Genomic DNA, 144179 nt, shown 5'->3' with positions numbered 1-144179 from the left:
ATGTCAATTTGGAATTACATATCAAGTTACAAAGAAATGCTGAGAAAAATATATATTAAAAAAATGCAACAAAAAACTATAATAATGATAATAACAATAATAATAAATATAGCATATATGTCAAATATCTAAGAATATAACCAGGACATTACTTGCTGTTAAAATGAGCTCATCAAACTACAATTTAAATTAAAACTTTTCAAACTAAGAGTTTTACCTTGCCCTTTTCCCTTAGTTTGCATTCACTTCAATTATGATTGAAGGACTTTTTAAGTAGTTCATTTTCCTACGTTTTTTCTTTAAAAAAAAAAATTAGGTTGTACATATATATTGTGAATTTATATCCATGTGCTTGTTTTGTAATGGATTAATGTATTGAATGCCAATATATTGTTTGTTTTTGTATTTTTTTAAAGTATCCTGATATGTTAACTAACTGGAGACAAATCATGGGATAAAAACGTGTCACTTAGCTGATGTTGAGTAAGAATTTATATTCCAGAGACCACACTTCAATTTAGCTCTCTATCCATGTTTTCATCTTTACATGTGGATTTAGGGGTTGCATTGCCTTTAATAATTAGGAGATGTGACCTTTTCTTAAAAAACAACAAACAGATTATATTCCAGTATTTTATTTTACATTTATTTTGATCATTTAATGTATTTAAGGGTAGCAGGTAGGCTAGTGGATAGAGCATTGGGCCAGTAACCGAAAGGTTGAAAAACCTGTCGATGTGCCCTTGTGCAAGGCACTTAACCCTAATTTGCTCCAGGGGCATCAAACTACTATGGTTGACTGACCCTGTTAAACAGCTCATTTCACTGCACTTATCGGGTGTATGTGACAATAAAAACATCTTCCCTTTTTTTTGGGGGGGGGGGGGGGGGGGTGGACTACACACCCAAAATACAACCACGATTATCCAGACAGTTGCTAAATTACAACAGAAGATCCATTGTGATAATCCCTTCACATCATTGTTGTGGCTTCGTTGGGATCGGATTATTGTCATTGTTTTGGATAGAAATGCTTTTCTTTGTTGTGTCGTGAAATGTAATGATCAATAGGCAGGCCACTGAATAGGAAAGCAAAATCAAAAGAACTCTAAATACCTATTCTCACTCAGACGTTTGTTCCTTACTTTTCATTTTGTTGTTGTAGAATAAAGTGTTGACCTGCAGTTGTGACCACATGGATAGAGAGGTAGAGACAGAGGAGGGTGGGTCTGGGGTCAGTGCAGTCAACTACTAGATGAAAACTCTCAATTCAATCAATCACAGATAACTGGGAAAACCGTACTATGGGTTTATTCTAAGTGTTTGGGTTGTTTTTCTAAGAACAGGTGTGGTTTCGTCTCAATATCCAATGGCAATAAGGTCTGCGAGAGGAACAACTTACTGGGTTAATCCGTTTCAATTGTTTTTTACAGGTTAGCGGTTTTACACTTTCGAGCATGTTAACAATGTGCGCGACCCCACATTGTGGTTTTTCTTTATCTGCAATAGATTGAATCCAGGGTCTGAGTTGGATTTGAAGTGGCTGGTGAACTATAGATTACAAAGGTTTTAGGATTATTTCAATATTTTACAACTTAAGGTGAGATGGTTCCTTACCATGAAACCAACCCGAAACATGGATGACAATTTCTGTTTCCAAAGAATAATATGGAAGGAACCATCTGCCATTAGCTACTGAAATAAAGAACTTCTAAGGTGTTGAATGTTCAGAACTTGCATATGATGCTGTACAATAGGCTAGGCAGGTTGTGTTGGGTATGTTTGTGTGGAGTTCTGTGTTGTCAGAAAGAAGTTAGTGAAGTTGAGGATGTTGAATGTCTGAAAGATTTGTTAAGGAGAAACAGCAATGACAAACATGTTTGATTTTGCAATTACCACTGTTTGTCTTTGAACCATGAGAGAAAGAGAGACTGGGTTAGGAAAAGAGTAAGAGAGCAAAAATGATTTTAAATTGTGCAAATGCTTTTTTAAACCATCCCTATTCAACCATCTAGGACTAAATAGCAACATGTAAAATGTGAAAATTGACCAATAAATGTTTACATTAAGCAAGCTTTCACACCAGAGAAAAAAGTGCCAACTTTAGTTTAGTTGCTTATACGTGCTGTTGACATGAATGAATCCAAAAATAGTATGTGTACTGAACAACCTCTCAGAGGCTACACTCCAAAAATCCACACTAGCATACTATCTAGATTGCTTTCCAAATAGGCCACATACATTGCTCCAATTTTCTGTTTGAATATTGTTGCTAAACTTCCACAGTAATCCCTTCAAAAGATTTTATGGCTTCACTGTAACACTGGAATGTTCATTTGAATCATTCATCTGAAATTGTTACTAGATAGAATAATATGTTCGCGGCATATTAAATCCTTGTTGAACTCCCCTCGTGTCGTTGTCAGAGACGTATATTTAGAAATGTTGACAAATCACCAGCCATGTTAGCTCCCCATTATTATGTGGGCAATGTTGACGAATAGCAGGTCAATGAATTGTCTACATTTCACCAATGCTATAACTGAACATCTAGGATTACAATTACAATCCAAACATTTGTCATGAATGGATAATTAGAATGCTCGGATGTGCTATCCATTCTAAAAGTTGGCCAAACTCTCTAAATGTATGGCACTGATCAAGACTCTGATCAAGAAGTGAATAAAATAAATTTGAAAAAACTACCAATTTGAGAAGGAAAAACATTGTGTATAATAACCATAAATCGGTAATCAATATGATTTGTGGTGAGGGACTTCAGATGTGCCAAACCAATGAGAGGCTAGCTAGATAGCTGGGCTAGAAACATCTGGCTAGAAAAATGAATATTCAGTCAATGCAAGCTAGCTAGCTAACTAGGGGTCTTTCTGAAAGAGTTAGCTTCAGACAGTACAGTTGTTAACAGTGTCCACTCCTATTAAATCAATTGCAGCAAGTTACCTAATAATGTTGCCAAAATCCATAGTAAAATCCTGCACTGTAGCAAGCTGATCTACTAACATCACTAGCTAGCAAAATAACCATCAATGTCAACTGAGCTAGTCTTGGACTAGCTCGCTAGCGATGATAACCCCCTTTGCACTGTACATTTTTGTTGTTGTTCAATTTATCATTCATACCCTGTTACCTGGCCCGTCTCCAACAGGATATCCTTAAAATAAATTATTATTTTCATTTTTTTTATTGTTATCAAAATGAAAACAATGAGGCTCCTAACATGTATTGTAATCTGGGCTGCCTATCAGAGGAACCACTTGACTGATGACGTCAGATGGCGGCAGTTTACTAAACGTTTTAACATAAATATGAGTTGTTCAGCCGTTTTAAGGGTAGGAACATGCATATTGATCACATTTAGTTTTACAAATCACCTTTACTTACTAAAATGTTTCCGTTCATCTTTTAAAATGTAATAATTGGAACTGCAGTGGTGTGGTGTTGTCCGTCAACGTGAGTAGAGGTCATCGTAAGGTCATGAGTCACAACATTCCTGTGCTTGGGTTGGATAGACTAGGGTCTGCGTCCCAATAATATCTCCTTCCTCCTGAAGTGTACACTTGTTCACTTCTTCCCACATATCTAAAAACACTGTATTGGTGGAGGAATGGGGCAGTCATTTTCTTTAAATCAGCAAAGGGAGGTGAACAAGTCCACACAGGAGGAGGGATAGATAATTGGGACGTAGCCTAGATAGAGGCATCTAACTGTTTGATTTTACCATGTAGGAACTTTAGATTTCTGGGGGAACTCAGGCAGTGTTGTATAAAGCAGGCAGGAGGTATCTGAAGTGAATACAAGTAAGATAAGGTTTTCCTTATGGATCACTGCATTTTATCTGGCTGTTTTAAATGTGGTTGGAAAGTGTTCTGTTTATGATCCTGTTTCAATATCATATCACAGACTGAGAATGACTTTATTGAGCCACAATATAATAGGTGTCCAAAGTCCAAAAGCATCAGTCATCATGCTGTATCTTGCATCATATTGAATCATATCTCAACCACAACATATCTGTGGTAACAAACCATTTGGTAAATGCAGGTCAAAGGTCAGGTTTTCTCTGATTAGCCAATGGTCTCATTCTTACCCACATGACAGGATGTTGCATCAATTTGAATGAGAGATATGGCTTGGGTGAGGCTATACGGTAAGCTAGCTGGGAAGGGCTCATCACGACGACTGACTAAATGAACTGACTTAACCAAATCTGTTCATCTCCACTTGACTCTCAATTTGCAACATACGTAATCAATTTGGGCGTCAGGAGTGTCCGTATAGCATCTCCTGTGTTGCTCGTCTTGAAACTCTGTTCGAACCATGTGATAAAAGATTGGTCATGTTCCAGGCTGAACACATTGCAGACGTTGCACAGCATTTACCAATGGTTGTGTGCCACGTCATGGACTGTGAAGTTGGGCATCAAATTGCTACATCATTTGATGGGGTTAGCTTAAATGTTAAACATCTATCCATGCATGGTGCGAACTGGCATGCGTCTGCAATGTAGTCAGCCTGGAAGACCATCACAACCACTACAACACGTTTTATTGTTATCATATCGCCCACTGGATGCCGTAGGCTTTATGCTGTTAGATTGGATTAGGATGCTTCTTTTACAGGACCAAAAGAAAATTTGAATTATTTATTTTCCAACGACAGCAACAAATAAATAAATAAAAGACAAGGTATTATCATATGTATTTAAATGAGTACATACCTATAGATGTGGCTTTTGTCCTGATTTAAATTACACCAAACTGAAGTGATGCCATTTTGCCATTGTGCTCAAATGAATATAAATATTATATTATATATTAAAATATATTTGCTAACCTACTGAGAGCTGTATCATGTGATCATTTAACCCGAATTCCCTGGGCTCTGGTCAAATTAGTGTACTATATAGTGAATAGGGAGCCATTCTATTTTTAAGGTTTGGATATACCTACTCAATCCAAACTTACGGTACTGTATATATCAAAGGTGGTCAGGATATATGAGATTGAGTAACTCCCACAAACACCCATGATAAAATACAGCCCTTCTGGGAGAAGACTGAACTAAATTGCCACTGCTTACCTTGGCTAACTTTCCAGTTTGCTAGTCTACTCTCGACAATATGTCTTTTGATGGTCTAGATTATTTACTTGATTATCTGGTTTGTAAATAATATTAGCCCTACATTCTGCATATGGGGAGACACCATGGAGGAAAGTATGATGAATACACTGAGTACTGTAACCTAATATTCTGTGAAAACATTGCCTCTGTCCCCTGCAGTGAGTAAGCTAACATCAATCATGTTAAATGTATTTAAATGTGTCAGTAGTAGTTTTTTTTCTGTTTTGTTTACACACGAAGCCTACATCATTCATTTTAAACTGTGTAAGTTTTCTAGGCTGGTTACTGTTATGTTCATGTTAAATAGGTGTTTGTCCCTTTAAGAGTACACAAGAGTTATTGGCTAAGGGCGACAGAAACAGGATATAAAATGTAAAATTAGCCTACGAGACAGAATGCAAATAAACAAGCCCAGGGTTCAAATATTCCTCACAATGGATTCCCCTCTTATCACTAACAGGATGGCAGGTACCCTAGTGATTAGAGTGTTGGACTAGTAACTGAAATGTTGCAAGATTGAATCCCTGAGCTGACAAGATAAAAATATGTGGTTCTGCCCCTGAACAAGGCAGTTCCTAGGCCGTCATTGAAAATAAGAAAATACATTCTTAAAACAGCTACACAACATGTATGTTTGTGCTAACATTCCACTCTGCTGCTCCTTGCCATAACACGTTTGGCATATGACACAAACTACAAGGAGTAGAATACCAGCACAAAACAGGTCTGGATTTCATGCAAACTCAGATATTGTCAGTCAAGGATGTATTCCCAAGTTAGTTTTGACTTAAATCTGCTTGAAAATCTATAGCAAGACTTGCTCATTTTTGTCTAGCCATTATCCCCAACATCTTGACAGAGTCATAATTATGACAACAATAGCGGGCTAATATTGCACAATCCAGGTGTGTAAAGCTCGTAGAGACTTTCCCATGAAGCCTTAATCCCTCCCAAAGGAGTTTCTAACATGTAATAAAATGTGAAGAAATCCACTGGGTATGAGTGCTTTTACAAGGCACTGTCATTAGCATCAGAGGCACCATAGATACTAGTGCAAGAACTATTGATCAAGCGTACTGTTAGATTAAAAGTAAGCAGGCAAACAGTGTGAAATATTGTGATTAGTATAGCTGTACAATCACATATTGTTGCCCATAATGAAAAGTGGATCTTGTATTCGGTCAAATGAGAAACCGGAAGTCCTACCACTTGCTCTGTCAGAGTATTAAAGCTGTGAGATTGTATTGAAGTATTTTGAACGCTAATGTGGAGTGTACTGAAATTTAAATCAACAGGGTCACTGATTGGACATAAAGGAATATAGTTCCTGCATGGTAGATAACTTCCTTTGTTATCAAACTGATCTTTTGTCCTTTCTGTCATCCTATGAACCCTGTTCATTGCTGCTCGCAGCTATATTTGGTATATTTTAAATTTTAAAACTATTCACAAACCTGAACTTTTTCCACATTTTGATTAAATGTAGATTTTTGTCACTGGCCTACACAAAATACCCCATGATGTCAGAGTGGAATTATGTTTTTAGAAACCTTAACAAATTAATTACATTTGAAAAGCAAATGTATTAAATTTGAAAAGCTGAAAAGTCTTGAGTCAATAAGTGTTCAACCCCTTTGTTATGGCAAGCCTAAATACGCTCAAGAGTAAAACTTTGCTTAACATCCTAATGATTGATTCTGTACTTAGTTTGAAATGTTTCTTTGACCGGTAATATCACTTTTTGAAGTTTTTGTCCGATATAACGCTGACCAGAATTAGCGTTTGGATATGTATACCAAACGCTCTAACAAAAGAAGGTATTTGGACATAAATAACGGATATTTTCGAACAAAACAAACATTTATTGTGGACCTGGGATTCCTGGAGTGCTTTCTGATGTAGATCATCAAAGGTTAGGGAATATTTATCATGTAATTTCTTGTTTATGTTGACGCCATCTTTGCGGCTGTGGTGTTTTTACATTGAGCACCGTCTCAGATTATTGCATGTATTTCTTTTTCCTTAAGTTTTGTAAAACAATCAGACACAGCGGTTGCATTAAGGAGAGGTATATCTATAATTACATGTGTATAACTATATTATCATCTACATTTATGATGAGTATTTCTGTTGAATGATGTGGCTATGCAAAATCACTTGATGTTTTTGGAGCTAGTGAATCTAACGTGCCAATGTAAACTGATTAAAAATATATATAAATATGAACTTTATCAAACAAAACATGCATGTATTGTGTAACATGAAGTCCTATGAGTGTCATCTGATGAAGATAATTCGAGGTTAGTGATTAATTTGATCTTTATTTCTTTTTTCTTATGAAGGCTATATTTTGCTGGAAAATGGCTGTGCTGATTGTGGTTTGGTGGAGACCTAACATAATCGTTTGGAGTGCTTTCGCTGAAAAGCCTATTTGAAGTTGGACACTTTGTTGGGATTAACTTCTTGTGAATAGCAATCCCGGATCCCTTAATCATAGCCTCAAACGAATTAGCATAACGCAGCGGACATAAATACCCCTAGAAAATGTTCCTATTCATGAAAATCACAAATTAAATATATTGAGACACAGCTTAGCCTTTTGTTAATCACACTGTCATCTCAGATTTTCAAAATATGCCTTACAGCCAACGCTAGACAAGCATTTGTGTAATTTTATCATGGCATAATGCTATGCTAGGCTCTTCTGGCAGCAGGCAACATTTTCACGAAAATAAGAAAAGCAATCAAATGAAATAATTTACCTTTGAAGAACTTCGGATGTTTTCACTCAGGAGACTCCCAGTTAGATAGCAAATGTTCCTTTTTTCCAAAAATATTATTTTTGTAGGCGAAATAGCTCCCGTTTGTTCATCATGCTTGGCTGAGAAATTGACCAGAAAATGCTATCACTACAACGGCAAACTTTTTTCCAAATTAGCTCCATAATATCGACAGAAACATGGCAAACATTGTTTAGAATCAATTCTCAAGGTGTTTTTAATAATATATATTCGATAATATATCCGTCGAGGCAATTGGTTTCTCATAAGAAGCGATTGGAAAAATGGCTACCTCAGTATTTTACGCAAGATTTTCTGCGGGAGACATCATGTGACCACTTGCTAAATGTGGTCCTTTACGGCTATTCTTCAACAGAAATGCGTAAAAAGACGTCACAATGCTGTAGACACCTTGAAGAAAACGTAAGCTCATTCGTAGCTCATTTACAGCCATATAAGGACTCATTGGCATGAGGCGGTTTTAAAAAATGCGACACTTCCTGATTGGATTTTTATCTGGGTTTCGCCTGTAACATCAGTTATGTTGCACTCACAGACAATATCTTTGCAGTTTTGGAAACGTCAGAGTGTTTTCTATCCAAAGCTGTCAATTATATGCATAGTCAAGCATCTTTTCGTGACAAAATATCTTGTTTAAAACGGGAACGTTTTTTATCCAAAAATTCAAATATCACCCCCTCGTCATAAAAGGTTAACAACGAAAATAGATTTAAAATGATATAAGAAACATGTATGTTTTAGGATTTGTTATTATGAGATTTCTGTGGTTTGAATTTTGGCGCCCTCTATTTTCACTGGTAGTTGTCATATCGATCCTGGTATCGGGATTGCAGCCATAACAGGTTATTAACATATAGCTTCAATAAAGTTCCAACCGGAGTACTCCTTGTCTTCATGAGCAATGGAACGCAAGTGACTACAATGAGGAAATTGTGGGATCACAAAATAGCTGCTTGATGGACAGCTGACATATTCTGCTCTCCTTCACTCCCACAACAACATAGAAGCCTCATAATTTCTATTGATGGTTGACATCTAGTGGAACCCCTAGGCAGTGCAACATCATTCATATCTCAAGGGGATTTCATTGGGGACTCAGATTTCTGACTTCCTGTTTTGATTTCAACTCAGGATTTTGCCTGCCAATATGAGTTCTGTTATACTCACAGACATCATTCAAACAGTTTTAGAAACTTCAGAGTGTTTTCTATCCAATACTAATAATACTATGCAAATACTAGCAACTATGACTGAGGAGCAGGCCGTTTGATATGGGCACCTTTTCATCCAAGCTACTCAATACTGCCCCTGCAGCCATAAAAAGTTAAGAAAACTATCAACAAATCAAATCAAACTTTATTTGTCACATGCGCCGAATACAACAAGTAATAATAATATTAATAAGAAGAAGAAATAATATGCAAGGCAGGTCCTACAGGCCCTAGTTTTGTCGCTCCTTGACTACTGTTCAGTCATGTGGTAAGGTGCCGCAAAAAAATAATGTACACAGAGAGCCACAAAAGAGCCCTTGGATGTACACAGAGAGCTAATATTAATAACATGCATGTCAATCTCTCTTGGCTAAAAGTGGAGGAGAGATTGACTTCATCACTACTTGTATTTATGAGAGGTATTGACATGTTCAATTCACCAAGCTGTCTGTCTAAACTACTGGCACACAGCTCAGACACCCATGCATACCCCACTAGAAATGCCACAAGAGGTCTCTTCACAGTCCCCAAGTCCAGAACATACTATGAGAGGCACACAGTACTACATAGAGCCATGACAACATAGAACTTTACTCCACATCAAGTAACTGACGCAAGCAGTAAAGTTAGATTTAACCTGAGGGCTCACAGAGTGTTGTGAAATCTGTAAATGTATTGTAATGTTTTAAAAATTGTATAAACTGCCTTAATTTTGCTGGACTCCAGGAAGAGGGGGAATCCATAACAAATACAAATGGGAGAGCATAACATACAAGGGCATTCTCAAAGCTACTAATGAGAACCTTGACGACCGTGTATCTAACCGGTGGGGATTCCGGAGGTGTGCCCCCACCCAGGCAGTGGCAGTGCTGGCAACACTAGCAGCAGTTACCCATGGGGAGGGGTCACACTCGGACATTCAGAGAGGGGGAATATTATTGTGGCCCTGGTAGCACAAAATAGTCAAAGGTCTGACTGCACAGAGATGCTTGGGAAAATGGTCGCAACGGGGACCAGCGTGGTTGTGTTTCAGGGGAAGGGGGTGAGTATGATCTCCATCACCTAGGAGATCAGATGCCTGTTTTTGCTAAGTGTTGCATGCCTTCTCAAACAGCTGCAACTGTATATGCATTCAAAAATCAAGTCCTTTCTTGAGTTGGGCTCTGGGATGGAATAACTGTTGAGCATCTGAGTTTATGGTTGTTTGTGGGGGAAAGCAACAGGGAGCCAGAGAGACATGCGGTTAACCAGATCCACTAGTTTAATCTTGAAATAATAAGTGTGACTTTATTTTCAAAATGTTGACTTTATTCTCAAAATAAAATGTCTAGTTTAATCTCGAAATATTTCCACTTTTTAAAGTAGCATCATGCAATAAAAATCTAAAATATAAGTACCACCACTGTTTGCCATTTATTTTTTTCTCTTAAAATGGGCAGCAGGGTAGCCTAGTGGTTAGAGTGTTGGACTAGTAACCGAAAGGTTGCAAGTTCAAATCACCAAGCTGACAAGGTTCAAATCTGTTGTTCTGCCACTGAACATGCAGTTAACCCACTGTTCCTAGGCCGTCATTGAAAATAAGAATTTGTTCTTAACTGACTTGCCTAGTAAAAAAAAAAAAAAAGACCCCAATAATCTTCCGTAGCATACTAGCTTCAGCACAATTTATCATGGTTTTTAGTGAATTTCATTGTCTTTAAATGTAATTGTCCTGCAACCATTCTTTGCCTCAGACCTGCACTTTGTGGACCTCCACCGGACAGACATTATCCAGAGAGTGTGCCAGGTGAAGCCCATATTGGATCAAATCCTGGCCAAGAGAGTTATCACTGACGAGGGCTACAGTACAGTAATGGCCAAACGCACCACACAGGACCAGATGAGGGAGCTCTACATGGGACCTTTGAGGGCAAGTGGCATCAAAGTGAAAAATATTTTCTATGAGATCCTGAAGGAGTTGGAGCAACTGCTAATCAAAGACCTGAAGGGTGAATGAGGAGCTGGAATGGTGAATTGGAGGCATTTGAAGTCTGTTTTAGGGGAAAGGTGCATAAATTATGGCAGTTATGCTTTGTTTTATTACTTTGTGTTTACAAGAAAACACAACATAAGAGGAGTATAGCATCATTATTTAATCAGTGTTATTTTTCAACATATTAGTAGCCAGCAGAACAGCAAACCCAGTGTTTTAGTCTAGAGGCTTTGTCAAAGACGTAACATTTGATAACATTTGTTTTGGAACTGAATTTCCTCTGAAAATATAACATTTGCTCAACCGACTCACCTAGATGCTCTGGGTTATTTACAGACAAGAAAATATATAAAGGAAATATATTATGAACATAGAGAAATATATAATATAACGCAGATGCAAACAATAATGGAATTATTTCATTTTGGCTGTTTCATTTTGGCTGTTTAGTGAAGGTAAGGAATACCAGTGATGCAAATAAATATATGAAGATATAACTTTGTAAAGCTTAATGTACCAGCCTAATGAAACGTTTAACAGTAATGAATGATTTGTGAGGTAATTTTCACAACACGGGTGTAGAATATGTATTGAAATAAATACCTACCAACAGATGTGTATTTTGTACTGATTTAAATGATTTTGTCATTGTGCTAAAATAAATCAAAAATCAATTCTAGCCCATGTGGCTCAGTTGGTAGAGTGTGGTGCTTGCAACAGCAAACTTGTGGGTTCAATTCCTACAGGGGAACAGTACAAAACATTTGTGCACTCACTGTAAGTCACTCTGGATAAGAGGTTCTGCTGAATGATTCAAATGTAAGTATATATATTTGCTAAAGTGTTGGTTGTTTTGAGTGACCGGCTACAATTTCAAGCATCCAATACAGATAAGAACCTCAGTTACTTCTCAATAAGATAAACACTACATGTATGTGGACACCTGCTCGTCGAACATCTCATACCAAAATCATGGGCTTTAACATAAAGTTGGTCCCCCCTTTGCTGCTATAACAGCCTCCACTCTTCTGGGAAGGCTTTCTACTAGATGTTGGAATGTTACTGCTGGGACTTGCTTGCATTCAGCCGCAAGAGCATTAGTGAGGTCGGCTATGATGTTGGGCGATTAGGCCTGGCTTGTCGTCAGTATTCCAAATGATCCCAAAGGTGTTCAATGGGCTTGAGGTCAGGGCTATGTGCAGTTCGTCCAGTTCGTCCACACCAATCTCGACAAACCATTTCTGTTGAGAACTCGTTTTGCGCACAGGGGCATTGTCATACTGAACCAGGAAAGGACCTTCCCCAAACTGTTGCCACAGAGTTGGAAGCACATAATCATCAAGAATGTCATTGTATACAGTAGCATCAAGATTTCCCTTCACTATAACTAAGGGAACTAGCCCGAACCATGAAATAAAGCCATGGACCATTATTCATCCTCCACCAAACTGTACAGTTGGCATTACGCATTGGGGCAGGTAGCATTTTCCTGGCATCCGCCAAACCCAGATTAATTTGACGCACTGCCAGATGGTTAGATGGAGAAGCGTTCACTCCAGAGAATACGCTTCCACTGCTCCAGAGTCCAATGGCGGCAAGCTTTAAACCACTCCAGCCAACGCTTGGCATTGCACATAGTGATCTTTCGCTTGTGTGCTGCTGCTCGGTCATGGAAACCCATTTCATGAAGCTCCCGAAGAACAGTTCTTGTCCTGACTTTCCATTCTGTGAGCTTTTGTGGCCTACCACTAAGGCGGCTGATCCGTTGTTTCTCCTATGTTTCCACTTTACAATAACAGCACTTACAGTTGTCCGGGGCAGCGCTAGCACAACAGAAATCTTACAAACTGACGGTACCAAGTTGAAAGTCACTGAGCGCTTCAATAAGACCATTCTACTGCCCATGTTTGTCTATGGAGATTGCACGGCAGTGTGCTCGATTTTATACAACTGTCAGCTATGGGTGTGGCTGAAATAACCAAACCCACTCATTTGAAGGGGTGTCCACATACTTTTATACATACAGCGCATTCGGAAGATATTTAGACGTCGACTTGTTCTAAATTTTATTACGTTACAGCCTTATTCTAAAATTGATTATATGTTTTTCACCCCATAATGACAAAGCAAAAACTGTTTTTTATAAATTTTTACGAAGGTATTGAAAAGAAAAAACAGAGATATCACATTTACATAACTATTCAGACGCTTTACTCAGTACTTTTTGAAGCACAGTTGGCAGCGATTACAGCCTTGAGTCTTCTTGGATATGATGATATGATGTGATGAGTTTCTCACATTCTTCTCTGCAGATCCTCTCAAGCTCTGTCAGGTTGGATGTGGATCATTGCTACACTGGTATTTTCTAGTCTCTCCAAAGATGTTAAATTGGGTTCAAGTCTGGGCTCTGGCTGGGCCACTCAAGGACATTCAGTGACTTGTCCCAAAGCCGACCCGAAGCCACTCCTGCGTTGTCTTGGCTGTGTGCTTAGAGTCGTTGTCCTGTTGGAAGGTGACCCTTTGCCCCAGTCTGAGGTCCTGAGCACTCTGGAGCATGTTTTCATCAAGGATCTCTCTGTTCTTTGCGCATTTAGCATTGATGCTGACTAGTCTCCCAGTCCCTGCCACTGAAAAACATCACACAGCACGATGCTGTCACCACCATTCTTCCCTGTAGGGATTGTGCCAGGTTTCCTCCAGACATGACGCTTGTCATTCAGGCCAAAGAGTTCAATCTTGGTCTCATCAAACCAGAGAATCTTGTTTCTCATGGTCTGAGAGTCTTTAGGTGGCTTTTGGCAAACTCCAAGCTGGCTGTCATGTGCCTTTTACTGAGTAATGGCTTCCATCTGGCCACTCTACCATAAAGGCCCTATTGCTGGAGCACTGCAGAGATGGTTGTCCTTCTGGAAGGTTCTCTCATATCCACGGAGGAACTCTAGAGTTCTGTCAGAGTGACCATCAGGTTCTTGGTCACCTCCCTGACCAAGACCCTTCTCCCCTGATTGCTCAGTTTGGCCGGTGGCCATTTCTAGTAGGAGTCTTGGTGGTTCCAAACTTCTTCCATTTAAGAATGATGGAGGCCACTGTGTTCTTGGGGACCTTCAATATTGCAGAAATGTTTTGGTATCAGTCCCCAGATCTGTGCCTCGACACAATCCTGTCTCGGAGCTCTACGGACAATTCCTTCGACCTCATGGCTTGGTTTTTGCTCTGATATGCACTGTAGGACCTTATATAGACAGGTGTGTGCCTTTCCAAATCATGTCCATTCAATTGAATTTACTACATGTGGACTCCAATCAAATTGTACAAACATCTCAATAATGATCAATGGTAACAGGATGCACCTGAGCTCAATTTCGAGTCTCATAGCAAAGGGTCTTAATACTTTTGTAAATATGATATTTCAGTTTTTATTTTTAATAAATGTGCAAAGATTTCTAAAAACCTGTTTTCGCCTTGTCGTTATGGGGTATTGTGTGTAGATTGCTGTCACGCTGTAACGTAACAAAATGTCGAAAAGTGAAGGGGTCTGAATACTTTCCGTAGGCACTGCATACTAAACATGAGCATTGGACTGCGATGTAATGCAGCTACACAAGGAAGTTGCATATCTTATCTGTCTGTTTTAAATATCCTGTTGAAATATTACATCACAGACTGAGAAAGACTTTATTGAGCCATAATATAATAGGTGTCCAAAGCACAACATTTTGCCAACATGTGGTACCTTATGTAAACCACAACACATTTCCATGGTAACAAACCATTCGACAAATACAGGTCAAAGGTCGGGTTTCCTTCTTACCAACACGACTTGTTTCAAAATATACAGGTTAAGACAAGAAAATTCTCATATCCCATAACTCTTTAAGCAAACTATTTAACAAGCCTCTGATTCCGACCCGAGTGAAACGTGCGTAAATGGAACGTTATTCCCTTTTTAGGCACTTTTCTCTCTATGAGTATTCTGACCTTGAACTTAAGCATGACAATAGTATTCTATTCACCTGCTATTCGTTAGGAGTGAAGATCTAAGGAACGAAGGTGTAGAGGAGGTGTGTCTACAGAAATATCGTATTCTGACCTTAATTTAATTCCACCACCTTTACGTGGGAGGAAATATGAATAAGGTCGGGCGAACCTGCCGGTTCCAAGTGGGGAAAGCATTTTATTTCTAAAAGAAATAACACCATCCTACATGAACTGTAATTTATAAATGGATAAGAGCTATTGATAATAACTAGGTAAATGAGAAATCCGTTTGGAGAAGGGATTGTAAATACACATAGAAATTGTTTTAGTTCATGTGAAACCAGCATTGCCGATCCGTCATTGAAGGCAGGTGGAGCAGAACCTGTGTATAAAAACAAAACAAGCAAAAAACTATGTTTTTGTTTGTTTTGCCTGTTTTGCATGTTATTTTGGCATTAATACTTGTCACATATCAGTTTGCAAACAATGTAAAAATATATACGTATGTGTTGACTGAATATAAGCAAGTGGTATCTGCTAAATATTCAAGTTGATGGCGGTCATATAGCCTCCACACCTCCATAAAGCTGAGTGACTCAGTCATATAGCCTCGTCACCTCCATAAAGCTGAGTGACTCAGTCATATAGCCTCGACATCTCCATAAAGCTGAGTGACTCAGTCATATAGCCTCGACACCTCCATAAAGCTGAGTGACTCAGTCATATAGCCTCGACACCTCCATAAAGCTGAGTGACTCAGTCATATAGCCTCGACACCTCCATAAAGCTGAGTGACTCAGTCATATAGCCTCGACACCTCCATAAAGCTGAGTGACTCAGTCATATAGCCTCGACACCTCCATAAAGCTGAGTGACTCAGTCATATAGCCTCGACACCTCCATAAAGCTGAGTGACTCAGTCATATATCCTCGACTCAGTCATATAGCCTCGACACCTCCATAAAGCTGAGTGACTCAGTCATATAGCCTCCACACCTCCATAAAGCTGAGTGACTCAGTCATATAGCTTCGACACCTCCATAAAGCTGAGTGACTCAGTCATATAGCCTCCACACCTCCATAAAGCTGAGTGACTCAGTCATATAGCCTCGACACCTCCATAAAGCTGAGTGACTCAGTCATATAGCCTCGACACCTCCATAAAGCTGAGTGACTCAGTCAAATAGCCTCGACACCTCCATAAAGCTGAGTGACTCAGTCATATAGCCTCCACACCTCCATAAAGCTGAGTGACTCTGTCATATAGCCTCGACACCTCCATAAAGCTGAGTGACTCAGTCATATAGCCTTGACACCTCCATAAAGCTGAGTGACTCAGTCATATATCCTCGACACCTCCATAAAGCTGAGTGACTCAGTCATATAGCCTCGACACCTCCATAAAGCTGAGTGACTCAGTCATATAGCCTCGACACCTCCATAAAGCTGAGTGACTCAGTCATATAGCCTCGACATCTCCATAAAGCTGTGACTCAGTCATATAGCCTTGACACCTCCATAAAGCTGAGTGACTCAGTCATATATCCTCGACTCCTCCATAAAGCTGAGTGACTCAGTCATATATCCTCGACTCCTCCATAAAGCTGAGTGACTCACTCATATATCCTCGTCTCCTCCATAAAGCTGAGTGACTCACTCATTTATGGCTTTGAATCAAAATAAATTAGTATTAACATTCTTTCTGATAGTCTTTAATAACGATCTGATCTGGACACCATGTATTATATAGTCCATTATGGGCTATTTGCAGGACAGCAGACTCTTGCCAACACCTCTCTGTATTTTGATACGTTGTGTAAGGCAAATGATCATGAGCATTAAAAAAAAATCTTTCTGGATGGGGCCTCCCAAGTGGCGCAGCAGTGCAAACTGCGCTGTATCCGTGCCAATGAATAAATTATTCTAAATAACAAGCTGGCTATATTTACATCTGAGTAATAATGTCTGACCCCATGTTCAAGAATGGCCTTTTTCTCACTCACTTTAAGTTATTTGAAAACAAAATCATCTCCAAAAGGGGGGGTGGGCATTACGGCAGGGACCCCACCCCGCCCCACTGGGTAGAACACAGCAACACTTTAAGAGACATTGCTGTTCTTAGTGCCTGTCTGCATGTTCAAACTAAAACAATGTAACTCATAATGGGGCAGAAAATGCATCTTAGATATGAAGTCGGAGGGCAGAAATGATTAAATATTAAAGCATTAGACCTCTCACTAAAGGCGTCAGTCAAAAGTTCAACTTAAATCCGAACGGGATAAAACAAAAAATGACGTGAAAAGCACACATTTGTAAATCCCAAACTCTTAAAGTAATTGGAAGGTAGATACAAATTATTTGTGACATTGTGGTTACAATAAAGAATGTAAACAAGATGTAAACAAGATGCTGTGTTTTGAGTCTATATTGCACTCTTAGAGGAAAAAGAGGACTCACAGGTGTAAGTCGATCCAAACATTGTGAGCAAATAAAATGCAAGTATCTTCACTGTGCTGTATTCCTCTGATCATGCCACCCAAAACGCACACAAGGACTCTGCATTTTGGGGAAGGCCCTTTCCTGTTTCAGCATTACAATGCCCCCGTGCACAAAGCGAGGCCCATACAAAAATGGTTTGTCAAGATCGGTGTGGAAGAACTTGACTGGCCTGCACAGAGCCCTGACCTCAATCCCACGGAACACCTTTGGAATAAATTGGAACGCCAGCGATTAGGCCAGGCCTCATCGCCCAACATCAGTCCCCAACCGTATTAATGATTTTGTGGCTGAATGGAAAAACAAGTCCCCTCAGCAATGTTACAACATCTAGTAGAACGCCTTCCCAGAAGAGTGGAGGCAGTTATGACAGCTAAGGGGGGACCAACTCCATATTAATGCTCATGATTTTGGAATGACATGTTCGACGAGTCATGTGGTATAAATTGTTCCTGATGATCGCCAGTATTAGTGTATCATATTAGTGTATCATATTAGACTAACGTTGAGCAATAATTTGGGACATGTAACCTATTCGAATCATTGTGAAACTCAGACCACACATAGCAGGCTAAACCTGGAGCCATACAAGCTAGAACCGCCACTGTGCCTGGCGCACGGTTCACAACGACTGGACCGTACAGTTCCATGATTAGTGAGGGTAGATTTAAAGGATTTCTGTTCAACCCCTATTATACACTTCTTTCCACCTTCCAATAGTTCATGGATTGAACATGAATATGACAACTTTCAGGTTGAATTAAACCGCTATATTTTTTATTCATTAATATATTTTGTCCGTAAAGGCTCTCCAAACCACTGTTTTTTTAAGGATTCATACATACTTTCCTAACCCAAAAATGTGCCTAAATAATCAACAAGATCAGAGTATTTCTTTGTTTACCATTTGGTGCTGAAACGGATACTAAGACACATAGATCCCTTTCATTGATCCCTATTTTCGGAACCCGTTCTCTCAATGCATTGTAGTCTGTCGACAAAGTTCTAATTACAAGTACACCGTTCTTAAAGGGATGGATTAAGATAAATGTACTGAAACCCTATTAAATGAAAACTGGTGATTGGTGATTTATTTGTCCTCCAATATATTAGAGCAACGATGTTGTTGTTTTTTACATTGTTGGACATAAAAGACTGCACAACACTAGTAAATCAGCTACAAGTGATTTTAATTTTGAAAATCTGTTCCAAAAAATTCCCACACATAATAGATATACAGTGCCTGCAGAAAGTATTCATACCCCTTGACTTATTGCCCATTTTGTTGTGTTACAGCCTGAATTCAAAATGATTTCAATCATTTTTTTCTGTCACCCATCTACACACAATACCCCATAAAGATAAAGTGAAAAGATTTATTGAATATGAAATACCAAAATATCTCATTTAGATAAATATTCACACCCCTGAGTCAGTAGATTTTAGATTCTTCTTTGGCAACGATTACAGTTGTGAGTCAAGAGTTTTACACACCTGGATTGTACAATATTTGCACATTATTCTTTTAAAAATGTTCAAGTTTTCTCAAAGTTGGTTGTTGATCGTTGCTAGACAGCCTTAGATTTTCAAGCCAATTTAAGTCAAAACTGGAACTAGGCCACTTCTGAAGTCTTGGTAAGCAACTCCAGTGTATATTTGGCCTTGTGTTTTAGTTTATTGTTCTGCTGAAAGGTGAATTAGTGTCCCAGTGTCTGTTAGAAAGCAGACTGATGCAGGTGTAGAAGCACAGTGGCTAGGAAAAACTCCCTAGAAAGGCCAGAACCTAGGAAGAAACCTAGAGAGGAACCAGGCTATGAGGGGTGGCCAGTCCTCTTCTGGCTGTGCCGGGTGGACATTATAACAGAACATGGCCAAGATGTTCAAATGTTCATAGATGACCAGCAAGGTTAAATAATAATATGCAGAGTAGTTGTAGAGGGTGCAACAGAAAAAGAGAGCTCATACTTAAATTCACACAGGACACCGGATAAAACAGGAAATACTCCAGATATAACAGACTGACCCTAGCCCCCCAACACATAAACTATTGCAGCACAAATACTGGAGGCTGAGATAGGAAGGGTCGGGAGACACTGTGTTCCAGTCCGACAATACCCCCGGGACAGGGCCAAACAGGCAGGATATATCCTCACCCACTTTGACAAAGGATAGCCCACACCACTAGAAGGATATCTTCAACCACCAACGTACTATCCTGAGACAAGGCCGAGGATAGCCCACGATGATCTCCCCCACAGCACAACCCACGGGGGGGCACCAACCCAGACAGGAAGTTCACGTCAGTGACTCAACCCACTCAAGTGACGCACCCCTCCTAGAGACGGCATGGAAGAGCACCAGTAAGCCAGTGACTCAGCCCCTGTAATAGGGTTTGATGCAGAGAATCCCAGTGGAGAGAGAGGAACCGGCCAGGCAGAGACAGCAAGTGTGGTTCGTTGCTCCAGTGCCTTTCCATTCACCTCACACTCCTGGGCCAGACAACACTCAATCATAGGACCTACTGAAGAGATGAGTCTTCAATTAAGACTTATATGTCAAGACTGAGTCTGCGTCTCTCACATGGATAGGCAGACCATTCCATAAAAATGGAGCTCTACAGGAGAAAGCCCTGCCTCCAGCTGTTTGCTTTGGAATTCTAGGTGTAGTAAGGAGGCCTGCGTCTTGTGACTGTAGCGTACAGTTAGGTATGTACGGCAGGACCAAATTGGAAAGATGGGTAGCAGCAAGCCCATGTAATACTTTGTAGGTTAGCAGTAAAACCTTGAAATCAGCCCTAGCTGAAGCCAGTGTAGAGAGGCTATCACTGGAGTAATATGATATTTTCATTTGGTTGTAGTCAAGATTCTAGCAGCCGTGTTTAGCACTAGGTTTATTTAGTGCTTTATCCGGGTAGCCGGAAAGTAGAGCATTGCAGTAGTTAACCTAGAAGTGACAAACACATGGATTCATTTTTTCATTTTTGGACAGAAAGTTTCAGATTTTTGCAATGTTATGTAGATGGAAAAAGCTGTTTTTGAAACAGTCTTGAATCTTGATATGTTAGTCAAAAGAGAGATCAGGGTCCAGAGTAATGCCGAGGTCCTTCACAGTTTTATTTGTGACGACTGTGCAACCATCAAGATTAAGTGTCAAATTCAAAATAAGATCTCTTTGTTTCTTGGGACCTAGAACAAGCATCTCTTTTTTGGTCCGAGTTTAAAAGTAGAACATTTTCCGCCATCCACTTCCTTATGTATGAAACTGTCACGTTCGTTATACGAATGAGACCAAGGCGCATCGTGGTATGCGTCCATTCTTCTTTATTATAAGAATGAACACTGAACAAATGAACAAAATAACAAAACAAACCGTGAAGCTAATATGAGTAGTGCAGATAGGCAACTAAACATAGAACAAGAACCCACAAACACAAAAAGGGAAATGGCTACCTAAATATGATCCCCAATCAGGGACAACGATAAACAGCTGCCTCTGATTGGGAACCATACCAGGCCTCCATAGGCACACAAATACATAGACCTACTAAACCCCTAGACATACAAAAACCCTAGACAATACAAAACTAGCATACCTACCCTCGTCACACACTGACCTAGCCAAAATATAAAGAAAACAGAGATATTAAAGGTCAGAGCGTGACGGAAACACAGGCTTCCAGGGAGGGCAATTTTGGGACTTCACCATGTTTCATCGAAATGTACAGCTGTGTCGTCTGCATAGCAGTGACAGTTAACATTAACGAATGACATCACCAAGAGGTAAAATATATAGTGAAGACATTAGTGGTCCTAAAACGGAGCCTTGAAGAACATCAACATTCACAGTTGATTTGTCAGAGGACAAACCATCTACAGAAACAAACTGATATCTTTCGGACAGATAAGATCAAAAGCAGACCAGAACTTGTCTGTGTAGACCAATTTGGGTTTCCAATCTCTCCAAAAGAATGTGGTAATCGATGGTATCAAAAGCATCACTAAGGTCTCGGAGCACGATTACAGAATAAAATGTAATTTACCACCTTCACAAGTGCAGTCTCAGTGCTATGATGGGGTCTAAAACCAGACTGAAGCGTTTCGTTTACATTGTTTATCTTCAGGAAGGCAGTGAGCTACTGCAGCTTTTTCAAAAAAATCCAAAATTCAACATTTTTTGAGAGGAATGGGAGATTCGATTTAGGCCAATAGTTAAAAAAAAAATCTAGGTCAAGGTTTGGCGTTTTCAAGAGAGGCTTTATTACTGCCACTTTTAGTGAGTTTGGTACTCATCCGGTGGATAGAGAGTTGTTTATTATGTTTAACATTGGAGGGCCAAGCATAGGAAGCAGCTCGTTTAGTAGTTTTAGTTGGAATAGGTCCAGTATGCAGCTTGAAGGTTTAGAGGCCATGATTATTTTCATCAATGTGTCAAGAGATATAGTACTAGAACACTTGAGTGTCTCCCTTGATCCTAGGTCCTGGGAGTGTTGTGCAGACTCAAGACAAATGAGCTTTGGAAGAACATGCATATTTCAAGAGAAGTCCGTAATTTTCTACAGACTACTTTGTGTCAAAGTTTAACAAGGACTCTCCTCCTCACCAGTGTCATGATCAAAGATATGATAAGAGCCTCACATACAGCATATCGTTTGGTCATTGTGCTGCCACAAAATTAATGGTGAGGAAGGCCTCAATAATGCTTTATATTCCAGAGCTGCAAGAAAAGTTCTATTATTGAAACAATGTTGCGATTGTTTGTGAGAATGCCAACAGGTGTGGTTCCCGTGGGGGGAAGATTCTATTGGGGAAAGGTTCCTGTGGGGGTTGCCATGGAAGCCAAGAAGGGGAGTGAGGTGTGTGTGTGTGTGTGTGTGTGTGTGTGTGTGTGTGTGTGTGTGTGTGTGTGTGTGTGTGTGTGTGTGTGTGTGTGTGTGTGTGTGTGTGTGTGTGTGTGTGTGTGTGTGTGTGTGTGTGTGTGTGTGTGTGTGTGTGTGTGTGTGTGTGTGTGTGTGCGTGCGTGTGTGTGTGTTCAAACACTGGGAGAGAAGGTGTGTCCATCTGATGAATGTGCATGAACTAAATTTTATATACTAATTGTAGTCTCACCCATTTATTTCTAATGACCGGTCATTTTTGACCGGGAACACCACAGGTGTACAGAAGTTAAATAAAATACCCAAAATTGTATCAAAATTATTAAAATGTATTTTGTGCTTGCAGATGCCCTGTGTGGACAAATTCATGGAACTTTATGACAATCAGATTAAATTAACTACATTTTTCAGAGAGAAAACTTGTAAATCAGTCCAATTCGACCGGAACAAGGCAGGAGTGTTAAAGGGGTTTTGTCTGCTTTTTAATTTTTACCCATCTACCAACAGGTGCCCTTCTTTGCAAGGCATTGCTTTGCCTAGCTGGCACCTTTGATATCCAGCCCAGGACTAGCAAGAGAAGAGAAAGAAAAATAGAAGACTCCTTCAGAGGTTTTAATTAAATAACGGGCAACTTTTAGTTTCACTTCCAGTGTTAGCAGTGGTCTAGTTCTTCACGGACTGTAGAATACAGGGGAGAATAACTACTTGGCCTGATCAGTTCTGTTCCAAGAGGTGTATTTTAGTAACAGAAGATGGAAACTTGGACTTTTCAACTTAAAATAATTTTGTGGAACATTGATAGCACCTCTTCATATTTGCTTTGGGATTGTTGCATCCATGTTGTTGTGACATTTAAAAATCTAATTTCCAATTGTTGCTGCCTAGGAAAGCAGTTTAATGCTCATGTTATGAAATGGCTATATATCTGGTTGAAAGTAACTGAGGTATTTATCTCTATTAGATCCTGGAAATTCAATTGACTCGAAGAGAACAGAAGGCAGCCAACCCAGTATAAGGATCATCAACTAGATTCAGCCACGGGCTGATGGTCAGGTTGGACAGAACATAATCACAAATCATTTGTAGATTTCAACTTGACCGCCAGAATCTCAGATATACGTAATATTTGACTAAAACAATCATTTCAAACCTTGCTTACATTTGTGTGTCACATACCTTCAGAAAGTATTCACACCACTCGACTTATTGCACATTTTGTTGTGTTACAGTCTGAATTTAAAATGGATTACATTGAGATTTTGCGTCACTGGCCTACACTTAATGTCAAAGTGGAATTATGTTTGTAGAAATGTTTACAATTTAATAAAACATGAAAAGCTGAAATGTCTTGAGTCAATAAGTATTCAACTCAATAATTTTTGGAGTACACATTTGCTTAGCAAGTCACATAATAATTTGCATGTACTTACTCAGTGTGCAATAATAGTGTTTAACATGATTATTGAATGACTACCTCATATATGTACCCTACACACACAATTATCTATAAGGTCCCTCAGTAGAGCAGTGAATTTAAAACACAGATTCAACCACAAAGACTAAGGACATGCTGATCTCTGGTGGCCAAACCAGAGTCATACACCCAACATCTCTGTGACCAAAGGATCTCGACGATCAAGGACAGCTCAATCATAAATGTAATATTTTTTCCGAATGAGTGGTTATTAGAGTGCTTAGGATTTGATTCCAATGAGCGTAGTGTATAAAAGTCCAATAGAGAAATGCCTTTGTCTCTCTTCCTCCCCCCTTCCTCTCTCTGAATTCGCCATTGTGTTATAACCAAACTGTCATGTTTTGTTAGTCTTCTAGAGACTGTATTTACTGTATAATGTTAGTATACTTTGTGTATTCTCTAATTGTTTAATTAGTTAGTAAATAAATAATTGAGCCAATTTGTGTATCGCTGATTCATAAATAAAGTAGGGTTCATGCAGACTACAAGAAATTACTATGTTCAAGGCGAGACTGACCGAGGTAATTATCCATTAATAAGCGACTGTTATCTGTGATATGACAATATCTTAGAAGATTTCAATTCGAGAGATAGTAACTCTTTAAACAGAATTTTCCTGTGATGGTCCCAACTTCCTAGTTAATAAATGTTTACATGATTAGTTTAATCACGTTATAATTAACCATAGAGTTACATTAGAAGTGCCCTTCCAAGAAGGCTCAAGGTAATTTGCCACAGATAAAATGATGTCAAATCACATTATATGTACAGTAGCTTTGATTGGACTGATAATGTCAGCATCTTACTTTCAAAACGTCACGGATCCTTCCGGAACTGTGTCATTACACAAACCTGGTCCCCATTCCCACTGATTGTAATTGTATAAATGTGCCCTTTGGTTCACCATTGGGCTGTTGATTATTGTTCCCATGTCCATTGGTCGTGTGAGTACCTATGCGTTGTCTCAGCCTGTGCTGCATGTTCTGTTCTTTGTGTATTACGGGTCTCATCCATGTCGTTCTACAAGGTTTATCTGCGCTTTTTGGGTTGGGTACATCCCAGTGTTTTGTATACGTGTTTGTTTTGGGTCTATTAAAATCCCAGATGATGTATTCCTCCACCTGTCTCCAAATCGAGAGAGAGAGAATTATTTATTTCAGGTTTAATTTCATTCATCACATTCCCAGTGGGTCAGAAGTTTACATACACTCAATTAGTATTTGGTAGCATTGCCTTTAAATTGCTTAACTTAGGTCAAATGTTTCGGGTAGGCTTCCACAAGATTCCCACAATAAGTTGGGTGAATTTTGGCCCATTCCTCCTGACAGAGCGGAGGCTTTGTGATGGCTTCTCCAATACCTTGACTTTGTTGTCCTTAAACCATTTTGCCACAACTTTGGAAGTATGCTTGGGGTCATTGTCCATTTGGAAGACCCATTTATGACCAAGCTTTCACTTCCTGACGGATGTCTTGAGATTTTGCTTCAATATATCCACGTAATTTTCCATCTATTTTGTGAAGTGCACCAGTTCCTCCTGCAGCAAAGCACCCCCACAACATGATGCTGCCACGCCCATGCTTCATGATTGGGATGGTGTTCTTCGCCTTGCAAGCGTCCCCATTTTTCCTCCAAACATAACGATGGTATTATGGCCAAACAGTTCTATTTTTGTTTCCTCAAACCAGCGGCCATTTCTTCAAAAAGTACGATCTTTGTCACCATGTGCAGTTGCAAACCGTAGTCTGGGTTTTTTATGGCGGTTTTGAGCAGTGGCTTCTTCCTTGCTGAGCGGCCTTTCAGGTTATTTCGGACTCGTTTTACTGTGGACATAGATACTTTTGTATCCGTTTCCTCCAGCATCTTCACAAGGTCCTTCGCTGTTATTCTGGGATTGATTTGCACTTTTCGCATCAAAGTACGTTCATCTGTAGGAGACAGAACGCGTCTCCTTTCTGAGCAGTATGACGGCTGCGTGGTCCCATGGTGTTTATACTTGTGTATTATTGTTTGTAAAGATGAACATGGTACCTTCAGAGGCATTTTGAAATTGCTCCCAAGGATGATCCAGACTTGTGGAGGTCTACAATTTATTTTCATAGGTCTTGGCTGATTTCTTTTGATTTTCCCATGATGTCAAGCAAAGAGGCACTGAGTTTGAAGGTAGGCCTTGAAGTACATCCACAGGTATACCTCCAATTGATTCAAATGATGTCAATTAGCCTATCAGAAGCTTCTAAAGACATAACATAATTTTCTGGAATTTTCCAAACTGTTTAAAGGCACAGTCAACTTAGTGTATGTAAACTTTGTGATACAGTGAATTATAAGTGAAATAATCTGTCTGTAAACAATTGTTGAAAAAAATACTTGTGTCATGCACAAAGTAGATGTCCCAACCAACTTTGCAAAACTATAGTTTGTTAACAAGAAATTTGTGGAGTGGTTAAAAAACGAGTTTAAGTGACTCCAACCTAAGTGTATGTAAACTTCCGACTTCAACTGTAGATGGCTGAGTGCCATTTCGAATCAAGACTTCAGCTGAAGAACACCAGTGCAGACAAGCCCTACAGGGACAAAAAGGAGTGTGTGTGAACGCAGATGACATTCTACATTATGGATGTGGTGACACACGCGAAGAGGCGATGGCAGATCATGACAGATACCTTACAGCTCTCTTGCAGAGAGCAAGAGATGTCAACATGAAGCTGAACAAAAGTCAACTCTGTTTAAAGCTACCTAGTGTGACATACATGGGTCATATTCTCACCACAGAGGGCCTTCGTACTGAACCAGCGAAAATAACAGCCATTTAGAACACGGGTACACCGACCGTGTCAAGTCACTACAGCAGCTTTTGGGGTTTGTGAACTACGTTGACAAATTCATGCCCCGCCTATCTGATGGGTGTGAGCCACTCAGAAGACTGACTGACAAGGACATTGAATGGACATGGCTACCACAGCATGATAGAGCAGTTGAGAATATCAAACAGTTAGTCACACAACACCCAGTGCTCAAATACTACAAACTGAATGAGGAAGTCACACGGCAGTGTGTTGCCAGTGAGACAGGTTTGGGCACAGCCCTTCTACAGAAAGATCAAGCTGTTGCATTGCCTCCCAAACATTTACTCAGACAGAACAAAGACATGCACAGATTGAGAAAGAATGTCTCTCCATTGTTTTTGCATGGGACAAGTTTGATCAGTATCTGGCAGAGAGTTCAACACAATACACAGCGAAAACAAACCGCTTGAGATGATTTCCAAGAAATCCCTACTCACAGCAACCAAGCGACTGCAGAGAATGTTGCTAAGGCTACAAAGATACCAACTCTGTGTGCAATACAAACAATGCAAATGACTACATGTAGCTGACTTCCTGTCCAGAACAGCTCAATCAACCACGAGCACAGACAAATACAAACACCAGCCACGGTCTACTCTAGGGGTCTAGCCACAACTGACCTGGAACAGGTGGATCACACCAGTGATGTCAACATCTCACCTAAGACAATGGAGTCAATTATTACTTGATTAATACTCGGACTACTGAGAGCTCGACGAGCTGACTGACAGCACATCATTGAATGCTGTAAAAAGTAGTTATGCAGACATGGCATTGCCCACACTGTTATTTCTGATAGTGGCCCCAGCTTCTCTGGAATGACATTCAAAAATGTTCTGATAAGTTGGACTTTAAACATGTGACATCATCACTGTATCACAGCCAACGCAATTGCAAAGCTGATTTAGCGGTGAAGATTGCCAAAACACAGACCCATGGCTGTGATGGATGGTGAGGAGCATGACTATGATGGATGGTGAAGGCACATGGCTGTGATGCATGGTGAAGACCCATTGCTGTGATGGATGGTTAAGGCACATGGCTGTGATGGAAAGTGAAGACCCATTGCTGTGATGGATGGTGAAGGCACATGGCTGTGATGCATGGTGAAGACCCATTGCTGTGATGGATGGTTAAGGCACATGGCTGTGATGGAAAGTGAAGACCCATTGCTGTGATGGATGGTGAAGGCACATGGCTGTGATGCATGGTGAAGACCCATTGCTGTGATGGATGGTGAGGAGCATGACTATGATGGATGGTTAATGCACATGGCTGTGATGGAAAGTGAAGATCCATCTCCCTTTCCTCCGCTGACACTGACCAAAAAGGGACACCATCTTGCAGCTGATGGCGAAACTCGAGTCGTACTGTGTTATTTCTGCCTCATGCACAAATTCATGTTGTTACACCTATGAACAGAGAAAGTGAAATATTCCTCGATATTAAAAAAAGACCCAAGCCGCTAATAATAACAACAATGCCAGCCCATAGATACACTTTCCTACTCAATCATTACTGATGCAGTGCTTGTTGTCGCGCTGAGTGAAAATAGGAAGAACACACATTTTATGGCTTGTAAAAGTGTTGAATTCAAATTGTTGACATTGCTGAGTAAGAACTTAAACATGAACTCAGTCAAACACAGCATCTCTTTGCTGTATTTATTGACAGTCTCTCTCTAGTTGTGGTTTTCAACGTTTTGAAATCTCACAGTATCAACTTCGCTGTAGATTTATTTTATGCCTGCTATGTTACTGCAGACAAGGTAATCTGAGCCATCGGATTGGCCAGTGGTTGACCTTAGAGTGCACTTGATTTGCTCTCTGGGCCCGCCGGGAAAGCAGAGTTAGTACCTTCAGGCACATGCAATGGTTGAAAATAGCAACAGCACCTACCCGGTGCGCAGGGCAGCTGAATCGGGTGCACCTGCCACCAACAGCCCATGACAAATAAATCAAAATAGGTGCACAAGGCTTTATCGTTGGGTTTTTACATAAATGTTTAGTGATCGACTAGTAATGCCTTGGAGATCGACCAGTCGGTCGCGATCGTCCGTTAGGTGACCACTGCTCCAAAACGTTGAGTGAAGTGTACGCGGGCAGTTTAGATGGAACTTTGATGGAGATGTGTATATCTGAGGTGTATTCATTAAGAAATCAAAAGGAACAAAATGTCCAAAATGGGGAGTGACTAACTTAAACTAACCTGCCAAACGGTTTCAGTTACAAAACATATTACTACAGTGTGCACTAATGAATAAAGCTGTTTATTAAATCTGTCTCTGCCACTCAAATAAACAACTTGGCATTGAGAGGAGTGGCCTCTCAATCTTCCCTTTGGGATTCGTGGTGTAGTCCAAGCAAAGTCATCGATGGAAACCGCTACACTGCAACACTGCATTTAACACCAACCCATGGTGGAGATTGGACCTGCTGGATGTGTACAGAGTGACAGCTGTCACCATCACCAACAGAGGACAATGCTGTCCTTATGGTGCTGAGATCCGCATCGGTAACTCACTGGAGAAAAACGGCATCAACAACTCCAGGGGAGAAATAGACATCAGTACATTTTTATGTCCAGTCTTGAAGGAGATTGGATACATTGATCTTGATCCATGCTTCTGTAGCTATTCAGTGGTTATATATTTAACACAATGACTGTATTCTCTATGGTACATTGTAGAGTGTCCTCATTCCCTCTCTCGCTCTCTCTCAATTCAATTTAATTTCAATTTAAGGGCATTATTGGCATGGGAAACATATGTTTACATTGCCAAAGGCAAGTGAAATAGACAATACAAAATTAACATAAAACATTACACTCACAAAAGATCGAAAAGAATCAAGACATTTATAATGGCATATTATGCCTTTACACAGTGTTGTAACGATGTGCAAATAGTTCAAATAAAAAAGGGGAGATATGTAAACATAAATATGGGTTGCATTTACAATGATATCTCTCTCACACCCTTCTCTCTGTCCCCCCACTCCCCTTCTCTGTGTCCCCCACCCCCACTCCCCATGCCACGCCCTGGTCGAAATATATTGTGTTTGTCTTCATTTCTTTGGTCAGACCAGGGTGTGACATGTGTTTATTGTGGTGTGTTTTGTCTTTGGGTTTTGTTAGGTATTGGGTGTGTGGTTTAGTGGGGGTAATCTGGCATAGTCTATGGCTGTCTGGAGTGGTTCTCAATCAGAGGCAGGTGTTTATCGTTGTCTCTGATTGGCAACCATATTTAGGCAGCCATATTCTTTGAGTATTTCGTGGGTGATTGTTCCTGTCTCTGTGTTTGTGTTCACCAGATAGGCTGTATAGGTTTTCACGTTCGTTCTTTGTGTTTTTCGTTATTTCATGTCTAGTTCATTTCATTAAAGAACATGAATAACCACCACGCTGCATTTTGGTCCGCTTCTCCTTCGACAGACGAGAACCGTTACAGAATCATCCACCACAACAGGACCAAGCGGCGTGGTAACAGGCAACAGCAACAGCGGCAGCAGGAGCAACAAAATGAGGAATGGACATGGGAGGATGTTTTGGATGGCAAGGGTTGATACACATGGGAGGAAATACTCTCTGGAAGAGATCGCCTCCCATGGGAACAGGTGGAGGCACTTAGGAGAGCAGAGGCAGCCGGAGAGAGGAGCCGGCATTATGAAGGAACACGGTTGGCAAGGAAGCCCGGGAGTCAGCCACAAAAATTTCTTGGGGGGGCTCACAGGGAGTATGGCGACGCTAGGTAGCAGACCTACGCCAACTTCCTGTGGTTACCGGGGGGCAAGAGAGACCGGGCAGGCACCGTGTTATGCTGTGGTGCGCACGGTGTCTCCAGTGCGGGTGCATAGCCCGGTGCGGTATATTCCAGCCAGCTCCGCGTATCGGCCGGGATAGATTGAGCGTTGAGCCAAATGCCACGAAGCCGGCTCTACGCATCTGGTCCCCAGTGCGTCTCCTTGGGCCGGCTTACATGGCACCAGCCTTGCGCTCGGTGTCCCCGGTTCGCCTGCATAGCCCAGTGCGGGCTATTCCACCTCGCCGCACTGGCAGAGCGACCGGGAGTATTCAACCAGGTAAGGTTGGGCAGGCTCGGTGCTCAAGAGCTCCAGTGCGCCTGCACGGTCCGGTCTACCCTGTACCACCTCCACACACCAGCCCTCCGGTGGCAGCTCCCCGCACCAGGCTTCCTGTGCGTGTCCTCGGCCCAGTACCACCAGTGCCAGCACCACGCATCAGGCCTACAGTGCGCCTCGCCTCTCCAGCGCTACCAGAGCCTTCCTCCTCTCCTGCGCTGCCGGAGTCTCCCGCCTGTACAGCGCTGCCAGAGCCTTTCTCCTCTCCTGCGCTGCCGGAGTCTCCCGCCTGTTGAGCGCTGCCGGAGCCTTTCTCCTCTCCTGCGCTGCCGGAGTCTCCCGCCTGTTCAGCGCTGCCAGAGCCTTCCGCCTCTACAGCGCTGCCGGAGTCTCCCGCCTGTTCAGCGCAGCCAGAGCTGCCAGCCTGCATGGAGCAGCCAGAGCTGTCAGTCTGCATGGAGCAGACAGAGCTGCCAGTCTGCATGGAGCAGACAGAGATGTCAGTCTGCATGGAGCAGCCAGAGCTGCCAGTCTGCATGGAGCAGCCAGAGCTGTCAGTCTGCATGGAGCAGCCAGAGCTGGCAGTCTGCAAGGAGCTGGCAGTCTGCAAGGAGCTGCCAGTCTGCAAGGAGTTGCCAGTCTGCAAGGAGCTACCAGTCTGCAAGGAGCTGCCAGAGCTGCCAGTCTGCATGGAGCAGCCAGCGCCGTCAGTCTGCCAGGATCCGCCAGTCAGCCAGACTCTTCCAGATCCGCCAGTCAGCCAGACTCTTCCAGATCTGCCAGTCAGCCAGACTCTTCCAGATCTGCCAGTCAGCCAGACTCTTTCAGATCCGCCAGTCAGCCAGACTCTTCCAGATCCGCCAGTCAGTCAGACTCTTCCAGATCCGCCAGTCAGCCAGACTCTTCCAGATCCGCCAGTCAGCCAGACTCTTCCAGATCCGCCAGTCAGCCAGACTCTTTCAGATCCGCCAGTCAGCCAGACTCTTCCAGATCCGCCAGTCAGTCAGACTCTTCCAGATCCGCCAGTCAGCCAGGATCTGCCAGAACCGCCAGCCAGCCAGGATCTGCCGGATCCAACTACCTGCCTGAGCTTCCTCTCAGTGCTGGGCTTCCTCTCAGTGCTGGGCTTCCCATCAGTACTGAGCTTCCCCTCAGTCCCGAGCTTCCCCTCAGTCCCGAGCTTCCCCTCAGTCCCGAGCTACCCCTCAGTCCCGAGCTACCCCTGAGTCCCGAGCTGCCTCAGTCCCGAGCTGCCCCTCAGTCCAGAGCTGCCCCTCAGTCCAGTGGGGTTCTGGGTGAGGACTACTAGGCCATGGTCGGCAGCGAGGGTGGACTATCCGAGGACGCGAGGAGGAGGGACTAAGACATTGATAGAGTAGGGTCCACGTCCTGCGCCGGAGCCGCCACCATGGACAGACGCCCACCCGGACCCTCCCCTATTGTTTTGATGTGCGTCCGGGAGTCCGCACCTTAGGGGGGGGGGTTCTGTCACGCCCTGGTCAAAATATATTGTGTTTGTCTTCATTTATTTGGTCAGGCCAGGGTGTGACATGGGTTTATTGTGGTGTGTTTTGTCTTGGGGTTTTGTTAGGTATTGGGTGTGTGGTTTAGTGGGGGTAATCTAGCATAGTCTATGGCTGTCTGGAGTGGTTCTCAATCAGAGGCAGGTGTTTATCGTTGTCTCTGATTGGGAACCATATTTAGGCAGCCGTATTCTTTGAGTATTTCGTGGGTGATTGTTCCTGTCTCTGTGTTTGTGTTCACCAGATAGGCTGTATAGGTTTTCACGTTTGTTCTTTGTTTTGTTCGTTATTTCATGTCTAGTTCATTTCATTAAAGAACATGAATAACCACCACACTGCATTTTGGTCCGCTTCTCCTTCGACAGACGAGAACCGTTACACCCCACCCACACTTTCTCTCCCTACCCCTCTCTCTCTGTCCCCCCACCCCACCTCTCTCTGTCCCCCTCACCCTATATCTCTCTGTACAATAATCACGTCCATTGCTCTCTCCCCCATCCAATCCCATTCTCTCTCTCTCTCCCCCTCTCTCTCTCCCACCCCCTTTCGCTCTCTTTTACACCCCACCCTTCTCTCTCTCTACCCACTTTTCTCTCTCCCTACCATCCCCCTTCACTCTCTCCCCCCCACCCACCTCTCTCTCTGTCCCCCCACCATCCTCTCTCACCCCGCTTTCGACAGAAGGGTCTTCTTTCCCGGAACATTTATTTATTGTCAGTGAAGGTATGCCAAATAATAACTTTAATGACCATCATTTTTATCCTGTCGGACATTTTCACAATGCAAACAAGTACAAATCTGTGTAAAAGAAATACCGTAATACTCATAAAAATCTGTCAGTATGATTTAATAAGACATGTTTCTTCTTCAACTATGTGCATTATAAAAATACAACTATTTATGAATTGCTCAGCTTACTAAACTCTAGTAAAACAAACACCTTTTTGTACAGAGCATTGTTAAAGACATATGTCAGATTAAAGCGTACTGTCAGGTGTGTGCATACTGGGAGCGGAGTCAGTTGCAGGAGAGCAGAGAGGTGTGAACAGGCGCACACTTTATTAAGGCAGAAGAAACCAACAGATGGACGCCACTGCGTCAAAACCTCCAGCCAAATAGGCAAAAGTGCAAAACGCGCAAAATAGTCACAATAATTTATATTTAACAATAAACATCTTCGTGAACAACACGGTATAAGCAAACCAGTCTAGTGCGTCAACAATTAACACGTAACACAAACAATTCCACACAAAGACATGAGGGAGAACAGAGGAATAAATACATGCAGTGTGATTGGGGGATTAAAACCAGGTGTGTAGGGAACAAGACAAAACAAATGGATCAATGAAAAATGGAGCGCCGATGGCTAGAAAGCCGGAGACGTCGACCACTGAACGCCGCCCGAACAAGGAGCCGACTTCAGCGGAAGTCGTGACACATACTATCAAGTCCTAATTATTTTAGGGGGTATTTATACCCTCCAAGTCAAAGAGAACGATGGTGAGGATGAAGATCCAATCAGATGCCAGCTCCTACAGACGGTGAGAGAGAGAGAGAGAGAGGGAAGGGAGATAGAAAGAGAGAAATAGAATGTGTCTTTGTTTATGAACATTTGTGCAAAAGAGAGAGTGAGAAAATAAAATTGAAATGCTAGTGCTTTCATCGAGCTGCATGTAGAGTTTCTGAAGCAGGGTGTGTCTTATGTTCAACTGCGCTGGAGGCCTCAACCAGATGGACCGCTAGCTAACTGGCAAGCACGAAACCAGTCATCAACATCGGGAGTACAGACCCACGGAAATCGTAATAATTTACTAAAATGCACAGTCAAAGTTGCCACGCAGAAATGTAGTTAACATAATAATAAAATCCCCATCAAAATCAGAGATATCTGTTTGTTTTTTCATGGGCTACGTCTCAATCCACTATATCCGCCAATATCGCCCTTTCTCATCTCACAAAACATCTGTAGCATACTAACGGTTTGGGCTACACACTAATATGACCCCTCTGTGGAAAGCTGAGACCATGGTGTTTGCTCTAGGATGAGCACAAGCCTCACAAAACTCGTCTGAAGGTCCCCAGTATCAGTAAAAAAAATAATGGAAGTATAACTTAAATTGTTTCCTGATCTTTCTTATATCGCTCAGATATAGCATAGAAACTTCAGAACAAACTCCCTTTATATTTTCCTCAATCTGTTATTCAATGTGTTTCTAATGGGTAACAGCATTAATGCCAAATTCAATGTGTCATCAAATATATATATATATTTTGATAACTTAAAGCATCTTAAAATTCAAAATCAAATAGCTAAATGATCCTTGCTATGACCGTCTTAAAAACAATTCCATATGTTAGCTTAGTAGACCCCCCCCCCCATTTAATATGAATAAATGAAATAACCTTAGAAATATCACAGTATATCGTCTGCTCTTGGAATGGACCTGCTGTTATACAATGAATATTCACTCATTCATTACTGTATTTCAACTGATATTCACTCATTCATTACTGTATTTCAACTGATATTCATATTCATTCATAAGTGCCAGGGTAGACCACAACTACTCTATTTCAACTGATATTTAGTCATTCATTATGTCACAACTTCCGCCGAAGTTGGCTCTCCTGCCTGTTCTGGCGGTGCTCGGTGGTCGTCGTCACCGTCCTACTAGCCACTACCGATCCCTTTTTCGTTTGTCTGTTTGTTTTGTCTTATTAGTTTCACCTGTGTGTATTTTAGTTTATTAGCGTCCTTATATGTAGTAGGTTGTCCCGGCCTTGTTTTGTGCGGGATTGTTTTGTATTCATGTCATTTGGTGGAGTACTTGTGGTTTATTCTCCGGTCTATTTTGATCCTGTGTTGGATTATTCACCCTGTGTGTTGGGTTGACCGTCGTTTTTGTGCGCCGGAGAATAAACTGTCAAATCACTGAAACCTGCTCTCTGCGCCTGATTCCACTCACCTTGGTAAAACGTGACACATTAAGATTTTTTTTAATATATATACATGTTTTATTGAACCTTTATTTTGTCATCAAGTCGTACTGAGACCAAGGTCTCTTTTAGAGATGAGCCCTGAATTACATCAAGTATAGAAACTACACACATCGAAATGTAAATACAAAATGTAAGCAGAAAGAAAAACAGGGTCATAAAAAACAAACACATTCGTCAGTAATAAGGTCCTCAATCAGCTTTCTGAATATCCCAGAGGCACCAAAACATCAAATGGAAGAACATTTCAAAGATTGTTCCACAAATATGATTCATGAAAACGAATAGCTGATTTACCTAGCTAACTCATTAGAGACCAAAGGAATTTCCAGAGTTAATCATCCCTGTGGTAACTCCTATGTCTAAAGTTTAGCAAAGAGGTTAGTAGCCTACAGTGGGACTTTTTGTAAAAAAAAAAGGCTTTATAAATGAAAACATAGCAATGTATCAACCTATATGATATCAAAGGCCAACAAACTTTCTGGTAGAGAATACAATGATGAGTAATACAATTCTTGCCCATAATGTTAAAATGTGCTCTTAACATTCCTATTACATCATAATGACTTTGATTTATAAGTTTCCACTATTGCGGAAGTGATGTGAAGATTAAGAGAGGTGGGTTGGGAATGCGAACTTGGCACATACTGCAGTGTTCTTTCTGTCACAGCATTTCCTGGAAAAGTAACATGTACATCTGCCACAAGATAATATGTAAAAATATGTAGTCAAATTAGATGGCTAACCCACTGATCCTGCTTTGTTGTAAACCCCTCAGGTCTAAAATGTCTATGTATGTGTATTTTATCCAACAGAATAATTTGTTTGTTGATTTGAATATGTCACAGTGGGGGATAATCTTCCAAGTCCCCGGAAAAACATACAAAATACAGTATTATAACAAATTGATCAGGGAACCATATTTTGTACCCTTGATATGGCTGTGGCTCCAGTAAGCTATACAGTCAGGAACTTTCATATTTTCGTTGGAAATACATGTATACCTTCATGCATCTCCTGTGATACTGCTGTACAGAAACAAAGCGCCATTTACAACCATCCAACTCGGTTTCATTTACAATGAAATGTAACTTAAGTTAACAATGACATCTTCATCACTGGCATCTAATTTGTCCAGGTCATACAGTTTACCTTGGAAACTTGGCACAGACTGATGCATAGAGACTAACTACACAGGGGGAAAACATCAACCTGAACCGGTTTGAATGTGGGTGGCTCAACTCAAATTTGACTATAAAAGGACACATCATCCAGGGTCAGTCATTGCATTTCAAGAGCCAAGACAGGTAATAACTTAGCAACCTATGATTAGAAACCATGTATACAATACAAAGGTCGTACCTTTAGATTATCCTTATTTCAGAAAAAAAGTAATTGATTCTCTGAAGTTTTACAGATAATGTAACTGTGATATCATGCGTTCCTTTGCAGATTCGGCTGTGATTCCGACAAAAGGATAGAACCGTCTTCAAACAAACAAAGGTAACGACAATGCCAATATTTTCCATTTTGTATTGGTATACATTTGTATTGCTGAAGTTCAGTGCTATAGCGCACTTGAAATATAAAGGTAATTTGTGGTTGAGCCGACTCAAGCAGCCTTTACAGTGAATGTAGTCTCCACGAACACTGGAACATTGGCATTAGGCATTTGGCATTAGTCCATAGAAACACATTGAATAACATGTTCATAGATGGCAAACTATACTAAACAAAAATAGAAACGCAATATGCCATAATTTCAACAATTTTACTGAGTTACAGTTCGTATAACTAAGTCAGTCAATTAAAATATATTCATTAGGCCCTAATCTATGGATTTCACATGACTGGGCAGGGGCGCATCCATGGGTGGGCCTGGGAGGGCAGTGGCCCAACCTCTTGGGAGCAAGGCCCACCCACTGGGGAGCCAGGCCCAGACATTCAGAATGAGTTTTTCCCCACTAAAGGGGTTTATTACAGACAGAAATACTGTCAGGGTGGCTGGTCTCAGACAGTCCTGCAGGTAAAGAAGGTGGATATGGAGGCTGGTTGTGAGGCCGGTTGGACGTACTGCCAATTTCTCTAAAATGATGTTGGATTCTCTGGCAACAGCTCTGGTGTACATTCCTTCAGTCAGCATGCCAATTGCATGCTACCTCAAAACAGACATCTGTGGCATTGTGTTGTGACAAAACTGCACATTTAGAGTGGTATTTTAGTGTCCCCAGCACAAGGTGCACCTGTGTAATGATCATGCTGTTTAATCAGCTTCTTGATATGCCACACCTGTCAGGTGGATGGAATATCTTGGCAAAGAAGAAATGCTCACAAACAAGGATGTAAATGAATTTGTTCACAATATTTGAGAGCAATACATTATTTCTGAGTATGGAAAATGTTCTGTGATTTTTTATTTAATCTCATGAAACATGGGACAAACACTTTACATGTTGTGTTTATATATTTGTTCAGTGTATTTAGGCCTAATTACCACTAAAATTCCATGAAAACGATAGAATGACAAACAAAATATATATGTGGGCTATAGCAGCCTAAAGGTAGGAAGTCTAAATCGTGGTGTCTTCCCTATATTCTTTGTCTATGGCGTTGGTCTGAATGATTTACTGTAGGCGGGTGTGCAGAGGCCCATCCATTGGAGACGTGACCAGATTGTTTTTTGACTAACAGGACATTTGTTTTGAAGTGTCTGAGAGAAATAAGAAAGATCAGGAATTAATAGAAAACATTTTGTGACCCATATTTAACCCCTTTTTTGACACTAAACTACTTCCATATATACAGTGCGTTTGGAAAGTATTCAGACCCCTTTCAACATTTTGTTATATTACAGCCTTATTCTAAAATGGATTAAATTGTTTTTCCCCCTCATCAATCTACACACAATACCCCATAATAGCAAAGCAAAAACAGGTTTTTAGAAATTATTGCAAATGTATGAAAAATTAAAAACTGAAATATTACATTTACATCAGCAGATCCTCTCAAGCACTGTCAGGTTGGATGGGGAGCATCGTTGAACAGCTATTTTCAAGTCTCTCCAGAGATCGATCGGGTTCAAGTCCTTGCTCTGGCTGGGCCACTCATGCGTTGTCTTGCCTGTGTGCTTAGGTTCGTTTTCCTGTTGGAAGGTGAACTTCCGCCCCATTCTGAGGTCCTGAGCGCTCATCAAGGACGTGATGCTTGGCATTCAGGCCAAAGAGTTACATCTTTCATAAGACCAGACAATCATGTTTCTCATGGTCCGAGAATCCTGTAGGTGCCTTTTGGCAAATTCCAAGCGAGCTGCCATGTGCCTTTTACTGAGGAGTCCAATCAAGTTGTACAAACATCTCAAGGATGATCAATGGAAACATGATGTACCTGAGCTGATTTTCGAGTCTCATAGCAAAGGGTTTTAATACCTACAGTGGGGAGAACAAGCATTTGAAACACTGCCGATTTTGCAGGTTTTCCTACTTACAAAGCATGTAGAGGTCTATAATTTTTATTATAGGTACACTTCAACTGTGAGAGACGGAATCTAAAACGAAAATCCAGAAAATCACATTGTATGATTTTTAAGTCATTCATTTGCATTTTATTGCATGACATAAGTATTTGATACATCAGAAAAGCAGAACTTAATATTTGGTACAGAAACCTTTGTTTGCAATTGATCACACGTTTCCTGTAGTTCTTGACCAGGTTTGCAACACTGTAGCAGGGATTTTGGCCCACTCCTCCATACAGACCTTCTCCAGATCCTTCAGGTTTCGGGTAGTCGCTGGGCAATACGGACTTTCAGCTCCCTCCAAGGATTTTATATTGGGTTCAGGTCTGGAGACTGGCTAGGCCACTCCAGGACCTTGAGATGCTTCTTACGGAGCCACTCCTTAGTTGCCCTGGCTGTGTGTTTCGGGTCGTTGTCATGCAGGAAGACACAGCCACGACCCATGTTCAATGCTCTTACTGAGGGAAGGAGGTTGTTGGCCAAGATCTCATGATACATGGCCCCATCCATCCTACCCTCAATACGGTGCAGTCGTCCTGTCCCCTTTACAGAAAAGCATCCCCAAAGAATGATGTTTCCACCTCCATGCTTCACGGTTGGGATGGTGTTCTTGGGGTTGTACTCATCCTTCTTCTTCCTCCAAACACGGCGAGTGGAGTTTAGACCAAAAAGCTCTATTTTTGTCTCATCAAGACCACATGACCTTCTCTCATTCCTCCTCTGGATCATCCAGATGGTCAGTGGCAAACTTCAGACGGGCCTGGACATTCGCTGGCTTGAGCAGGGGGACCTTGCGTGCGCTGCAGGATTTTAATCCATGACGGCGTAGTGTGTTACTAATGGTTTTCTTTGAGACTGTGGTCCCAGCTCTCTTCAGGTCATTGACCAGGTCCTGCCGTGTAGTTCTGGGCTGATCCCTCACCTTCCTCATGATCATTGATGCCCCACGAGGTGAGATCTTGCATGGAGCCCCAGACCGAGGGTGATTGACCGACATCTTGATCTTCTTCCATTTTCTAATTATTGCGCCAACAGTTGTTGCCTTCTCAACAAGCTAGCCTTGTGCAGGTCTACAATTGTATCCCTGATGTCCTTACACCCTCTCTGGTCTTGGCCATTGTGGAGAGGTTGGAGTCTGTTTCATTGAGTGTGTGGACAGGTGTCTTTTATACAGGTAACGAGTTCAAACAGGTGCAGTTAATACAGGTAATGAGTGGAGAACAAGAGGGCTTCTTAAAGAAAAACTAACAGGTCTGTGAGAGCCGGAATTCTTACTGGTTGGTAGGTGATCAAATACATATGTCATGCAATAAAATGCTAATTAATTACTTAAAAATTACAAACCTCTACATGCTTTGTAAGTAGGAAAACCTGCTAAATCGGCAGTGTATCAAATACTTGTTCTCCCCACACAATGTAAATAAGGTATTTTGGTTTTATTTTTAATCAATTTGCAAACATTTCTTAAAACTGTTTTCTCTTTGTCATTATGGGGTATTGTGTGTCGATTGATGAGGAAGTTTATTTATTCAATCCATTTTAGAATAAGGCTGTAATGTCACAAAATGTGGAAAAAGTCAAGGGGTCTGAATACTTTCCAGTTGCAATGCAATTCATTATTTTAACTGGTACCGGGCTACTTTCAGACGAGTCTTATGAGGCTTTATGGCATCCTAGATCAAAACAACCGACGTACGTGTTCATGAGAGTCTCACCTTTCGATGGTGGGGTCATATTATTATCATACTATTCGGACGCTACAAATGTTCTCTATTACCGATTTTCGGATGTCTCCTGGTCTGACAAACACTGCTGTAGCTCTGTCACCTTCCACTGCAGAAGCAGATGGCCGACATTGGCAGATGCGGTGGATTGAGACGCAGCCCATGCAGATGGCCGACATCAGCAAATGCGGTGGATTGAGACGCAGCCCATGCAGATGGCCGACATCGGCAGATGCGGTGGATTGAGACGCAGCCCATGCATTTCTTGCTTTAAGGGACAATCAGCAGTAGAAACAATAACAAAGAGTACTCCCCACCCCTGAACCGAGGGTTGGGGCTGGATAAATTAAACCACTCTCAAATTCATGAACAGAGTTATGGATGCAAGGACTGACCATGCAAGATATCAAAATGATACACTACATGGCCAAAAGTATGTTGACACCTGCTTGTCGAATATCTCATTCCAAAATCATGGCAATAATATGGAGTTGGCCCCCCCTTTGCTGCTATAAAAGCCTCCACTCTTCTGGGAAGGCTTTCCACTAGATTTTGGAACATTGCTGCAGGGACTTGCACAAGCCACAAGAGCAATAGTGAGGTTGAGCACTGATGTTGGGTAATTAGGCATGGCCTGTAGTTGGCATTCCAATTCATCCCAAAGGTGTTCATTTGGGTTAAGGTCAAGGCTCTGTGCAGGCCAGTCAAGTTCTTCCACACTGATCGCGACAAATCATTTCTGTATGGACCTCGCTTTGAGCACGGGGGCATTGTCATGCTGAAACAGGAAAGGGCCTTCCCCAAGCTGTTGTGACAAAATCTTGAAGCACAGAATTGTCTAGAATGTCATTGTATGCTGTGGTGTTATGATTTCCCTTCACTAGAACTAAGGGGCCTAGCCCGAACCAGAACAGCCCAAGACCCTTCCCCAAACTTTACAGTTGGCACAATGCATTCGGGCAGGTAGCGTTCTCCTGGCAACCGCCAAACCCAGACTCGTTCGTCGGACTGCCCGATGGTGAAACGTGATTCATCACTCCAGATAAGGCATTTCCACTGCTCCAGAGTCCAATGGCGGTGAGCTTTACACCACTCCAGCCGATGCTTGGCATTGCTCATGGTGATCTTAGGCTTGCCCATTGAATCCCATTTCATAAAGCTCCCGACAAACAGTTTGTTGTGCAGTAGTGTTGCAACTGAGGACAGAGTAGATTTTTACGTGTTTCGGAACTCGGGAGTCCCGTTCGGTGAGCTTGTATGGTCTACCACTTCGCAACTGAGCCGTTGTTGCTCCTATACATTTCCACTTCACAATAACAGCACTTACAGTTGACCGGGGCAGGGCAGAAATGTTATGAACTGACTTGTTGGAATGGTTGCATCCTATGACGGTGCCATTCTACTGCCAATGTTTGTCTATGGAGATTTCATGACTCTGTGCTCGATTTTATACACCTGTCAGCAATGGGTGTGGCTGTAATCGCCGAATCCACTCATTTGAAGGGGTGTCCACATAGAGTACCAGTCAAAGGTTTGGACACCTACTCATTCAAGGGTTTTTCTTTATTTTAACTATTTTCTATATTGTAGAATAATAGTGAAGACATCAAAACTGTGAAATAACAAATATGGAATCAGATAGTAACCAAAAAGGTGTTAGACAAATCAAAATATATTTTATATTTGAGATTCTTCAAAATAGCCACCATTTGCCCTGATGAAAACTTTGTACACTCTTGGCATTCTCTCAACCAGCTTCACCTGGAATGCTTTTCTAACCGTCTTGAAGGAGTTCCCACATATGCTGAGGACTTGTTGGCAGCATTTCCTTCCCTCTGCGGTTCAACTTATCCCAAACCATCTTAATTGGGTTGAGGTTGGGTGATTGGTGAGCCCAGGTCATCTGATTCAGCACTGCATCATTCTCCTTCTTGGTCAAATAGCTCTTACACAGCCTGGAGGTGTGTTTGGTCATTTTCCTGTTAAAAAAATAATTATTGTCCCACTAAGCGCAAACCAGATGGGATGACATTTTGCTGCAGAATGCTGTGGTAGCCATGTTGGTTAGGTGTGCCTTGAATTCTAAATAAATCACAGTCAGCGTCACCAGCAAAGCATCCCCACACCATCACACCTCTTCCATGCTTCACGGTGGGAACCACACATGCAGAATTAATCCGTTCACCTACACTGTGTCTCTCAAAGACACCGTGGTTGGAACCAGATATCTCGAATTTGGACTCATCAGACCAAAGGACAGATTTTTCAAAGGTCTAATGTCCATTGCTCGTGTTTCTAGTTCCAAGCAAGTCTCTTCTTAGAAATTGGAGTCCTTTAGTAGTGGTTTCTTTGTAGCAATTCGACCATGAAGGCCTGATTCACGCAATCTCCTCTGAACAGGTGATGTTGAGATGTGTCTGTTACTTAAACTCTATGTAGCATTTATTTGGGCTGCACTTTCTGAGGCTGGTAACTCTAATGAACGTATCCTCTGCAGCAGCAGTAACTCTGGGTCTTCTTTCCTGTGGTGGTCCTACATGAGAGCAAGTTTCATCATAGAGTTTTTGCTACTGCACTTGAAGAAACTTTCAAAGTTCTTGAAATGTTCCAAATTGACTGACCTTCATGTCTTACGTAATGATGGACTGTTGCTTCTCTTTGATTTTTTAGCTGTTCTTGCCATAACAGGGACTTGGTCTTTTACCTAATAGTGCTATCTTCTGTATACCACTCCTACCTTGTCACACAACTGATCGGCTCAAATGCCTTAAGAAGGAAAGAAAATCAACAAATTTACTTTTAACAAGGCACAACTGTTAATTGAAATGCATTCCTCATACTCAGACTACCTCATACATATCCAAGATGGCTTTTCACTCGGACGTCAATTTGTCTTGTCTCGTCCCGTCCCATGTATATATCATCTTTGTGTATATTTCATATAGACTTTTTATATTTTTAATTTTAATTTCCATCTACGGACTGAACATATTCTCCTGCATCCCGCCTCACCCAATGTGGCATGGATCTGCTATTTTTTTTACACTTTAGAACCGGAACCCCTATCAGGAGCTAGCCAGCTAACTAGCTACTAGCTAGTAGTCAGTTAGCCACTGCGAGCGGTCATCACGTTAACTCGGACATCAGCTAGCCTCAGCCCGGTCAATTCCTGACAGTTGCACAGCTCAATATCAACCCAGAGTATATTGGACTGCTTTTTCTCTACCACATCTCCGGATTCCTACCGCAAGCAATGAACCTTTACATCGGATTGTCGCAGCTGGCTAGCTGCTATCCAAGTGGCTACTCCTGGCTAATGTCTCTGTCCAAAGCAAGCACTAGTTAGCCTGGAGCTAGCCTAGAGCTAGGCCCATCTCCAGCCAATTATTGGACTACAAAACCTATTTTGCCAATTGGCCTGGACCCTTTTACTGCCAACACGGATCCCCGCCGACCAATCACGACTGGTCTACCGACGTAACAGTTCGAGTGGGTCTCAACAGGCTATTCTGTTACGATGTCACCGAAGAACCACCTACTATCCCCGGCCCGCTAGCTTTTCTGAACGCTGTGTCCCCTGCTCGCCTAGCTTAGTAGTGACTGCCAAACAGCACCCTGACTCACCTATTGCTACTCTTTTATACCCTATGATCACTCGGCTACACAGCTGATGCCCCCTGTTTCAATAACACAGCACCTCATTTTGTTTACCTGTCGGCCCCAGCCTTGAACTCAGGTCAAGTGCGTACCTAACTAACCTGCTCTGCCCATTCATCGCCATTTACCCGTTGTTGTCTTAGCTCTCCTGATCCACACATGTGTTTGCTTTATTCCTCTCTCTAATGTCAATATGACTTGTCTACTGCTGTCTTGGCTAGTTCTTGCTGTTTTATTTCACTGTATAGCCCTCAGTCCCACTCAAAATGCCTTAGATAGCTCTTTTGTCCCACCCCCACACACATGCGGAGACCTCACCTGGCTTAACTGGTGCCTCCAGAGATGAAACCTCTCTCATCGTTACTCAATGCCTAGGTTTACCTCCACTTTACTCACATCCTACCATACCATTGTCTGTACATTATGCCCTGAATCTACTCTACCATGCCCAGAAATCTCATCTTTTTATTCTCTGATCTTTTTATAGCCTTTAGCCGTACCCTTATCCTACTCCTACTCTGTTCCTCTGGTGATGTAGAGGTTAACCCAGGCCATGTATCCCCCAGTTCCACTCCTATTCCCCAGGCGCTATCTTTTGTTGACTTCTGTAACCGTAAAAGCCTTGGTTTCATGCATGTTAACATCAGAAGCCTCCTTCCTAAGTTTGTTTTATTCACTGCTTTAGCACACTCCGCAAACCCTGATGTCCTAGCCATGTCTGAATCCTGGCTTAGGAAGGCCACCAAATATTCTGAGATTTCCATCCCCAACTACAACATTTTCCACCAAGATAGAACTGCCAAAGGGGGTGGAGTTGCAATCTACTGCAGAGAGAGCCTGTCATGTTTTCCAGATATGTGCCCAAACAGTTCAAGCTTCAACCTTTAAAAATCCACCTTTCCAGAAATAAATCTCTTGCTGTTGCCACTTGTTATAGACCCCCCTCAGCCCCCAGCTGTGCCCTGGACACCATATGTGGATTAATTACCCCCCATTTATCTTCAGAGTTTATACTGTTAGGTAACCTAAACTAGGATATGCTTAACAGCCCAGCTGTCCTACAATCTAAGCTAGATGCCCTCAATCTCACACAAATTATCAAGGAACCTACCAGGTACAACCCTAAATCCATAAACACGTGCACCCTCACAGATATCATCCTGACCAACCTGCCCTCCAAATACACCTCTGCTGTTTTCAACCAAGATCTCAGCGATTACTGCATCATTGCATGTGTCCGTAATGGGTCCGCGGTCAAACAACCACCCCGTATCACTGTCAAATGCTCCCTAAAACACTTCAGCGAGCAGGCCTTTCTAATCCACCTGGCCGGGGTATCTTGGAAGGATATGGACCTCATCCCGTCAGTAGAGGATGCCTGGTTATTCTTTAAAAGTGTTTCCGTCACCATCTTCAATGAACATGCCCGTTAAATTTTTTTTGAACTAAGAACAGATACCTGAATAGCCCTTGGTTCACTCCAGACCTGACTGCCCTTGACCGGCACAAAAACATCATGTGGCATACTGCATTAGCATCGAATAGCCCCCGCGATATGCAACTCTTTAGGGAAGTTAGGAACCAATATACACAGGCAGTTAGGAAACAAAGGCTAGCTTTTTCAAAAATAAATTTTCATCCTGTAGCACAAACTCCAAAACATTCTGGGACACGGTAAAGTCCATGGAGAATAAGAGCACCTCCTCCCAGCTGCCTCACTGCACTGAGGCCAGGAAACACTGTCACCACGATAAATCTACGATAATCGAGAATTTCCATAAGCATTTTTCCACGAATGGCCATGCTTTCCACCTTGCTACTCATACCCCAGTCAACAGCTCTGCACCCCCCACAGAAACTTGCCCAAGCCTCCCTCATTTCTCCTTCACCCCAATACAGATAGCTGATGTTCTGAAAGAGTTGCAAAATCTGGACCCCTACAAATCAGCTGGGCTAGACAATCTGGACCCTCTATTTCTAAAATTATCCACTGCAATTGTTCCAAACCCTATTACTAGCCTATTCACAGTCTCAGAGATCCCCAAAGATTGGAAAGCTCCTGCCGTCCTCCCTCTCTTCAAAAGGGGAGACTTTCTAGACCCAAACTGTTACAGACCTATATCTATCCTACCCTGCCTTTCTGAAGTCTTCGGAAGCCAAGATAACAAACAGATGACTGATCATTTCGAATCCCACCGTACCTTCTCCGCTATGAAATCTGGTTTCCCAGCGGGTCATGGGTCTACCTCGACCACTCTCAAGGTCCTAAATGATATCATAACCTCCATCAATAAAAGACAATACTGTGCAGCCGTCTTCATCGACCTGGCAAAGGCTTTTGACTCTGTCAATCACCGCATTCTTACCGGCAGACTCAACAGCCTTGGTTTCTCAAATGACTGCCTCGCCAAGTTCACCAACTACTTCTCAGATCGAGTTCAATGTGTCAAATCGGAGGGCCTGTTTTCCGGACCTCTGGCAGTCTCTATGGGGGTGCCACAGGGTTCAATTCTCGGGCTGACTCTTTTCTCTGTATACATCAATGATGTCGCTCTTGCTGCTGGTGATTCCCTGATCCACCTCTACGCAGACGACACCATTCTGTATACTTCTGGCCTTTTATTGGACACCGTGTTAACCAACCTCCAGACGAGCTTCAATGCCATACAGCACTCCTTCCGTGGCCTCCAACTGCTGTTAAATGCATACTCTTCAACCGCACCCGCCCGCCCGACTAGCATCACTACTCTGGACAGTTCTGACTTAGAATATGTGGACAACTACAAATACCTAGGTGTCTAGTTAGACTGTAAACTCTCCTTCCAGACTCACATTAAGCATCTCCAATCCAAATTTAAATCTAGAATCGGCTTCCTATTTCACAACAAAGCATCCTTCACTCACGCTGCCAGACATACCCTTGTAAAATTGACTATCCTACCGATCCTTGACTTCGGCAATATCATTTACAAAATAGCCTCCAATACCCTACTCAGCAAATTGGATGCAGTCTATCGCAGTGCCACCCGTTATGTCACCAAAGCCCCATATAGTACCCACCACTGCGACCTGTGTGCTCTTGTTGGCTGGCCATCGATTCATATCCGTTGCCAAACCCACTGGCTCCAGGTTATCTATAAGTCTTTGCTAGGTAAAGACCCGCCAAATCTCAGCTCACTAGTCAGCATAGCAACACCCACCCATAGCACGCACTCCAGCAGGTATATTTCACTGATCACCCCCAAAGCCAATTCCTCCTATGGCTGCCTTTCCTTCTATTTCTCTGCTGCCAATGACTGGAACGAACTGCAAAAATCTCTGAAGCTGGAGACTCATATCTCCCTCACTAGCTTTAAGCACCAGCTGTCAGAGCAGCTCACAGATCACTGCACCTGTACATAGCCCATATGTAAATAGCCCATCCAACTACCTCATCCCCATACTGTATTTATTTATTTTGCTCCTTTGCACCCCAGTATCTCTTCTTGCACATTCATTTTCTGCACATCTACCACTCCAGTGTTTAATTGCTATTTTGTCATTACTTTGCCACTATTACCTATTTATTGCCTTACCTCCCTTATCTTACCTCATTTGCACACACTGTATATAGACTTTTTCTACTGTATTATTGACTGTATGTTTGTTTATTCCATGTGTAACTCTGTGTTGTTGTATGTGTCGAACTGCTTTGCTTTATCTTGGCCGGGTCACAGTTGTAAATGAGAACTTGTACTCAACTAGCCTACCTGGTTAAATAAAGGTGAAATACAAATAAAATATTTTAAAATATATAGGATTAATCACAATAATTGTTTGCTAAAATAATAATGCTTCCAAAAAATGTAATTTTTGTAAAGACAATCCTTGTAAGAAGTTCCAATCCTTTGCATGAATTTTATTACTAATGTTATTTGGTAATTATGGAAATTAGGATTAGCAGGATTTTTATACTATTTATAATGCAAATTGAGGTGAGGGCTATGGAAATGCTTTTGGCAGCTGATCTGCTTCTGTTCTGTGGGTGGTACTGTGTGCTCTTTTCGAGGGATGGGTCCCAATCTCTCGGGGGCCCTGGGATCCGGGGGGACGGGGGTGGTCTGCCGGTCACTAGGATGACAACCCAACTTGGGATGGGAGGGGTTTTAACAGGTGGAATAGTGGAGACCAATTGAAGGTTTACTTAGTAGCAATGCAAATGTCATGGTACAGCTATATGGACACTCAAACACTATGTTACTTTTTAATGGTGAGTTTACAAACATATGTTATGATAAATAGATTTGAAACTTGTGTTTCATTATGGTAAATGGTGAAATAAGTATAGCCAGTTATAATTGTAATGGCTTAGCAGATAATATGAAAAGACGGACAGTATTTTCCTGGCAAAAAGAGAAGGAATATATGATCTATTGTTTACAGGAAACTCATTCAACCCTTTTAGATGAAGTTGTGTGGAAAAAGGACTGGGGGGCTTAATATATTTCTCCCATGGGAAAAGAAATTCCAAAAGGGTGATGATATTAATAGTAATTTTGATCTAAATGTGCAAATTGTTCAAACAGATCCTCAAGGTGGTTGGTGATTTTAAATATGATATTGGACCATGAACAGATATGGCTCAATAACCTATACGGTCCAAATAATGATGATCCACATTTCTATGAAAATATATATGATAATTTATTGACACTACAAGCAATACAAAACTGTATTATTGTCGCACCCTGATCTGTTTCACCTGTCTTTGTGCTTGTCTCCACCCCCCTCCAGGTGTCACCCATCTTCCCCATTATTCCCAGTGTATTTACACCTGTGTTCTCTGTTTGTCTGTTGCTAGTTCATCTTGTCAGGTCTTACCAGCGTGTTTTCCTGTCTCCTTGCTATTTCAAGTTCTGTTTCCTAGTTTCTCCGGTTCTGACCATTCTGCCTGCCCTGACCTCGAGCCTGCCTGCCGTACTGTACCTGCCTGACTCTGGCCCGTTTATGAACCTCTGCCTGTCCTGTTTTTAAATTAATGAGTAAAGAATAATACATTATTTTTGGAATGGCAAGCCAGATCAAATTAAAAGGGCCTATTTATATAATGAATATGAATTCGGGGGGGGGGGGACCTCTCACTTAATTAAGGCATCAGTCATACAAAAGTTATACTTAAATCCGAACTGGTTCTCTAGCAAATTAGTTACAATGTATCAAGATGCAAGGCGAGACCCAAATGCAGACACAGGAGGCAGATGGTTGGAGTCTTGCAATGTTTAATAATCCAAAGGGGTAGGCAAGAGAATGGTCGTGGACAGGTTAAAGGTCAAAACCAGATCAGAGTCCAGGAGGTACAGAGTGGCAGACAGGCTCATGGTCAAGGCAGGCAGAAGGGTCAGGCAGACAGGTACAGAGTCCAGAAAACAGGCAAGGGTCAAAACCAGGAGGACTATAAAAAGGAGAATAGTAAAAGGAGTACGGGAAAAACACGCTAGTTGACTTGACTAAACATACAAGACGAACTGGCACAGAGAGACAGGAAACACAGGGATAAATTCACCAGGGATAATAAGCGACACCTGGAGGGGGTGGAGACAATCACAGGAACAGGTGAAACAGATCAGGGCGTTATTTTTTAAACAAGCCATAGAAAGTTGTTTTCAATTTCAGTTTAATCCACCAGAAAAGACAGAACAAATAATACAACAAATATGCTGGTTAAACTGAAATATTCTAATTGATTTAAAAAAACTTTATTTTTCGATAACATTTTTGTACAAAGTATAATCTTTGTAAATTATATCATAAATAGAACTGGTGGAGTTATGTCACACATGCATCTAACACACATATATGGAAATGTCTGCTCTACCCAAAATTACAACGAACTAATTGCAGCATTACTGCAAAAATGGAAGAGGCAAGTGGAAGGAGGAAAAGTGAGGAACTTATCTGTCGGCCCTGAATTAACGACCAAAATTGGTTGTGATAAATATACCAGTTTCATTTAAGAACCAAAAAATGGACAGCTCATGATTTATGAACTGACACGAAAAACGATGCCGGATTCAAAACTTAGAATTTTTCAATATAAATTATACAAAATTCTTGCAACCAAGACATTGTTATACACCTTTTTGCTAAAAGTATTATATCTTTATTAATTTACAATCTGTAGAAACTATGAGAACAGAAAGGTTCAGAACTTTTGTGAAGTATCAGAGCAAGTTAAATAAATGGCAAATATAAATCCAAAATGGATGGTGTTAACAGATAGATGGGAGGGGTTGAATTGAGCTGAAGGGTCAGACTGATAACAACAAGATAACAAATGTAAGATATACTGTCTGTTTAATGTATATAGGTTCAGAGCTTTTGTGAAATAGCAAATATATGGCAAATAGAAATCAAACTGGATGGACATTAGCAATAGATGGGAAAGGTGGAAGTTAGAGGAAGGACAGGACAAAAAACAAACAAAATATAACTATTGTAAAAGAAATTGTTAAAAATTTTGGGGTCACTTAGAAATATTCTTGTTTTTGAAAGAAAAGCACATTCTTGGTCCATAAAATAACATCAAATTGATCAGAAATATGTAAAGTAGTGAGTGTAAACAGTGTTAACAGTGTAAATTTGCTGTCCCCACAAAATAACTCAACACACAGCCATTACTGTCTAAACCGCTGGCAACAAAAGTGAAAATGTCCAAATTGAGCCCAAAGTGTCAATATTTTGTGGCCACCATCATTTTCCAGCACTGCCTTAACCCTCTTGGGCATGGAGTTCACCAGAGCTTCACAGGATGCCACTGGAGTCCTCTTCCACTCTTCCATGACGACATCACGGAGCTGGTGGATGTTAGAGACCTTGCACTCCTCCACCTTCCGTTTGAGGATGCCCCACAGATGCTCAATAGGGTTTAGGTCTGGAGACATGCTTGGCCAGTCCATCACCTTTACCCTCAGCTTCTTTAGCAAGGCAGTGGTCGTCTTGGAGGTGTGTTTGGGGTCGTTATCATGTTGGATTACTGCCCTGCGGCCCAGTCTCCGAAGGGAGGGGATCATGCTCTGCTTCAGTATGTCACAGTACATGTTGGCATTCATGGTTCCCCTCAATGAACTGTAGCTCCCCAGTGCCGGCAGCACTCATGCAGCCCCAGACCATGACACTCCCACCACCATGCTTGACTGTAGGCAAGACACACTTGTCTTTGTACTCCTCACCTGGTTGCCGCCACACACGTTTGATACCATCTGAACCAAATAAGTTTATCTTGGTCTCATCAGACCACAGGACATGGTTCCAGTAATCCATGTCCTTAGTCTGCTTGTCTTCAGCAAACTGTTTGCGGGCTTTCTTGTGCATCATCTTTAGAAGAGGCTTCCTTCTGGGACGACAGCCATGCAGACCAATTTGATGCAGTGTACGGCGTATGGTCTGAGCACTGACAGGCTGACCCCCCACCCCTTCAACCTCTGCAGCAATGCTGGCAGCACTCATACGTCTATTTCCCAAAGACAAACTCTGGATATGACGCTGAGCACGTGCACTCAACTTCTTTGGTCGACCATGGCGAGGCCTGTTCTGAGTGGAACCTGTCCAGTTAAACCGCTGTATGGTCTTGGCCACCGTGCTGCAGCTCAGTTTCAGGGTCTTGGCAATCTTCTTATAGCCCAGGCCATCTTTATGTTGAGCAACAATTATTTTCTTCAGATCCTCAGAGAGTTCTTTGCCATGAGGTGCCTGGTTGAACTTCCAGTGACCAGTCAGTATGAGGGAGTGTGAGAGCAATGACACCAAATTTAACACACCTGCTCCCCATTCACACCTGAGACCTTGTAACACTAACGAGTCACATGACACCGGGGAGGAAAAATGGCTAATTGGGCCCAATTTGGACATTTTCATTTAGGGGTGTACTCACTTTTGTTGCCAGCGGTTTAGACATTAATGGCTGTGTGTTGAGTTATTTTGAGGGGACAGCAAATTTACACTGTTATACAAGCTGTACACTCACTACTTTACACTGTAGCAAAGTGTCATTTCTTCAGTGTTGTCACATGAAAAGATATACTCAAATATTTACAAAAATGTGACGGGAGGACTCACTTTTGTGATTTACTGTATATATATTTACCAAAAAAAGATATGGGGGATTGAAAATGATGCAGACAATTACATTGATGGAATTTACAATCTATCCGCAATTTTAACGCTGATCTACACCCTAGTTTTGATCTGACCATCTAAGTCACAACAATAGATGCACACAGTGTGCTAAAACTAATAACACACAAATGATTGTATTCCTCTTGTCTATTTTGAATACATCATTTAAAAGTTCACAGTGTAGGTTGGAAACCCCAAGGCTAATGACTTCTCCAAAACCTAATTGGAGTCAGGAGTCAGCTAACCTGGAGTCCAATCAATGGGATGAGATTGGAGATGCTGGTTAGAGTTGCCCTGCTCTTTACAAAACACTCACATAATTTGAGTTTGCTTTTCACAAGAAGCATTGCCTGATGTGAACCATACCTAAAAAAAAGATCACAGAAGAGCTAAGATGAAGAATTGTTGACTTGCATAAAGCTGGAATAGGTTACAAAAGTATCTCTAAAAGCCTGATGTTCATCAGTCCACTGTAAAAAAATTGTCTATAAATGGAGAGAGTTCCGCACTGTTGCTACTCTCCCTAGGACTGGCCGTCCTGCAAAGATGACGGCAAGTGCACAGCTCAGAATGCTCAATGAGGTAAAGAAGAATCCTAGAGTATCAGCTAAAGACTTACAGAAATCTCTGGAACATGCTAACATCTCTGTCGACGAGTCTACGATACGTAAAACACTAAACAAGAATGGTGTTCATGGGAGGACACCATGGAAGAAGCCACTGCTGTCCAAAAAAAACTATGCTGCACGTCTGATGTTCGCAAAAGAGCACCTGGATGTCCCAAAATATTCTGTGGACAGATTAAACTGAAGTTGAGTTGTTTGGAAGGAAGGAACACATAACACTATGTGTGGAGAGAAAAAGGCACAGCACATCAACATCAAAACCTCATCCCAACTGTAAAGTATGGTGGAGGGAGCATCATGTTTTGGGTCTGCTTTGCTGCAACAGGGCCTGAACAGTTTGCTATCATCGCCGGAAAAATTAATTCCCAAGTTTATCAAGACTTTTGGCAGGAGAATGTAAGGCTACCTGTCTGCCAGTTGAAGGTCAACAGAAGTTGGGTGTGTTGCAACAAGGCCTGTGTTGCAACAGAACAATGACCCAAAACAAAAATATACCTTCTGGAGTGGCCCAGTCAGAGTCCTGACCTCAACAGGTTAAGATGGAGTGACATGACCTCAAGAAAGAGGTTCACACCAGACATCACAAGAATATTGCTGAACTGAAACAGTTTTGTAAAGTGTAATGGTCCAAATTTACTCCTGATCATTGTGCAGGTCTGATCCACAACAACAGAAAATGTTTGGTTGAGGTTATTGGTCCAAAGGAAGGTCAAACAGTTATTAAATCCAAGGGTTCGCATACTTTTTTCCACCCTGCACTGTGAATGTTTACATGTTGTGTTCTATAAAGACATGAAAACTTAAAATTGTTTGTGTGCTATTAGTTTAAGCAGACTGTGTGTGTCTATTGTTGTGACTTAGATGAAGGTCAGATCAAATTTTATGACCAATTTATGCAGAAATCCTGGTAATTCCAAATAGTTCACATACTTTGTCTTGCCACTGTATGACACGGAGCTCAAGGAGTGGAACTTTCGCACAAAACATGTCTGGATTTCCGGACAGTCGCATGATTGTCAACCCAGCCATCGTTAGATGTCGGTTTAAGTTCACAACACTTCCCCGTTCCTTGGGAGAGTGTGTCCCCATGATTCCCTATACCACGTCCCTCATGTGTACACGCCCCTCCGATGGCCTCAGGTGCCATCCAACTTCTGACACCAATGCACCGAATTCGGGGGTAGCCCTGCCTGGGACATGACCCCCGGTTCCACGACTTTCAACCCAACACCTTAGCCATTACATGAAGAGATCCAAACCTCTTCACAAGGTCGCTAGGTGTTGGGTTGCTACAATAGATGCCTATTTATTAGAGGGTAGCAACAAGAATCAAAACACAGTCTGTATTTGTCAGCTCCATGCAGTGTCAGTAGATAAATCAAACCAATGTACAACATATCAGTTATATAAATGAAACTCCAAAAAAGTCAAAGATATACTGTAATCAGCCTTTTGTTTACAACCAATAATGACCTTCAACATTCTTACTGAAACATTATTGTCTCCTTTCTCAGAGTCCATACCACCACATGAAGTACAACTAATATTCAGAACACTGGTTCAGCTTGGGACCGGAGACAACACAGATGGCACACAACAAGGGGTTGTCCCTGTCCACTGCCCGTGGTCGTGACATTTATGTTGGAAGTCAAATCAGGGATTCCATTTCCCTTCTGGATGTTTTGTACTCAAATGAATTTGAAGAAGAGGACATAGACTCAGCAGTAGCGAAAAAGGCAGAGGTAGATTTTTACAGAGGAGCCCCACCTCAATGGCTTAACTTCTGCTGGGCTGAAAAGGCAACATCAGCTGATGAAACTACCCCCTTTATCAAAAGAGACGGGTACACGGAGCTGATACAAAATATTAAGAAACGGCATAAGGGCGACCTGACTTCTACCATGAATCTGCTGCATCAGCCAGGCAGCGGAGGAACCACTCTGGCCAAGCAGGTGCTCTGGGATATGAGGAAAACATTCAGATGTGCTGTTCTGACAGGTGCTACCTCAGACATCACAGCTATCGCCAAGCAGGTGATTCACCTTTTCACTGCAGGCAGTCAACGCCAGCAGAACACTGTGCTCTTACTGCTGGAAGATGAGCGTATTCTGGAGAATCTGCAGGATGCCATCATGAAAGAGATTACAGACCGAAACATTACAACCCACATGGCTGTGGTCATCATTTTAAACTGTGTGCGTAAGGAAGTTATCAAACAAGAGGACCATAACAAATCAAGACATGTTATTCTCAGGGCGGAACTTTCTGAAGCAGAGAAACAACAGTTTGAGGAGAAACAAATTGAGATCAGTCGAAACTACAGCAATGAACACAAACAGTTTCATGGCTTTAACATAATGCGAGAAAATTTCAGTGGAGATTATGTTAAAGAAACGTGTGCCTTTTTAGATGTCAGGAAAAAAAGAAGACCTAAAAAATCCCAGCTTCTTGCATTCTTATCACTGGTGAATGCCTACGTCCCTGGATCCCACTTTCTGCAGTCTCAATGTCAGGCATTCCTGGGGCCTCCAGATCCCATTTATGGAGGCCCTTCCTTTGAGCAGCGAATGGAGCCTTTCAGTCATCTGATAGTGACATTCCCTTCACAACAGGGACAAGACAAACATGTCCGCATGGCTCACCCACTGATTGCACAGCAGTGTGTTAAGGTATTGGCTATGGCAGGTGTGCCCAGGAGTGATACAGCAAGGAACTTTCTGATAGACTTTTGTGGAGAAGAGGTGCAGCAACATTTGATGCCTGTCATCAAAGACATGCTAACTAAGAGGGAAATCACAGTGGACCATCAGCAGAATACAGGACCTGTATGTGTTTTACAAAACAAGCCAACAAAAAGGGAAATGGGAGAAGAGAGGAAAGACACGTTTTCCAGGTTGATTCACGATATTGAAGCCAATGAACCCATAAGCAATTGTGTATCAGTTTTGCAATTAGCTTCAGAGAAAATCACGCAAAACCCATTTTTTCCTCAAGCTCTTGCTCGTTTCTTTTACATTGTGATGAGAGACTATTCTAAAGCGGAGGAGTGGGCAAAAATAGCAAAAGACAGAGATCCTAAGAATTCTTTTGTTGCTGACACTCTGGGGCAAGTATACAAGAACCATTTAAATAGCAGGGTCCATGTTCCTTCCATCTCTGCACAAGACATCTTGCAACTGGCAGTAAAGGCCTTTGAGGCTTTCAAAGATGTGGAAAGGGCTGCTGAAAATGAGCAAGGAGCAGACATGCAAGATGATGGTATGACAAAAGTCTCACACATCTTTAACAACAGGGGACTATTTGGTTATCTACAGGTTGCCAACATCGTTTTTGACTCACTTGTCTCTCTTGACAATAACTGGCAAAAGGTCCTTACCATGGAAATATCTGCTGACTCCTTTTTCTTATCAATCAGACAGAAAAAGCTATTCGAGTACAAGCCACTCATCATCTGCCTCAGGGATGAGGTGGAGAGGAAATGTGAGTTTTTTGATGGTTACCTGACGTACTCCAAGCCCAGCATGAAAATAAATGAACCGCATTACTTTCAGACTGATGTCAAGAACTGCTACTGCAAATACGTGGGGACATGTACACCTATACACTCAGAGTCTGCAATAAGTGTACCCCTCCAGAAGCTCAAAGAAGAAATGGCCATTGCCTTCCCTGGACTGCTTTGCTGTCTTGATAAGGGCTATGATGAATCTAACTTGAGCCGAATAACAAAATTGTGGGAGGAAATACAAGAATTTGAAAAAAATAAAGATGGTGGTGGTGAGAATCAAGCTTCCCAAAACTTCATCCTTGCCAACATCATCTTAAGCAAAGTTGAAACAGCATCTCCAAAACTTACCCCTTTGCCAATCCTAAGAAGAACTCTGGAGAGACATCTATTGGCCAATTACGGTAACCAAACCCCAGAGGTTTACCTCTTAGTCCTTTTGCTGTTTTGGCCCGAGGAGCATAAGAAAATAGGATTCAATATTGACCTCAATGAACGTATTATTGAGATGCAAGACTCCTACAACAACACATACAAGAAACATCTTCGCTCAAGGTACCTTCGCCCCCTTATTTTCCTGGGAAAGGGTGAGGGTTTGAGCAGATTGGTTCATAGATCAAAAATAGACAACCTGTTCGTAGAGGAGAATCCAATGGCAAGGCCAGAGGCAAGGACAGACACTATAGATCAAAAGTGGAGCAGTGGTGAGGTGTGGAGAGAACCCAGTGTCCAGGACCTTCTTCTTCCAGTCAATGGAGTGGTTAGACAGCACAGCGTGTTTGCGCGCGTTGATGGCAAGGAGATTGAAGTTTGTGCCGACCAACAAAGCAAAGTTTGGAGGTCTGGAAATGTCTGCTTCTACCTTGGCTTCACCATTAGAGGTCCTGTGGCCTATGGCATACAGTACCCATCCCATCACGGACATTTCTTCCATTCAGATCGGATGACAGGGGAGGTACCTCGTAAAATGTTGGAAGTACCTGATATCAAATCGATCAAAGACGGTAAGACAGTTACTGTATAGTCATATATTTCTCATTTTCATCTCTATTGTCTCTCACTAAAGTAAATTTACGTTTTTGACACGAGTGACACAAGAGACTTCCAAACCCACTGACGATTAGTAAAGCTCAAACCAAGTTTAATCACCCAAAGGATAAGACATCTTCACACAGTCACTGGTATTTAACCCTTCCTCCTATGCTCCTACCCTTACACCTCTGAACAGCCAATACACCTCTGTTGCTAGACAGAATTGTAGTGATATCTGTTCTTCCTCACTTCATCTGACCTAACCTGACCTCTGCTCAAATTCCTCACTTCTCCCCAAGTCACAACTGTCATGTTGACATGTACCAGACTGTGGCCATTCTTCTTCCCATAGGATCCCTCATGTCTAACAATAACATATTCTGACTGAATGGAAACGTTCTACATTCCCCTCTCTCCCTCAGTGAAATGAATACAGATGCTTCATATTTTCACGTTTAGAACTCAGAACCCATCACCACCAATCTACACGGGGGAAACAGTAACGCTGGGAGTATTTGTGACTCATCTCATGGAGATTATTGTTAGCACTAATTATAATTATTATGATATTTGTCATATCATTGATTTTACATTGCTTTGAGTACCAGGAAATTAAGACTGTACAGTCGTTGCCAAAAGATTTGAGAATGACACAACTATTAATTTACACAAAGTTTGCTGCGTCAGTGTCTTTAGATAGTTTTGTCAGATGTTACTATGGAATACTGAAGTATAATTACACGCATTTCATAAGTGTCAAAGGCTTTACATGAAGTTGATGCAAAGAGTCAATATTTGCAGTGTTGACTCTTCTTTTTCAAGACCTCTGCAATCCGCCCAAGCATGCTGTCAATTAACTTCTGGGCCACATCCTGACTGATGGCAGCCCATTCTTGAATAATCAATGCTTGGAGTTTGTCCGAAGTTGTGGGTTTTTGTTTGTCCATCCGCCTCTTGAGGATTGACCACAAGTTCTCAATGGGATTAAGGTCTGGGGAGTTTCCTGGCCATGGACCCAAAATATCGATGTTTTGTCCCCCGAGCCACTTAGTTATCACTTTTGCCTTATGGCAAGGTGCTCCATCATGTTGGGAAAGGCATTGTTCATCACCAAACTGTTCCTGGATGGTTAGGAGAAGTTTCTCTAGGAGGATGTGTTGGTACCGTTCTTTATTCATGGCTGTGTTCTTAGGCAAAATTGTGAGTGAGCCCACTCCCTTGGCTGAGAAGCATCACCACACATGAATGGTCTCAGGATGCTTTACTGTTGGCATGACACAGGACTGATGGTAGCGTTCACCTTGCCTTCTCCCGGATGACCCAAACAATCGTAAAGGGGATTCATCAGAGAAAATGACTTTAACCCAGTCCTCAGCAGTCCAATCCCTGTACCTTTTGCAGAATATCAGTCTGTCCCTGATGTTTTTCCTGGAGAGAAGTGGCTTCTTTGCTGCCCTTTTTGACACCAGGCCATCCGCCAAAAGTCTTTGCCTCACTGTGTCTGCAGATATACTCACACCTGCCTGCTGCCATTCCTGAGCAAGCTCTGTACTGGTGATGCTCCGATCCCGCAGCTGAATCAACTTTAGGAGATGGTCCTGGCGCTTGCTGGACTTTCTTGGGCGCCCTGAAGCCTTCTTCACAACATTTGAACCACTCTCCTTGAAGTTCTTGATGATCCGATAAATGGTTGATTTAGGTGCAATCTTACTGGCAGCAATATCCTTGCCTGTGAAGCCCTTTTAGTGCAAAGCAATGATGACAGCACGTGTTTCCTTGCAGGTAACCATGGCTGACAGAGCAAGAACAATGATTCCAAGCACCACCCTCCTTTTGAAGCTTCCAGTCTGTTATTCGAACTCAATCAGCATGACAGAGTGATTTCCAGCCTTGTCCTCATCAACACTCACACCTGTGGTAACGAGAGAATCACTGACGTGATGTCAGCTGGTCCTTTTGTGGCAGGGCTGAAATGCAGTGGAAATGTTTTGGGGGGATTCAGTTCATTTGCATTGCAAAGAGGGACTTTGCAATTAATTGCAATTCATCTCATCACTCTTCATAACATTCTGGAGTATATGTAAATTGCCATCATACAAACTGAGGCAGCAGACTTTGAAAATTTATATTTGTGTCATTCTCAAAACTTTTTGCCACGACTGTATTAACACAGTAGTTAGTACTTTGTGTACTTGATTTTCTGATTGATATGTCTGTCCCCAGAGCCCGTGAGAAGCTGCACAACATGTGCCAATGTCATGGTGAGTACAATAGTAGTAGATAAGTGTTTGACAAATCCAAATTCTTTACCACCACCTATGTTGACTGTGCTCAGAATTCATGAATGTAAATTGTTTTCAGGAAAAATAAGAAAACATGGTGGGAAAATCCAAAACATTTAGCTCCATTTTCAGATGGAATTACCCAATTGACAGCAGGATTATAAAAGAGTTCTTTGTGGAGGGGTACGGTTCTACCAACAATCTGAAGAACCCTTTTTGGGAGACAATGGATATTTGTAAGGCAAAGGGTTCTACGTAAAACCATTAACATGCAAAGAACCGTTTTTGGAAGAAAAGTACATTTAGATTTTTTTGAAGGCAAGGTTTCTTTGGAAGAAGAAACAAGCAAGAAACCTTCTACACAGAACCCCTTCTGAATCTGAATGAGTTTATTTATTGTACATTTTTATTTTACATAGTGCCTGGACATTTGTGTTTAAACTTTAACTTCAGGAGTTTAAAAAGATAGGTGTGAGTAAACCTATATGGGAATATTTGTGCATATATCTGGTATTCCCTTTTATCATTTGACATGTAACTGACATAGTGGTGTAAAATAACCCCAGTGTTGATATTAATAACCAGCTGAGTGGTTATTTTTCCTCTATGTAGAGTATAACATTAAAAACCACACCCATCAATATCATACACTGCTCAAAAAAATAAAGGGAACACTTAAACAACACAATGTAACTCCAAGTCAATCACACTTCTGTGAAATCAAACTGTCCACTTCGGAAGCAACACTGATTGACAATAAATGTCACATGCTGTTGTGCAAATGGAATCGACAACAGGTGGAAATTATAGGCAATTAGCAAGACACCCCCAATAAAAGAGTGGTTCTGCAGCTGATAACCACAGACCACTTCTCAGTTCCTATGCTTCCTGGCTGATGTTTTGGTCACTTTTGAATGCTGGCGGTGCTTTCACTCTTGTGGTAGCATGAGACGGAGTCTACAACCCACACAAGTGGCTCAGGTAGTGCAGCTCATCCAGGATGGAACATCAATGCGAGCTGTGGCAAGAAGGTTTGCTGTGTCTGTCAGTGTAGTGTCCAGAGCATGGAGGCGCTACCAGGAGACAGGCCAGTACATCAGGAGACGTGGAGGAGGCCGTAGGAGGGCAACAACCCAGCAGCAGGACCGCTACCTCCGCCTTTGTGCAAGGAGGAGCAGGAGGAGCACTGCCAGAGCCCTGCAAAATGACCTCCAGCAGGCCACAAATGTGCATGTGTCTGCTCAAACGGTCAGAAACAGACTCCATTAGGGTGGTATGAGGGCCCGACGTCCACAGGTGGGGGTTGTGCTTACAGCCCAACACCGTGCAGGACATTTGGCATTTGCCAGAGAACACCAAGATTGGCAAATTCGCCACTGGCGCCCTGTGCTCTTCACAGATGAAAGCAGGTTCACACTGAGCACATGTGACAGACGTGACAGTCTGGAGACACCGTGGAGAACGTTTTGCTGCCTGCAACATCCTCCAGCATGACCGGTTTGGCGGTGGGTCAGTCATGGTGTGGGGTGGCATTTCTTTGGGGGGCCGCTCAGCCCTCCATGTGCTCGCCAGAGGTAGCCTGACTGCCATTAGGTACCGAGATGAGATCCTCAGACCCCTTGTGAGACCATATGCTAGTGTGGTTGGCCCTGGGTTCCTCTAATGCAAGACAATGCTAGACCTCATGTGGCTGGAGTGTGTCAGCAGTTCCTGCAAGAGGAAGGCATTGATGCTATGGACTGGTCCGCCCGTTCCCCAGACCTGAATCCAATTGAGCACATCTGGGACATCATGTCTCGTTCCATCCACCAATGTCACGTTGCACCACAGACTGTCCAGGAGTTGGCGGATTCTTTAGTCCAGGTCTGGGAGGAGATCCCTCAGGAGACCATCCGCCACCTCATCAGGAGCATGCCCAGGCGTGGAGGCCACACACACTAGCCCAGGCGCGGAGGCCACACACACTACTGAGCCTCATTTTGACTTGTTTTAAGGACATTACATCAAAGTTGGATAAGCCTGTAGTGTGGTTTTCCACTTTAATTTTGAGACTCCAAATCCAGGCCTCCATGGGTTGATAAATTTGATTTCCATTGATAATTTTTGGTGTGATTTTGTTGTCAGCACATTCAACTATGTAAAGAAAAAAAGTATTTAATAAGAATATTTCATTCATTCAGATCTAGGATGTGTTATTTTAGTGTTCCCTCTATTTTTTGAGCAGTGTATTTCCCAGTATATTCTATTGCCGGTTGTTTGTTTCAAAACCTGTGTTATTGCATGTACATTGACTGGTTGATTGATCTTGTGCTACAAAAAGATAAATAACATACATTTCCCTAAACTAATACAGTCTGTTAGTCCTTGGACTTATTGCACCCGTTACTGGGATGGTTGTTCAAGTTTAGATTTAGTCTCATTTATCAATATTCCCTACCTTGACAGTTATTCTGAATGCAGGTTGTGGGTGAAACAAATTCGAATTGTTGGATATCCTCACTCTGGCTGGATTCCAATTATAATTACACATCACTTTTCAAGTGAGCATAATGTGACTTGCAAGCCTGCTGTGGCCTGTAAACCAGGAGTTTCCTACCACCACTGTGTTATTGTATAACTAGGCATTCAAAGAAAGGCCTTATGATATATGTAATGTATTGTCATAAAGTTTCATTGGTTAAGGTTCTTGTATTGTATTCTTGTATTGGTTCTTCTAAGGAAGAACCCTCCAAAAATAAAAGGGTTCTAAGTAGATCCATTCATAGAGGGTTCTAGGTAGAACCATTTACAGGGGGTTCTGTGACGAACCCTACATAGAGGGTTCTAGGTAGAAACCTCTGCAAAGGGTTCTACCTAGCACAGAAAAAGGGTTCCCCTATGGGGACCAACCAAAGAACCCTATATTGTTTAATTTAGCTACTTTTTTCTAAGAGTGTATTGTTCAAATCAGAAACCATTCTTCATTCAAGTAAAAATAAATGTATAGAATACGGTTTACAAAAGTGAAGGAAAAGAAACCCTTCAAAGTACATATTTTACACTGCAATGTTTTAAAAATGATGTCGTAAATACAGTTTGATCATCTGTGATAATCAGAGATCAATGTTCTCTTATTCAGGAGTCTACCAACTGGATTCAGGTTGAACCTGTGGTCATCATTGAAGAAGCCCCAATGTTCAGGTACACTCCTGGAATGTATTAGTCCCTCACCATATACAGAATGATAAAAGCTTTCAGTTTTGCTATCCAACAATTCTGTTTTAAGATAACAGTAACTAGATGGAATAAACCTCCTATCCATTATTTAAAGAAAGTCTGACTTTATAGCATTTGTTGAACTACTTGTAAAAACGTAGGAAATACAAGTATGTGAGGATCTACAGAAAAGTTTAACAAAGTAAAGTAACCATTATTATGTTTGTCAACTGCTGATAAACAATTAAATACATGACTTACTTACTAAATCCATTCTGTCTTCTTTTCATGCCGTACCTAGCATGTCTCCCCCGGGGCGCTACGAGTGCAGAGTATCAGGGCTCCGGTGGGTGTGTAAAACCTATGTCAGTCTGAAGTATCAATTCAGCTCCTGGGAACCTCACAGGGCAATGATGAAAAGCTTGGGGTACAAGCAAGTTGGCCCCCTATTGGACGTCACAATCCTTGCAGGAGAACTGGAAGAAGTGCATCTGCCACATTTTGCCTGTTTCGGTATGGGCGTAGATTTTTAAAAACTAAAATATAACTGATGCAAACTACTTTTAAAAAGCCTTGTTGTTGATGTCAACCTGATGTTTATGCAAATGTGCCTGTTTTTATCTCTGCAGGCGATGATCCCTCCTTCAAAGAGAAAGTGAGAGTTCTACATGTAGAAGACTGTGGTGCGTCCGTAAAACAAGTGGATGAAGTCACCCGCTTCCACGTCAAGATCCTCCATCCAACCTTCTCTCCAAAAGGAGTTCTCGTGAGATCTGGCTTTCCGCTGAAAGTACACTGTGACTTGCTGCTCTACCAGGCCAAGGCCCCATCTTGGACAGACTCCTGAAGAGAGGAGTCATCACTGACAATGGCTACAGTGACGTGAGATCTGAAAGAACCAAACAGAAGAAGATGAGGGAGCTCTTTGATGGGCCCCTGACAGGATGTGGCCCCAAAGGCAAAGATATTTTCTTAGAGATCCTGAAAGAGCAGGAGCCATTTCTAATCAGAGAATTGAAGGGTGAATGAGAAGCTGAATACATTTGAAGTTTAATTTTAGGGGAAAGGACACGGATGACAAGACTCCTAGACAGGGGTTATCGCTGGCGAGGGCTATGATAAGTTGATGGCTAAATGCACCACCCAGGACCAGATGAGGACGCTCTACTCAGGACCAACAACGTTAAGTGGCACCAAAGACACCTTCTATGTCATCCTGGAGTAGCTTCTATCATCCCTGATCGATGAACTATTCATTGACAAACCACCTATAATCATTGATAGGTGAATGAAGAAGGAGTGGTGAAATGTTTCTTTAAAAAGGGGCAGAAATCTGATGGCCATTTCACTTTGTTTCTTTGTGTGTTAATGACTTTGTGAAAATAATCACAAATGTTTAAAAGAAAACACTTTTTTATGGAGGGTTGGAGTTTGATTAGAATTGCATTTATTTATTTAGAGACAAGAAAATATATAAAGGAAAGATTTTAAAGAAAAATGTAATGACTTAATTTAGGCAACTATGTGAATGACAAGTCAGTGATGGTAAGGAATACCAGTGATCAGCATGTCAATCAAAATACAAATATATAACATTGTAAAGCTTTATTCAACAGCTTATAACAGCTGTTTCTATCACCCGTACTGGGCAGGCGTGTCCTCCCAAGCATCAATATGGCAAACTCTTACGAGTGGCTTTGTTTGTGTCTTGTAAAGTATTGCATTAAAGCAAACCCTCTGCCACACCTACTGCATACAAACTTCATTTATTTCTGATGCGTTTTCTGATGCCCTTCAATGTTACCTAGCTGGGCGAAACATTTCCTGCATGGCTGTTCCACTGGATGTCAGAAGGTGAATTCACCAATTTGTAAGTCGCTCTGGATAAGAGCGTCTGCTAAATGACTTAAATGTAAATGTAAATATGTCACAATGGTATGGCTTCTCCCCTGCGTGGATTCTCGGATGGACTTCCAGCTCCACTTCAAATAAAAAAAGGACTTCCAACACTCGTCACAGTAGTGAAGCTTCACCCGTGTCTTTACTCGTGGGTTCTGAGTGACAATTTGTCCACGGATCTGCAATCACACGTTCAACACGCAAACGATTTGTCTTCCGTGTGTGTCGGAACATGTCTTCCCAAACTCAACTCTTGACTGAACTGTTAACTGCGGTCAGGGAAACTGCAAGCGTACGGCTTCTCCTTGATGTGTGTTTGCTGATGTGTTTTCATGTTACTTAGCTGGGCGAAATCTTTCCCGCATATGTCACAATGGTATGGCTTCTCCCCTGTGTGGATTCTCTGATGGATATTAAGCTCGTATGGTAATAAAAAGGACTTCCCACACTCATCACAGTAGTAAGGTTTCACCCCAGTGTGTCTCTTCTCGTGGGTTCTGAGCGACGATTTGTCCGTGGCTCTGTAATCACATGTGGAACAAGCAAATGCTTTCTCTCCTGTATGAGTACGAACATGTATTTGCAAACTCAACGCATGACTGAACCGTTTACCACAGTCGGGTAAACTGCAAGTGTATGGTTTCTCCTTGGTGTGAGTTCGCTGGTGCGTCTTCAAGGTGGCCAGACATCGGAACCTCAGCCCGCATTGCGAGCATTCCTGCGGTTTGTTGCCCGTGTGGATCTGTTTGTGTCTGGACCAGGTGGTGTAGTTGGAGAACTTGCTGCCACATACATTGCAGGAGAAGGGTTTGGCGCCTGTGTAAACCCGTTGGTGATCTTTCAGATGTGATTGAAGTCGGAAGCTTTTCCCGCACTCGGAGCAGCAAGGTGGTTTCAGTCCGGAATGAAGGAGCTTAAGGGGGGGCCCGACTCTCCCTATCCTGCGGAGAAATGGGATTTGTTCCCCCCAATATATCACTGTTAACATAACTATTTCATTTCAATACTATTAATAATACGCAATGAAAGCACTTGTGCTGATTATAGACACTTAATAGCGCGTTTTTACGTTTCACAAATTGCGACACCCGCCCTTTGTCTCACAATGGTTGGATCCAAGATCAGCATGCAGCTGTAGTGCTTCTAAGTCCCTGTGATAAGGTTAGCGATAAACTAAACAGAACTACACTCTCTTCTACCATTGTCTTAAATGTCTTTAAATTGTCTCGTTGCAAAAGCTAAATTGTCACAGGGGTACTTTGAAGCACCTGTGTGCCGATCTTGGAGTAAACCGAAGATAGCAAAGATTACAACAAACACCACAGAAACGGAATTGGTGCTCGCTAGCTCTGCAAATGCAGCTATTGTGGGAAGCCAGCAAATATAAAATGACAACATAAACTATATTCAAATGACAAAATGTTGCAGTTTACGTTGTGTAAATGGTGAACTCATAAATACAGCTGTCAACCCTTGTCACTGCAATCCGTTCACATTTGCTAGCTGACCAGCTAGCTTCCTTGTAGATCGAAGCCCATTATTGAACGATAGAAGCTAATAGATGATAGAAGCCCATCTCCTATTGTAAATAACCTACACACTATGTGTGTGTCCAGCCAGCCAGGTAGAAAAATGACAGTAAAAAGACGGACATCAGAGCATTTTTCAGTACACCAAAACGCAAGGTAAGAACCCTAGTAGCCTAATATCACAAAGACTAGTTGATAAAATGTTTATTTTTTTATTTATTTCACCTTTATTTAACCAGGTAAGCTAGTTGAGAACAAGTTCTCATTTGCAACTGCGACCTGGCCAAGATAAAGCGTAGCAGTTTGACACATACAACAACACAGAGTTACACATGGAATGAACAAAACATACAGTCGATAATACAGTAGAAAAAAAGTCTATGTACAGTGAGTGCAAATAAGGTCAAATAAGGGAGTTAAGGCAATAAATAGGCCATGGTGGCGAAGTAATTACAATATGGCAATTAAACACTGGAATGGTAGATGTGCAAAAGATGGATGTGCAAGTAGAGATACTGTGGTGCAAAATGAGCAAAATAAATACAGTATGGGGATGAGGTAGATAGATGGGCTGTTTACAGATGGGCTATGTACAGGTGCAGTGATCTGTGAGCTGCTCTGACAGCTGGTTCTTAAAGCTAGTGAGGGAGATGGGGATCTCTAGCTTCAGTGATTTTTGCAGTTCGTTCCAGTCAGTGGTAGCAGAGAACTGGAAGGAAAGGCGACCAAAGGAGGAATTGGCTTTGGGGGTGACCAGTGAGATATACCTGCTGGAGCGTGTGCTATGCGTGAGTGCTGCTATGGTGACCAGCGAGCTGAGATAGGGCGGGGCTTTACCTAGCAGAGACTTGTAGATAACCTGTAGCCAGTGGGTTTGGCGACGAGTATGAAGCGAGGGCCAGCCAACGAGAGCGTACAGGTCGTAGTGGTGGGTAGTATGTGGGGCTTTGGTGACAAAACGGATGGCACTGCGATAGACTACATCCAGTTTGCTGAGTAGAGTGTTGGAGGCTATTTTATAGATGACATCGCCAAAGTCAAGGATCGGTAGGATGGTCAGTTTTACAAGGGTATGTTTGGCAGCATGAGTGAAGGAAGCTTTGTTGCGAAATAGGAAGCTGATTCTAGATAAAATTTTTGATTGGAGATGCTTAATGTGAGTCTGGAAGGAGAGTTTACAGTCTAGCCATAATAAGAAGTGAAATGCTAATGGAAATGTTTCACAATGATGTCATTAGGCAGAGCAAGCAACAGATGGCACACAGACAGCAGAGCTGGGGACAGATCAGCTGGGGACAGATCGGCAGGGACAGACTGGCAGAGACAAGGAGTCTCAGGTAAGTTTGTTGAGTCTTTCTTTGGCAAAATAATGAAAGGTTCTCTCTTTTTTTAGACCTGTAAAATAGGGACATAATTGGAAAATACCATGGATACCCCCACTCAACTTAAACTGGTGACTGAACTAAGATGTGTTTAAGGCAATGGTATTGCTATTGCGATTAATTGTGAAGTTTTGGATATCTGTTGTTAGGAGTATGGCAAACACCTCATTTATTTTCTAGGAGACAGACTGTGAGGCAATGAGGGTGGTGAAAGAGCCAGGGAGAGAGACTTCAGAGGACAGTGTCACAGCCACGGCAGGACCAGGTGTCAACCTTGTTGCCAGCAGCACCAGTATATGGAACAGTGGCACAGCATTGTCCAGTTACCTCAGTTATGGCACAAAACCATATCAATTTATAGAACCGCAAACTCTTGCCAACAGAGTGCTGATGTTTCAATAGAAATGGTTTTGCGATTTCCCCTGGCTACATTATAATCCATCAATAAAATGAGTGTTGTGTTTTCACTGTAGCCAATTGTTTTCAAGCCAGCCACATTTGGCCGAAGAGAGGATGCAGCCTTCATTAGTGCAGGATTTATGAACTGGAGAAAAGCCATTGTAAAATTCACAGCACATCAAAACTGCCAAACCCACCGCCACTTTGTAACTGTATCAGCACACCAGCTAAATCCAATCAGTGTCCAGTTATCCAGCGCGTGGGGTAAACAGCAGGAGGACGCAAGGCGTTGCTTGATGAAAATTGTTAGTTCGGTGTGTTGTAGAAATATTTGCTCAATAATATTTCTCAGATACCGGAACTTGTGAATTCAAATAGACTTTATTACAAAGTAACAAGCTGAGCTGGTCCATGGATCAACTGTCTTCCCAGCTTCGGCACACACTTTTTATACAGTTCTCATCCTTACGTCACACACATTATTTCCTCTTTATGTTAATGATTCATCACCTCTGGTACTGGCCACCATTATCTTTTTGACTTGCACTCATTTTACCTTAGTTTCCTCATTCTTATTGGCACAGACATTAGGGCATAGATTCTATTTGTGGTGTAACCATAGCAATGACAGAAATGAACAGACATGCACACTCCTAATGCAGGTGCATGTCTAATGGTGCTTAAGCAATACAAACCCATGCTCTTCATGCACGTACATGTCTTATGGTGCTTGTAAATGATTAACTAATGTGTATGTACAATGGCCTGCACAAGACCAGGCATGACCGAGAATCGTTAGGCCTGTGTTGATCCAGCTTTGCGCATTCACATGGATTCTGCTTACGCATGTCTAATGGTTAACCCTTATATTGATTCTGCGTACCAGCTTTGCACATTCACATGGATTCTGCTTACCCTAAGATGCATAATATGTACTGGAACATCTCCAATAGGTGTGGCATGAAGCAAGACAGGGACAAGCCTTTAGATACCACATGGATGACAGTGGGATTTATACCAGCTTTTGAAACTTAGGGCAGAAGAGGATGATGCCATTGTACTGAAGTGGTTAACAGAGCGTACCACAATGTACACAGGCCCCAAAGCACAGAATAAAGTTCTGTACATCATGGCCAATACAGTCATTCGAGGCATTGCAGCTGAGATTAGGTATCTTCCGATTGTACAATTTTCAGTAATTGTTGATGGTACTGAAGATGTTTCTGGTGCTGAACAGGAGAGTGTCTGCCTGCATTATGTTGACCATGACCATGTCCCTAACGAGGAGTTTATTGGGCTATACAAGGTGTCAGAGACAACAGGCGAGGGCATTGCGAAAGGGGCAAATTATGTGTTGTTGAAGCTCAATTTGCCCATGTCTGACTTACGTGGGCAGAGTAACGATAGTGCCTCAAACATGGCAGGAACATACACAGGTGCACAGGCAATTGTGAGGAGGCAGCAGCCATTAGCGCTCTATGTGCATTGTGAAGCACACTGTGTTAATCTGATTACACAGGCTGTCTGCTCAGCCTCCCCACTGATCCGGGATTCCCTTTCTTGGGTCCATCAGTTAGGTGTCCTCTATTGCCAGTCAGGAAAGTTTAAGAGCATGTTGGAATCAATTGCCACGTCCAAAGATACACATCTGACCACCATGAAACCCCTATGTCCAACAAGGTGGACTGTGTGGAATACTGCTATTAGAGCTGTGCTAGGGCAGTATGAACGGGTACTAAGCAGCCTAGAGGAGATGGCAAAAACTGCATCCAAGACAGCTTCAACTGCCAGTGGCTTATTCGAGCACTTCAGCAAAGGCAAGAGTATGTTGGGCCTCACACTTGCCTCTGCTGTTCTTGAAGAACTTGAATGCCTAAACATTTCACTGCAGAAAAAAACTTGGATTGTCTCTGGTGTGCAGGCTGCAGTCGAGTGTGTGCGGTCATCTCTTAGGTGCAAGAGAAATGACGAAAGCTAACTTGCACTGTATGAGAAAACAACAACATTGATTGAATCCATTGAGATACACTCAAGATAATTTGCTGGCAAAGCGTGGATCACTATAGGGCATACTTTTTTAAAGTGTTGGATGCTATGGAGGTTCAGTTTTCGGCCGTTTTGACCAGGACAGTCTAAACGTCCTGCACAAGTTGGAAAGAGCACTTCTCACGGGGGAGTTGGATGAGTCTCTAGATCAGTACCCTGAGTTGAACATAGATTATCTTTCAGTGCAGTTGCCTCTATTTCACAACAAATACCCCTGTAGCAGCAGTGGAGAGGCAGCGGAGGTCCTCAGGAGGCTTCCAGTGGAGGTGCGGGGGTTGTTTGACCAAGTTGAGGTGCTGATCAGGATTTTGTTTGTGGTGCCAGTGTCTTCATGTGAGGCTTAGAGGAGTTTCAGTGCACTCCATAGGTTAAAGACTTGGCTACAGGCTAGCATGGGTGAAAAGAGACGGAACAGCGTAGTTGTCTGTAATGTACATAAAGACAGGCTGGAGGGAATATATCTGCCAGCAATTTGTTGGATCCATTGAAATCCACAAACATTTTTGGTTCTTATGTTCAGTACTATGTATATATAAAGTTACTGGAAACCTTGTGGTGCTGAATATGTTCTTTACACTTTTTTTATTTCACGGACCCCTTGAAATTACACCAGGGACCCCTAGGGGTCCCCTGACCCCTGTTTGAGAACCCCTGGTGTATAGTATGATATTTGTTATTTTGTTTAGTAGTTTTCCAGTTTTTATTACATGACAGTACACTTACTAATTATTTATTTTGTTATTTTATTTAAAATTGCATACTTTGTGTGACATACTTGTCCATAGTTGTTGTTTGAAGAGTTGAGACACTGACTGAACGATAAATAAGTATTTTTGAAGGATATTTTGGTTGATTTATTTTGGTTATTCATTGAAGTAGTTCTTTCACTTTTAGAACTACTTATTTTGAGGTTTTTGTTCTTGTAAAAATATTGTAGTAGACATATTTAATGACTATATAAATATAAGAAAAGGTCAAATTAAAAGGCCAACTTTGTGATGGTTCTCAATGGAGATTCTATTAGATGAGATCACAACATGTTCATTGTATTTACAAAAACTGCACCCATACAGTGTACAGTACTATTTCCAGCTACTGGCCTTTCTTCGAATTGCTGGTTGTAAATCCAAATACCGTCATACATGCTGGACTGATAAGGAACACTGCTATAACTATTATCCAGTAGTAGTCTTATAATAATTTAAACATTCGAACAAGTTGGGACAACCCTTCAGTTAACTGCGGTACCTATTGATTAGCCAGTAGTAGTAATTATGGTTCCTCAATATACATTTAACATATTACAACGTAGGCTATATTACAACGTAACTTTTGGTGTGTCCCTCAGGAATTGCTTTTGAGAAAATGTCCTGTAATTGTCCCCTCCAAAGTTGATATCAGATTTTCACCCCTGATCTAAACGTGAATCCATGATCGAATGCGGTATGGTTCTGGAAACAGAAATCACTACACTTTCACATCACATCAAAAATAATTTCACAAACGCAACAATTACTGTAGGCTACACTGTTTTAACCGGTTAACAGTTGCAGCTAACAGTAAATCAAATCAAATGTATTTATATAGCCCTTCGTACATCAGCTGATATCTCAAAGTGCTGTACAGAAACCCAGCCTAAAACCCCAAACAGAAAGCAATGCAGGTGTAGAAGCACGGTGGCTAGGAAAAACTCCCTAGAAAGGCCAAAACTTAGGAAGAAACCTTCGAGAGGAACCAGGCTATGTGGGGTGGCCAGTCCTCTTCTGGCTGTGCCGGGTGGAGATTATAACAGAACATGGCCAAGATGTTCAAATGTTCATAAATGACCAGCATTGTCAAATAATAATATTCACAGGCAGAACAGTTGAAACTGGAGCAGCAGCACGGCCAGGTGGACTGGGGACAGCAAGGAGTCATCATGCCAGGTAGTCCTGAGGCATGGTCCTAGGGCTCAGGTCCTCCGGGAGCGGGAAATATATAGAGAAAGAGAGAATTAGAGAGAGCATACTTAAATTCACACAGGACACCGGATAGGACAGGAGAAGTACTCCAGATATAACAAACTGACCCTAGCCCCCCGACACATAAACTACTGCAGCATAAATACTGGAGGCTGAGACAGGAGGGGTCAGGAGACACTGTGGCCCAATCCGATGATACCCCCGGACAGGGCCAAACAGGAAGGATATAACCCCACCCACTTTGCCAAAGCACAGCCGCCACACCACTAGAGGGATATCTTCAACCACCAACTTACCATCCTGAGACAAGGCCGAGTATAGCCCACAAAGATCTCCGCCACGGCACAACCCAAGGGAGGAGGGGGGGGGGCACCAACTCAGACAGGAAAATCACATCAGTGACTTAACCCACTCAAGTGATGCACCCCTCCTAGGGATGGCATGAAAGAGCACCAGTAAGCCAGTGACTCAGCCCCTGTAATAGGGTTAGAGGCAGAGAATCCCAGTGGAAAGAGGGGAACCGGCCATGCAGAGACAGCAAGGGCGGTTCGTTGCTCCAGAGCCTTTCCGTTCACCTTCACACTCCTGGGCCAGACTACACTCAATCATATGACCCACTGAACAGATGAGTCTTCAGTAAAGACTTTGTGTCTCTCACATGGGTAGGCAGACCATTCCATAAAAATTGAGCTCTATAGGAGAAAGCCCTGCCTCCAGCTGTTGCATTAGCTGGGTTAAGTTTAGGGTTCAATTTAGGAGTTAGGGTTAGCTAACATGCTAAGTAGTTGCAATGTTGCTAAAATTGTCTGTGATGTGATTCGAACATTCACTTTATACACCCACCCATACTCCCAGGCCAACCTCCCTCCTTTTGTTTTTGGCTTAATGGTCGAATGCAGCAAATTGAGAGAAAAAAAGGGTCAGAACCTTAAGATGTTTTAAGTAACCTTCTGTCTTATGTAACCATACCAAACATATCATACAAATAGACTACCACAGTATGAGTCATAATACCCAGCGGTCAAACAGGGAGATTGCTCCAATCTTATTTCCACCATTCATTTTTCCCATAGGGGATTTTAGAAACACTTAAACAAGGGCTGTGTTTCATGTAGGCTTAGCCTGGTGTGATGTTTTGATAACCATGTAAATCTCTCTAGAACAAGGTGATGTTTATTTTCTGTATTCACCCCCCCCCCCGCCCCAAAGAAATAAACAAACCGCTAATTACCTGCTAATGTAGCTATCATAAATAACTACAAATGCCATGATGATCTGGAAGAGCCTATTTGAGGCAAAAGTAAGAATCTCTGGATTAACTATCAAATGTTAGTTAAATGTAGTAATGGATCATTTGGCTACATTTCTTTAATGGACAATTCTGTGAACTGTCTTGTGCAAGTATTAAATTGACACAATACCTGTTAGCAAAGGTGTCAGCTAGAGATGACGTGCAGGAGCTTGCAGGGATTTGTTGTTTTACATGAAGTCTACTCCGGTGTGAATTAGCATTTTCGAATCTGAGAGTAAATAGAGCCAAATATATTGATAAAATTAATCTGGTCCAAAAAAAGATATACATTGTTATCAAAACGTTACACCAAGGTAAGCCTACATGAAATAATTACAGTTTCAAGAATTCATAAAAGTGAAAGGAAGAAAATAATTAACAATCCAAATGCAATTTGACAGTCTAATGTAAAAGAATAGGGGGTCTGAATGAAGCCAATGAAATATTATAAATATGAATGCAATGTGCTATTATAATAACATTCATGCTGAGTTTATTGGCTGGATAGAATGACAATTTTACCACATTCAAAATCACCAGTATGAAAATCCCCCCAAGATATTATAGATTTTTCAGATTTAAAAAAAAATCCCTTGCAGGACATTTCTGCAAGTGGTCAGTGCAATACCTTTCAATTATTTATATTATGTATAATTATTTATCAAAGTGCCATCAAATAATAAACACCTTGTAATACATCTTCCTGAGAATCAAAAAAAAGACTTAAGATGTGGCTTTCACTGGATGTATAATACAGCCCGCACCTGGGTTCAAATACTAGGTGAAATTATTACAAATACTTCTAGCAGTGCTTGATCAAGCTTGCCTGACTTAATGGAAGCAATATAACAGATCCAAAACTATATTACATTACAAAGCAAATGCAGAAAAGTATTTGAAAAAAATAAAAATAATAATATATCAAATACTATTTGAACCCAGGTCTACAAAAGAGAGGTTGGGCACATAGAGTGCTTTAGTCAAAAAAAGAACATATGAGGTTAGAATGAGAAGCCCAGTTTCAAGTGTTTAGTTATTACAGTATAATCTTGAACAAAAAAATAAATAGTCTCTGTTCCAAATGACACCCTATTGCCTATATAGGGCCCTGGTCGAAAGTAGTGCCCTGTATAAGAAATAGGGTGCCATTTGGGATACACTCAAACAGCTCATCTTCTAAAGATTGATGTATAATATTTAAAATGTTTCCCAAAATAGTTATTTTGGTAATTTATGGAAAAATCCAAAGTAGCCTTTTCACACATTCTCCCACTGCATCAATGCATGACTTTTTGACTGAAAATCAGACTTAAATGGAAGTCATTTCATCAGTCTGAATGAATCTCCTCTTCTTCTTCCTCCTCCTCCTCTTCTTCTTCCTCCTCGTCTTCCTGCCCTTCGGGAATGTAAAGTTCGTCTGCTGACTCACTCTGGTCATGTACAGCCTCCTCTTCCTCACTCCGCATCTCCTCCTCAGCTTCTTCTTGCTCATCGCCATCACTGCTGTCGTCATCATCTTCATCCTCCTCCTCTCCTCCGCTGTCCTCCTCTTCCCGGACTACGGGACCTGGTAGAAGACAAAACTGTTAAAGGTAGAATCCACATTTGGTGAAACTGTGCCACTGTTCGCCTCAGCGCCTTTTGTTATTGGTTTTGTTGATGAAACAGAGAAGAGGAGCGTCCGACAGCGTTGTTCCCTCTACCCTTTCACACACACACCAGTCTGTTACTTACAGAGCTCGTTAATGAGGTGAGAGACGTGAGAGTGTACTTCAGTGAGGAAGTCTTCCTGTTTAGCCTCCATAGACTCGGCCAGGCCGTCTGAGTCCACGCAAGCGCATTCTGGGTGGAACAGAGGCTTCTTCAACTGCCTGCAGAAACTGGGACAAACACACACAAACACACTCACATTAGCAATGGCATATCACCCATAGACAGGTGGAGAGAGAAAGACATGCATTACAAATTAAATGTCACCCATAGACATAGCACACACACACACACACACGCACACACGCACACACGCACAAACACACTGCAAATGGCGCAACACCCATAGACAGTTGGAGACATACACACAACCCACTTACTTTTTGCTTGATGACTTGTATGCCTAAACAGCAAATCAGAGAGGCAAAGAATAACATCATTTATTATTTTTTTTTTTTTTTTTTTGGGGGGGGGGGGGGTAGATCAGCTTTACGATTGCAGGGATTGTGGCTTCATCAATGTAATTGTCTGCATCTTTTCCAATCCCCATCAGAAGAATAACAGCATTAGTTAAACAATAAAGCTACTTAGGCACAGCAGGATGGTTTTAAAAAGAATGTTAAAGGCACATCCATTTGTCCATGTATATCAATTAATCCGCACACTGACCTCTAGGAAGCGGAAGGGGTCGTTCTCCTGGGCGAGGGTCTGGATGCCACTGTGGACATCCTGCAGACGGGACTGGTCCTGGACCGCCTTGGCTATGTTCCGCTGGATGCTGGGGCCACACTCGACCCCGTGGGAGCAGGAACAGTCCCTGAGGGAGGTGAGGAAGCCCTCCAGGTGGACCTGTAACACCTCTCCCAAGGCTGTGACCCCTTGGTCTGAGTCCTCCAGGAACCTCTGCACAGAGAGTGGGAGAGGGTTGAAAGGTAGGTGTGTGTTTAACCAAAAACAAACTAATCAGTGATCAAAAGTTTCCTCATCTTCAGACATGAAAATAGATGAAATATATATATATATATATATTTTTTTTAATACATCAAATTTAAAAAAATATATACAGCTCTGTAAACAATACAAATACATGACATCTTACATTATGGAAAGGAGTGCTGATCAAGGATCAGGTGCGAACACCTGTCCATAATCTTGTTCATTACAATCTTAAATGCAAAACTGATCCTAGATAGGTCTGTTGCGGTGAGCATATTACCGCCACACGGGTGGTCACAAGTCATGATGGCAGTCAAATTTCATGTGACAGATTAGTCACTGTAATTAGGCTTCTCCAAACTCTGTTGTTGCTGATGGTCATTAGTAGCCTACCAAACTTGCCAACTGCCTGATACTCAGCACTCTCCTGTCCTTCTAATCACTCTGACATCAATGCAAATGTAATCGAAAATCTAATCAAACACACTGGCTGGCATGAAAATGAACCACGTGAAAAGAGTCTTCCATTTGCTATTTAAGTGCATTGATGACATGTATTTTTTCCCGCTGCCCCTGTTTCGAGACAGGTGCATGATAGTGGTCCATTCTAAATCAAAACTAATTTCACACTTATATGATTTAGTATATGTAAAGACAAGATTAAATCAAGAATCATATGCCAAAAAGTAAACATGGACAGTTATTCTAATGTCTTCAATATGCACCTAGCCTGTGAGAAAGACCCGATCACGTAACGGGCATTGGCCAATAAGGATTGAATAATCTGAGAGAGCAATGTGAGTGAAGTGCTTTGGAGCATGAAGCCGGGAGAAGGGAATTATAAATATTATATTCAGCACAAGGGCACAACGGCCAAAAAATGCATGGGGGGCATTACATTTTTTTTAGGGGACATTAAATTGTGAATGAGAGACTGATTAAGTGTGTACAGCCCGAGCAATAAACAAAGAAGAGCTCATGCCTTTGATGCGACTTAGAATATATTAAAAATCAAAACATATAGCCAAACATTTGTAGAACAACTAAAGTTGCATAAATAACTCTAAATGAAGCTTATAGGAGGAACGGTTTCTTTGTTAACCTCTCAACACAGAATGGGACCATGTGCGCACTCCTATTTTATTCAGCTATATTCAGCTGTATTTTTCACACTATAAAATAATGCCACGGAATTCTAAACAAATCTCATCTGCTAAATGAACTAGTGTAGCCCACAGCTATAGCCAGATCAGAGCCTGACATAAAGACAACTCAGATTATGCTCTTCTGTTCTTCTGAAATAAGACTCCATTTTCTTCATATCATTTTTCTTTAGACTAAAATAAATAATGGATTTATTGTGATGGTGTAGGCAATATTAACTTTTTATGTAGATGTTCCAAAGTTCTGCATCATTGGCTTATAGGCTATGCTTGGAAGCCAAGAGATGGGAAATGTGTTTATGTTAATTAACGGTCAATTACCGTGAGACCGGCAGTTATTTGCGTGACAATCACCGGCTGCCCTCATCCTAGATCAGCAATATCACCTTGTTCAGTCGTTCTTGTTCCTTTTGCTCCTGGAGATTTTTCTCTGCTTTGTTCAGCTTCCTGTCCACCTTCTGTAGCTGGTTCTCCAGAGAGCCCTGAGAACAGAGAGGGAGTTTGGGAGAGAGAGAGAGAAACAGAGGGAGAGAGTGGGTTTGAGGGAGGGGAGAGAGATTACATTCACTATGACAACAAGACTATAGTGAATGGTGAACTCAACTGGAAATGTCTCCCTTTTTCACATTGGTTCAGACAAGTCCCTTCAGGAAGCAGCTTGAACAATTCATTCAAACAGTGAGATCACATTATGTTTTGTCATAGTCTCGAATGGCACCCTATTCCTGTTAGTGCATTGCTTTTGACCAGAGCCCTATGGGATCTCTCTCTTCCCACTATTTAGGTTTCGGGTGACATTTGGGACTCACTCATTGTCTCTCATTCGCTCAACCATGTCAGACAACAGCAGTGACAATGACATTCACCTGTGTTCTAGACTCATCAATTGCCATTCTGTGGAGGCCTCGTCGAGAGTATAGAGGTGTGTTCTTTGTGTGTGTACCTTTTGTTTGATCGAAAGTGATAGGGAGTACATACTTATTGTGTGCGAGTGTGTTCTAAGTGAAGGTCGTTCATTTTTAGAGTGCTTCATTTAGTCCTGTACATTCCCCTCCTGACCAGTAGACCAACAAACAGAGACCTCTTAACTCTACCACTCCTCCGATATGTAACCTAAACCAGGGGTGCAATTTTGGTTTTAGAAGTGGGGGTATCCAGTCAGATAAACACTGCAACACACTCAGAGGCGTCCGCATGGTCCTAAAACACACATTTGCCTCGGACAAAAATGCAATTTCAGAATGTGTGGGGTGGGGGCATGTCACCCCTGTCCCCTGTGAAAGTTGTGCCCGTGACTTAAACACACAGTGATTAACCTATTCACTGTTTTAGAGGTTTTATAACTTTAGACCTGTTACCTTCAGATCCTTCATAGTGTTCTTCAGGGTCTTGATGGTGTGTCCCGCGTGGCCCCCCTCGATGGTACAGGCGTTGCAGACACACACCCGGTCGTCCATGCAGTAGTAGCGGTACATCTCATCGTGTTCAGGACACTTCCTCTTCCTCAGGTCCCCCAGGGGTTCAGTCAGGGGGTGCTCCCTAAACGCAGGCAGCTCCAGGTGGGGCTTCACATGCTCCTGAAATGGACAAAATGAAGAAAAAGTTAATGTTTGTCTTGACTTACCTGCTGATTGAAAATGTAAAATAAAACAAAGCTTTAAAAAAAAAAAAAAAGTGTTATGCACATCCAACACTTGAATGTGTTGAGAATACTGGTGCTGTGCAAAAAAAGAGTGCTTAGATAACGGAATAAGAATATTGGAATATTTCTGCTCCACAGTGCTTTACCATGGGTGAATTTGGAATTATGGATGCTAAAATTATGGATGCCTCTCAGATCTTTACCTGACACATGGACACCTCGCATTTCAGACACGTCTTGACCGCTACCTCTACCACCACTCCAGGCCCAGGTTCCCCTTTCCCCGCCTCGCTAGTGTCCCCTGGAGAGCAGTAGTCACACGGCACGGACACGGGGGTCTTAGCTGTTGTCGGGCTGCCGTCTGGTTGTTGTTGTCTTGATGATACTGCCTGGACATCATAGAGAAAGGAAGAGGAAGAGAGGTAGCGTGTTTGTTGGGTGGGGCCTATAGGCTATGAATCAGTAGTAGAGCAGGCTATTGTAAAGGGGTGGCACGGTAGCCTAGTGGTTAGAGCGTTGGACTGGTAACCGGAAGGTTGCAAGTTCAAACCCCCGAGCTGACAAGGTACAAATCTGTCGTTCTGCCCTGGAACAGGCAGTTAACCCACCGTTCCTAGGCCGTCATTGAAAATAAGAATTTGTTCTTAACTGACTTGCCTAGTGAAATAAAGGTAAAAACAAAAATATGAATACTCCTTAAACTCAGGTCATCAGAGTGATAGGCCTTAAAATTAATGTAAACTTTTCTTTGGTGCTTTTAGCTACCGCTCCACAGATAATGTGACCACGGACCGTGTGTATCAAGCAGCTCAGTGTAGGAGTGCTGATCTCGGATCAGGGCCCTCCTGTCCATGTAAAAGGCTAAACGTATCCTAAATCAGTACTCCTCCACTGAGACACTTCATGAATACAGCCCCCAGACAGCACATACCCGTCCCCTGCAGCGGAAGTCGTCTGCGATGTTGGCGAGCTTAAAGTTCTTCTGGGAGACCGTGGAGCAGCGGTGGCTCTCTCGGCACTCGGGGCAACGGAAGCGGCCTCGCTCCGCTTGGCGTTTGAGCCGGCGGACGCACAGCAGGCAGAAATTGTGGCCGCAGGGCAGCAGGTGGGGGTCTTGGAACAGGTCCAAGCACACGGGACAGGTGAGCTCGTCTTCTAGAAGAGTGGACTGGTCCATAGAGGTAGCCATGATGGGAAGGGGGAAGGGGAGAGCTGATGATGGGAAGGGGGAGGAGGAAAGCTGATGTTGGGGGGGGGGGGGGTATATATGCAGAGTAGTAAAACAATGACAAACCTAAAAGCCTAAATAATAAGGTAATCATCTAAGAAGTAACCAATGTGGCAGTTTAAAACAAAACTATTTTTAAACTTTTCACTTCCCCTTTCCTATCAACAATGTTGATGTTGGACCAGCTCTGAACTTGCTGACGTAAACCTAAAGTTCAAAAGGTAACGTGTGGCCATAGTTGCATGACGGCTAATAGGCCAATTTAAATTTCAATTGTAGCCTCATAAATCACCAGTGGTGGAAAAAAGTACCAAATTGTCATACTTGGGTAAAAGTAAAGATACCTTATCAGAAAATGACTCAATTAAAAGTGAAAGTCACCCAGTAAAATACTACTTGAGTAAAAGTCTAAGAGTTTAAATGAGCTTAAGTATCCAAATTAAAAGTAAGTGCTAAAATATACTTAAGTATAAAAGATAAAAGTATAAATAAATTTCAAATTCCTTATATTAAGCAAACATTTATAGATAGCCAGGGGCACCTCCGCCACTCAGACATGATTTACAAAATGAAGCATGTGTTTAGTGAGTCCCCCAGATCAGAGACAGTAGGATGACCAGTGATGTTCTCTTGATAAGTGTTAATTAGACCATTTTCCGGTCCTGCTAAGCATTCAAATGTAACGAGTACTTTTGGATGTCAGGGGAAATGTATCGAGTATTTTCTTTAGGAATGTAGTGAAGTAAAAGTAGTCAAAAATATAAATAGTATTTTTACACCACTGTAAATCACCATAATAGCCAATATATATATATATATATATATCTCTTTCAAGACACTGCAAATATAGCCCTGGGTTTAGGATATGTGTTGTATGCAAGTGCAATGCTTCTAAATAACCGTAGTTGAATTGAAACGTATTTATATTTGAAATAGATTACGCTGACCTACATGGATGGCATGTTCCAGTTTAGAGGGCTGAGAATCGAATTAATTAACTAGCTGCTCTAGTTTAGAAGGTGGGATAAGGTCATGGCTAGACGGGATCAATCTTTTGTCAAATTGAATTCAAAAGTTAATTTTTTGCATTTTAGCTAACACCAACCCTTTTCCTAACCTTAACATAATTATACTAACCTGCTGCGTAAATTATGTAAAGTCTGACGTTACTTGACAAAAGCTGGATCCATTCTAGCCAAGTCTGTGGCATAATAGCAGCCCGAGCGCACCTTGTGGAGCTAACTAGCTACAGTTGACAACTAACGGTAATTTATTTACAAACATTGGTCGCTTACCAAGATCTCAGAAGACACCGTATTTTACAACTTCTTATTTAGTCTCTCTGGTTCCTGGTCAGCGAAATCTCAGGCGAACACGATTCAGGCACAAACAATTGTTGTTTGACCATTCTTGCCGGGGAACCGCAGGTGGGCTCAATCCGTAACCTCGTGACACCTGGGACAACGTCAAAGAAATGCGCGCGCAGGATTTCTTCCCATTTGAAATCCAAACTCCACTAGCTGGTCAGTTATGGAGGAATGCGAAGACTTCGTGAACACTTTTAAAACACAGGTTAAAATGGTTTTGGATATTCTGTTAAATGTCGCCGTATCGGAGATAACACATGTTTTCCAAGGCACTTCGGGTAACGCTACTATCCAGAATACAGTATTACCCGTTGCTCTTTGCGCCGGAGACCTCACCATAGAGGCGGTGCAGGCATGCAGACTGAAGAATGCATTGGAGATGGCAATATGCACATACACACGGGAAACCACTGAAGTGACACCACGTGGTGAGTAACTTTAACATACGTTATTTTAAAGTAGGCCTAATGTAACATTGCCAGGAAGTCTCAGCGTTAGTTGAATTAATGGGCTGTAGAATAAGGGTGTACATGGTACAGACCATATACGTCTTTTTGTGTGGTTTCCAAACGGTTGGCTTAACCGGTGTTGCCAATTTAGCGACGTTGTCGCTATATTTAGCGAGTATTCAGACCCCTCTAGCGAAAAGTGTTTAAAAAAGCGACTAGCGACAAATCTAGGGAATTGTTCTGGTGTTATTGGAGACGTTGAGACTGTCGTGAAAGCACGTATCGTTCTTACTCTTCTCAACGAGCAGCTGGTGCTGTTGTGGACCCCGTCCCAAAGCACTCACCGGCGGCCCAGTCCTCGCGCAGCTGTAGTAAGAACAGGAGATATTCACTCCTCCACGTCCAGACTGCAAATGAATTGCGCATGCGGGAAGCCGCCCCTGGTTTATCCCGCCCTGGTTTACATTTTAAAATATATAATCGTTTTTATCCTGAATTGGGGCCAGACAAGTTACCATAATTTTCTCACATTGCCATTGACTTTTTTCTATTCTCTTTTTAGTCCATTTAGATTGTTAATGTAGTTTCTATACAAAAAAAAAAATCATGTTTTATTGTGAGTTGTTGTAGGCTCCTAAGTGGACCATAAGGTTAAAATTAAATATATAAAATAAAAAACGAAGTAACTGACAGTGTCTCTTTTGGGTCACTTTTGCCGGTCCCAAGCCCAGATAAAGGAGGGTTGGAATTGTAGTTCTAAACATATATTTAGGGTGTTTTTTTTGTTGTGTTTTTTTACTCACTTTTTCTCTCTCCAACAGTGTCCATCACAATTACATGCACATGGCAAATTGGGTGATGACGTCATTTAGCGACTGTCCTTACTAGAGGCCGGCCTATTAATCTGAATGGCCGATTTCAAGTTTTCATAACAATTGGTATTTCTGGGTGCCGATTTGCCATTGTAATTTTTATATCTTTATTTAACTGCACGTCGGTTAAGAACACATTCTTATTTTCAATGACGGCCTAGGAACGGTGGGTTAACTGCCTCATTCAGGAGCAGAAAGACAGATTTTCACCTTGTCAGCTCGGGGGATATAATCTTGCAACCTTACAGTTAACTAGTCCAACGCAATAACGACCTGGCTCTCTCGTTGCACTCCACAAGGAGACTGCCTGTTACGCAAATACAGTAAGTCAATGTAGGTTACTAGCTAGCATTAAACTTATCTTAGAAAAAACAATGAATCATAATCACTAGTTAACTATACATTGTTGATGATATTACTAGATATTATCTAGCGTGTCCTGCGTTGCATAAAATCTGACTAAGCATACAAGTATCTGACTGAGCGGTGGTAGATAGAAGCAGGCTCGTAAACATTCATTCAAACAGCACTTTTGTTGTGCGTCAAGCATTGCGCTGTTTATGACTTCAAGCCTATCAACTCCCGAGATGAGGCTGGTGTAACTGAAGTGCAAATAGCATTTCAAACGTCACTCGCTCTGAGCCTTGCAGTGGTTGTTTCCCTTGCTCTGCATGGGTAACGCTGCTTCGAGGGTGGCTGTTGTGTTCCTGGTTCGAGCCCAGGGAGGAGTGAGGGGAACCTGAAGTTATATTAAATCAATACTAAAGTGCCAATAGTGGTTAATGAAATACAAATGGTATATGGGGAAATAATCCTATAATAACTACAACCTAAAACTTCTTACCTGGGAATATTGAATACTCATGTTAAAAGGAACCACCAGCTTTCATATGTTCTCATGTTCTGAGCAAGGAACTTAAACATTAGCTTTTTTACATAGCACATATTGCACTTTTACTTCTCCAACACTTTGTTTTTGCATTATTTAAACCAAGTTGAACATGTTTCATTATTTACTTGAGGCTACATTGATTGTATTGCTGTATTATATTAAGTTAAAATATGTGTTAATTCAGTATTGTTGTAATTGTCATTATTATAAATTAATAAAAGTCGTCCGATTTTAATCGGTATCTGCTTTTTTGGTCCTCCAATAATCTGTATCGGCGTTGAAAAAAATCATAATCGGTCGACCTCTAGTCCTTACTGGGAGTTGGCAACACTGGGCTTAACGCATAGATGGGCGTTCATAAAATGCAATTTCAAGTAACACTTTGACACACTTTCATTAAGAACCATTAACTTCTTGCGTCGAGCAATCCCGGATCCGGGATCCTATTTATAGCCTCAAGCTCATTAGCATAACGCAACGTTAACTATTCATGAAAATCGCAAATGAAATGAAATAAATATATTTGCTCTCAAGCTTAGACTTTTGTTAACAACACTGTCATCTCAGATTTTCAAAATATGCTTTTCAACCATAGCTAAACAAGCATTTGTGTAAGAGTATTGATAGCTAGCATAGCTATAAGCCTAGAATTCAGCCAGCAACATTTTCACAAAAACAAGAATCATTCAAATAAAATCATCTACCTTTGAAGAACTTCAGATGTTTTCAATGAGGAGACTGTTAGAATGCAAATGTTCAGTTTTTCAAAAAAATATTATTTATGTAGGACAAATCGCTCCGTTTTGTTCACGTTTGGCTATGAAAAAACCCTGTATCCCGTTATAGCCTCAAGCTCATTAGCATAACGTAACGTTAACTATTTATGAAAATCGCAAAATGAAATGAATGTGCTAGCTCTCAAGCTTAGCCTTTTCTTAACAACACTGTCATCTCAGATTTTCAAAATATGCTTTTGAACCATAGCAAAACAAGCATTTGTGTAAGAGTATTGATAGCTAGCGTAGCATTTAGCGGGCAACATTTGCACAAAAACCAGAAAAGGATTCAAATAAAATAATTTACCTTTGAAGAACTTCGGATGTTTTCAATGAGGAGACTCTCAGTTACATAGCAAATGTTCAGTTTTTCCTGAAAGATTCTTTGTGTAGGAGAAATCGCTCCGTTTTGTACATCACGTTTGGGTACCAAAAAAACCCGAAAATTCAGTCATCAAAACGGCAAACTGTTTTCCAAATGAACTCCATAATATCGACAAACACGGCAAACGCTGTTTAGAATCAATCCTCAATGTGTTTTTCACATCTCTTCATTGATATATCGTTCGTGGTAGTCTACACCGGGCGGACACCTGGCAAATGTAGTCTCTTATGGTCAATCTTCCAATGATATGCCTACTAATACGTCACAATGCTGCAGACACCTTGGGGAAACGATAGATCGGGCAGGCTCATTCCTGTCGCATTCACAGCCATATAAGGAGACAATGAACAACAGAGCCTCAAAAAATCCTGCTCATTTCCTGGTTGAAGTTTCGCCTGTAGCATCAGTTCTGGGGCACTCACAGACAATATCTTTGCAGTTTTGGAAACGTCAGTGTCCTCTTTCCAAAGCTGTCAATTATATGCATAGTCGACCATCTTTTTGTGACAAAATATTGCGCTTAAAACGGGCACGTTTTTTTTAATCCAATAATGAAATAGCGCCCCCATAGATGTAACAGGTTAAGAACCAAAAATGAGCCTGATTACAACATCCTGGAAAATGCCACTCGGAAACCTAAATTTAACCGGGCGGCATGTTAGCCTAGTGGTTAGAGCGTTGGACTAGTAACCGGAAGGTTGCGAGTTCAAACCCCCAAGCTGACAAGGTACAAATCTGTCGTTCTGCCCCTGAACATGCAGTTAACCCATTGTTCCCAGGCCGTCATTGTAAATAAGAATGTGTTCTTAACTGACTTGCCTGGTTAAATAAAGGTTAAAAAAAACACACAAAAAACATAACGTTAATGTCCGGGGAATGTTTTTTTTAAGTGTCTTTTCAACGTAATTTTGCTTACTGGGACTATGCTAGTTTCTCATTTTTTGGGGTCTCAGCTAGGGTGGCAGAACAGCAAGGACTGGCCCTGCAGCTACAACAGGTGTTACATCTCTAGCTAGTTCGAACTTCTGCTCCCTTTGTATTCCAGTATGTAGACTAATTATTTGTTGCCTCCTTAGTATTCCAGACCTTTCTTTAATGGAAAAGTATGTTTATTTGTAAAAAAAAAAATAAAAAAATAAAAATCTTCTCTCTGTGTATGTGTGTGGTTCATCCTCTGACCGTAGCAACTCAACATGATAGTGGTGAGGCCCCCAGTGGCTCTGTTGCTATGCCAAGGCGTGATGGTGAAGACATGCACCTTAATCTTAAATATGAGGTAAGATGGAATGAATGAAACGGAACAGCATCATTGACATGAATGGGGAATCCCGTTCTGCACATTCTAGTTCTGTGTTTAGAATGCTCTGGATTGTGTGTGAAACACAGCCTCTCTTTTAGTGCACCATTTGACTTAATGGCCCCTATAATGTTCAGTGTCAGTTGTTTCCTTCTGTAGCAGTATCTAAATGCTAATATAAGTAAACAGTATATTCATTGTTATGCCTGTAGAGATTGGACATGGACTGGGAGGTGGTGAAGGTTGGTGTCTTCGAGGAGGGTGACAGTATTGGGAAAAGCATGCAAAGTAAGTGGACCAGACAAGTGGATTGCTTGCTATTTGGGGGTTTAGGCTGGATAACCGTAAAGCACTTTGTGACAACTGCTGATGTAAAAGGGCTTTATAAAACGCGTTGGATTTGAGTTATTGAAATGATGTGGAGTAGTGGATGGAAAGAGAATTTAAGTAATGCCTTTATTGTCCCAGTAGTAGAGATGCATAAAGATGATGGCCCTCATGCACTTACCACAAATGACTCGTTTGGCTAAGTTTGCCGTAGTGTACATCACACTCCTTATAATGTATTTGTATGTTCATTAGCACCTTATACATGATCCCAATTCTATCTTGAGGTTTTTTCCTAATTGCCGCAAAGGTAGATTATTAAGATATTTATCGAACCATGTCACACAACATAGTTTACTAACTCGGTGGATAGTGCTAAAACGATGACGACATATCTGAATTCTTCCATCTTTATGCATGTTTGCCATTGGGACGTTCATAGTGCAGTCAGCATGAAACAACTATCATCTACAGTGCATTCGGAAAGAATTCAGACCCCTTGACTTTCCCCACATTTTGTTACGTTAAAGCCTTTTTCTAAAATGTATTAAATTAATATTTTTCCTCAATCTATTTCTCATAAATGAAAAACCTTATTTACATAAGTATCCTGATCCTTTGCTATGAGACATGAAATTGCGCTCCAGTGCATCCTGTTTCCATTCATCATCCTCAAGCTGTTTCTACAACTCGATCGGAGTCCACCTGTGGTAAATTCAATTGACTGGACATGATTTGGAAAGGCACACACTTGTCTATAAGGTCCCACAGTTGACATTGCATGTCAGAGCAAAAACCAAGCCATGAGGACGAAGGAGTTGTCCGAGACAGGATTGTGTCGAGGCACAGATCTGGGGAAGGGTGCCCAAGAACACAGTGGCCCCCAAGTTTGGAACCACCAAGACTATTCCTAGAGCTGGCCAGGGGGGGAGGAGGAGAAGGGCCTTGGCCAGGAAGGTGACCAAGAACCTGATGGTCACTCTGACAGAGCTCCAGAGTTCCTCTGGAGATGGGAGGATCTTCCAGAAGGACAACAACCTCTGCACCACTCCACCAATCAGTCCTTTATGATAGTGGCCAGACTGAAGCCACTCCTCAGTAAAATGCATATGACAGCCTGCTTGGAGTTACAGGACTGCCAGACCATGAGAAACAAGATTCTCTGGTCTGATGAAGCCAAGATTGAATTATTTTTCCTGAATGACAAGCAGTATGTCTGGAGGAACCCTCGCACCATCCCTACGGTAAACTTTTGGTGGTGGCAGCATCATGCCCTTTTCTTTTTTAAGTGGCAGAGACTGGGAGACCAGCCAGGATCTAGGGAAAGATGAATGGAGCAAAGTACAGAGATCCTTGATTAATCTGCTCCAGAGCAGACTGGGGCAAAAGTTCACCTTCCAACAGGACAATGACCCAAACCACACAGCCAAGTAAAAGCAGGAGTGGCTTCTGGACATGTCTCTGAATATCCTTGAGTGGCACAGCCAGAGCCCGGACTTAAACTGAATTGAACATGTACTGCAACTCACCTCGTCCAACCTGTCAGAGCTTGAGAGACCTGCAGAGAAGAATGGGAGAAACTTCCTAAATTTAGGTGTGCCAAGCTTGTAGCGTCATACTTTTGTAAATGTAATCTCTTTATTTTTTTATATAAATGGAATTCATCTTGAAATAAGGCTGTAATGAAATGTGGAAAAAGTCAAGGGGTCTTAATACAGAAACCTATACAGTCATTCAGAAAGTATTAAGTGCATTTGGAGGGCAATATTAGTTCTTTGTTTCTCACTGATATGAAAAAGATGAATGTTACGAGGCCAACAGTATGTTTCTTTTTTTGTTCCAGAGAGTCAAGAATATGAATGTCTTGTCTCTGAATTGACATTTGAACCATCAACATCCTCAGAGGTCTCGGACCCCCACTGCATACACACTGAAGACGGTGCCACCGCCACCACCACCCTGTCACTGTGTTCAAATGACACCGTATTGTTAAACTCCCCGACAGACAGACTGACTGAACAGGAGGTGCAGGTGGGTTCTTCCCAGGCCCCACATCCAGTGCCCCTGAAATGGCTTCTATTTCCTCTTCCTAACTCAGTCAGCCCAGTACAAAAAGTGGAATTAGAAATGGGGAAACTGGAGCCTGTTCCCATTGCCATCAGCATGCCGGTGGATTCGGAACAACAGCCAACCAACACCCTTAGGATTATAGATATAGAACCCATGCTTAGAACACCTGTGGGACACCTGGAAGCACTCACTGACTATGACATCAGTGGTGCTGCTCTCAAAGAAGAGCCACTAGGAAGCTTGGGACAACCGGAAGTCAAGGAGGAGATTGAGCTGGTCCGGCATACTGCACAACCAAGTACACAACGGTACAATGACATTACAGCAACAACACAACTAAGCACGCTACAAGAGCCCATTCTCACCCAAGTAAACCCCAATGTACATGTGGCCACACAAGCAAGCATTATACTAAACCCAGCAGCAAAGGAAGAGCAGCGAGACCGAGGGGGACAAGTGTTGAGCGGGACCAGAAGCAGAAAAGGCTGTGACACCACTTCCACAGCACTTCCAGCCACCTCCTCCATATCACCTCACCGCTCTCCCCTCCCCCCCTCCACTCCACCACCACTACCCCATGACCTGGAGAAGCAGATGAGAACCTGTTCAGGTATTTACCCATGCTGTAACTCTCAATTCCTTGAATCGGATCTCCTCGCCTCCTCAACCTTATTGGAGGAGGAAGTCCAAGCTTCCTCTCCTCTGACCTTCTTTTCCAATGAGTTTTGAGAAGGCGGTGAGGATGCAAGGAATTGAGAAAGAACACTCCTTTCTCATTTGTGCAATATACACTGAGTATACCAAACGGTAGAACACAATACTAATATTGAGTTGCACCCCCTTTTGCCCCCAGAACAGCCTCAATTTGTTGGGGCATGGACTCTACAAGGTGTCGAAAGCGTTCCACAGGGATGCTGGCCCATGTTGATTCTTGTTTCCCACAGTTGTCTTGATGTTTTTTGGATGGTGGACCATTCTTGATACACACAGGAAACTGAACATGAACGCTACTGTGTTTGCAGTTTTTTTTTAAAGAAACAGCTGTACACTCTAGGAGCCTAGATGAAATGTTGGTTATTACATTATTGCAACAGACAAGCTGTCTTCATCAGGGTATCATGAGAAACACTGTGGGTCACTAGTTTGTGAAGTGTCAAAGGACACACAGAGGTGTCTAATCATTGCCGGGTGGACTGACATAATTGGTTCATTCTCAGATATAAGAACATACAAAAACATGAATGCATGGCATACGATCATAGATACAATTTGGCTACATAGGGCCTGCAAATATTAACAATAAATAGAAAAATCACAAGAATGGCTACGTTGAGACCGAAGGGAGCAAGGTTCTTTCAATTAAATTAAAGATCCAGGCAGCCTCTTGTTTTAACTATTAAATTGTCAAGGTCACTCCCTCTCCTAGGGAGGTTGACGAATTCAATGCCGTTATAACGTGGCGACGAAGTCGAATGTGATTCGCTTCTGAAAAGTGGGTACGTCGTGTTTTTGCACCTTATGATGCTCTGAGATTCGTACTTTGATTTTGCACTTTGTTTCCCCAACATTTTTACCACAAGGACAAGTTAAAAGATAAAATAATCAAATCGAAGTTTATTTGTCACGTGCACTGAATACAACAGACCTTACAGTGAAATGCTTACTTTCAGGCTCTAACCAATAGCGCAAAAAAAGGTATTTGGTGAACAATAGGTAAGTCAGGCTGAGGTAGTATGTAGATATGGTTAGTGACTGCATATATGATGAACAGAGAGAAGCAGTAGTGTAAAAGAGGGATTGGAGGGTGGCAGGACACAAGGCGGTTAGCCAATGTGCGGTAGCACTGGTTGGTCGGGCCAATTAAGGTAATATTTACATGAATGTATTGTTAAAGTGACTGCATATATGATAAATGGAGAGTAGCAGCAGCGTAAAATGTTTTTTTTTGGGGGGGGGGCACACAATGCTAATAGTCCAGGTAGCCATTTAATTACCTGTTCAGGAGTCTTATTGCTTGGTGATAAAAACGGTTGAGAATACTTTTTTCCTAGATTTGGCACTCCGGTACTGCTTGCCATGTGGTAGAGAGAACAGTCTATGGCTGGGGTCTTTGACAATTTTTAGGGACTTCCTCCTGGTGTAAACGTCCTTTATGGCAGGCAGCTTAGCCTGGGCCGTACGCACTACCCTCTGTAGTGCCTAGCGGTCGGGGGTCGAGCAATTGCCGTACCAGGCAGTAACGCAACCGGTCAGGTTGCTCTCGATGGTGCAGCTGTTGAACCTTTTGAGGATCTCGGGACCCAAGCCAAATCTTTTTAGTTTCCTAAGGGGGAATACTCTTTGTCGTGCCCTCTTCACGACTGTCTTGTTGTGTTTGGACCATTCTAGTTTATTGATGTGGACACCAAGGAATTTGAAGCTCTCAACCTACTTCACTACAGCCCTGTCGATGAGAATCTGTGTGCTCTGTCCTCCTTTTCCTGTAGTCCACAATCATCTCCTTAGTCTTGGTTACGTTGAGGGATAGGTTGTTATTCTGGCACCACCTGGCCAGGTCTCTGACCTCCTTCCCTATAGGTTGTCCCTGGGGTGCTCCAGTGTTGAGGATCAGCATGGCAGATGTGTTGCTACCTACCCTCACCACCTGGGGGTGGCCCGTCAGGAACTCCAGGATCCAGTTGCAGAGGGATGTGTTTAGTCCCATGATCCTTAGCGATGAGCTTTGAGGGTACTATGGTGTTGAATGCTGAGCTGGAGTCAATGAATAGCATTCTCGCGTAAGTGTCCCTTTTGTCCAGGTAGGAAAGGGCATTGTGGAGTGCAACAGATTGCATCATCTGTGGATCTGTTTGGGCGGTATGCAAACTGGAGTGGGTCTAGGGTTTCTGGGATAATGGTGTTGATGTGAGCCATTACCAACCTTTCAAAGCACTTCATGGCTAAGGATGTGAGTGCTACGGGTCTGTGGTCACTTAGGCAGGTTGCCTTTGTTCTTGGGCACAGGGACTATGGTGGTCTGCTTCAAACATGTTGGTATTAGACTCAATCAGGGACATGTTGAAAATGTCAGTGAAGACACCTGCAGGTTGGTCAGCACATGCCTGGAGCACACGTCCTGGTCATCCGTCTGGTCCCACAGCCTTGTGTATGTTGACCTGTTTAAAGGTCTTTCTCGCGTCAGCTACGGAGAGCGTGATCATAGTCGTCTGGAACAGCTGATGCTCTCATGCATGCCACAGTGTTGCTTGCCTTGACGCGAACATAGAAGTGATTTAGCTAGTCTGTTAGGCTTGTGTCACTGGGCAGCTCGTGGCTGTGCTTCCCTTTTTGTATTCTGTAATAGTTAGTGAGCCCTGCCACAAGACGAGTGTCGGAGCCAGTGTAGTATGATTCAATCTTAGCCCTGTATTGACGCTTTGCCTGTTTGACGGTTCGTCACAGGGCATAGCAGTATTTCTTGTAAGCTTCCGGGTTAGAGTCCAGCACCTTGAAAGCAGTAGCTGTACCCTTTAGCTCAGTGCGAGTGTTGCCTGTAATCCATGGCTTCTGGTTGGGGTATGTACATACAGTCACTGTGGGGACGACGTCCTCGGTGCGCTTATTGATAAAACCAGTGACTGACGTGGTGCAGCTTTCCCACTCGCCTTCTGCGGGTCCTGACGAGGCATCCGGCTCTTTGTCCTCTAACTGTGTCGTTTCCTCTTGCAAATAACGGGGATGTCGACCCTGCCTGGTGTTTGGAGAATGTCCTGTGCGTCTTGGTTGTTGTAGAAACAATCTTTGTCTAATCCGAGGTGAGTGATCGCTGTCCTGATATCCAGAAGCTCTTTTCTGCCGTAAGATACGGTTGCAGAAGCATTATGTACAAAAATACTGCCTTAGTGGAGCACATAACACCTTTCATTGGGATCTATTTCCCTGTTTGGATGTTTGCAGGATCTACATTTGTAAGTGCCATTGCATTGAGTGCAGCTATTACACTTTTAGTTTCCATCTGGTAGAGGTGCAAATAGATGTTGAGAAGGGATATTTTGGGGGTGGTAAATCAGTTTACCAATTGATCTGAGATTTCTGCCCTGTGAGAGTCCAACCAAGGGAGGGTCCAAAAACACATTACGGATACTGTCATCGGATCTTAGAATGTGCCAATGTTTGAACAATTCCCTTCATTTGTTCAGAGCACTTTGAGTAGCTGGTAGTTAGAATGCTTATATTTGCGATACTATCCTTGAAAGATGTCTCCTTGTTTTAGAATTTTCTCAATGTCCGTATTAAAAAGTATAGGAAGTGGCAATTTTAGGGTGTTGAATGGCCAAAAGGTTGTTCTTATTTTGGTGAATTGACCAGAACTTTTGGAGTTTACTTTGACTGTATTTTTTAAATCTATTTAATAGATATAAAATTCATGCTATAACAACAAAATGTGGAATAAGTCGATGGGTGTGAATACTTTTATGGCACGGCGCATACAAACCATTAAACAACTGCTCTTTCCATGACAGACTAACCAGGGGAATACTATGATCCCTTATTGATGTCATTTGTTAAATCCACTTCAAGTCAGTGTAGATAAAGTGGAGGAGAGGTCTAGACACTTTAAAATAATTCGTTAACATGTATTGTGCATGTATGTTGTTCAGAGGGTGAATGGGCAAGACAATGCTTCAGTGTGTTTGAACAGGGTATGGTAGTAGGTGCCAGGTGTACAGGTTTGTGTCAAGAACTGCAAACCTTGAATACATGTTCTATTGGTTTAATAACAAATTGTTGACCAGCTGGAAAATTATTTTATTGAAATGGATAAAACAATTGAAGAGAAACGCACAACTCTGCAAGGAGCTGTTAACCTGTTATGGCTACATCCCTTTGTTCTCAATTTCTGCCTGAAGACATACCCAAATCTAACTGCCTTTAGCTCAGCCCCAGAGGCAAGGATATGCATATTCTTGGAATCATTTGAATGGAAACATTCTGAAGTTTGTGGAAATGTTAATTGAATGTAGGAGAGTCTAACACAGTAGATCTGTTGCAAGAAAAGAGGAAGAGCATACGTTTTCTGTCTTTTATTGTTGTAGTATCATCTTTCACATGTACTAGAATAGCCACACAGTCAGATAGGATGCTGGAGATAATGTTGATGGATGACACAAGCGGACAACTGTAGGTGTGCAAAGTTTCAGACTGATAACTTCAGGAATGGGTGAGCTACATGACATTTAGCATGAAGTCACCTAGGTGTCCCACACAAGTTGCCCAAATGTACCCAAGTGGCCAAATTGGTGAAATGATCTATAACTATATACAACATATAAAAAAGCAATTCCAACACACACACAACAATTTGTTGAAAAAAATGTAAAAAATTAAACAGTACACCCTTTGGAAGTCCTCGTCACAATATTTTGCTGCCTGTGCCATGTCCCATAGCAGTCTCTTTCTAATGTAAAGCAGAGGCAAACTGAACAAGTGGTGCAGTTCGTGCGACACAGAACACAACGACGCCTCCATGCTGTGCCCTTTTGGCCCTGAGGCACAGTCATGCCTGCAGTAATGAACTGTGGCATATGAACACCACTGGGGGCAGAGGTAGAGCGGGCAGCTTGGCACCGGGGGCTCCCAGTCGGAGTCGCTATCACTGTGAAAGAAAACATTACAAATATTTTTGTAATGTTATGAGCCTTTTATCATCACATAAAATAAACATATGTATTATATAGAGCAGAGGAAACAGTCACTAAGGTGAAGTGCTGTTCCATTCAACTCCGGCCATTGTTGTGGGCCTCCCCTGAACAGCAGCCAATGGCTATTTCATATGGAAATGGAGAGGAGTAGCAGGCGCAGTGGCCATGTGTGTGTTTGCTGTTCTACTCCATTCCATTTGAATAAAAAAATTAAAAATATAATCTGACATGAAAAAAAGAAATATATATATATATATACTGCTCAAAAAAATAAAGGGAACACTTAAACAATGTAAGTCAATCACACTTCTGTGAAATCAAACTATCCACTTAGGAAGCAACACTGATTGACAATAAATTTCACATGCTGTTGTGCAAATGGAATAGACAACAAGTGGAAATTATAGGCAATTAGCAAGACACCCCCAATAAAGGAGTGGTTCTGCAGGTGGTGACCACAGACCAATTCTCAGTTCTATTTGCTTCCTGGCTGATGTTTTGGTCACTTTTGAATGCTGCTTTCACTCTAGTGGTAGCATGAGACGGAGTCTACAACCCACACAAGTGGCTCAGGTAGTGCAGCTCATCCAGGATGGAACATCAATGCGAGCTGTGGCAAGAAGGTTTGCTGTGTCTGTCAGCGTAGTGTCCAGAGCATGGAGGCGCTACCAGGAGACTGGCCAGTACATCAGGAGACGTGGAGGAGGCCGTAGGAGGGCAACAACCCAGCAGCAGGACCGCTACCTCCGCCTTTGTGCAAGGAGGAGCAGGAGGAGCACTGCCAGAGCCCTGCAAAATGACCTCCAGCAGGCCACAAATGTGCATGTGTCTGCTCAAACGGTCAGCAACAGACTCCATGAGGGTGGTATGAGGGCCCGACGTCCACAGGTGGGGGTTGTGCTTACAGCCCAACACCGTGCAGGACGCTTGGCATTTGCCAGAGAACACAAAGATTGGCAAATTCGCCACTGGCGTACTGTGCTCTTTACAGATGAAAGCAGGTTCACACTGAGCACGTGACAGAGTCTGGAGACGCCGTGGAGAACGTTCTGCTGCCTGCAACATCCTCCAGCATAACCGGTTTGGCGGTGGGTCAGTCATGGTGTGGGGTGGCATTTCTTTGGAGGGCCGCTCAGCCCTCCATGTGCTCGCCAGAGGTTGCTTGACTGCTATTAGGTACCGAGATGAGATCCTCAGACCCCTTGTGAGACCATATGCTGGTGCGGTTGGCCCTGGGTTCCTCCTAATGCAAGACAATGCTAGACCTCATGTGGCTGGAGTGTGTCAGCAGTTCCTACAAGAGGAAGGCATTGTCGCTATGGACTGGCCCGCACGTTCCCCAGACCTGAATCCAATTGAGCACATCTGGGACATCATGTCTCGCTCCATCCACCAACGCCATGTTGCACCACAGACTGTCCAGGAGTTTTGCAGAAACCGCTCCTCAGTTCCTGTTTGAATCATAACACTCAAAGATTCCTCAAACAAAAAAACTCACTTTTTCACTTTCACTTTAGACTTTAACTTCGCTTTTCCTGATTTATTCGCCATGATGTCTTCAATGAAATCATTGAAAATACAACTTTCCGAAATACAGATGCGCGTAACAAGCCTCACAGCAACTCCTCTGATCATCAAGGCGAGAATGGAGTTCGTTACGCATGCGATATCAAACAAGGAATGGTGGTCCAACCCAAAACCATTACATACTGGCATTTACCTCAGCTCATTGGCTATCTACCCAGCTAGATTTCAAGAAGATCAGTGGTCATTGGGCAGAAATACAGTCCAACGAAGCTTCACTAAAATGATTTGGTGCGCAAGGTAGTCATTGCTCGTTGTCTTCAAATCAGTTCACTTCGGTCAATACTCCCCGCAAAAAAACCAATGAGGTTTGGCTGTGTTGCAAACATCCAGAGGAATGCACTGAAACCAACCATGACTAGGTAAACGATGGTTTAGGGTGTGTAATTACATCTAATGCTCTAAAAAATTGATAGATGGAATTCACGGCACAAACGGTTTACAAAATGTTTCGATTTAGACTATAAAAATGGATTTTATCAAAGAAAATGGCACTTCATTTGATCACTGGGACCCTCAAGAAGAGAAGTAAGAGCAATATATCAGAATGTAAGTCATAATTTTACCTTCAGATGTGAATGTGTAAAAACTGTCATGGCGGAAAATGTTTCTGTTGTTGATTGCTCTTCTCAAACAAAAGCATGTTATTTGTTCTCTGTAATAGCTATTTTAAATTGGAAAACATAGTTTGATTACCAAGATTCTAATATTTTGAAGTGTATAAGACACTTGCATTTTCAAGAATGTCTAATGTTACGACGTTGTATTTTTAGTTGTCACTCTGAAATTTCCCCTGATGTTGATCCCTGTAGAGGAATCGCAGCCATAACAGGTTAAAACCAAGTTTAATAGTTTGGATATGAGAACTGAGGATGGATCAACAACATTGTAGTTACTACACAATACTAATCTATTTGACAGAGTGAAAAGGAAGCCTGTACAGAACAAAAATATTTCAAAAGATGCATCCTGTTTGCAACAAGGCACTAAAGTAATACTTGGGTGTACTTGTAATTTAAGTACTTGGGCTTGTTTCATGATTTTAAAAATAAATGTAATAGCGCTAAGCACAGACAAAAGACTAGAGGGAAAAACTGGTTGTTAGCTTTACACCAGACAACAGGAGATGAGTTAATCTTTCAGCACGATAACCTTAAACACAAGGCCAAATCTTCACTGGAGCTGCTTACCATTAACACAGTGAATGTTCCTGAGTGACCGAGATACAGTTTTGACTTAATCTAATGAAGACTGAAACACAACAAAATGGGATATAAATACTTTCTGAAAGACCTGTATGTGTTGTGTTCAATGTAAACTTTTTATTTTATTTAGCTAGGCAAGTCAGTTAGGAACAGATTCTTATTTACAATGACACCTACCCGGGGAACAGTGGGTTAATTGCCTTGTTCAGGGGCAGAATGACATATTTTTTTACCTTGTTAGCTTGGGGATTTGAATCAGCAAACCTTACTGGCCCTACACTCTAACCACAAAGCTACCTGCTGCCCCAGTTTTACCCCAGTGGATAGTTTGTCCTGTCTTATCTTATCCAGGGGCGCAAAATTCTGGTAACTCTCCCAAATTTGCCAGGTTTCCCACTTTTCTGGGAGTTGTGGAAAATTACTGGAGTCTTGCATTCATAATCCTATTTTATCCTATTTTATCTCATTCTCCCCAGTGAAGCTTGAGGACTTGCGGCTGGTGGGACACTGCCACCGTCGCCTGCACATCTGCTGGGACTGTGGCAAGATCTTCCACCGGAAACGGAAGCTGAGGTGGCACCGCCGTTTAATCCACACCGGAGAGAAACCGTACTGCTGCTCCCAGTGTCACAGGGCGTTCTCGCTCCGGAAGAATCTGAAGCACCACCAGAGGGCCCACACAGGGGAGAAACCGTACCACTGTAAAGACTGCGGGAAGCAGTTCCGTTGCAACGGGAAACTGACGACCCACATGAGGTTTCACACAGGGGAGAAACCCTTCGGCTGCACCCTCTGTAGGAAAAAATACAGGGTGCTAAAGAACTTAAAGACACACATGGCCACCGCACACCCACACCCTGGCCGATGTCTTAACCGTTAGAACAAGTCCAAAATGGTACCCTATTCCCTTTTGTAGTACACTACTTTTGTCTTATATTGCTCTCTCTGGGAACAAGGGGCGGAAGAACTTGACACATGACATCCAGACATAAAGACATTGAGGTGAAAGACCACCCCAATACAGTGAAAGACTGAATAGTAGAAGATTCTGGATAGAATACTTGAGTGGGTTGCAGTGTAAGCGGCCTTTGTGTTATCTAGAGATCTACAACTATGGTTGAAGTCGGAAGTTTACATACACCTTAACCAAATACATTTCAACTCAGTTTTTCACAATTCCTGAGATTGAATCCTAGTAATAAAAAAAAAGTCCCTGTCTTAGGTCAGTTAGGATCACCACTTTATTTTAAGAATGTGAAATGTCAAAAATAGTAGAGTGATATATTTCAGCTGTTTATTTCATCACAATCCCAGTGGGTCAGAAGTTTAAATACACTCCATTAGTATTTGGTAGCATTGCCTTTTTAAATGGTTTAACTTGGGTCAAACGTTTCAGGTAGCTTTCCACTAGCTTCCCACAATAAGTTGGGTGAATTTTGTCCCATTCCTCCTGACAGAGCTGGTGTAACTGAGTCAGGTTTGGAGGCCTCCTTGCTCACACACGCATTTTCAGTTCTGCCCACACATTTTCTATAGGATTGAGGTCAGGGCTTTGTGATGGCCACTCCAATACCTTGACTTTATCTTAAGCCATTTTGCCTCAACTTTGGAAGTATGCTTGGGGTCACTGTCCATTTGGAAGACCCATTTGCAGCTGAGCTTTAACTTCCTGACTGTCTTGCTGTTGCTTCAATATATCCACATAATGTTCCTTCCTGATGCTATCTATTTTGTGAAGTGCACCAGTCCCTGCTGCTGCAAAGCACCCCCTCAACATGATGCTGTCACCCCCTGTGCTTCACGGTTGGAATGGTGCTCTTTGGCTTGCCAGCCTCCCTTTTTCCTCCAAACATATCAATGGTCATTATGTTCAAACAGTTCTATTTTTGTTTCATCAGACCAGAGGACATTTCTCCAAAGTGTATGATCTTTGTCACCATGTGCAGTTGCAAACCGTAGTCTGGCTTTTTTACATGGTGGTTTTGGAGCAGTGACTTTTTCTTTCCTGAACGGCCTTTCAGGTTATGTCAATATAGGACTCGTTTTACTGTGAATATAGATGCTTTTGCACCGGTTTCCTCCAGCATCTTCACAGGGTCCTTTGCTGTTGTTCTGGGATTGATTTGCACTTTTTTCACCAAAGCGCGTTCATCTCTAGGAGACAGAAAGCATCTCCTTCCTGAGCGGTATGATGGCTGCGTGGTCCTATGGTGTTTATACTTGCGTACTATTGTTTGTACAGATAAACGTGGTACCGTCAGGCGTTTGGAAATTGCTCCCAAGAATGAACCAGACTTGTGAAGATCTAAAAAAAAAAATATGTCCTGAGGTCTTGGCCGATTTTTCTTTTGAATTTCCCATGATGTCAAGCAAAGAGGCCCTGAGTTGTTTGAATGTAGGCCTTGAAATACATCCACAGGTGCACCTCCAATTGACTCAAATGGTGTCAATTAGCCTATCAGAAGCTTCTAAAGCCATAATGTCATTTTTTTGAATTTTCCAAGCTTTTTAAAGGCAGTCAGCTTAGTGTATGTTAACTTCTGACCCACTGGAATTGTGATACAGTGAATTATACGTTTGTAAACAATTATTGGAAAAATTACTTGCACAAAAGTAGATGTCCTAACTAACTTGCCAAAGCTAGTTTGTTAACAAGAAATTTGTGGAGTGGTTTAAAAACAAGTTTTAATGATTCCAACCTAAGTGTATGTACACTTCCGAATTCAACTGTAAAGCTATGACCATGTGTAAAGTCCTTCAATATGCTGTAGATCCATAATTCAAAACATGTTTGATCCATTTAGATGTTTCATATTGTACACAGGAAAACCACCTGCTGACAGACTTTGAAAACAAAGTGTGTATGTGAGAGAAAGGTTAGAACTGGATGCTGTTGACACAGTGAAGGATGAGCCAGGATGTTGAGAAAAGGTCTTTCCTGCCTTGCATACTCTAAGCCTTATGCCGATTGGGAGATCGGAAATGTCAGACATCAGTGAGTTCAAGACAACTGGGAAATTGTGATCAAAACAAATTTTCCATGTCAGTTTTTTTCAACGGTATTCCAAGTCGGGAACACGGTGTTCTTTCTAGAACCGACCTTTAAGATCACTGATGTCATGATTTGACCTTGTTCCCAGTTGTCTTGAACGCACCATTAGAAACTAGTGTTTTGCATGCCTCTTCCTAAGATGGCTGACATATAACTATGAACACTATGGTCCTTACAGCAATGGATAACACACCTCGGTGTACTCATACACTGATAATGTTATAGAACACCATGTGAGATTCTCAATTCCATATTCCTCACGTCCTCTCTCTGTGCCTCCTCAAAATCCATTGGATGAGAAAGCCAGAGGTCCCTCCACTCTGACCTTCTCCTACAATTGGTTTTGTTACGGAGTACTTGGAGTATGACATTTACATTCCCCTGGCAGTTTCTCCTGACCAGGAAAACATTCTGTGCCATAGATGTCCAGAGGGCTATACTACAATGCAGGCTCAAGGAGTAAACCTGCTAACTTGCCTAAATATTCTGAAATAACAAAACATAAATTGAAAGATGAGCATGGTCTACTTAACTCGACAACCAAAAATGCATATCTAAGTTCTTTTATGAATGATAAAATAGTTATTTCTGGTTTGATCAAAGTTAGCTGGCTTTGATCCTACTTTGTATTATACTCCTCTGGTCAAACCACATGTTTGAAGCACTCCTGACCCTACCTATGCAGATCATATTATACCGTACTTATTGTACTATATTGTAGTGTAGTTACTAGCTAGCATACTAACTGTCTCTTTCAGACAAATACACTAACACCATCTGCGGATGCCAATGTTTTCTATTGAAGTGATTGAACCCAAATACATGTTCATGTGTACTCTTTGGTGGAAGGAAGTTCTTGGAGTAATATTTAATTGTTCTGTCAGGAGGATTTTTGGACACTGACAGTCTTTTACTTTCATTTGATCATAATTATTCGATTATCATTTGCTATTATTTTGTTTCCCCCACAGATTCATGCATGATGCAGTGCCTTGCAAAAGTATTCAGACCCCTTTGATTACATCACATTGTCTTACAAAGTGGACTTAAAATAGATTTATTTTTTATTTTTTGGTCAACAATCTGTCAGTGTAAAAAAAAAAAGTTTAAAAAAGGTAAAATACATTGATAAAATATTAACATTAAAATCTGTCAATCCAAGGGGTCTGAATACTTTTGCAGTGCACTGTATATGGACTTGTAATTGTTTTGTTGCACCATGGACATCAGATATTGGAGTAAAGTATGCAAAATAACTGGTTTATTTAATTGAAGTACTTTACTTTTATTGGTAATATTATGAGTGTCACGTCAGCTTTTCATATCAAACTGTACATTGTTCTTTTACACATTAAATTAAATGGTGGGTCTATGCTGTGATTGTAACACGAACAATAAAGTTGCATTGTATGTGTAATCAGTGAACATTTGTCCTCTGATTGCTCAACTCCCTCAGATAGGACACATCTCATACACACAGTTGCAGTGCAGTGTTTCTACGTAGAAAGCATGTACTGCTCAAAGGCCAAACAGTAGGGAATTGTTGTCAGGATCTGAACACCGCAGCCCTTCAGATAGCTGGGCTACCTACTGGCCCTTTTCTTTTTTACAATGCAGTGATTTAATGTGCTGTAGTTATCACATAATACAGTATAAACACATTCATGTCAACATTTCAAAGATATTACAATAACATGTTCACAACTTCCCCTTACATGTCACTTTATTTATTTTGTCTTGACTCATTGGTCTCACAATACAAGCATGCTGTCACATGCTTGTTACAGGTATAATAAGTAAACTAGGTATATTTTAATTTTGTTGATGCCGAAATATATACAGTGTGTTAGACTCTACTGTTTGGATGTCTAACATGGAAGACTGACTTTGAGATTTTCTCAGATGCTAATGTTTCACTTGGAGTCATATATGATGTTGAAGGCCACGGGTCCTCCGATGTTGAAGCCAAGGTAGAACGAAACTGGTCCAGGATTCCGAATGCTGGCCAATTGATCCGGGAAAATCTTGATTCTGTTGTCTGCAATGTTCAGGAATATTTCATATTGTTCGACTACGCCCCTGAGCCTATGTAAATGACCCTTGATTGCTTCAAGTTCCCATATCTTTCCACTGCTCCACAGTTTACCCAGTTTTCTGTTCTTCTGCTTTGGGGAAAGGTTATTCATGATCAGAATGTCCACTCTTGATTTGTGGACCAGTCTGCTTAAACCCTGACCATTTCCGAGTAGGAACAATGGAACAAGGTACCTGAAGCGGAAGTACTTACTGAGGTCCCACTCAAAGGACCCTCTCAGGAGATCAATGGTTTGTTCATAGGGAAAGTTGTGGGTGGCCCCACCCTCAGGCCAAAACAACATCAAAGCCAAGAGATGAAATTCAGTGGGTTGGCCAATCTGTTTACTGACATATTTCTTTAGCATGTCTTGTAAGGTTTGTAGAGGCATGGTTCTCGTTTGACGTCTTACTTCCTTTTGGCTCAGAAGGATGTTGACAAGAATGTAGTTTTGAGTAGCTTGGGCATCTGACCTTTTTTCACCATTGATTGTTCTGTAGTGCTGTTCCATCCACTGCAAGTTAGGATCAATTTTCTTTTGATCAAGACATGAGAGCAGTCCAGGAAAGCTGATTGGCATCATTCCAGTGTATTTCTGGTAGCAACCGATAACATCATCATGGAAGTACCCTGGTTCCTCTCTTCCTATTTTGGGCTTTGAGTAAGTCAGGTACTTTTCAAAGAACTCATACCTTTTCTTCACTCCGTCTTTGAGTTGTGCAATGAGAGGAAAATACTCATTGAGTTTTCCTCCGGGAAAATCATCAGCTATGTAGGGAGTTTGCTTTTTCCCTGTGAGAATGTCTTTCCACCTATTATCACACTTTGTGAGTGCCTCAAAAAGATAGTTAGCCACTTGTAGATAGCCAAATCTTCCCCTGTCATTGAAACTCTTTGATTCTAGTTCCACTTCTTTTTCTGCAGCCTTCTCCTCTTCTTTGAAAGCGGTTATAGCCTTTCCTGCTATTTCCAAAATCTCACATGCAGGTGGACACGGTGTGTGTCCTATCTTCTTTCTTAAATTGCCCTTGTGAACTTGCCCAAGAGTATCTGCGATGAAGGAATTGTTGGGAGCCCTCTTTTTAGCCTTTAAAGCACAATATTCAGCTTTTTCGTAGTTTTGAATTTCAATGTAGTAGAGGCGTGCTAGAGCTTGAGGGAAAAAAGGATTTGCCTCAAACTTATCCACTGCTTCTTTCAGAATGTGTTCACACATTTCTAATCCTTCATACGTCTTTATATCTTGAATCAGTTTGGAAAAGGAATCCTGTGTTTCCTCTTCTGCGTTCTGCTGTTCGTCCACTAGTGCTTTTGCTTCTGTGATTTCCCGCTTTGTTAGCATGTCTTTGATGACGGGCACCAAATGTTGTGGCACCTCTGCCTCACAAAAGTACTTCAAGAAGTTTCTTGTTGTGTCACCCCTGGTCACACGGGACTTAGCCAGTAACTTGACACACTGATCAGCTATCATTGGATGCTTCATCCGGACACGTTTATTGTCTTCCTCTTGTCCGGAGAAAGTGACTATGAGGTCATTGAAAGGGTGCGTTCTACTTTCAAAGTCTTGAGACCTTGCATCAGGGAATTCCGCACATTCAGACTCTAGAAGGTAGGATCCAGGGACGTAGAAATTTAGCAATGACAAGAATGGAAGAGTGGGTTTCGGGGCTTCGACAAATGTTTATTAACACAAGCCTTAACACTATCCTGGATGTATATTTTACGGAAATTTCCACACATTATTTTGAAACCATGGAACTTGGTATGCTGGTCTGCATAGAGCTTACAGATCACCTTTAGCTTATTGCTGAATTTTTGTTTCTCTTCTTTAGAGAGCTGTCTTCTAAGGATCACTGCAATTCTGGTTGTTGGATCGTCATGTTCCGCGATAAAAGACTTACGCACACAGTTTAACATGATGAGGACAGGAACTTTCGACGTAACCTTTCTCTCTGCAATTTCTCTCATCAGGCAATCCGCCATGTCCTCATCCTCAAGCAAGAGGAGCACAGTGTTTTGTGAATCTCCTGCCTTGAAAAGGTTTATTACTTGGTCGGCGATAGCGGTGCTGTTTGCCCCCGTTGATTCTTTTAAGACTGCACACCTATGCCTTTTCCTCAGGTCCCAGAGCACCTGCATGGCTAGGGTGGACCCCCCACTGCTTGGCTCGTGCAAAAGCTTGAAAATGGCAATGCTGCGAGGATTTTTTCGCTTACCTTGAATCAGCTTTTTTAAGTTACTGTATCCATCCCTCTTTATGAAGGTTGAATCCACAGCTGTTTTTCGTTCAGCCTCGTAGAAGTTCAGCCATTGAGGTGGCGCTCCCTTGTAAAAGTTGACCTGTGCCATGGCTGCATCTGTTTGGTTGTGTCCCCCTCAAACTCATTCTCACACAAGACATCCAAAAGTGACAGGGAGTCACATCGGTATGGAATATTTCCACCATAGGCTTTAGGCAGGGTTGGTGTTCTATCGGTTGCCATGAGGATGTTTGTTTATCCCAGCTTGAAATGTAGATACGGGTTTTTCTTCTATGCCAGTGTTGTGTCGTTTGTAGGTTCGGGAGTTGTAATAAAAGTGAATGCGGATAGATCCTGTAGAAAAGAGAAGGAAGAATTGCATTTTTTTATTACGCTATCCAGCTATTCAAGTGCTCATTAGTAATTACTTAATATTGCATTCATCTATGCTGAAATGTCTGACATCATATACATTTATAATGAAAATTAAGAGTTTGTTAGAAATGTATTTGATGTTCCATTAAAACTGTTGAGCTTTCATTCAAGATGTTCAACATGGTCTTAGTTGGCTTGGCTTCAGTTTTCAATGCAAATGGTAGGAAAGAATAGGAACATAGCCCAACAGGTTAATAGTACTTACATATATGTACTATCTGAACTGATTTAGATACATAAACATGACCAGTATAAAGAACTACTGTTTATATTCCATTTGACCTTCATCTGCACAGTATAACTGATACAGTTGCTGACACATTGAGTACTACTACTAATTAACCCTTTACACTCAAATGAGATCAACATGGCAGATTTGGTTACTGATAAGCACTAAATTGGAAGGCAGGGGATGAACTGTAACATAGTATACAAGTTCTGGGACTCCGCTTTACAATTATTAATGGGATATAATTGTCAGACATTTTATGCAGGAGCACCCAGCAACAAGAAGATGCCCCTATTCTTCCAGCCATTTGGGTTACTTTTGCACATTTGGTGTCTGAGTGAGAGGAATTCTGTAAATCAATAGGATGCAATGTCTTCTGAAACATTCATTCAGGGAGTTTGCCATACCCCTTGTTCAAGAAAAAGGTCAAAAGTATACCCTTTGTTAGATTTTGAACTGGAAAAATCGATCCCGTTTCTATAAAGCGACCTATAACGATGCATAACTCTGAAAGGCCTGTACATTTACATGTTAGTCATTTAGCAGACGCTCTTATCCAGAGCGACTTACAGTAGTGATTGGTAAATGTTCATACTGGTCCCCTGTGGGAAACACTTCAGCTAGAAACAAGCTGTAAATGAGACATCTGGGATTTTAATGCATATCATTTTTACATGGAATTGATAAGGCAATCCTTCGATGCACTTACCACTCTATATTTTGGTTTGTCTCCATGACATTCAGAAGCTGAGTTCTGACCTTAATTCAAGAATACTTTTTCTTAAAACTAAGATTGGGAAGTAATCTAATCGGTGACTCTATCAACTGAGCTAATCACTTTCTGAGAAATATGTTTAACTAAATTGATACTTGATGATACATGCAGGAACCAACCCCATGAACCCGTAAATGTAAACTGCACAAAGTCAAAAGTGTAAAGTTTGGATTCAGGTGATTCAGTTTGTTGACAACACCAAGGTTGTAGGCCTGATAACCAACAACCAAGCGTCAGCCTATAGGAAGGAGGTAAGTGAACTGGTACTATGGTGTCATGACAACAACCTATCCCTCAAAGTCAGCAAAACAAAGGAGTTGATTGTTGACTTTAGGAAGCAGAGGAGGGAACATGTCCTGATCCACATCAATGGCACTGCAGTAGAGAGAGTCAGGAGTTTTAAGTTCCTCATCTGAACCAATGCCATTCGGTAAAATGATCATGTGGTTTTCATAATCGCACTCCTGTATTTCCTTAAACACAAATGAAAAGATGGTTGAAAACCAGGAAGTGAAACGTCTGTGTGCCAATATAAATACTCCAGCACTGGAGTGCTGTCCTATGTTTGTTCTTCGCTGCAGGGTTGTAGCCACTTCTTACATTTTTTGTTTGTTGTTTTTTCTACTTGGTTGGTTGTTTTCTTGTATTTTCTTTTTCACATCTATGTTCTCCTATTATTTTAACAGCCATCTTGTGCAGGGGTTCTCTAACTTTTTGGGTCCGGAGACCCTTTTTGTGATTTATCAGGAGCCCCTCCAAAATCAGAACACAACTCGAGTGAGATAAAAAATATATATATATACAAGGAGTTTTACTATGACTTCGGCAGTGCATGGCTGGATGAACCATGTCTCGGAGCCCAGACAAAGAACATTTTAAAGCCCTGCCTCTTGGCATTGGAGAGAAAGTGATGCAGGTTTCAAGCTAATTTCCTTCCATTCAACATATTTTATCATGGGGCAGAGAAAGAAATGTTTTGAAATATTTAATATTTTAAGATCTGGTAGCGGACCCCCTGCAGTACCTCCTGGGGATCCGTGGACCCAAATTTGAGAACCTCTGATCCAAGGACTGGAATGTTTGGGGAAGTTTATTGTGAAATGTTTAGGATGCTTTCCTCAATGTTTGTATCTATCTGCCCTAGGACTACAGATTAATATTAGCCAGCAGACAAAATCTGACACATTTACAGAAAAGTTAATTGATGTGCATTGTCCATGACAAATAAATAAATACATTGATTCTGTTTAGAAATTTGGAACTTTAGAACTTTTTCCCTTGAGTGTAAAGTTAATCAATCATCTTATAATTCTATGTGTTGTTGACTAACTTCAATGAGTACATTTGATATTCCCTACCAAGACAAAATATTCCATGGAAAATAGACATTACTCTTACCTTTGTCTGTTTGAAGAAGGTTCTATATTTTTGTGGGAATCACGGCCGAGTCTGGAAAGAAACGCATTATATCACATTTACACTTCAGAGAAACAATTAGTTTAATCTGAAATCAGGTTCATCTGAAAGTACAGCCTTTGTATTGTATACATGGTTTCTAATCATAGGTTGCTAAGTTATTACCTGTCTTGGCTCTTGAAATGCAATGACTGACCCTGGATGATGTGTCCTTTTATAGTCAAATTTGAGTTGAGCCACCCACATTCAAACCGGTTCAGGTTGATGTTTTCCCCCTGTGTCACATATGTCAGAGTCAAGGCCCGCGGGCCACATCCGGCCCGCGAGAAGGTTTTTTACGGCCCCTGGGATGATCTTGATTTATTATTAGAACCGGCCCGCAGACCGCAGCAAGCCTGCAGCCCGCAGATCTTTTACACGCACCAATACTACATTTCCCACAATGCAACGGTGACGCACCGAGCAGTAGGCTGCTTCATTTCAATATTTATTGGCACAGCAGTCGTCAGCATCACAGTAAAATTAACTTTCAGATACCCATCAAAAATGGCAAAACGGAAGGTGGACACTGAGAACCGGGGTTTCAAACAAGGTGGGAGTCGGAGTATATGTTCACGGAGGTAGCTGGAAAACCTGTGTGTCTTCTGTGTGGAGAAAGTGTGGCGGTACTGAAAGAGTATAATCTGAGACGACATTATGAAACGAAACACGCGGACAAAAACAAGAATATGGACATGGAACAAAGGCTACAAAAGGCAGAGGAATTAAAACGAGGCCTCAAATCTCGACAGGCTCTGTTCAAAAAAGCCAAATCACAAGGCCAGGCTGCTGTCAAGGCCAGTTTTATTTTGGCAGAAGAGATCGCTAAATCAGCCCGGCCATTTACGGAGGGGGATTTCATCAAAAACTGCATGATTAAAGTTTGTGACGAAGTTTGCCCAGAAAAAAGGCAACTCTTTTTAAATGTGAGTCTGAGCAGACTCCAGCCTAAGCGTGACAGAGGAGTTTTTGGCTTTACGTCCTATGCATGGCACAACTACGGGGCATGATTTGTATGAAGAGGTGTCAAGATGTGTAAATGAGATGGAGCTGCCTTGGGAAAAACTCGTGGGTTTGACAACCGACGGAGCACCTGCGATGTGTGGACACAGGAGCGGACTGGTGGCGAAGATACGGGAAAAGATGCAAGAGGAAAACGCGACAGGTGAGCTGACAGCTTATCATTGTATCATACACCAGGAAGCGTTGTGCGGTAAAGCCTTGAAAATGGAGCATGTAATGAGCATCATCACGCGCACAGTTAACTTTATCAGAGCCAAAGGTTTGAATCACCGCCAGTTCAAGGCATTTCTGACGGAGTTAGAAACGGAGCATGGTGATTTGCCTTATCACACAGAGGTGCGATGGCTAAGCCAGGGAAAGGTGCTTCAAAGATGTTTCGAGCTTCGTGAGGAGATTTGTCTGTTCTTGGACAGCAAAGGGAAAGACACAACACAACTCCGAGACGAAATGTTTCTGTGTGAAATGGCTTTTCTGTGTGACATTACGAGTCATCTGAATGCAATGAACTTGCAGCTGCAGGGTCGGGATCATGTCATCTCTGATATGTACAGTACAGTGAAGGCATTTAAAACCAAACTGACTCTGTGGGAGACGCAGATGCGGAAAGAAAATTTGAGCCACTTTCCCAGCTGCCAGACCATGAAAGAGAAGCTCTCTACCAGTGCGTTCCCGAGCGCACAGTTGGCTGATAAAATAGGTATGCTTGCCGCTGACTTTCGACGCCGATTTGCTGACTTTGAAGCACAAAAAAGCAGGTTGGAACTGCTCGGTAACCCATTTGCTGTTGACGTGGAAAGCTCACCACCAAACCTCCAAATGGAGTTGATTGACCTCCAATGCAATGATGCACTGAGGGCAAAATATGCGGCAGTGGGTGCTGCGGAGTTCGCCCGTTTCCTCCCCGACACAATGCCCCAGCTGCGCATCCAGGCTGCTCAAACGTTGTCTATGTTTGGCAGCACATACCTGTGTGAACAACTTTTTTCTTTGATGAACCTGAACAAAACATCACACAGAAGTCGACTTACTGCTGAACACCTCCACTCAATTCTGAGGATTTCCTCAGCTCAGAGCCTTACCCCGAACATTGATGAACTTGTGGAAAAGATGGGACACCACCAAGTATCACCCTCAACCTCAAACAAGTGAACATTACTGTGCAATCACATATTTAGAGTTTTTACTCAGTTCAAGTTTAAAAGTTAAAGTTTAATATTTGTTTTCACTGCATGTTACTTCTCCTTAAACAAAGTGTTGTTTTTGATTAATAGATTTTTGCACTTTATTTTATTGTATTTCAATCCAATTATATTTGAAAAATATTTCAGTTGAGTGGATGATAGAAAATTGCTATTATTGTTTTTTTCTTTGAAGTAAATTTAGCCCACTTTTGCTAAAATAGAAAATATAGGCTACTGATGGTGCCTTGAATACCGGTTTCTTTCATTTAATGTTCATGTTATGGGGATTTTTATATAAAGGAAATTTGTCTTTTGTGTCTGTTGAAAATTAAAGATTACTGACAGAGCCATAAGAAAATATTGCTTTATTTATCTGATCATATTGGAATATATTTGTTAGGTTTTCAGTAGGTTCAATTAGGTTCACTAGACTATATGCGTCATTTAAAAAATTTCAATGAACATTCGAACAGTCCGGCCCTCGGCTTGTAGCTAAATTTTTTATTTGGCCCTCCGTCCATTTGACTTTGACACCCCTGCCCTGTGTAGTTAGTCTCTATGCATCAGTCTGTGCCAAGTTTCCAAGTTAAACTGGATAAGTTGGGGGACCTCATTCCTGGGCTGTGCCACAACCGGCTGTGGCTGGGAGTGCCATAGGACGGAGCACAACTGTTCCCCCGTCGTCCGGGTTTGGCTGGGTTGCTCATTATGCCCTGGCAACTCCTTATGAAAGGCCAGGTTCCTGACACCAGTTGCACTTCAACCCACCCCCTCCGGAACACCTCCCCCCCTCCACTCCACCTCCCCCCCTCCACCCACCCCCTCCGGAACACCTCCCCCTCCACTCCACCTCCCCCCCTCCACCCACCCCCTCCGGAACACCTCCCCCCCTCCACTCCACCACCACTACCCCATGACCTGGAGAAGCAGATGAGAACCTGTTCAGGTATTTACCCATGCTGTAACTCTCAATTCCTTGAATCGGATCTCCTCGCCTCCTCAACCTTATTGGAGGAGGAAGTCCAAGCTTCCTCTCCTCTGACCTTCTTTTCCAATGAGTTTTGAGAAGGCAGTGAAGATGCAAGGAATTGAGAAAGAACACTCCCTTCTCATTTGTGCAATATACACTGAGTATACCAAACGTTAGAACACAATACTAATATTGAGTTGCACCCCCTTTTGCCCTCAGAACAGCCTCAATGTGTTGGGGCACGGACTCTACAAGGTGTCGAAAGCGTTCCACAGGGATGCTGGCCCATGTTGACTCCAATGCTTCACACAGTTGTCAAGTTGGATGGATGTCCTTTGGGTGGTGGACCATTCTTGATACACACAGGAAACCGAGCGTGAAAGCTGCTGGGTTTGGGGTTTTTGAAAAAGAAAAGGAGAGCCGCACACTCTAGGAGCTCATATGCAATAATGTAATAACCTAATAACCAACTATTCAACAGACAAGCGGTCGTCATCACGGTATCATGACAAACACTGCGGGTCACTAGTTTATAAAGTGTCAAAGGACACACACAGGTGTCTAATCATGACCGGGTGGATTGACATCATTGGTATATTCTCAGATATAAGAACATACAAAAACATGAATGCATGGCATACGATCATAGATACAATTTGGCTACATAGGCCTACAAACATTAACAATGAATATAAAAATCACAAGAATGACTTTGATCTGAAGCCAATGTTGAGAATGAAAGGAGCAAGGTTCTTTAAATTAAAGATCCAGGCAGCATCTCGTTTTAACAATAAATTAAAAAGTGGGTAAGTCGTGTTTTTGCACCTAACAATGCTCTGAGAGTTGTAGTTTTATTTCACACTTTGTTTAACCCAATTTGTTTACCGCAAGGACAAGTTATAAGATAAAATAACTGCCTTAGTGGAGCGCATGATAACACCTTTCTTTGGGATATTTTTTCCTGTTAGGGGGTGTTTGAAGGATCTACATTTGCAAGTGCCATTATATTGAGTGCAGCTATTACACTTTTAGTTTCCATCCGGTAGAGGTGCAAATACATGTTGTGAAGGGATATTTTGGGGGTGATAAATCAGTTTACCAACTGATCTCTGAGATCTCTGCCCTGTGAGATTCCAACCAAGGGAGGGTCCAAAAACACATTACTGATACTGTCATCGGATCTTAGAATGTGCCAATGTTTGAACAATTCCCTTCATTTGTTCAGAGCACTTTGAGTAGCGGGTAGTTAGAATGCTTATTTTTGCGAGACTGTCCATGAAAGAGATCATGTCTCTGTTTAGAATTGTCTGTCAGTATTAATCTGACCATTTTTGTACCCCCTCTCCTTGAATTTTCTTTGCGTCTCAGTCATATTTCTGTCGCAATCTGACAGTTCTTTTGCAAATTCTTTTGATTCGTCAATTGGCTGTAGGGCAAACAGTTTTCCAAGGGGAAGTGTGTGACAACTATCAGCCCTCAACACACTGTTATGTTCAGTAGGTTTCCTGTAAAGATAAGTGTATAGAACATTGTCCTCACACAAAATCAGAAGATCAAGGAAACTGATTTGACTTGTGTCAGATTGCATAGTAAATATCAGGTGATCAGAACAAAAGAAAAGCCTGGATCAGTTTTGCATCACCCCTCCATAGAACAAAAAGGGTTCTAATTTTTTAGATTATTATTTGGAAACAGTACATTGACATTTTTGAAGGAATTGAAAATGGACTGTTTCTCCATGTAACAAACATACAACTTAGCATAGTTAGGAGCCATATGGGGTCCCATAGAAATACCCTTCATCTGAATAAAGAAATCCTTTAGAAACATGAAGTGTGTGTGTGTGTGTGTGAATACTATTTCAGCCAAAAGGACCTGCTTCTGGGTTGCTTGTGTGATGTCTGTGTTCCAAACAAAAAAATACAAGTGTGCTTGCTTTACTTCCTCAACGGCACAGCTAGGAGAGAACCTAACAGTTGAAGGCTCTTTCCATGAGTCATAAAAGTTTATTGAAATGACTTAGGGACTGTGCATACTTATGAGAGGTGTGTGGCAACTTGGAGACACCAGTTCTATCTCTCACTCTAACCCTTGCATTGATTTAATCTTATGTTGCACCGACTCCAGATTATGCATCAATATTCTTATGTTACTGAATGTATACAGAGTAAATCCAGATTTCGTTATCAACAAATACTATGAAAAGTTCAGTAAAATGTCAACTGCACAGTCAAACGTGTAAAGTGTGTATTCGGGTGATCTGTTGTGTCCTCATCTTTGTTCTGATAATTTCCCCATAATCCCAAAAGTGTTCCCTTTCAATTGTTACCGTGGTTATGCATACAGGATGTCCTGTGGTTGATAACTTGTTAGAGCTGTTGATGAGTCATTGATGATAATCTGAACATTGTACTGCTATTACATTAAGATATAACAGTGGAACATAGCTCCATTCAATCAAATTCACACGTTTATTTAAAACTTTAAACATTTTCAAATGGTTGCTGTCACGTTCTGACCTTTGTTTCCTTTGTTTTGTATTTATTGAGTATGGTCAGGGCGTGAGTTGGGGTGGGCAGTCTATGTTTGTTTTTCTATGATTTGGGGATTTGTAAGTTTCGGCCTAGTATGGTTCTCAATCAGAGGCAGATGTCATTAGTTGTCTCTGAGAATCATACTTATTTTCTTTTTCACATTAACTTTTTTTGTATTAAGTTTTCATATGACTTTGGCGGAGCATGGCCGGACGAACCGTGTCTTAGGGCCCAGGCAAGGAACATTTAAAGGCCTGCCTTCTTGCCATTGGAGAGAAAATGTTGCCGTTTTCAAGCTAATTTCCTGCCATTCTACACATTTTTTTAAATATTTTATATTCTTGCTATCTGGCCGCGAATCCCGGCAGTACCTCCTGGGGGTCCTCGGACCCCACTTTGAGAACCCATGATCTAAGGACTGGATTTTTGTGGGGGTGTGTATGTGAAATGTTTAGGAAGCTTTCTTATATATATATATATCTCCCCAGGGACTACAGCTGAAAACTAGCCAGCTGACAAAATCTGACACATTTACAGAAAAGTTAATTGATGTGCATTGTCCATCTCAAATAAATGAATACAATGATTCTGTCAGAAATTTGACCCTGTCCATTTAGGTCAATTCCCTCGAGTGTAAAGTTACAGTTGGATAAAACACACACAGATTTTAAGACCTGAGGGGTTTACAACCAAACAGGATCAGTCGGTTAGCCAGCTAATATGACTAAATAGTTTTTATTAATCATTTATGTTTTCGAAAGACAAGCTTGAAATGGGCATGGTGTAATTAACTCAGTTTAGATTTCTTAATTAACCAGAAAATCAATAGTTAAATCTTGTGTTTTGTCAAAGTTAGCTGACTAATTGATTGTGTCAGGTTACCGCGCTAGGGGTGAGATTTCTTAGTTACACTTTCATTATTCGGTGTCAGTATATTTTCGTTTTCTTGGAAATGCTGTGACAGAAAGAACACTGCAGTATGTGCCAAGTTCAAAATCCCAACCCACTTCTCTGCAGGAGCAGATACTCATCATCACATTCCTTCCACATAAATTGAAACTTATAAATCATAGTTATTGTGATGTAATAGGAATGTTAGGGCACAATGTTAATTAAGGCACAAGAGGCTGTATCATGACTGCAGTCACAGGCAAATGGTGTTGTTCGGCCCCCGGGATGGTCAACCCATTTACCAGTGACTGTACTCCTGATACATGACTTATTGCTTTTATAAAACTGTTACCAGCATATTCAAATAACAACAAATTAAGAGAGAGCTCTTACTCCACTAGCGGGTCGTGGAACACACCATCCAAGCCCCTAATTATTGTTCAGAGAACGTTGATTACCCCCGTTGATTATCCCTTACATGTAGTGCCCTGAGTTTTCCCTGACAACATGATCTGACCAGGGTATACTCTGTGCCCTACTTATGGTCTACCCTGGCCCTTATGAGTGAATATCAGTTGAAATACATTAATGAATGAGTGAATATCAGTTGAAATACAGTAATGAATGAGTGAATATCAGTTGAAATACAGTAATGAATGAGTGAATGTCATTGAAATACAGCAGGTACATTCCAAGAGCAGACGATACACTGTGATATTACTCAGGTTACTGCATTTATTTATATTCTATAAAATGTTCATACATTAACTTACATTCTTTGCCAACTCTTTCTCAATGTTTTAACAGGTGATTCTGTCGCCCATTTGAATGGTCACTGCACAATGAAGTGAAAACACCTAAAGCTTTTCTTCTATTGAGAAAAGACCAGATTGGTTATAGTGCAAAGCAGGATCAATGAGTTTGCCACAAACTTCCCTAAATATTTAGAAATAACTTTTTATATAAAAAAAAAGATACGCTTGAAATGGACATGGCCTAATTGACTCAACAACGCAAAACATATATTGACGTTTAGCTTTTTTAATGTACCTGAAAATCAGTCTTTATTTTGGTTGTTTTTCAAAGTTGGCTGGCTAACTCATTGGTGCTGCTTTGGTTCGTCAAAAGAATGCAGGCTTGCAATAATATACTTTTCAAAACCATGTTCATTATGAATAGGAAACAAACTGCATATCAACTGATACATGTTGAAAGGAATAATGTTGTTTCTACAGACATTCAAATACCGTAAAACTTCAATGAATCGCCCCAACGTTTATTTGAACACAACAGGCACTATTTCAGCCCGGCATCTAGATCCTTCACGCACACAGCTTTTACTCATACCACATCTTGTGATATATCTTGACAGCATGATTTCATTTAACATTTTTCTTTAACAATGCGCTGTACAAAAAGGGGATTAGTAAAAACAAAGTTTAGTAAGCAATGCGTAAATTAGTGTTCTTTTTTTATAGCAAATTGTTGAAGAAAAAAAAAATGATTTTTTTTTTAACAGATTTGTACTCATTTGCATTGTGAAAATGTCTCCCACTGAGTTACAAAAAAAACATTCAACATAAGAAACATGTATCATCTCCAATAATACGAAGTCTGATACTTATTTTCGTATGTTCATTTAAGTTATTTTTCTGTATACCTTCTCTGACAGAATAAGTAGATGTACCGGGAAAGAAGTACCTTCTGTGGAAGACTCTGGAGTTTTGACAATACTTTCACCTCACACAGAGTAAGAATCTTGTTCTGTCCAGGGATGACCTCAACAACATACTTACCCTCCATCTCATTACACTGAAATGTATTGGTCTCTCCTGCTGGGATGGTGGTGATGACAGCACAACTGAAACAGAGAGAGAGAAAAAGATGGGGGGGGTAGGTGTGGAGAGAGAGGGGGGTGAGATAGAGGGGGGGGTAGGGAGAGAGGGTGGTAGGGAGGAGAGATGGCGGGGTGGAGGGACAGAGAGAGATGGGGGTTGGGGGGAGAGAAAAGTGTGGTGAGGTAAGAGAGAGAGGGGGGTGGGAGAGAGTGGTGAGACGAAAGGGAGGGAGTGGGGGAGAGAGCGAGGGACATGATTGTTTTCAACTCTAGAGACAGCAGGAGCGGTAGAGATACTCTGAATGATCGGCTATGAAAAGCCAACTGACATTTACTCCTGAGGTGCTGACCTGTTGCACCCTCGACAACCACTGTGATTATTATTATTTGACCCTGCTGGTCATCTATGAACATTTGAGCATCTTGGCCATGTTCTGTTATAATCTCCACCCGGCACAGCCAGAAGAGGACTGGCCACCCCCCATAGCCTGGTTCCTCTCTAGGTTTCTTGCTAGTTTTTGGCCTTTCTAGGGAGTTTTTCCTAGCCCCTGTGCATCTACACCTGTGTTGCTTGCTGTTTGGAGTTTTAGGCTGGGTTTCTGTACAGCACTTTGAGACATCAGCTGATGTAAGAAGGACTAAAAGTAGAAAAAAAATCCAGAAAATCACATTGTATGATTTTAATGAATTTATTTGCAAATTATGGTGGAAAATAAGTATTTGGTCACCTACAAACAAGCAAGATTTCTGTCTCTCACAGACCTGTAACTTCTTCTTTAAGAGGCTCCTCTGTACTCCACTCGTTACCTGTATTAATGGCACCTTTTTGAACTTGTTATCAGTATAAAAGACACCTGTCCACAACCTCAAACATTCACACTCCAAACTCCACTATGGCCAAGACCAAAGAGCTGTCAAAGGACACCAGAAACAAAATTGTAGACCTGCACCAGGCTGGGAAGACTGAATCTGCAATAGGTAAGCAGCTTGGTTTGAAGAAATGAACTGTGGGAGCAATTATTAGGAAATGGAAGACATACAAGACCACTGATAATGTCCCTCGATCTGGGGCTCCACGCAAGATCTCACCTCGTGGGGTCAAAATGATCACAAGAACGGTGAGCAAAAATCCCAGAACCACACGGGGGGACCTAGTGAATGACCTGCAGAGAGCTGGGACAAAAGTAACAAAGCCTACCATCAGTGACACACAGGATTTGAGTCCCCGCCAGGGACTCAACTCCTGCAGTGCCAGACGTGTCCCACTGCTTAAGCCAGTACATGTCCAGGCCCATCTGAAGTTTGCTAGAGAGCATTTGGATGATCCAGAAGAAGATTGGGAGAATGTCATATGGTCAGATGAAACCAAAATATAACTTTTTGGTAAAACCTCAACTCATCGTGTTTGGAGGACAAAGAATGCTGAGTTTCTTCCAAAGAACACCATACAAACTGTGAAGCATGGGGGTGGAAACATCATGCTTTGGGGCTGTTTTTCTGCAAAGGGACCAGGACGACTGATCCGTGTAAAGGAAAGAATGAATGGGGCCATGTATCGTGAGATTTTGAGTGAAAACCTCCTTCCAGGCAAGGGCGTTGAAGATGAAACGTGGCTGGGTCTTTCAGCATGACAATGATCCCAAACACACCGCCCGGGCAACGAAGGAGTGGCTTCGTAAGAAGCATTTCAAGGTCCTGGAGTGGCCTAGCCAGTCTCCAGATCTCAACCCCATAGAAAATCTTTGGAGGGACTTGAAAGTCCGTGTTGCCCAGCAACAGCCCCAAAACATCACTGCTCTAGAGGAGGTCTGCATGGGGGAATGGGCCAAAATACCAGCAACAGTGTGTGAAAACCTTGTGAAGACTTACAGAAAACATTTGACCTCTGTCATTGCCAACAAAGGGTATATAACAAAGTATTGAGATAAACTTTTGTTATTGACCAAATACTTATTTTCCGCCATAATTTGCAAATAAATTCATAAAAAATCCTACAATGTGATTTTCTGGAGAGAAAAAAAAATCAAATTTTGTCTGTCATAGTTGAAGTGTACCTATGATGAAAATTACAGGCCTCTCTCATATTTTTAATTGGGAGAACTTGCACAATTGGTGGCTGACTAAATACTTTTTTGCCCCACGGTACATACAGGAAAACGATTCCAAATAAATTACATTGTTATGTGCTCCACCACCCATGTTATCTACATGAGAGAGAATAAAGTAGACGGCACACGTCAAACGTTTGATTTATGACCTTATGTCCTGATGACGTGTAAATGCTCATATTTGGGAATCCGGTCAGGACATCCTGGCGGGAAGTTATCATGTGATTATGCCCATATATGTGCATCCTGTTCCTGTTCTCACGCCTTAGAGTGAGTGTTAATTTATGCATATAGTTCGTCTATTCCTTTGAAGCTGTCACGCTTTAGTTGGTGTTTATTTAACAAGATAGTGCATCTGTATATGTTAAAGCATGTGTAGGCATTTGATCTATCCTGGTGTGTGTGTGTGTGTGTCTCTGCAGGGTTGTTTCATGCCAGCCTATTTTTGAAAGGCCTTTAATTATGACTTAAACAGTTTCATTTTCTACCCAGCTTATTAATTAATTCTGTGGGATAAATCAGGTGTTTCTTGGTGGGCTTAAACAAATCTACTGTGAAACAAAAGTACAGTCATACGTCTTGTTGACCCCAAGATGGCCTGCCATAGTAACATCATGAGCCAACCTCAGTATCTCTTGTCGAAGTGTAACTAGAACGACAACGAGCTGTCAACTCACAGGCATTGTAGCATTTGGCTTGTCATTTTTCTTCACTGTCCAATTCCATACTGAGGGGAGTGTATTTTTATTTTTTTTATATATATTTCTATTGTATATTTTGTTGTCTGTAAATCCAGGGCATCTAGGTGACATGGTTGAGCATTTATCTTTTCAGAGGTCTTCCTTGCCGGAAATTCCAAGCCAACTCCTGTATATCATTGACAAAATTCCAAGCTAAAATGTTGGGTTACTCATTCACTCTTCAGGTCTCTGATTAGCAGATACTTCTCCAGGTTCTTAAAGAAAATATATTTGATGCCGCTTGCTTTCAGAGGTCCAATGCAGAGTTCCCTCATCTGATCGTATCTGGTGTTTTTGGCCAGTACTTCACTATAGCCCTCGTCAGTGAAGACTCTTTCGGCCAGTACTTCACTATAGCCCTCGTCAGTGAAGACTCTTTTGGCCAGTACTTCACTGTAGCCCTCGTCAGTGAAGACTCTTTTGGCCAGTACTTCACTGTAGCCCTCGTCAGTGAAGACTCTTGATACTGCATTAACAGGTTAATTGATACTATCACATGGCATCAGATATAAACATACTGCATTAACAGGTTAATTGATACTACATTAACAGGTTAATTGATACTACAATAACAGGTTAATTGATACTATCACATGGCATCAGATGTAAACGGAGTGTGAGGTGTGCTGCTGTCCTAGCCCAATAGATCTGCAAGTCACAGTGTACAGGAAACCATGAAAACCCTCCTGTAGGATAACTCTCTTCAGAAAGATGGATAGAGAATCTTGAGGTGGAAGCGGATTAACTGATCTGCATTTTCTATGTACACACCACAGTGTTCTACGTGTAGAACTCTCCCTTTCTCCTTAATGGAGGGATCATCACACGCAGGGACACAAATGCACAGATCAGTTTGACCTCTTAATTCAACTTGGATGAGAAAAATATGCCTCATGTTTGGGTTAGGAAATGTACAGTACCAGTCAAAAGTTTGGACACACCTACTCATTCAGGGGGTTTTCTTTATTTTAACTATTTTGTGCATTGTAGAATAATAGTGAAGACATCAACACTCTGAAATAACACATACGGCATTGTGTAGTAACCAAAATACTTTAAAGGAATCAAAATACATTCTATATTTGAGATTTTTCAAACTCACCACCCTTTGCCTTGATGACAGCTTTGCACACTCTTGACATTCTCTCAACCAGCTTCATGAGCTAGTCACCTGGAATGCATTTCAATTAACAGGTGTCCCTTGTTAAAAGTTATTTTCTGAAATTTCTTTCATTTTTAATGCATTTGAGCCAGTCAGTTGTGTTTTGACAACATATGGATGGTATACAGAAGATAGCCCTATTTGGTAAAAGACCAAGTTCATATTACATATGGCAAGAACAGCTCAAATAAGTGAAGATAAACGACAGTCCATCATTACTTTAAGACCTGAAGGTCAGTCAATCCGGAAAATGTCAAGAACTTTTAACCTTTCTTCAATTGCAGTCACAAAAACCATCAAGCGCTATGATTAAACTGGCTGTCATGAGGGCCTGCCACAGGAAAGGAAGACCCAGAGTTACCTCTGCTGCAGAGGATAAGTTTATTAGAGTTACCAGCCTCAGTTTGCAACCCAAATAAATGCTTCACAGAGTTCAACAGACACATCTCGACATCAACTGTTCAGAGGAGACTGTGTGAATCAGGCCTTCATGGTCGAAGTGCTGCAAAGAAAGTACTACTAAAGGACACCAATAATAAGAAGAGACTTGATGGGGCCAAGAAACACAAGCAATATACATTAGACCTGTGGAAATCTGTCTTTGTGAGAGTCAGAGTAGGTGAACTGACGATCTCATGTGTGGTTCCCACCATGAAGCATGGAGGAGATGTGATGGTGTGGGGGTGCTTTGCTGGTGACACTGTCAGGGATTTATTTAGAATCCCAGGCACACTTAGCCAGCCTGGCTACCACAGCATTCTGCAGCAATACGCCATCCCATCTGGCTATCATTTGTTTTTCAACAGGACAATGACAAACACACCTCCAGGCTGTGTAAGGGCTTTTTGACCAAGTAGGAGGGTGATGGAGTGCTGCATCAGATGACCTGGCCTCCACAATCAGCTGACCTCAACCCAATCAATTGAGATGGTTTGGGATGAGTTGGACTGCAGAGTGAAGAAAAAGCAGCCAACTAGTGCTCAGCATATGTGGGAACTCCTTCAAAACTGTGGGAAAAGCATTCCTCGTTAAGCTAGCTTAGAGAATTCCAAGTGTGCAAAGCTGTCATCAAGCCAAAGGGTGACTACTTTGAATAATCTAAAATATATTTTGATTTGTTTAAAACATTTTGGTTACTACGATGTAGAAAATAGTAAAAATATAGAAAGCCCTTGAATGAGTAGGAGTGACCAAACTTTTGACTGGTACTATATATTTAATTTGAGTTTGTCAGTATGGGGTATTGAATAAGAGGAGTAACAAAATGTGGAAAAAGTCAAAGGGTCTGAATACTTTCCAAAAGCACTGTGTGTATTTATTTTTTATTTTTTTACCTTTATTTTACTAGGCAAGTCAGTTAAGAACAAATTCTTATTTTCAATGACGGCCTAGGAACAGTGGGTTAACTGCCTGTTCAGGGGCAGAACGACAGATTTGTATCTTGTCAACTGGGGGATTTCGGTTACGAGTCCAATGCTCTAACCACTAGGCTACCCTGCCGTATTAGCAGACCCTTATCCAGAGCTATTTACAGTAAGTGAGTGCATACATTTTTTGTATTTCTCCACCATGGGAATTTAACCCAAAACACAGTGCCATGCTCTACCAGCTAACAAAATAGCATCATTTCAGTTTAGTCTCATTTAAATCAGGACAAAGCCACATCTGTACGTAGGTATTTATTTCAATACATATTCTAAAACCTGTGTTGTGAAAATGTCACAAAAATTCTCACATATCATTACTGTTTAAAAAGTTGTATTAGGCTTGTACATAAAGCTTTACAAAGTCATATCATACATGTATTTAGATCGCTGGTATTCCTTACCCTCACTGACTTGTCAATCATTTAGTAGCCAAAATAATTGAAGTGTTTTTTTTATCATCGATTCTTTACACAGTATACTTTTGTATTTTCATTATATATTTTCTTTATATATTTTCTTGTCTGTAAATGATCCAGAGTATCTAGGTGAGATGGTTGAGCATTTATCTTCCAACCCAACTTTTACCAGACCCCCAAGCTCGCTCAAAATGTTATATCTTTGGCAAAGCCTCAAGGCTAAAACACTAGGTTGCTGGTTGCTGTTCTGCTGGCTACTAATATTTACATGTAGAAAAATAAGAATGATAAAAGAATGAGGCTATACCTCTCTTAGGTTGTGTTTTATTGTAAACACAAAGTAATAAAACAAAGCGGAGCTGCCGTCATTTATACCCTTTTCCCCTAAAACAAACTTTAAATGTCCCCAATTCACCATTCCAGCTCTTCATTCACCCTTCAGGTCTTTGATTAGCAATGGATCCAGCTCCTTCAGGATTTCATAGAAAATATATTTTGCTCTGATGCCACTTGCCCTCAGTCCTGTGGAGAGCTCCCCCATCTGGTCCTGTGTGGTGCGTTCAGGCAGTACTGAACTTTAGCTCTTGTCAGTGATGAGTTTATCTTGATCAGTTCTGTCCGGTGAAGTCCTCAAAGTGCTGGCCTGAGGTCTGAGGTAAAGATTGGTCGCAGAACAACTGCATTTAAACACAATGACATCCACAAATGTAATACACTAAAAACATGATAAATGGTGCTGAAGCTTGGATGCTACTGGAGATTACTAGGGTCAAGTGAAGATAAAAAAATAACTGAACGGCAATAGGTGGTGGTACTTGGATTATTATATATTTTTTAAATGATATATGATTTTTTTAAATCGAGAATAATCTAAATTAAATGTTGTGAATAAAGTGGCAATATTTAGACTATAAAGAGGAAATATTTTGAGAACAAAGTGTCAAAATGTAGAGAATAAAGTGGAAATATTTAGAGAATAGTCTAAATTAAATTCCATGAATAAAGTGGCAGTATTTCGAGAAAAAGGTATCAATATTTCAAGAATAAGGCGGCAGTAGTTCGAGAATAAAGTGGCAATGTTTCGAGAATAGACTAAATGTAATTTTGAGAATAAAGTCAACATTTTGAATATAAATTCAGTTATAATTCAAGGCTAAAGTAGGGGATTAGGTTAAGTGCATGTCTCCCTGGCTCCCTGTTGCTGTGCACGCCACTGTTGAAATGCCTGCAGTTTGATGACCTGGTGAAGCTATACTGTAGAATTGACTTTAGTAACAAGGAAATCCTTTCACTTTTAGAACATACTTACCATATTATTAAAAGTAGACATTTTAGGACCTGCAAGAGGTCGTGCCATAGATTATTTTCAGAAGAAGCAGCCACACGGAATTGGATGAGGTATTTCATCCCAGGTTTGTGTGTCTACATACATAGACAGTTGTGTGTGTATGCTGATTTGGTGGGGGGGAAAAATACATAGACAGTTGTGTGTGTGTGCTGGTGTGTGTGTGTTTGATGGGGGGGGGTCTAATACATAGACAGTTGTGTGTGTATGCTGGTGTGTGTGTGTGTGTTTGGTGGGGGGGTCTAATACATAGACAGTTGTGTGTGTATGCTGGTGTGTGTGTGTTTGGTGGGGCGGTCTAATACACTCGTACTAACAGGCTTCACAGACACACATTGTCAGCGTTGTAAGACTGCGAAGAGGCCTATAATTATCATCTTGTGAATGTAGGTCAAGTATTGCGTAGAGAACGATTGCGCATCCCTGTCGGAATCAAGGGCTGCCCCCAAAAACCAAGTGAAGGAGCTTGCATAGCCACAATACTCTACAATGTGAACAAGTGGTAGTCTAAGTTAACGGTATAGCTGAGACAAATAGCCTATAATGGAGATGATGCACCTGTTTTGGGATAACCTATGCATCCTTCATTCCTCCCATGATTGAAAGCTTCACCAAAAGATGGATAGTGAAATAATACAGTGCGCTATAGGCAACAACCAAGTCATGTCAGATCAGTGATTATTTATTTTTAGCATGTCATCATTTATCTAATAGCCATATATTTAGATCAATGATTATTTATGTTTAGCATGTCATCATTTATCTAACAGCCATATATTTAGATCAATGATTATTTATTTTTAGCTTGTCATCATTTATCTAATAGCCATATATTTAGATCAATGATTATTTCAATAAAGGGAGAATCCAGCCTTGAATCAAACAGCGTCTCAGGTTAGCTGGTTTGCGGATGCAGTAGTGGTCCTTGAGTTGTCTTTCCTGGCTGCTCCCACATACACGTGCGTAAAACTCCTTCTTCATTGTTCATTCATCCCGCAGCCGTTGACTAGGCCTATAATTTATGGTGATTTGCCAACTTTAATTTAAGATTAGCCTACATGTTAGGCTACTTAATTGAGTGTGCCGATATAAGTTTACAATTGAATGCAACATATCGGTGTAGTAGAGAATCTGGAACTTTGCTCTTTATAATATATTTTTTTCCTTATCGAGTCGAAGCCGCGGAAGGTGCTGGAGGTGTCACAGCACCCCTGATAAATTGAAATACATTTGCCAAAGTTATAGAATTACTGCTGTCTGTTCAGAAATAAATGTAATAATTCAGAATACTACACCAGGAGTAGGCCTATAATTCAGCCACAGAGGAGCAATAGCTTATTTAAAATAAAGAGCCTAGCTGTGGATTGTGTGAAGCCCAATCACAAGGCCTACAGTCAGGAAGTGCAGTAAATCTGCCAGTGAACAGCATGTAGCAAAAAAAGGCCTTTCAAATATAAAAAGTTGCAGGAAAGCACTGGTTGGAAAGCCAATTATCCTACTGAAAAGAGAAGACTAATTTGTCTGCAGGCTACCAAATATGTTATCAACTTCCAAGTAGGCCAATTGAGCAAACAGTTGCATTTATTGTACCTGGGGATTTTAACAAAGCTATCTTGAGAACAAGGCTACCTAAATTCTATCAGCATATTAACTGCAGCACCCGCTCGGGCAATACACTGGATCACTGCTACTCTAACTTCTGGGATGCATACAAGGCCCAACCTCCGCCCTCCCTTCAGCAAATTCAGCAAACCCGACCACGACTCCATCTTGCTCCTACCGTCCTATAGGCAGAAGCTCAAAGAGGATATACTTGTGACTAGAATCATTCAATGCTGGTCTGACCAATCGGATTCCGCGCTTCAAGATTGTATTGAGCACGGTACTGGGAAATGTTCCGGGAATCCTCAGATAATAACGTCGATTTCTACGCAGTGTAGTTATTCCCTCCGCAAGGCAACAGCGGCAACGATTGGTATAAGCTGCTCAGATAGCTGATGCTTAAAGTTAGTGAGGGAGATATGTCTCAAACTTCAGCGATTTTTGCACTTCGTTCCAGTCATTGGCAGCAGAGAACTGGAAGTTTGTTTGATCGTAGCTAGCTAGCTACATAGCCGTCTTTGTATCTAAGACAATTGTGTAGCCTAGAGCGATTTTCTAGGTTAGCTAGCCAGCTATTGTCGTTCTTTTAAAGTAACGTAACGCAATTACCTGCTAGCTAGCCAGCTAGCCCCCGAATAGCAGCACTGTAGTAACTATTACACTCGACGGAACGACTTGATTAGTGTAGTGTCAACATCGCAGCCACTACCAGCTAGCCTACTCCAGCAGTACTGTATCATTTCAATCATTTTAGTCAATAAGATTCTTGCTACGTAAGCTTAACTTTCTGAACATTCGAGACGTGTAGTCCACTTGTCATTCCAATCTCCTTTGCATTAGCGTAGCCTCTTCTGTACCCTGTTAACTATGTGTCTATCTATCCCTGTTCTCTCCTCTCTGCACAGACCATACAAACGCTCCACACCGCGTGGCCGCGGCCACCCTAATCTGGTGGTCCCAGCGCGCACGACCCACGTGGAGTTCCTGGTCTCCGGTAGCCTCTGGAACTGCCGATCTGCGGCCAACAAGGCAGAGTTCATCTCAGCCTATGCCTCCCTCCAGTCCCTCGACTTCCTGGCACTGACGGAAACATGGATCACCACAGATAACACTGCTACTCCTACTGCTCTCTCTTCGTCCGCCCACGTGTTCTCGCACACCCCGAGAGCTTCTGGTCAGCGGGGTGGTGGCACCGGGATCCTCATCTCTCCCAAGTGGTCATTCTCTCTCTCTCCCCTTACCCATCTATCTATCGCCTCCTTTGAATTCCATGCTGTCACAGTTACCAGCCCTTTCAAGCTTAACATCCTTATCATTTATCGCCCTCCAGGTTCCCTCGGAGAGTTCATCAATGAGCTTGATGCCTTGATAAGCTCCTTTCCTGAGGACGGCTCACCTCTCACAGTCCTGGGCGACTTTAACCTCCCCACGTCTACCTTTGACTCATTCCTCTCTGCCTCCTTCTTTCCACTCCTCTCCTCTTTTGACCTCACCCTCTCACCTTCCCCCTACTCACAAGGCAGGCAATACGCTCGACCTCATCTTTACTAGATGCTGTTCTTCCACTAACCTCACTGCAACTCCCCTCCAAGTCTCCGACCACTACCTTGTATCCTTTTCCCTCTCGCTCTCATCCAACACTTCCCACACTGCCCCTACTCGGATGGTATCGCGCCGTCCCAACCTTCGCTCTCTCTCCCCCGCTACTCTTTCCTCTTCCATCCTATCATCTCTTCCCTCTGCTCATACCTTCTCCAACCTTTCTCCTGATTCTGCCTCCTCAACCCTCCTCTCTTCCCTTTCTGCATCCTTTGACTCTCTATGTCCCCTATCCTCCAGGCCGGCTCGGTCCTCCCCTCCCGCTCCGTGGCTCGATGACTCATTGCGAGCTCACAGAACAGAGCTCCGGGCAGCCGAGCGGAAATGGAGGAAAACTCGCCTCCCTGCGGACCTGGCATCCTTTCACTCCCTCCTCTCTACATTTTCCTCCTCTGTCTCTGCTGCTAAAGCCACTTTCTACCACTCTAAATTCCAAGCATCTGCCTCTAACCCTAGGAAGCTCTTTGCCACCTTCTCCTCCCTCCTGAATCCTCCTCCCCCTCCCCCCCCTCCTCCCTCTCTGCAGATGACTTCGTCAACCATTTTGAAAAGAAGGTCGACGACATCCGATCCTCGTTTGCTAAGTCAAACGACACCGCTGGTTCTGCTCACACTGCCCTACCCTGTGCTCTGACCTCTTTCTCCCCTCTCTCTCCAGATGAAATCTCGCTTCTTGTGACGGTCGGCCGCCCAACAACCTGCCCGCTCGACCCTATCCCCTCCTCTCTTCTCCAGACCATTTCCGGGGACCTTCTCCCTTACCTCACCTCGCTCATCAACTCATCCCTGACCGCTGGCTACGTCCCTTCCGTCTTCAAGAGAGCGAGAGTTGCACCCCTTCTGAAAAAACCTACACTCGATCCCTCCGATGTCAACAACTACAGACCAGTATCCCTTCTTTCTTTTCTCTCCAAAACTCTTGAACGTGCCGTCCTTGGCCAGCTCTCCCGCTATCTCTCTCAGAATGACCTTCTTGATCCAAATCAGTCAGGTTTCAAGACTAGTCATTCAACTGAGACTGCTCTTCTCTGCATCACGGAGGCGCTCCGCACTGCTAAAGCTAACTCTCTCTCCTCTGCTCTCATCCTTCTAGACCTATCGGCTGCCTTCGATACTGTGAACCATCAGATCCTCCTCTCCACCCTCTCCGAGTTGGGCATCTCCGGCGCGGCCCACGCTTGGATTGCGTCCTACCTGACAGGTCGCTCCTACCAGGTGGCGTGGCGAGAATCTGTCTCCTCGCCACGCGCTCTCTCCACTGGTGTCCCCCAGGGCTCTGTTCTAGGCCCTCTCCTATTCTCGCTATACACCAAGTCACTTGGCTCTGTCATAACCTCACATGGTCTCTCCTATCATTGCTATGCAGACGACACACAATTAATCTTCTCCTTTCCCCCTTCTGATGACCAGGTGGCGAATCGCATCTCTGCATGTCTGGCAGACATATCAGTGTGGATGACGGATCACCACCTCAAGCTGAACCTCGGCAAGACGGAGCTGCTCTTCCTCCCGGGGAAGGACTGCCCGTTCCATGATCTCGCCATCACGGTTGACAACTCCATTGTGTCCTCCTCCCAGAGCGCTAAGAACCTTGGCGTGATCCTGGACAACACCCTGTCGTTCTCAACCAACATCATGGCGGTGGCCCGTTCCTGTAGGTTCATGCTCTACAACATCCGCAGAGTACGACCCTGCCTCACACAGGAAGCGGCGCAGGTCCTAATCCAGGCACTTGTCATCTCCCGTCTGGATTACTGCAACTCGCTGTTGGCTGGGCTCCCTGCCTGTGCCATTAAACCCCTACAACTCATCCAGAACGCCGCAGCCCGTCTGGTGTTCAACCTTCCCAAGTTCTCTCACGTCACCCCGCTCCTCCGCTCTCTCCACTGGCTTCCAGTTGAAGCTCGCATCCGCTACAAGACCATGGTGCTTGCCTACGGAGCTGTGAGGGGAACGGTACCGCAGTACCTCCAGGCTCTGATCAGGCCCTACACCCAAGCAAGGGCACTGCGTTCATCCACCTCTGGCCTGCTCGCCTCCCTACCATTGAGGAAGTACAGTTCCCGCTCAGCCCAGTCAAAACTGTTCGCTGCTCTGGCCCCCCAATGGTGGAACAAACTCCCTCACGACGCCAGGACAGCGGAGTCAATCACCACCTTCCGGAGACACCTGAAACCCCACCTCTTCAAGGAATCCCCAGGATAGGATAAGTAATCCTTCTCACCACCCCCCCTTAATGATTTAGATGCACTATTGTAAAGTGGCTGTTCCACTGGATGTCAGAAGGTGAATTCACCAATTTGTAAGTCGCTCTGGATAAGAGCGTCTGCTAAATGACTTAAATGTAAATGTAAGGAAAGTTGTCTGAAGCAGGTGTTGGCTTTGGGGATGACCAGTGAGATATACAGTGGGGCAAAAAAGTATTTAGTCAGCCACCAATTGTGCAAGTTCTCCCACTTAAAAAGATGAGATAGGTCTGTAATTTTCATCATAGGTACACTTCAACTATGACAAACAAAATGAGATTTTTTTTCTCCAGAAAATCACATTGTAGGATTTTTAATGAATTTATTTGCAAATGATGGTGGAACATAAGTATTTGGTCAATAACAAAAGTTTATCTCAATACTTTGTTATATACCCTTTGTTGGCAATGACAGAGGTCAAACGTTTTCTGTAAATCTTCACAAGGTTTTCACACACTGTTGCTGGTATTTTGGCCCATTCCTCCATGCAGATCTCTTCTAGAGCAGTGATGTTTTGGGGCTGTTGCTGGGCAAGACAGACTTTCAACTCCCTCCAAAGATTTTCTATGGGGTTGAGGTCTGGAGACTGGCTAGGCCACTCCAGGACCTTGAAATGCTTCTTACGAAGCCACTCCTTCATTGCCCGGGAAAGACCCAGCCACGTTTCATCTTCAATGCCCTTGCAGATGGAAGGAGGTTTTCACACAAAATCTCACGATACATAGCCCCATTCATTCTTTCCTTTACATGGATCAGTCGACCTGGTCCCTTTGCAGAAAAACAGCCCCAAAGCATGATGTTAACAGCCCCATGCTTCACAGTAGGTATGGTGTTCTTAGGATGCAACTCAGCATTCTTTACCAAAAAGTTATATTTTGGTTTCATCTGACCATATGACATTCTCCCAATCTGCTTTTGGATCATCCAAATGCTCTCTAGCAAACTTCAGACAGGCCTGGACATGTACTAGCTTAAGCAGGGGGACACGTCTGGCACTGCAGGACTTGAGTCCCTGGCGGCGTAGTGTGTTACTGATGGTAGGCTTTGCTACTTTGGTCCCAGCTCTCTGCAGGTCCCTCCTTGTGGTTCTGGGATTTTTGCTCACCGTTCTTGTGATCATTTTGACCCCACGTGGTGAGATCTTGCGTGGATCCCCAGATCGAGGGAGATTATCAGTGGTCTTGTATGTCTTCCAATAATTCCCACAGTTGATTTCTTCAAACCAAGCTGCTTACCTATTGCAGATTCAGTCTTCCCAGCCTGGAGCAGGTCTACAATTTTGTTTCTGGTGTCCTTTGACAGCTCTTTGGTCTTGGCCATAGTGGAGTTTGGAGTGTGAATGTTTGAGGCTGTGGACAGGTGTCTTTTATACTGATAACAAGTTCAAACAGGTGCCATTAATACAGGTAACAAGTGGAAGACAGAGGAGCCTCTTAAAGAAGAAGTTACAGGTCTGTAAGAGCCAGAAATCTTGCTTGTTTGTAGGTGACCAAATACTCATTTTCCACCATAATTTGCAAATTAAATTCATTAAAAATCCTACAATGTGATTTTCTGGATTTTTTTTCTTCTCATTTTGTCTGTCATAGTTGAAGTGTACCTATGATGAAAATTACAGGCCTCGCTCATCTTTTTAAGTGGGAGAACTTGCACAATCAGTGGCTGACTAAATTATTTTTTTCCCCACTGTACCTGCTGCAGCGTGTGCTATGGGTGGGTGTTGTGGTGACCAGTGAGCTGAGATAAGGTGGAGCTTTACCTAGCAAAGACTTATGGATGACCTGGAGCCATTGTGTCTGGCGACGAATATGTAGTGAGGGCCAGCCAACAAGAGCATACAGGTCACAGTGGTGGGTGGTATATGGGGCTTTGGTGACAAAACTGATGGCACTTTGATAGACTGCATCCAGTTTGCTGAGTAGAGTGTTCGAGGCTATTTTGTAAATTACATCGCCGAAGTCAAAGATCGGTAGGATAGTCAGTTTTACGAGGGTATGTTTGGCAGCGTGAGTGAAGGAGACTTTGTTGCGAAATAGGAAGCCGATTCTGGATTTAATTTTGTATTGGAGATGTTTAATATGAGTCTGGAAGGAGAGTTAACAGTCTAGCCAGATATCTAGGCATTTGTACTTGTCCACATATTCTAAGTCAGAACCGTCCAGAGTAGTGAATGAGCGATGATAATGCATGCAATGCTTGATTATAAAAGTTATTTTTTCATGTGTTCAGGTACCAGGTAACACCCATTTCGTGCTCACTTTTTGTTCCATCACCTCCCATTTTGACAAATTATGCACTCAAATTACGAATTCTAAGAATGCAGCTGCCAGCCGTGAAACTGGAGCAAAATGTCGGATTTTCCCACCATATTTGTTATTTTCATGAAAACCATTTAATATTCATGAATACAGAGTTCAGTCAACATAGGTAGTGGTAAAGTTGCATTTGTCAAACACTTATCTATTACTATTGTACGCTCTATGAATACTGTAACAAACATTAACTCACCATGACATTGGCACGTTGTTCAACTTCTCACAGGCCCTGAGGACAGACACATCAATGAGAAAATCAGCCAAACCAAGCACCAACCTCAGTGATAATACAGTGGTCTTAATTTCCTGGTAGACAAAGCATTTTAAAATCAATGATATCACAAATACCAGCGTCACTCTCTCCCCTGTGTAGATTGGGAGGTTTGGACGTCCAGTGTCATTATATTGCGTATTAGAACATTAAAATATCAAGAACCTGGACATGAGTGAGAGAATATAGAGATACAAATTTGAAAAATACCGGTCTTTGATCAATTCGATGTCCGGTACTTCCAACATTTTACGAGGCTCCTCCTCTTTAATCCTATCTGAATTGGATGGGTAGTTGATGTCGTAGGCCACAGGACCTCTAATGGTGAAGCCAAGGTAGAAGCAGACCTCTCCAGACTTCCAAACTTTGCTTTGTTGGTCGGCACAAACTTCAATCTCCTTGCCATCAACGCACGCAAACACGCTGTGCTGTCTAACCACTCCATTGACTGGAAGAAGAAGGTCCTGGACACTGGGTTCTCTCCACACCTCACCACTGCTCCACTTTTGATCTATAGTGTCTGGCCTTGCCTCTGGCCTTGTCATTTGATTCTCCTCTATCAATAGGTTGTCTATTTTTGCTCTATGAACCAGTCTGCTCAAACCCTCACCCTTACCCAGGAAAATAAGGGGGAGAAGGTACCTTGAGCGAAGATGCTTTTTGTATGTGTTTTTGTAGGAGTCTTGCATCTCCAGAACACATTTGTTGAGGTCAATATTGAAATCCATTTTCTTTTGCTCCTCAGGCCAAAACAGCAGAAGGACTAAGAAGTAAAACTCTGGGGTTTGGTTCCTGAGATTAGCCACTAGATGTCTCTCCAGACTGCTTCTTAGGCTTGACAACGGGGTAAGCATTGGAGATGCTGCTTCAACTTTGCTTAATATGATATTGGCAAGGATGAAGTTTTGGGACGCTTTGTTGTCACCATCTTTCTTGTTTTTTTTATTTTTTATTTTCCCCCACAATTTTGTTATTCGGCGTAAGTTAGATTCATCATAGCCCTTATTAAGACAGCAAAGCAGTCCAGGGAAAGTAACGGCCATTTCTTCTTTGAGCTTCTGGAGGGGTACACTTATTGCAGACTCTGAGTGTATAGGTGTACATGTCCCCACGTATTTGCGGTAGCAGTTCTTGACATCAGTCTGAAAGTAATGCGGTTCATTTTCTTTAATGTTGGGCTTGGAGTACGTCAGGTAACCATCAAAAAACTCACATTTCCTCTCCACCTCATCCCTGAGGCTGATGATGAGTGGCTTGTACTTGAAGAGCTTTTTCTGTCTGATTGATATGAAAAAGGAGTCAGCAGATATTTCCATGGTAAGGATCTTTTGCCAGTTTTTATCAAGAGAGACAAGCGAGTCAAAAACAATGTTGGCAACCTGTAGATAACCAAATAGTCCCCTGTTGTTAAAGATGTGTGAGACTTTGTTAATACCATCGTATTGTATGTCTGCTCCCTGCTCATTTTCAGCAGCCCTTTCCTCATCTTTGAAAGCCTCAAAGGCCATTGTTGATAGTTGCAAAATTTCTTGTGCAGAGATGGAACCCGGCTGTTTGGGAACCCTGAAGGAACCCTGCTCTACATTCATCCTGTTCATCAAATGGTTCTTGTATACGTGCCCCAGTGTGTCAGCAACAAATGAATTGTTGGGATCTCTGTCTTTTGCTATTTTTGCCCACTTCTCTGCTTTAGAATAGTCTGTCTTCACAATGTAAAAGAAACGAGCAAGAGCTTGAGGAAAGAATGGGTTTTGCTTGAATTTCTTTGAAGCCAGTTGTAAAACAGATACACACTTGCTTTTGGATTCTTTGCCTTCAGTATCTTCAATATCTTGAATCAACCTGGAAAACTTGCCTTTCCTTTCTTCTCTCATTTCCCCTTTCGTTAACATGTCTCGTTTCCATTCTGCATTCTGCTTAACATCCACAGTGATTTCCCTCTTAGTTAGCATGTCTTTGATGACGGACATCAAATGTTGCTGCACCTCTTCTCTACAAAAGTCTGTCAGAAAGTTAATTGCTGTATCACCCCTGGTCACACCTGCTGTAGCCAGTAACTCAACACACTGCTGTGCAATCAGTGGGTGAGCCATGCGGACATGTTTGTCTTGTCCCTGTTGTGAAGGGAATGTCACTATCAGATGACTGAAAGGCTCCATTCGCTGCTCAAAGGAAGGGCCTCCATAAATGGGATCTGGAGGCCCCAGGAATGCCTGACATTGAGACTGCAGAAGGTGGGATCCAGGGACGTAGGCATTCACCAGTGATAAGAATGCAAGAAGCTGGTATTTTTTAGGTCTTCTTTTTTTCCTGACATCTAAAAAGACACATGTTTCTTTAACATAATCTCCACTGAAATTTTCTCGCATTATGTTAAAGCCATGAAACTGTTTGTGTTCATTGCTGTAGCTTCGACTGATCTCAATCTGTTTCTCCTCAAACTGTTGTTTCTCTGCTTCAGAAAGTTCCGCCCTGAGAATAACATGTCTTGATTTGTTATGGTCCTCTTGTTTGATAACTTCCTTACGCACACAGTTTAAAATGATGACCACAGGCATGTGGGTTGTAATGTCTCGGTTTGTAATCTCTTTGATGATGGCATCCTGCAGATCCTTCTGAATACACACATTATTCAGCAGTAAGAGCACAGTGTTCTGCTGGCCTTGGCTGCCTGCAGTGAAAAGGTGAATCACCTGCTTGGCGATAGCTGTGATGTCTGAGGTAGCACCTGTTAGAACAGCACATCTGAATGTTTTCCTCATATCCCAGAGCACCTGCTTGGCCAGAGTGGTTCCTCCGCTGCCTGGCTGATGCAGCAGATTCATGGTAGAAGTCAGGTCGCCCTTATGCCGTTTCTTAATATTTTGTATCAGCTCCGTGTACCCGTCTCTTTTGATAAAGGGGGTAGTTTCATCAGCTGATGTTGCCTTTTCAGCCCAGCAGAAGTTAAGCCATTGAGGTGGGGCTCCTCTGTAAAAATCTACCTCTGCCTTTTTCGCTACTGCTGAGTCTATGTCCTCTTCTTCAAATTCATTTGAGTACAAAACATCCAGAAGGGAAATGGAATCCCTGATTTGACTTCCAACATAAATGTCACGACCACGGGCATTGGACAGGGACGACCCCTTGTTGTGTGCCATCTTTGTTGTCTCCGGTCCCAAGCTGAACCAGTGTTCTGAATATTAGTTGTACTTCATGTGGTGGTATGGACTCTGAGAAAGGAGACAATAATGTTTCAGTAAGAATGTTGAAGGTCATTAATGGTTATAAACAAAAGGCTGATTACAGTATATCTTTGACTTTGTTGGACTTTAATTTATATAGCTGATAGATTGGACATTGGTTGGATGTATCTACAGACATTGCATCCTGCTGATAAATACAACAGCATGTCTATGTGTTTTTTGCTTCTTGGTGCTACCCTCTGATAAAAATAATTCAATCACATTCAATCACAATTTTCACTAGTATGTGTTTTATTTTTAGCACATAAATCAATTGACTGAGTACAGTAAAGAAATGCACAAAGTCACTTGTTCCCGGCAACAAATGACTCAAACAAATTATAATAATATAGATATCAATATAAGTATCTGCTTTTCATAATATTATACTCACATTTATTTTTATATGTTTTTCTTGTCTTTTGTTAACAATACATTTAACTATGACTTCATTAAACTGCTAAAAAACGGCTAACTATTAATCCAAAATTGTATTGTCTAGTTTACATATATAGTTTGAGAAATGCTGAATACTGTAAACTTCTATATATTTTACATCATGGATATATCAACGGACATGAATTTACTTTGGAAGGTTAAAAAAACAATGGTATAGAGTCTTTATAAACTTTATAAACACTTTACTTGACACCCACCCTGTCATAACACATTATGACAGGTCATAACCATGTCATAATACTGTATGTCATAACAGCTGACATAACATGTCATATAACCTGTGATAATATGGTCTTAACACTGTCATGACCCATATATTTGCATCTGTTTTGGTATATATTGCATTATTTCATGGCTGGTTATTTATTTTATTTTAATTTTACCTTTAGACGAAGCAAGTCAGTTAAGAACACATTCTTATTTTCATTGACGGCCTAGGAACAGTTGTTCAGGGGCAGAGCGACAGATTTGTACCTTGTCAGCTCGGGGATCAGCTCACCGCTCTAACCACTAGACTATGCTGCCGCCCCACCTACATAAGAGTGTCAAAACCCACATTTATTCAAATGTATTTTTTCCCTTCCAAGAAGTTTCCTTTCGTTTGCAATTTTGTTGTTGTAATGAATATTTTGCAGTCATTTTCTTTCTTCTATAATATTTGAAATTACTTGTATAAACTACAGTTTAACACTGTCATGAAGCATTAGGACCATTCTGTATACCTTTAATTGGACTAAGAAAATGCACTTTATCACACTGTCAAGAAGCATTATGACCAACATAATCATACAAGCCAAATAGGCCTGTCACTACATGCCCTTGTCAGGCATCAGACAAAAAGAGGGTGTCCTTCTCCTGAAATCTGCTCCTGCATTCATCCCAGTCATCAGCACCAGAGCATTGGGGTTGGTGCATGTCTGAAATCAATGTGTTGTGTGCACAATTACAATGATCACTTAATACGGTAAGAACATTTTATATAACATAATCATACTATTGACAAGTATGATATGGTGTAATGGAATGTTTTGCCTTGTGTGGTGGGTTTTGTTGGTTTGAAACTTACAGTATGTAGATGTCATAACCAACCATTAAATAAAACTCTCACCTTTCCATTGATTGGTCATATTAGTGTGTAGCCCAAACTGATCATACGGTACAGACAGAATTTGCCAGATCGGCGGTACCGAATTCACACGAGTCCCGTGGCGCTTCTGTGGGTCGTAGAGCAGAGAACAACATCGTGTTCAGGAGGGCTTCGTCGTTGCATATAGGGGTCATAGTAGTTTGTGGGCCAAACCGTTCCAACACTAGAAACATTTCCGTGAGATGACCGATTTCCGCCATGTCTGATGGTAGAAGGCTGACAGCAGTCGATGCAGTGGATTGAGACCCAGTCCTTGCAATAAGACAGATATCTCTATCTTAAACAGACAGATTTTTATGGGGATTTTGCTATTATGCTAATTCGATATCTACAGAGTGTGGACATTGTAAACTGCTGAAATATGGTTCATAAGCTAAAATATGGGGGCACTGAGGAGGACGCTTATCTTGACGGTTCCTGTCCGACTTCGCTTTTTACGGCTATGTTTGTATTAATTATTACGTTGTTTGCTCAGAATGTTTGTGCAATAGTTTCCTACGACCAACAAATACTTCTGGATCATGAATCGTAAACTACTCACTTATCTCGCAGCCTCCCAGATCTGAAATTCTACATTCACTACTTTGTTCCCCACACAGTGGGTGTACCTGTTGCTCCTGGCCGAGATTAACCTAAGGCAAAGTCGATGATGAAGAAGAGGAATGAAACAGGGATTCCAAGCTAGGCTGAAATGATAGGCTACACTGCCTTGTCGTCCAGGGATCCTGATGGCTAATGTCCGATAGCTGGAAAATAAACTTTGTGAACTCAGATCAAGGCTTCCATCGCAGTGGGACATCAGAAAATGCTATGTATTTGTTTTTACAGAGACTTGGCTTATGGAAAATACACTGGACTCTGCTATTCAACCAGCCGGCTTCTCCATATTCCGAATTGGTCAAACGGTGGCTTCTGTTTCCGCATCAAAAATGTGTGGTGTACCGAAGTTGAAAACATTGCAAGCTCCTGTTCACCCCTTCCAAAACGATTAACGGAGATACTTGTACAATACTGAGAGCCCATACTGCATTCAGCAGAACAGACCCCAACGTGTACAAGGCAAGCAGATAAGACCTCCACAAAACCATTAGGAATGCAAAAAGACAATACAGACTCGAACTTGAATTGATGTTCGAAAACTCAGACTCACGTGGCTTGTGGCAAGGACCACAGATTACGACCAGGTGCATTCGCTTTCCAATCCTGATGTGACGAAAACTCTCAAAAGAGTGAATACTCACAAAGCCTCTGGCCCAGATGGCATCCCTGGCCTCCTCTTCAGAGTGTGGGCTGACCAGCTGGCGGGCATCTTCTCAGACATCTTCAATCTGTCCCAGGCTGTAGTCCCCCACCAGCTTCAAGGAGACCACCATTGTTCCAGTGCCCAAGAAAAACAAGGTGACATGCCCGCCCAAATGACTATTTCCCCGTCCCACTCACTTTGGTCATCATGAAGTGCTTCGAGAGGCTGGTCATGGCCCACATCAAGGCCAGCATGTCAGGAACACTGGAAACAGTCCAATTTGCCAACAGATCCACAGAATATGCGATTTTCATCGTTATTAACACAGCCATAACACAACTGGACAAGAGGAACACCTGTGTGAGAATGTTTTATTTATTTTTATTTAACCTTTTATTTAACTAATGCTGTTCATTTACTAATGTTCAGCACTCAACACAACACCAACACAAGCTCAGAACCCTGGGTCTGGACACAACCCTCTGCAACTGGATCATTGACTTCCTGACGGGCAGACAACAAGCTGTGAGGATTGGAAACAGCGCCTCCCCCACACTGACTTTTAAAACAGGGGTGTGTCCTCAGCCCTCTGCTGTACTCCCTGTTCAACCACAAATTCATTGCTTTGCACCACACCAACTCCATCATCAAGTTTGTTGACAACACCACGGTTGTAGGCCTGATAACCAACAACCAGGCGTCAGCCTATAGGAAGGAGGTAAGTGAACTGGTACTATGGTGTCATGACAACAACCTATCCCTCAAAGTCAGCAAAACAAAGGAGTTGATTGTTGACTTTAGGAAGCAGAGGAGGGAACATGTCCTGATCCACATCAATGGCACTGCAGTAGAGAGAGTCAGGAGTTTTAAGTTCCTCATCTGAACCAATGCCATTTGGTAAAATGATCATGTGGTTTTCATAATCGCACTCCTGTATTTCCTTATACACAAATGAAAAGATGGTTGAAAACCAGGAAGTGAAACGTCTGTGTGCCAATATAAATACTCCAGCACTGGAGTGCTGTCCTATGTTTGTTCTTCGCTGCAGGGTTGTAGCCACTTATTACATTTTTTGTTTGTTGTTTTTTCTACTTGGTTGGTTGTTTTCTTGTATTTTCTTTTTCACATCTATGTTCTCCTATTATTTTAACAGCCATCTTGGGCAGGGGTTCTCTAACTTTTTGGGTCCGGAGACCCTTTTTGTGATTTATCAGGAGCCCCTCCAAAATCAGAACACAACTCGAGTGAGATAAAAAATATATATATATACAAGGAGTTTTACTATGACTTCGGCAGTGCATGGCTGGATGAACCATGTCTCGGAGCCCAGACAAAGAACATTTTAAAGCCCTGCCTCTTGGCATTGGAGAGAAAGTGATGCAGGTTTCAAGCTAATTTCCTTCCATTCAACATATTTTATCATGGGGCAGAGAAAGAAATGTTTTGAAATATTTAATATTTTAAGATCTGGTAGCGGACCCCCTGCAGTACCTCCTGGGGATCCGTGGACCCAAATTTGAGAACCTCTGATCCAAGGACTGGAATGTTTGGGGAAGTTTATTGTGAAATGTTTAGGATGCTTTCCTCAATGTTTGTATCTATCTGCCCTGGGACTACAGATTAATATTAGCCAGCAGACAAAATCTGACACATTTACAGAAAAGTTAATTGATGTGCATTGTCCATGACAAATAAATAAATACATTGATTCTGTTACAAATTTGACCTTTTTCCCTCGAGTGTAAAGTTAATCAATCATCTTATAATTCTATGTGTTGTTGGCTAACTTCAATGAGTACATTTGATATTCCCTACCAAGACAAAATATTCCATGGAAAATAGACATTACTCTTACCTTTGTCTGTTTGAAGAAGGTTCTATATTTTTGTGGGAATCACGGCCGAGTCTGGAAAGAAACGCATTATATCACATTTACACTTCAGAGAAACAATTAGTTTAATCTGAAATCAGGTTCATCTGAAAGTACAGCCTTTGTATTGTATACATGGTTTCTAATCATAGGTTGCTAAGTTATTACCTGTCTTGGCTCTTGAAATGCAATGACTGACCCTGGATGATGTGTCCTTTTATAGTCAAATTTGAGTTGAGCCACCCACATTCAAACCGGTTCAGGTTGATGTTTTCCCCCTGTGTAGTTAGTCTCTATGCATCAGTCTGTGCCAAGTTTCCAAGTTAAACTGGATGACCTGGACAGATTAGATGATGATGAAGTTGTCATTGTTAACTTAAGTTACATTTCATTGTAAATTAAAATAAGTTGGGGGACCTCATTCCTGGGCTGTGCCACAACCGGCTGTGGCTGGGAGTGCCATAGGACGGAGCACAACTGTTCCCCCGTCGTCCGGGTTTGGCTGGGTTGCTCATTATGCCCTGGCAACTCCTTATGAAAGGCCAGGTTCCTGACACCAGTTGCACTTCAACCCACCCCCTCCGGAACACCTCCCCCCCTCCACTCCACCTCCCCCCCTCCACCCACCCCCTCCGGAACACCTCCCCCTCCACTCCACCTCCCCCCTCTACCCACCCCCTCCGGAACACCTCCCCCTCCACTCCACCACCACTACCCCATGACCTGGAGAAGCAGATGAGAACCTGTTCAGGTATTTACCCATGCTGTAACTCTCAATTCCTTGAATCGGATCTCCTCGCCTCCTCAACCTTATTGGAGGAGGAAGTCCAAGCTTCCTCTCCTCTGACCTTCTTTTCCAATGAGTTTTGAGAAGGCAGTGAAGATGCAAGGAATTGAGAAAGAACACTCCCTTCTCATTTGTGCAATATACACTGAGTATACCAAACGTTAGAACACAATACTAATATTGAGTTGCACCCCCTTTTGCCCTCAGAACAGCCTCAATGTGTTGGGGCACGGACTCTACAAGGTGTCGAAAGCGTTCCACAGGGATGCTGGCCCATGTTGACTCCAATGCTTCACACAGTTGTCAAGTTGGATGGATGTCCTTTGGGTGGTGGACCATTCTTGATACACACAGGAAACCGAGCGTGAAAGCTGCTGGGTTTGGGGTTTTTGAAAAAGAAAAGGAGAGCCGCACACTCTAGGAGCTCATATACAATAATGTAATAACCTAATAACCAACTATTCAACAGACAAGCGGTCGTCATCACGGTATCATGACAAACACTGCGGGTCACTAGTTTATAAAGTGTCAAAGGACACACACAGGTGTCTAATCATGACCGGGTGGATTGACATCATTGGTATATTCTCAGATATAAGAACATACAAAAACATGAATGCATGGCATACGATCATAGATACAATTTGGCTACATAGGCCTACAAACATTAACAATGAATATAAAAATCACAAGAATGACTTTGATCTGAAGCCAATGTTGAGAATGAAAGGAGCAAGGTTCTTTAAATTAAAGATCCAGGCAGCATCTCGTTTTAACAATAAATTAAAAAGTGGGTAAGTCGTGTTTTTGCACCTAACAATGCTCTGAGAGTTGTAGTTTTATTTCACACTTTGTTTAACCCAATTTGTTTACCGCAAGGACAAGTTATAAGATAAAATAACTGCCTTAGTGGAGCGCATGATAACACCTTTCTTTGGGATATTTTTTCCTGTTAGGGGGTGTTTGAAGGATCTACATTTGCAAGTGCCATTATATTGAATGCAGCTATTACACTTTTAGTTTCCATCCGGTAGAGGTGCAAATACATGTTGTGAAGGGATATTTTGGGGGTGGTAAATCAGTTTACCAACTGATCTCTGAGATCTCTGCCCTGTGAGATTCCAACCAAGGGAGGGTCCAAAAACACATTACGGATACTGTCATCGGATCTTAGAATGTGCCAATGTTTGAACAATTCCCTTCATTTGTTCAGAGCACTTTGAGTAGCGGGTAGTTAGAATGCTTATTTTTGCGAGACTGTCCATGAAAGAGATCATGTCTCTGTTTAGAATTGTCTGTCAGTATTAATCTGACCATTTTTGTAGCCCCTCTCCTTGAATTTTCTTTGCGTCTCAGTCATATTTCTGTCGCAATCTGACAGTTCTTTTGCAAATTCTTTTGATTCGTCAATTGGCTGTAGGGCAAACAGTTTTCCAAGGGGAAGTGTGTGACAACTATCAGCCCTCAACACACTGTTATGTTCAGTAGGTTTCCTGTAAAGATAAGTGTATAGAACATTGTCCTCACACAAAATCAGAAGATCAAGGAAACTGATTTGACTTGTGTCAGATTGCATAGTAAATATCAGGTGATCAGAACAAAAGAAAAGCATGGAACGCCTGGATCAGTTTTGCATCACCCCTCCATAGAACAAAAAGGGTTCTAATTTTTTAGATTATTATTTGGAAACAGTACATTGACATTTTTGAAGGAATTGAAAATGGACTGTTTCTCCATGTAACAAACATACAACTTAGCATAGTTAGGAGCCATATGGGGTCCCATAGAAATACCCTTCATCTGAATAAAGAAATCCTTTAGAAACATGAAGTGTTTGTGTGTGTGTGTGAATACTATTTCAGCCAAAAGGACCTGCTTCTGGGTTGCTTGTGTGATGTCTGTGTTCCAAACAAAAAAATACAAGTGTGCTTGCTTTACTTCCTCAACGGCACCGCTAGGAGAGAACCTAACAGTTGAAGGCTCTTTCCATGAGTCATAAAAGTCTATTGAAATTACTTAGGGACTGTGCACACTTATGAGAGGTGTGTGGCAACTTGGAGACACCAGTTCTATCTCTCACTCTAACCCTTGCATTGATTTAATCTTATGTTGCACCGACTCCAGATTATGCATCAATATTCTTATGTTACTGAATGTATACAGAGTAAATCCAGATTTCGTTATCAACAAATACTATGAAAAGTTCAGTAAAATGTCAACTGCACAGTCAAACGTGTAAAGTGTGTATTCGGGTGATCTGTTGTGTCCTCATCTTTGTTCTGATAATTTCCCCATAATCCCAAAAGTGTTCCCTTTCAATTGTTACCGTGGTTATGCATACAGGATGTCCTGTGGTTGATAACTTGTTAGAGCTGTTGATGAGTCATTGATGATAATCTGAACATTGTACTGCTATTACATTAAGATATAACAGGGGAACATAGCTCCATTGAATCAAATTCACACGTTTATTTAAAACTTTAAACATTTTCAAATGGTTGCTGTCACGTTCTGACCTTTGTTTCCTTTGTTTTGTATTTATTGAGTATGGTCAGGGCGTGAGTTGGGGTGGGCAGTCTATGTTTGTTTTTCTATGATTTTGGGATTTGTACGTTTCAGCCTAGTATGGTTCTCAATCAGAGGCAGATGTCATTAGTTGTCTCTGATTGAGAATCATACTTATTTTCTTTTTCACATTAACGTTTTTTGTATTAAGTTTTCATATGACTTTGGCGGAGCATGGCCGGACGAACCGTGTCTTAGGGCCCAGGCAAGGAACATTTAAAGGCCTGCCTTCTTGCCATTGGAGAGAAAATGTTGCCGTTTTCAAGCTAATTTCCTGCCATTCTACACATTTTTTTAAATATTTTATATTCTTGCTATCTGGCCGCGAATCCCGGCAGTACCTCCTGGGGGTCCTCGGACCCCACTTTGAGAACCCATGATCTAAGGACTGGATTTTTGTGGGGGTGTGTATGTGAAATGTTTAGGAAGCTTTCTTATATATATATATATCTCCCCAGGGACTACAGCTGAAAACTAGCCAGCTGACAAAATCTGACACATTTACAGAAAAGTTAATTGATGTGCATTGTCCATCTCAAATAAATGAATTACAATGATTCTGTCAGAAATTTGACCCTGTCCATTTAGGTCAATTCCCTTGAGTGTAAAGTTACAGTTGGATAAAACACACACAGATTTTAAGACCTGAGGGGTTTACAACCAAACAGGATCAGTCGGTTAGCCAGCTAATATGACTAAATAGTTTTTATTAATCATTTATGTTTTCGAAAGACAAGCTTGAAATGGGCATGGTGTAATTAACTCAGTTTAGATTTCTTAATTAACCAGAAAATCAATAGTTAAATCTTGTGTTTTGTCAAAGTTAGCTGACTAATTGATTGCGTCAGGTTACCGCGCTAGAGGTGAGATTTCTTAGTTACACTTTCATTATTCGGTGTCAGTATATTTTCGTTTTCTTGGAAATGCTGTGACAGAAAGAACACTGCAGTATGTGCCAAGTTCACATTCCCAACCCACTTCTCTGCAGGAGCAGATACTCATCATCACATTCCTTCCACATAAATTGAAACTTATAAATCATAGTTATTGTGATGTAATAGGAATGTTAATTAAGGCACAAGAGGCTGTATCATGACTGCAGTCACAGGCAAATGGTGTTGTTCGGCCCCCGGGATCGTCAACCCATTTACCAGTGACTGTACTCCTGATACATGCCTTATTGCTTTTATAAAACTCTTACCAGCATATTCAAATAACAACGAATTAAGAGAGAGCTCTTACTCCACTAGCGCGTCGTGGAACACACTATCCAAGCCCCTAATTATTGTTCAGAGAACGTTGATTATCCCTTACATGTAGGGCCCTGAGTTTTCCCTGACAACATGATCTGACCATGGAAAACTCTGTGCCCTACTTATGGTCTACCCTGGCCCTTATGAATGAGTGAATGTCAGTTGAAATACAGTAATGAATGAGTGAATGTCAGTTGAAATACAGTAATGAATGAGTGAATGTCATTGAAATACAGTAATGACTGAGTGAATATCAGTTGAAATACAGTAATGAATGAGTGAATGTCATTGAAATACAGCAGGTACATTCCAAGAGCAGACGATACACTGTGATATTACTCAGGTTACTGCATTTATTTATATTCTATAAACTGTTCATACATTAACTTACATTCTTGCCAGCTCTTTCTCAATGTTTTAACAGGTGATTCTGTTGCCCATTTGAATGGTCACTGCACAATGAAATGAAAACACCTAAAGCTTTTCTTCTATTGAGAAAAGACCAGATTGGTTATAGTGCAAAGCAGGAACAA

At 42.0% G+C, this 144179-nt stretch overlaps 5 protein-coding genes across 7 annotated transcripts; 2 read left to right on the top strand and 3 right to left on the bottom strand.

The window, feature by feature from the left end:
* The first annotated feature begins 36679 nt into the window (after positions 1-36679).
* On the top strand, positions 36680-64825 carry LOC135510370 (sterile alpha motif domain-containing protein 9-like). Of its 2 annotated transcripts, none has more exons than XM_064931235.1 (7): positions 36680-36701; positions 36847-36897; positions 54584-57575; positions 59827-59864; positions 63004-63065; positions 63382-63593; positions 63710-64825. In XM_064931235.1, exons 3-7 carry the CDS (start codon positions 54656-54658, stop codon positions 63925-63927), a joined length of 3450 nt encoding a protein of 1149 aa, XP_064787307.1. In that variant the 5' UTR covers positions 36680-36701; positions 36847-36897; positions 54584-54655; the 3' UTR covers positions 63928-64825. The 2 variants fall into 2 exon arrangements, with proteins under 2 accessions (XP_064787307.1, XP_064787308.1); XM_064931236.1 differs by lacking the exon at positions 36680-36701 and adding an exon at positions 36728-36749.
* Positions 64826-74079: 9254 nt separating this feature from the next.
* Positions 74080-80261, bottom strand: zgc:92594 (uncharacterized protein LOC436996 homolog). The gene is made up of 8 exons (XM_064931279.1): positions 79970-80261; positions 79242-79427; positions 78755-78973; positions 77783-77878; positions 75967-76200; positions 75678-75700; positions 75322-75467; positions 74080-75154 (listed from the first exon to the last, which is right to left on the bottom strand). Exons 1-8 carry the CDS (start codon positions 80225-80227, stop codon positions 74916-74918), a joined length of 1401 nt encoding a protein of 466 aa, XP_064787351.1. The 5' UTR covers positions 80228-80261; the 3' UTR covers positions 74080-74915.
* Positions 80262-81590: 1329 nt separating this feature from the next.
* LOC135510378 (zinc finger and SCAN domain-containing protein 5A-like) lies at positions 81591-101640 on the top strand. The gene is made up of 5 exons (XM_064931247.1): positions 81591-82061; positions 86192-86283; positions 86517-86592; positions 88475-89311; positions 97648-101640. The coding sequence occupies exons 1-5, from the start codon at positions 81797-81799 to the stop codon at positions 98049-98051; spliced, it is 1674 nt and encodes a 557-aa protein (XP_064787319.1). The 5' UTR covers positions 81591-81796; the 3' UTR covers positions 98052-101640.
* Positions 101641-102037: 397 nt separating this feature from the next.
* On the bottom strand, positions 102038-107428 carry LOC135510397 (sterile alpha motif domain-containing protein 9-like). Its single transcript, XM_064931280.1, is given in 3 exon segments — positions 102038-103931; positions 103934-104891; positions 107375-107428. Coding segments are annotated over 2 exon segments (2508 nt in total). The 5' UTR covers positions 104647-104891; positions 107375-107428; the 3' UTR covers positions 102038-102136.
* Positions 107429-121541: 14113 nt separating this feature from the next.
* LOC135510373 (sterile alpha motif domain-containing protein 9-like) lies at positions 121542-139080 on the bottom strand. 2 transcript variants are annotated; one of them, XM_064931242.1, is made up of 5 exons: positions 139027-139080; positions 137170-137283; positions 131309-134310; positions 131021-131056; positions 121542-122370 (listed from the first exon to the last, which is right to left on the bottom strand). In XM_064931242.1, coding segments are annotated over exons 3-5 (2967 nt in total). In that variant the 5' UTR covers positions 134239-134310; positions 137170-137283; positions 139027-139080; the 3' UTR covers positions 121542-122369. The 2 variants fall into 2 exon arrangements, with proteins under 2 accessions (XP_064787314.1, XP_064787313.1); XM_064931241.1 differs by lacking the exon at positions 137170-137283.
* Positions 139081-144179: the final 5099 nt, after the last annotated feature.

This window comes from Oncorhynchus masou, chromosome 23 (assembly GCF_036934945.1).
Source record: "Oncorhynchus masou masou isolate Uvic2021 chromosome 23, UVic_Omas_1.1, whole genome shotgun sequence".
NCBI lineage: Eukaryota > Metazoa > Chordata > Actinopteri > Salmoniformes > Salmonidae > Oncorhynchus > Oncorhynchus masou.
Note: the sequence above shows the minus strand (reverse complement) of the source record. Positions and strands in the feature narration are given on the sequence as shown.

Coding starts and splice junctions, on each gene's coding strand:
- LOC135510378 (XM_064931247.1), top strand. CDS start 81,797: ATGGAGGAATGCGAAGACTTCGTGAACACTTTTAAAACACAGGTTAAA. Junction 86,284..86,516: donor ACCTTAATCTTAAATATGAG/GTAAGATGGAAT, acceptor TTATGCCTGTAG/AGATTGGACATGGACTGGGA. Junction 86,593..88,474: donor TATTGGGAAAAGCATGCAAA/GTAAGTGGACCA, acceptor TTTTTGTTCCAG/AGAGTCAAGAATATGAATGT.
- zgc:92594 (XM_064931279.1), bottom strand. CDS start 80,227: ATGGCTACCTCTATGGACCAGTCCACTCTTCTAGAAGACGAGCTCACC. Junction 79,428..79,969: donor ACTTCCGCTGCAGGGGACGG/GTATGTGCTGTC, acceptor TATGATGTCCAG/GCAGTATCATCAAGACAACA. Junction 75,155..75,321: donor TCACCTCATTAACGAGCTCT/GTAAGTAACAGA, acceptor GTCTTCTACCAG/GTCCCGTAGTCCGGGAAGAG.
- LOC135510373 (XM_064931242.1), bottom strand. CDS start 134,238: ATGGCACACAACAAGGGGTCGTCCCTGTCCAATGCCCGTGGTCGTGAC. Junction 131,057..131,308: donor ATCGAATTGATCAAAGACCG/GTATTTTTCAAA, acceptor GTCTGTCCTCAG/GGCCTGTGAGAAGTTGAACA.
- LOC135510370 (XM_064931235.1), top strand. CDS start 54,656: ATGGCACACAACAAGGGGTTGTCCCTGTCCACTGCCCGTGGTCGTGAC. Junction 57,576..59,826: donor TATCAAATCGATCAAAGACG/GTAAGACAGTTA, acceptor GTCTGTCCCCAG/AGCCCGTGAGAAGCTGCACA. Junction 63,594..63,709: donor GCCACATTTTGCCTGTTTCG/GTATGGGCGTAG, acceptor TTATCTCTGCAG/GCGATGATCCCTCCTTCAAA.